This window comes from Falco rusticolus, chromosome 7 (genome assembly GCF_015220075.1).
Source record: "Falco rusticolus isolate bFalRus1 chromosome 7, bFalRus1.pri, whole genome shotgun sequence".
Taxonomy (NCBI): domain Eukaryota; kingdom Metazoa; phylum Chordata; class Aves; order Falconiformes; family Falconidae; genus Falco; species Falco rusticolus.
This window is the reverse complement of record NC_051193.1, coordinates 7,336,919-7,453,467: the sequence shown is the minus strand read 5'-3', so window position 1 is coordinate 7,453,467 and position 116,549 is coordinate 7,336,919. Positions and strand designations below refer to the sequence as shown.

Sequence of the window (116,549 nt, the reverse complement as noted above, 5' to 3'; positions counted from 1 at the left end):
TAATTCAGCAGGTACTTCACAACTGACATACAGTAACAGAATAGGATAATCTACAATGGTAGACTATACTCACCAAAACTTCAGGTAATTGTAAGGTAATGCACAGACACTGGTCTGTGTTAAACATCAGTGTTTCTTTGAAGGGGGAAAGAGATAGAGTTTAGAATTCCTATAACCTAAGAACTAGCAATGTTATAACAATGCTTTTCTGAAAGGTACATTGTACATTTGCAGAATTTATTTATTCCATAAGCTCCCATCTCATTGTGTGGTAAGTAATTTCATTGGTTGGATAGCTGGTAATCTTTCTTTGTGTGAAAGAGTAATTGTACATAACATACAGCATTAGGGGGTACTTTTTATGTGTTGTGAGTATAAAATCCATTTTCTGAAGCCTCAGTAGAAATCCTTCTAACTTAATATAGATTATTAGAAAATTTGTATTACTGAGAGGGGAAAAAGAAAACCTTGGGGGGTGTGGGTGGTGAAGAAGGCTTTGACATATTTTTTTCGTATCACTCTCCAAATCAAGCCCTGTGGAAACTATTCCAGTCTTTCAGAGCAGGGAGGTTCTTTGAGCTGAGCACTGATTAAAGCTGCTTACCGCTAAAGCACCATAGTCTCAACTTGCAATTTGTTTTTTTTTGCTGAAGAGCCAGGCCATTTGGCACACTTGAACCTTATATCTGGAAAAACTTCTATTGAAATGGTTTCCAAACAGCTATGCTGGAAACTACCCCTGCAGCTGCTGTTACAATGCAGAATGGACAGTTAAAATAGTCCACAAAAACAGCCTATGCTAAGGGACTACTGGCCTCGCTTTTTGAATCCTGAATCAGGCAACTTTCGCAGCTTGGATTCAGCTTTGTGAGTTTTGTCTTTTTGTTAGATGCTGCTACTCAGCATCAGATAGTTTTTACAAAGGAACAGTTTGCACAGTTCTTATTGAAAAATCTATTTCTAAAAATTGGTCAAGTTTAATAAATTTCTTCCCATTAGACCAGTAACAGCATATTATGGTGTAGAATAGTAGAATTTTCTTGCAGAAGGGAAAGATCAGCTTTTGAGCAATGTAATGTGAAAAAAACCCCCAACTTACTATAGTGTTCTGCATTCTTAAAAAAAAAAAATAAACCCGAAGTGAGCCATAGTATTTCTTAGACTGCTGTAGATGCTTTTGAAATAAAGTAAAAGACTGCACCTCTATAAAATCCAACAAGCTACTTTCATTTTTTTCCAGGAAATGTTTGTAACAAGTGATTGTTACTTTGAATACTGAATTTACCAAAGAGGGGAGGACTAGCGGGCTGATTTCTTGCTTTCTTTTAAAGAAAGAAAATAAACAAAATATAAAACATTATATTAAATCCTTAAAGGGAAATGTTACACAGCCCATTTTTTCTTTAATAACTAGCTGTACATCTTATTTTTCACTATGGTTCAATTAAGAGTAAATAACATAGCAATAGGTTAAACTGCTGTTAAAATATTAATTGGAGATCTGCTGTTTATTCTATGTGACACCAAATATGGTTTTTTTTATTTGTAGCTGAAAATAGATTAACCTCCTTTGAAGCATGGGAATTCACTTTAAGTGTAATTAACACTAGGAAAAATCAAAAAGATCAGTAAAACTTGTGCTAGCATTCCTAAGTGGATCTAATTATCTGTCAGAACAAAACCATAGGGTTCTGCAATAAATGTATTAGTTTTCCCTTTTCAGAAAACTTAAAAATGACATGCTCATTATTAAAATCACTCTGCTGAATTACTAAATGAAAGTAAAATTGTTTCATGTAAACCAGTTTCAGGCATGCCATTCAATCTATCGATGGCTTACTGGTCCCTCTTATCCTGGTATAAATGCCTTTCAGCTCGGGGAAGCTGTGGGGAGAAGAAAAAAAGCATGTTTCCTAGCAATTATTTGAATATTGTATGATTTGCAAAGAATGGCTGATAGCTGGGCCCTGATCCCACATATTTAAACAGGAAGTGGTACAAGTAAGAAAGAGATGTTAAGTAAGCAAGAAATGAGCAAACCCATAGCAATGTAACCTGGAGACTCCCTTTTAGGACTTGTATTCAGAGGAATAAAATTGAAAAAGATTATTTTTGTGAAGGAAGCAGTGACAACCCCTCTTCTTTTGTCTTGAAGTAGAGCAAATATTTTGTGATATCATAAATAAAACACTTCCTGCTAGCAATAGCAGAGGAGAGGAGCCTCCCATTATCAGTGCCTGTGAACCAGCAGCCAAATTCCCAAGAGTGTAGGAGGGCTCTGGCAGATGGGTTCTGTCACTTGAGGAGATTATTGCTCCCAGTTATCTGCCAACAATTAGCTAGCGCTGTATCAAGGACAACGGAAGGGGACACATGAAACTTCTTCAGCTTCTGCAGTTCACAGACATGCGTGTCAGTGTCAGCTTAGACTGAAATAGGTAATGGTTAAATGTCTGTTTAAACTGTATAGCTGGCTATGAGTTCCGGATCTGAGCAGATGAACAGCCTTCTATGCTGCTCCAGCAGGAGCCTGCTTTCTCAGTCTTGTACATCTATGTTCGAACTGATGTCTGCTTGTGGCTACAATGTCATGATTCACAGCAGGGGAAAGTAGGGAAGTTAGCAGAGTTCGTGATGAAGTCTAGTGTCCCCTACAGAAAAGAGTACCTGTCTCCTATGACAGCAAAGTTTTCAGAAGTGTTGACAGAATAAGAAATAAATTGGATACAGGTTAATGTTAGATGGCATAGCTGAAAAGCGTAACTTTTTCCATGAGTTAGACTGCAGATGCCAGCGTCAGATTCTCCAGCAGAATCAGTCAGCAGCAACTACAAATATGCGATTTATCTTCGCTGCTTGCTTTCGCACTTCCCTAGTTCTGTGGATGATTTGGATGAGCCAAGTTCCTGTTACTGAGATGAAGAACCCTGGTTTATTACAAAGAGTCAGCCAGAATAAGGTCTGCCAGGGTATAAATTGCCCATCTGAAAAGCATCTTTATAACATTGCCAACTCTTAGGCTAATGGTTGTACCTGGTTAGGTTTCACTGTGGTGTATTTGTGTGCCCTTTTACCCATTCTGTCACTTCTAGGTGCCCCTCTGTCTTGGTAACTTCTGGGCTAAGATCCCTGTATGTAGCCATTCTCATTCCTGGCCCTTCTTTCAGAAGCACAGCTGCTTTTTGTAAAAAACAGTGACCAAAACATTTAAGAACTTGTGGTCAGAGATGAGAGGGCAAAAATACCAACTCTTACACAAGCTAATTAATTTCAATTTTTGTTATGAAAGATGATGAAAATAAATCCTACTTATTATGAAACCCAAATCTTCTCTCAGTGGTCTAATATTAAAATGCTGTCAGTTAAGACAGGACATGAGTACCTAAACTGTATGTGCTATATAACATCAGGTGTTGCCACCTAAATTTCTTTATTTTAACACAGCGGAGCCGTTAAGAGAACATGCTTTGTGATTCTTTATTTCTGTTGTGCTGTCCCTGTGCCCTCAAAATTGTGGATATGTTATATTTTCTCTTGTATGTCAAATGCTTTGTTTACCTTTCAGCACACTTTAGATAAGCTTTTCACTTGCTTCCAGAGAAGGTTTAGGGCAGCAGATGGGTGATGACTGATCTTGTACACTTTCAAAGAGGTATGTGTAACATCTGTGCTTCATTTGCTCAATTACAAAGGAAACTAAATTATTTGTGCATGTACATCTGAAATCTTATTTTTCTAACTGAAATGAAGCTAAGAAACATTTAACATGGTCCTGTTCAAAGCAAATAATCAATTGTTACTTCTGTGTTCGTGTTACTGAGTAGCGTTAAGTTCTGTTCTTGACTCATCAGTTACCCAATTAGAGCATTAGCTCACTTTCTAAGCCCTTGGCATTTGGGCCAGTCTGTAACTGGTACCTCAGTGGTAGCTATTTTAATCTTTACTATGATTACTAGTCACTACCTGGCGAAGTTAGTTCTTTCTTAATTTTATTCAGGTGCTATGCAAGTGGAAGGAAGCATTACTTCTGCAACTCTTCATAGTTATCTTAATTCTGTAAATGATAACTGAGCTCTGTGAAGAACGGGTTAGTTGCTATTCTGATATACTCTGTTTTGTGACATTTGTTTGTACGTACAAATATATGCATCAGAAGTGCCTTTCTAGTTTGTTGTACTCAAGCACATGCTATTTTAGGCTGACATTTTCCAACCAGGCCTGAGGGAGTTAGATGTCTAAATTAAATTCAGTTTGACTGATTTGGACACTGAACATCTCTGAACTAAAATCCTAGTGATAGACAGTGGGTCTGTGTTAGAATTACATTATTAGTTCTTCAATAATGCAAAAATGTACATCTATATCTATTTTTTTTCAAAAAAATGTCCATGTAATTGAATTGTTAATACAAATATAGGACTTGAATACTGGGATATTTTAAGTGAACAAGCAAGATACATACACTGAAAGTGAAGCTGCCATAGTGTTAAAACCACTGAGCTGTTTTTATTTGGAGATGATATAAGCACTTCCTACGAAAACACCTATGTTTACATCGACATGTATGTATTTTATTGAGTGACGAGAAAGTAACTCTATAGCTGGGTCTCTCATGAAAAAGAATTTGTATTTTTGATGGTTGGCTATTGATGGTAGAGATTAAATGTTGAAAACCAATGGCATTATACACGATCCATGTTAAACCTCTGATCATTGCCGCAGACTAGTATTATACCATGATATTCTGGACAGAAGTGAGAACAATAGTTTGGTTCTATTCCCAGTTATGAGCATTTTTAGCAAATGATAGGAGTACTCTGAATCCCAGTTTAACCATCTCTCAAATGAGTTAAAAGAACCAAACAGGCTTAGTGAGGCATAATAGTATTTAGGAAATGTTTTTTAGATCATCGTATCAAAGGTGCCACAAAATTGTAATACTATATTTTACATCATAAATTTTAAGGAAAGTACTAATGTACGTGTTTTGCATAGCATAAGGGATGACATATATAATAAGCGTGAAATATAATTTGGGAAAGTTTACAGCAAATAGAACTGATTCAAAAATGAGTGTGAATATGGCCCAAATCTGCTATTGAAATCCAGTACAATTAGCTTTGTACTGAACTGTGACAAGTGCAACCTGGGGAAGAACAGCAGGGTTAAAGAAATGTGTCTCTGTCTGGTGCCTGCTGTGTTGTGCGGACTCTGTATTCAAAATGCTCTTTAAAGAACACAGTCTGGAAGGGCTCAAGCATTGAAAAACAAAGGAGACAATTCCAAACAAGGCTGCCTGTGTGCAGCTCTGTTTCTGGTATCCCCCTCTGAAGGTTTCAGCTGAAGTACTCTGCCTCACAAGCAACTTCAGATTAATATCTTTTATGGAAAGAGCTATAAACAACAGGCAAATGTCTTGAATGCTTTTCAGTGCTGGGGAGAAGTGTTATTACAAAAGTCTGACACCAGCTGACATTGGACACCCTGGTAAGGCTAGTCTACCTCAGGTTATCATCATTTTGCAGGCTAGCATAGTAGAAAACAACTACAAGACTGTAATCAGTTTACTTCCCCTCTCTAAACTGACTGTGCATTCAGAAGAATTGTACTGAAAAAAAAAAAAAAAGACGACCAAAATTTGTCTGATAGAGCTGTTTCTGCAGTCATCTAAACCAGTATGAGCAGTTACTCAATACAGCCTGTAAAACTTGAAACTGGGACTGAATGCATTTACATTCTAAAGGTTTAGGGAAGATGATTATTTGTGGTCTGTATGTCTTTGTGAGTATTAGGAAGTCTAATAGAAATAGTGGTGATAATGACCTCAGAATGGACATCTGTGCCCTTGCATGCAGACCAGCCAGCCACCACAAGCGTATATAAGCATTAAAACTTGTTTTGAAATGAACCAAAATTTAGGATGGGTGAAGTTGCCAACATATTCTACCTAAATGTACACTATCAGTTTGCTTTTGGTGCAATTCAATTACCATTTCATAAGCCCCGATTGTTCTGAAAGCTGGTTTATCTGTGTGATCCCCTCTCATCAGCCCTGTTAATTAAGAAAATCAGGACATTACTTTTAATGTCATCTACAACTGACTGTCTTTTGGAATTGACAAAAAAGTCTTTGCAGAAAGTTCTCACCTCAGGGAATGACTGTTCACAGGACTTCTGTGCTTCAGGATGTAGCCGAAAACATTTTTAATTTTTTTCACCCTCTTTCTTCCATCAGCCGAACAACAGAAGGACAGTGTGACCACAGAAACTTTTCTGGCTGCAGTAAGAGCAGTGGGTTTTCTTACCCTTTTAAGGAATTTCTCTTTGTGGTCTCTAAGACTTGTAAATAGCTCCAGGAAATTAAAGCACTTAAAAATCTCAAGTGGACAATTTACATGTGCAGTTGCAGTTTTCTGGGAAAAGAGCTGACTAGCAAGCTGTGCCTAGAATTTATATGGTACTGCAGTCATCAAATATTGCTAACCTTATCAGCTGCACAGGTGAATTTGACTTTGGATTGTATGCCATCTTAAAATGTTTGTCACTGTCACCACAATGGAGATTCAGTGCAGCTGTATAGTCCCAGCAGTGATACAAGTCTAACCCAGGGTTTATCTATATTGGTATGTTAGTCTGGAGCCCAAACTTTGATCACTGCACTGGCTATATATGGGTTCCTTCCTGTCTCTCCAGGGAGGGTTAGACATGGAGAAAGGCTTGTACCCAAGCCCTGTATCTAAGGGTTGTGTGGGTGCCAATAGTTGGAAATATACAGAGCCATCAGCAAGAGTGCTCTTCTGAATATAACACAGATAGAACCAATGGTAGATATGCCCAGAGCTGCAAATTTGCTGGAACAGAACAAAAGTGGAAGGGGTATGGTGCTACCTCATGAGGGGACAGCCCCCGTTAAAAAACAAACAAACAAACAAAAAACCCCAAACTACAGGAAAGCTCTAGCAGGCAATAGATGAGGTATGAAAAAGGAGGACAAAGATACTGTTGTTCCATTCACCATGAGTTTGGGATTGAATCAAGCCTGTAGTATCCTGATGTAACCAAAGCTCCTTTCTCTGCCGCAGTGCTCAACAAAAATAAAGAATTTTCTGCTTGGAAGACATTGCTGTGTTTCTTCCAAAGTTCGTGAAGCAAGAAAGCAAAACTCCTAATAATCTAATTACTAAGTTAAAATAAGAAGGCAAATACACAGAAAAGCACAAGGGAAATAAAATGGTTTGTTGGCTAAAACACTGGTAGGAATAATGTAAACTTAGATATGATAATTATCTTTTCTGATTAATGCGTATTTCTACTTCTGTAATTTCACCGGACTTAATATCTAAGCCTTTTGAAGATAACTTATCTCTTCTCTGAGCAAAAGAAGAAAAGTCTAAAGGATCTGAAAACAGCAGAGAGTGGCTAAGTGTCATGAACAGTGCTACAGGTTTGTTTATGTCTATCACATGGGTTGGAAAAGTCAAATATTGCTGCAAAGGGGTTTTATTTCCCTAGCATTTACTTTCCTTTTATAAACTTGCAATCCACAAATCTTTCATGGCCTTCCTGTCTCTGGTCACTTGAAATAGCCTTTTAAAATATGCATGAAACTACCTTGCTAGCAGCGCTCATATAAACCAATGCAATACTGAGCATAAATCATTCCGTGGAAATACAATCTTCCTCCTACATGTTGCATTTAACTGATCTGCTTGAACTGGATAGCTAGTGCATGCAGGAAGGTTAAAGGATATGGGCCTATCTTTATCTTTGAGTGACTCTGTCTGCAGCAAATGAATTAGAAATATTTTAAAATAATTTACTCGGTTCTGCAAAATCCCTGTTTTACCTTGGTTCCTTCTTGATACCAATTCCTATTAAATAAACGTAGTTTCTTCCTTGCAGTAATATTCACTGGAGTTTGCTTTCATTGTACTTCCAGAGATGAGAGACTCTGTGCAACCCCTTGGCCATTTCACAGTATCGCAGTTAGAGCTATAATGTGGAAAGCAATACTATGAAGGAAATTGTGGTGTTCTCTGCATTGACATGAATTTCAGTTTTACTGAGTAATGTCTTTTTTGCAAAAAGATCCTCCCCTATTCTAGCTTTATATAAATAAAAGCATAGAGAAATAGTACTAGCTTTTGAGTAGAGTTGCAATGTTGTTCTTAAAATATCTACATATTGCCAAGCTTTCTGACACAGACAGAATTTAAGGTAGGAAAAGAAAACTGAAAAATCCCAAGAAAATTTAAAAAAAACAAATAGGACAATATGCTAATTGTGGAGGAATCCTAAACAGACATTAGTTAAGATGGGAAAAATTGATGTTGCTGCCCTCAAGATCAATGTTCTTCAGCTGCAGCAAAATTGTCCAGCAATTTACTCAAACATGTGGTTAGTTTGATGTTAACATAAAGCTAAGCCTTATCATTATTTTACGACCTGTCCCAAAGTAGCTGGGCATGTTATTTTTAGTCCCTCTATAGCTCTATCCTTTAACTTAGATGATGCTTATAAAAGCCACGGATTAGATGAGTAATACATAGCACAGAAAACTGCCAAGATGCCCTGAGAAAAAACAATATTCCATCAAAAGTACCATGGAAAATGAAGTAAGAGATTTTAAAAGTTGAGATATTTGACTTAATGACACAAATATGATTGCATTCTGTGGGATAAGAAAAAAAATAAGCCAGCAGTAGGAATATCTTTTTTGAGGAAATCAAACTTAATAAATGCAATGTTGTATGCATTCCAACATGGTTTATCTCATTGCCTTCAGCTGACTTCATTAGTCATATGAACCAGCTTCATTCTGAAGTAAAGGGTAGTTTACAGAGCAGCTTCTTATCAACTTGCCAAATTAACTAAATAGCTATGTCATTTATGAGACATAAACTCACCTACTTTGTAACAGTCACTGAAATGTTTAACAGAGGGGAAAATAGCTAATTTGTTCTTACTTACATACCTGAGTTACTGTTGTTCACAGAAAAGTGTATATATTACAGCAACCAAAAAAACAAATTCAGCAGTATTTTGAAAAACTCAAATCAGCAACATGAATGGCAGTGATCATTTTTAACATATTACAGAACTTCTGTTGTGAGTTAACTCCAGCAGGCAGCTAAGCACCGCATAGAAAGAAAACTTGGGAGTTGAAATAAAAATTGTTTAATAAATGAAGGAGAAGCGGAAGAAGACAGAAATCCATTGCACAGGTTATTAATGAATGTGAAACACCGCATAAATAAACAAGCCAAGTGAGGAAAGCCTCTCCAGTATAAAGGACAGTGGCTGCGATAACCATACAGGCAGGCCTTGCAGATTGATTCCATCACACTGCCCTGAGCCTGCCAAGGAAAGTGTCATTGCAGGCCTCGATGCTATGCAAATGCTGTTCAGCAATAGCTAAGACATTAGTGTGCTATCAGGGTTGTTTTGGTCACAATTCTAAAACACAGCACACTGAGCTGCTATGAAGAAAAACAACTATCTCAGCCAGGCCCAGTACATTTTTAAAATCTGCCAGATGCAAAAATATTTTTAAACTAGTATACAAACTGTGCAAAAATACTTTTCTTACAATATTGAAATTAAACAGTTCAAGGACTCAAGAGTGCTGTGTTATAATTCACAACAAAGACTGAAAAATAAAACTCTCTCCTTGAAGAAGGAGAAGGAGCATACTTGAATATCTTAGCATGGAGCCACAGCACTAAATTTAATAGAGTGCTTTACAACAAATGCTCATTGCTAGTTCTTTGAAAGATGGTGCTTCTGTCTGAATAGGGCTTCCATGCTTACTTAACAAGAAAATTCCCCTTTACATGCTACATTTTCTGTGGGTTTTGGATTCTTCTTCTATTAGGTATTGCACAAACTCAAATGCTTTATGACAGCAGCAGAGGTCAGAACATTAAGACTCATCCATGCACTTATATTCTGATGCTTTTATCTACTTAACTTTGCTCCTTTCCCCTTTTGCTCTTACCTTTCGGTGTTGCTGATGTGCATTGATCCTTGACTTTCTCTTTCAGCAAGGAAAAGTACTGTCCTCCCCCCTAAGGAAGTGAAGGAAAACAATCAGATATTTTTCAGATGCAAAGGATTTAACATTCAGCCTGTATGGCTTTGAAAATCATGTACATGTGGTGAAAGAGGTCAGGGAGGGAACATCTGCAAACGGAAGTAGGAAAAAATTATGTGCTTCATTGACAGAGCTTTCTCTGCATCAGGGATGGCCAAGTCAGTGAGAGCTAAGCCCTGTCTTCAGCAAAATAAAATTTACCTTGTCATCAACCCATACAAACTTGACATATGCTATTAAATGCTGGCATGCTGTACCACATATATCATCTGTGGAAGTGTGCTTCTTCATTTCTTAATATCAAAACACATTATCAGTTTCCTCTCTTTCTCCACTTATATGTATTTTTTTATATATATACCACGTATACTCAGTGCAAACTGGTTTCCCCAGTCTATAACAAGGATTGATTAATGCTATACAGTGACCACATTTGTTATAGTAGCAGCAAAATCACTGTCCCCATAAGGGAACTCAGGAGGCCAACTGGCCCACCCCCATTCTGCTTTGAGCAGAACAAATACAGTGTTAAATCAGGTTTCTCACTACCCTATTTTCTCACTACCCTATTTCCCCTTATTTATAAATTATCTAAAATATAAGCAAGGGTGTGGAGATTGTCTATTATAATGAACAACTTCTCTGCAAAGTTCTGTGTCTACAGCTTAGAAATAGAATTCCTGTCAGATGGCTATTTAGCAGCCTGATCAAAGTGTTCAGAACAGTAACAGAACTGATAAATCTAGCGCAAGCCTGTGTTTCTTTAACTATATACTTTGTTTTTCCTGATTTTTGCTTTATTTCCCTAGATTATATTAGCCTGCAGAACTTGGTCAGCTGTTCTTTACATAGGCAAAGGAAAAAAAAAATTTCTATTGTTGTTTCCATAAAGTAATTGGGACGTGCCAAAAGAGTAAATGATTAAATGAATGGTCCCTTTGTTTGTTGACTAGAATGTTAAAGTCATATAGTAGTTACAGTACTTAAAGAGGAAAAGTAATGATATCATCTTGGAAGTTTTGTATCCCAAAAAACACCTGAGGGGGAAACATGAAATGAACAGATCTTCAACTGTGTCAAAATAAGGAATGAAGCTGTAGCAGTTTCATAGTTTACTTTACCTGATCAGTCCAAGGAACTATAACAAAGTGACCAATCCATAAACAAATTCCAAGATACACATCTTTTATTGCACTTTCTATGGAGAGATTAACCAAAGCATTTTTACATGTTGTGCCAAGTTTTGGGTTAAAATAGTCTCTGCTGTGGTGCCTATGTGTCACCTGAAGCTGTATTTCCTTTGTCTACCAATATCAAATTCCTCAAGTTAGAATGCAGTCTGAATTATGGCTCTATTTACAGCTTGATTCTTCAAAACATTTACTGCTATGATTAGACTTTAATGTAGGGCATACTCCTGCTCACATACAAGATTATTGAGTACTGGTGTGCTTGAGATACTGAGTACAAAAAAGGTTATTTGATTAAAGCAAGAAGTAAATTTTTTTTAGAGATTTTTACCCCACATTTGATAATGGTAACAGAAACATACACTGAACCAATATACACTCTAAAATATTTATATTCATGAATGTATTGATAAACTCAGATCCCAATTTAGTTCTTTTTTTTCCTGCAATGAAATAAAAGGAAAAATTGCTTTTGACTTTAAATTACAAATTCTAGCCCCGATTAAATTAGAAACATTATAATCTTGTGGCAAAATAACAAATAGGTGGGTCAAAGCATATTTTAAATTCATCTTTCCTATTGTTCTAAGAGATTCACAGTAATTTACTGAGGACACACTGGCTGACTGATCCACCAATTCAAGGCAGGGTAAAATTAAAGAGAAACAAAAGTCCCATCTATGAAAATTCCTTTTCAGTTGCACAAAAGAACTGCAGCATTGGTACACTGACAGATGTATTCTCCAGCAGCCAAATTTTGTAAGTGTTTTGTATGTGGTTGTCTGTCTCACTTCTATTTTATGAAAGCTACAAATATTAATCTAAGCATTATAATAAAGTAGCAGCTATGCTTCTTTGGTAGTCTGTATTGGTAGGGCTATCTCTAATTTGTCACTCTATGTATCGATGGATTACTGTCATAAAGGTGCAATCATTCACTAGAGGGCAGCTGTTCTAAGTATATCAATGTGTATTTAAGAAACTTGAACTCACAGAGCATGACTTTAATGCTAAAAGCACTAGGTCACTAAAAGGGTTTAATAGACCTAATTACTTCAGTGTTCCAGAATTATGGGGCATTAATCCCTGGAAGACAATGAAAAGCACATGACTGTTTTTCCTGTGCCATTGGTAAAAAAAATAGTTTCAGTGTGAGGGTCTAGTTATACTCATCTGAAGTTACCCTGAGTCTCTATTTCAGATTTTGAATGGAGGCCAAATTAGCTTCTTTTGTCAGACAGAACATGTTAACCTGCTACAGGCATATGGTCTGGAATAGTTCCTAGGAGCAGAGCTGGTGCCAGGCACAATGCCACGTTGTCCAAAACACTCCTTACATAAGGAAAATGGGAGCTGGTAGTTAATCTTATGCCACAATTTTATAATTTGGAAAGGTCTTTATCAATGCTGTACTGCAAATGTGACAAAACCAGCAAGGAGGTAAGGACTCAAAAAAAAAGTACATACGCTAGTCAAGATTGCAAGACTCTTAACTGACCACTGCCTAAGAGCCTCCTCAAACCCAATTGTATGATGTCTTTTGTTACCTGTTTTAGCTCAAATATTGACTGTTAGACTTCCCAGTAACAAAGTGCTCAGGAATTCACATGAAAATTTTCTGAAAGGATACACAGAGCATAACAAGACAACAAGTACCTTTGACTCTTCTAGTTTGCTCTTGAAAACTAAAAATTCTGCATTTAACAGAAAGCAGTCTATTGAGTGTCTCCCCAACATGTGGAACACCTAGGCATATATTTAAGCTATTCCTAGTTTGCTCAATAAAAAGAAAGGTCAGACCCCAGCTTTAACCAGATGGATGATTTATATGAAAAGGAGAAGCCCTGCAAGATCTCTAAACGCAAATGGCCCACTGGTCTCAGGAACAGAAGATTTCTATATCTGACAGCACTATAACAGGTTCCACAATATGCTTGCATAAATCAAAGAGCTGTGTATACACCATGCTTCCCCCTTTCACTATTTATATTCACTCGGAATGAAAAATAGCTCAGCACCTGCCCCATTTCTATCATAATGCAACAGGCCACAGAGTTAACACCTTTCTGATATGAATGGCAGAATAAAATTTCAAAAATGGTTGCTCTAACACAACCAAGATATCTGTTACCTTGCTTGGAACTTTTCCATAAGAAATACAAACATCTCATAAATATATGAAAATGTTATTTCAAGTATGTGTATTGTCACTAAAAAAAAAATTGCAACACAATTCCATTTCAAGATTACATGTAATAAAATTGTGGAACTGTGTGGACAACAGTATAAGGATTTAATATTTTATTAAAGGTTTTAAGTAAATTTATATGAACAATGAAGTTTTACTGACCATATGGAGTCTCTCTACAAGGTACGACTTTGTTCCAGCACACAGAAAAACATGAGACTTCTCCCTCAGAAATATAAATGGCTGAGAGAGGAGGAATAAAATGACATTAGGCAGCCATAGTCATATCAGATTAAGGAAATGGAGTAAGTTTGGTATCTGGAATAGGAACAGCTTCAGAATAAGCTTAAAATCACTGTTTTCAGGTGAATGAATAACAACTTTTGGTTGATTAGATCCAATGAATCCTTAGAAATACCCAAGAATCTTTTGACAATTATTGCAAGCTCAGCAAATGTGTGGGTTGAACTGAAGTGCAGTGAAGATGAAAGGAAAGCAGATCTTGGGCCAGGCAGGCAGAGAGATAACCACGATACAGCCTCAATAACAGCAGAGGGCAGTAGTAAAAAATGTTACTGAGGTCATATAAAAATAGACCAAAGAACATTTAATGTCATTTGCTGCCTGAAACTAATAAACATCCGTGGGCTGGCTAAATTTTCTTTCTAAGTTTTACTACTTTTCTAGTTTAAAGTGAAGCAAAACTGGAGAAAATACTCAAAGTGGCTTTAATTGAACCAAATCCACCAAGTTCAAGGAGTTTCACAAGGTGAATTCCAAAAGGCAAAATTTTATTCAATAATGCATTTGTGACATACAGCACTGTTGATAAGTTGAAAAATAATACTTGGTTAATCAAAATTAATTTTAAAAGTCTTGATTATCTTTTCAACAAGAGGTAGCACAAAATATCTCCGTATCAGCTAGACGCACTTTTAACAGTCATTTAAGAAGGACTAACAACTGAATAAGCCACGGAGAGCTGGCTGATTTGTGGTCATCCCATATTGAGATTTCTCGATGAAGCGGAGGCAGAAATGTTGATTCTACCTATTGTTATATTTGCTTAGCGCATTAACAGAGGAATTTGGTTTCTGGGGCAGTCAGTGAGGCATTGTTCTTTTCCCAATTGAGATTAATTAGATCAGTGGGAATTTAGAATGAGCAGAAACTGCATGATCAGGGCCCAAATCCACTGCTCGTTTATTCTGTGTTAGGGCTGTTCCATTCAAACTGCAGTTTGTCCAAACTACTAGTACTTTCCATTACTTCTTAGGAAATCTATTCCACAACATAATCAATGTGACTACCAGGAAATTTCCCACAAAAATTAATTCAGCCCAAACTAGCGATACTCTTAAAAGCTGCTATTTTGAGCAAGGCTGATTTGAACCATACCAGCAGTACAAGTAACTTTTTTTCAAATTAGCTTTTTCATTAGCATTATTGTGCCATTGAAAAAGGGGTCAGTTAAAGTTTAAAAATACAGAAACAAATAAACTTAAAACAAAAAGACTTCAGCCAAAGTCTAAATGTCTATGTTTAGACATCAATGGATCATGTCTAAACATTAAATACTGGCATGTTGGCACTTGGCATGCAGGAGCTCCATCTGCCTTCCAGTTTTCGGTACTGCTGCAAAAGCCAGTTTTAAATAAAAGGTTTATGGAATCAAAGTTAGCAGTACTGTGATGAGTCACTGTAACTTTATCCCACTCAAATAAGACAGCTTTGTCACTACACAAAAATTACTAACTGGAAGTTAGGAAAAACTTTATAAGAAGATTCAGGACTTTCTGGAAAACAGATTCTTTCTCCATCAGTAAAACTAGAACATTTTAGTGAGTTTATTTCTTCCTGGTATGAAAGGGGAATCAGTGCATGTATGTGTAATTAAAAAAAAACCCTCCTATGGAAGGAACAGATCCTAAATTCTCAAAATTTATACCAACTGAGATATTGTATCATTGTATATATGAAAGCTGTATATACTGGAAAAGCGTTATGTAAGACATGGTACAGTGAAAGCAAAGGTAAGTAGAATTAATAGAATTGAAATCCAGAAGAATACAAATGCAAAAAATCTTAGCAGCAACAATCACACTGGCATATATTGTCTCCAGTACAGTAGGAGTATACTTCTTAAGAAGTAGGAAAGTATACTTCTTAAAGTCTCAGTTTGCAGAATCTCGTGATGACACAAGGCCCTCAGCTCTTGTTTGAAGAAAAATGTAAGTCAGTAGTCCTCACAGATGAGGGGAAAAAAAACACCCTCAGTGTCTGCAAGAGCAGAAAAACGAAATTGTGTACTCAACTGCACGAGAACTGTCAAAATTTTAAGCAATGTATATTTTCTAGGGATAAGCAGAAGTCAAAAGGACAGCACAAACCATCGAGCCCCCATACTGGAATCCTGCCATGTAAGGGAGAGCTCTGCCATTTTCCTAGAGTATTTCAAATATCCCAAGCATGTGTTAAGCAGATTCTTCTCCTGTCTGACCACAGAAAAGAAGTTCACTAGCTGTGAGACCTGGCAGATGTTCCAGACAGTCCACTGAGTTACTACTGCTTTCCATGCTTGTGCATGTCATATGCTAACACTCTAGTACACACCAGCCCTTCAGTAAGCAGAACCTAAAGACAGCTGAAACTGCATCTGTTGATCACTCATCAGTTGTTTCCTTGTGCCTACAAGATTCCTCCAACCCTCTGGACCTCTCTGTACCAGGTATAACTGCATGGGTTTCATGTTTAGTGATGGATTTTTGCTTCACTGTAATTCTCAGAATACAGTGATGTCCCAGAAAACCCATCTTGTACTGCTAGTTAACGCACTAAAGAGTGATGGTTAACAACATTTGTTAATTATCCAGCCTTAAAGGAGAAGCACACTTCCTGTCATGCATCAGCCACACTAAAGTTTCCTGCTGCTAAAAAATTACTTTTAATTGCTCAGTGAATATTTTGATCATAATCCAAACTTACACCATCTAATTTAATGCACATGATTCAGTGTAAGTGGTATCCACAGTACTGGGTGGAAAAGACTTACCCAGGATTAGGGAGGCTGAACCTCAGAGTGTTCAGAACTCAAATTCAGAAGCTCAGTAAGACATTTTGGATCTCCTAGTTCTGTGAAATTGAGAGCTAGGAATCTTGTCACAAAAACCTCAATAAAAATAATTTCTTCATGTTTCACTTGGCAAAACAAAAGAAAATGGTTGCATAAAGCTTTACTATATAAAGATATTTCCAATTGCATCTTCTCAAAGTTGTTAGTCTCAAATAAAGACCTTGTGTAATAAATCTGGTAATGTATCATCACCTCTTTTTATTCACACCACATTCATCTGGCTTGTGTAAGTCTGCCACAAACAAGGGATCACCAGCGAAGCTGTGCCCGTTTGCTCCAGCTACTGGATTTGTTCCAGTAAACCAACTGATGAAGATGCTCTTCAAGACACTGGCAACTGCAAATTACTTAAATAGATCTACTTCTTAAAAGCTGCACTTCAAAACAAGTTTTATGAGTTTCTTTATGTAGGCTCAGTTAAGATCAGACATCCTTCTGAGCAAGATGTAAATTTCAAGCCCTTTTGTTCCTTGCTCTCGATTAAACTAGGGTAAAGAAACAGTTAACGTATACTTAGCAAAGGGTATCCCACTAGTCTCACTTGTTAAATGGGAATGACTTGGCAACCACGAGGCAACCTTAACACAAGATCAGATTCCAACGCCCCCTACTCTGCTCATCATTTTTAGCCCTATGACTACACAGGCAAGACTGTACACCTGTGCTGTGCAGGATCAGAGCTTCAGGGATTGGCTTTCAGATCTGAGAGAGCAGTGCTTTTTAGAAGCATTGCACAAAATTTGATGACACAAGCCTGGGAGAGCGTGATGACATTGGTTAAGGAGAAAAAAAATCAGACTGAGAATGAATGAGTGTGACAATTGCAAGCTATGCAAGACTAAATAAAGACAGAATCCCGAGTGACTGCTTAAGGAGAAAAGATACAAGATAAAATAATGTGTGAACACTCAAATCATACTAGAAATTCTAATGAATATCATAAAGCTACAAGGTAACTGGCACTTACCTCTACATAGCTCATATGAAGCTGATACAACTCTAGAACAAGCAAGAAAAATGTAATATATTTGATGTGGGTGAGGATGTTTATTTGTCTTGGCAAAGAATAGTTCATCTCATTCTACAGACTTCTGAAAAGCAGTCTGGAGGGAATCATATACATTACTATTATCAGTAGGAAGAAGATACTTTAAATGCTGCTAGTAGAAACCCTCTCACTCATAAAACATAAAGGAGATTTAAAAAAAAATCTTTCAAATCCTCAGTTTTAAATCTCCCCACTGAAATATTGACAGACCCAGTACTTTATAAGTATTATTAATATCATTAACAGTTTCAGTGATCCTAAACTGCTCCTGTAGTTGTAGTTTACGTTGAATCCATGTGTATATTATGCTTTATAATCACTGAAGGCACACTGAGAGATGAATTTGTTTCCTTGACAGAGCAGAACCAAAGACATTTTAGTATTGCTGTCATCTCTTTAGTCCCTTTGTTGGTGTGAGCAGAAAAGAAGAAATAGACAAAAGGTTGCTCTCAAAAATATCAGAGTTCATTAATCTTATCTGCTCCCTCTTACTGTCCCCAAAAAATCCCCAGTGAAAAAAGCCAAAAACTTTGGAACCTATGTGTAAAGAAACACATTAAGTATCCTGCCTCTGTTAAGAGCTGGTCTGCAAAGAAGAAAGCTTCATCTTTCCTGTCTGTACTTTAGTGGACAAAGGCAGAAACAGTTTCTGTCCTGATCAATGACAATCCTGGAGAGGAACATTTGGTTTGACACATCACTGAATTCCCTTTGAGGAATGTGTTGCTAACTGTGCTCATATTCAGCTTCTACTTTGGTCTGAAATATGCTTAACTTGGAATTTCTCAAACGTCTATAATGTGGGACCAAAGTGACATTAAGAAGTGTGATGTAATTGCTGTTTTTATAACAATGGTGGTATACAAGCAGGCCACTTCCTGGAGTTTAACATCCGGCTGAGAAAAACAATCACATCAATAGGCAAAAACATCAATCACAGTAAGAACAAATGTGTGCAATATGATATGATAATGTCCTGGTTTCAGCTAGGATAGAATTAATTTTCTTCTTAGTAGCTGATACAGTGCTGTGTTTTGGATTTAGTATGAGAATAATGTTGTTATCAATACCAGTGTTTCAGTTGTTGCTAAGTAGTGCTTGCTTACTCCAAGTCAAGGACTTTTCAGTTTCCCATGCTCTGCCAGTGAGCAGGTGCACCAGAAGCCGGGAGGGACCTGAGCCAGGACAGCTGACCTGAACAAGCCAAAGGGATATTCCATACCATAGAACATTAAGCTTAGTATATAAACCAGGGGAGTTGGCCAGGAGCCACTGATCACTTCCTGGGGACTGCTGGGCATCGATCAGTGGGTGATGAGTAATTGTATTGTGCATCACTTGAGTTTTTTTCCCCTTGGGTTTTGTTCCTCTCTCTCTCCCCCCTCTTTATTACAATTAGTAGTATTGTTATTGGGTTTGGGTTTTTTTGTTTCGGGTTTTTAACTTTACTTCAATTATTAAACTGTTCTTATCTCAACCCATGGGTTCTACCTTTTTCCAGTTCTCCTACACATGGGATGGGGTGGGTGGAGGTAGGGTGGTGAGCAAGTGGCTGCGTGGTACTTAGCTGCTGGCAGGGTTAAACTGACAGATGAATATGGAGAATGTTGAATGCTGAAGGGTAAATTATTTCATCTCAAATTATTTCAACAAAATCCAATCTATTTATTTGAAAAAACAATCCCCAAAAGACTGCAAGTGGCAAGGAAGACTGATCAAGTATGCTTGTCAAAACCAATTATTGCCTTTCAAGTGCAGGAAAATGACAAATGAGCAACTAAGGACTTCTATTCTTTATTTAGAACTGAAAAAAAAGAGATAAATGAGTTTGCAATAAAATATCTTAAGTTTTTTCTCCATGTTGCTTTGCTTCAAGTCAAAGTTCTGTGAATACATCGGAAAGAAGAAATGCCTTCTGCATGGTACTCATCTTCTACATTCAGATTCTTGGTTCCCCTGCAGACCTGCTATGTGAATCTTGTTAAGACAAGTTTACGTTAATTAGTCTGTGGGAACTAGAAAGAGGATTTCTGCAGCTAGGATTCCTTTTTTAGGTAGATGATAGGGCTAATATTCAGTAAAGAAGCACTTTTTGATACCCAGTAATATTAAATATTCTGAGTATAAGGGACTTTGCTGTCATTACAGTACTGACGTAACAGAAGAGCTTCCCTAGGATAGGGTTGATATATTGGGTCACCTCAGATGTGTAAATACACATAAAATTAAGATCAGGTGAACAGCATGTAGGTAAACTGAGCTTCCAGAATTCCCTTACCTGTTTCAACAAGTCAACTGTCGTGGGTAAAAAAGGTTGTGATAGGCAAGTTGTGGGTGTAGGCCGCATTGCCTAAGGATCTGCTGTTAAGAAAACTGCGGCACCAAAACTGGGCTGGGAAGATGGTCTCTGTCCACCACAACTTTTACCTGCAGATGACGTTCTCCCTCAAAAGCTATTAAGCAGGGATAACTCTTGTTGACTCTGCATTACAAACCTGGGAAGATGAACCGCGCCTACGCGCCGCCCCAAGCCCGCCCGAGAAAGAAAGACCCGCCCGCCCCCAGAGCCGGTCAGGCCCTCACAGCCGGCCCCGGGCCGCAGCGGGAGGCAGGCGAGGCGCTGAGGTGGGGCGCCCTCCCATTGGCTGATAGAGTGCGATAGGTGAGGGAGGAACTTGTGATTGGGTGGTGGGCGGTGGGGTGCCTTGTGATTGGCTGAGAGGCGGGGGGGCGGTGTTGTGGCTGGGCGCGAGGAGGGGTGGTGTCTCGCGAGAGTCGTGTGGCGGCCGCGGTCTCGCGCGGCTGCGGCCCGCTCCGCCCCCGGGTGCTTGTGCTGGCGGCGGTGCCCAGCAGAGCCGCTCCCCGCTCCGGCGGCACCGGTGAGTGGCTCGTTCTGCGCCTGGGAGAGGGACAGCGACAGCCCGGGTCGGGTTCTGGGGTGGGTGGGCGTGGGTGCCTCCGCCGCTCTGCCCTCTGCGGGCACGGAGCCTTCCCGCCGCCGGGCCGAGGCGCTTTCCTCCTTGCCCCTCTCCGGCGCCCCGCAGCCCTGGGGGCGGCCTCCCGCCGCCTCCTCAGCCCTCACAGGCCACTGCCTGTGGCGGCCGCCCTCACACATCGGCACAGCCGGGGCAGGCCGGTTCCCCTGCACCCACTCGTGACAAACTGGTCTCCCCCAGTTCCCGGGCCCAAGGAGCACGGCCACGGCGGCCCCGTGCACCCCCCCGCAGCTTGGTTCTCTTGTGCCCTGCGGCTCCTCCAAAGTTTTCGTCCGGCTGCCTTCGCGCTTTCCCCCCGCTCGGCTGGCAGAGGCCCGCAGGTTCGGCGGGGTCTGCTCAGCCTCCCGCTGTCACCCCTTGGCCAGTCTGCCCATCGCCCCCGCTCCCTGTGTTGTGCTCAGCGCCGGCTTCTGTCTCCGTCATCCTCTGCGAAACGCCGGGGTCCTCCGAGTGCCCTGGCTCTTCACAGGCCATCATCACTGGGTGTTACCTGTCCTCATCCTCCCTTTCTGCCTTCCTTCAAGACCACTATTGTGTGTCTTCCTTTTTGGGAGTGCTGTGTCTTATCGCTGGAAAAAAAGATGATTTAGAGAGAAAAAGTTTGGCTGCTGGTGGAAGGGAGTGGGAGGTTTTTCCTTTGAAGTAAGAGCCAAAATAGAGTACGTTACGGAATTTGCATGTGTGGGCTTGCATGTCTGTGTATTCATGAATGCCATGGCTAAATGTGGTCCACTTGGTAAATGGAGGCACAACACTGAAGAGAAGTCCGCAAGTGCAGAGCACCTAAAAAGCACCTCTGGGCAAATGGAAAGGCGATTGGATGTGTACGCATGTGTCTTGTGACTTTGTAGCTTTTCATTTGGAAAAAATACCTTAGGGAAAGATGAGCTTTCCTTTACTGTTTCTTACATTGCAGCAGTTAAAGCTCAAATACTCTCAGACTGTGCATGTTAAAAATTCTAATGCTTTTCCTTGAATTATTTTAATGTTATAGATGTGGAGTTTGTAATTGTAGGAGCTTAATTTCCTTTATCTGTTCAGCTAAAGTAGCTTTAATGTTGCTAGTGCCAAGGGTCAGTAGCATGTGCACCCTGTCTCCTTAAGATAGCTGATGAAGGCATCTGTTACAGCCACGGTTCTTCTCATACCAATACTGTTTGACCAAAGTTGGACTGATACTTAGTAATCTTATAAGGGATTCTCATAATCATTTGCTTACAGCACTGATCATACCATGGCTTGAATTGGGCATAACTCAAGACTAGAAAAGGTGTGCAGGGTATTATACCTAAGTGTGATTGGTAATGCTTATGGGACTCTCAAGAAAATAAATGCTGTATCCTTCAAGAAGGACATGGGTCACTGGTAAAAGCTGCTTATCTGCATATCAAGGGAATTACTGAAACTGATGAAGTCGCTTGATTTACATGTATAGTCCGATTGTCAGTCTTCAACTGGGTAAGGAGTTTTGTTTACGACTACCATATAGTCAGACAGGGTTCTTGACTGTAACTCAGTACCTTCACTTCCAATATCTGTTATGATTCAAATCTGTCCTTCAGTGAAGGAGTGAACTAAAATAGGAAATGTTATTGGTGGAAAGCAGTTAACACCTTGTCTTTCATTAATGGCAGTAGATTTATACAGATAAATCTGAAGCAAAAACTGTTAGCTTCACATTATAAATGGTCTGGATTTATTGTGTTCTCCTGACTTCTGAGACAGTTGAGAAGATACAGCATTGCTGCTGTTATCTAAATCTAGACAACATAATAATGACTAGAATTTTGGCTAGACATAAAAACAAGCTAAATAAAGTCTTGTTTCAGGTATGAGTTAATTTTTATGTCTTCATATGTATGTTCAAAAGTATGCCTTCATACTTTTGGTTTTTTTGAAATTATGACTTGAAGCTTGACATTTAGTTCTTTCTGGTATTTTTAGTAAAGAGTGCTGAAAATCTGCTGTCACATCTAGTGCTCTATAAATTACTGCAAGTTTCGGATTTCTCACATATTAATTTATTATTTTAAAATGGCCTTACTGACTGACCATCCCCAATAACTTTTCCAACTGATAAATTGTTCTGGTAGTCTTATATGGGAAAGCTTAACAGACTTTCGTTGCCTTTTGTCATTCAGGTTTAAAAGCTACATAAAGGCATTTTAGTCACCTGCGTTCTAAGTCCTCTAATAAATTGTGCATTTTTCTTATCTGTGGGTTCTTCTTTTTAGCGTACTTCACAGAATAGATGTAGGACGTAGGTAATGTTTTTTAGGGAGAGGTTTCTTCCTTCCGCCCTGCCACTTCTTGTGGTGGCAACTTTAACAAAATTATCTGAAAGGTCCTTTGAAGATGGATGAAGAAGAGCATTATACCTTAAAATCTTTGTATTGACAGTCCAATAACATGCTAAAACTTAATCCAGAAAATATTGTGTGGATGTTCTGGATACTTTATGTATTAACTGAAACAAGTGTCTTTAGGTAAATTATCAGATAATACGTAATAACTAATTCTGCAAAAGAATGCATGGCATACACCTTGATAATGGTGGGGTCTTCTTCTCTTTTTGTTTCTTAGAAATGGGTCTGCTTTCAGAAGACGCAATGCACTAGATGTGGTGCTTGGAACAGGATTAGTCATGGCGTCAGAACTATGTAAAACAATCTCTGAGGCAAAACTGGAAAAGCACAAGAACTTGTTCTTAAATTACCGAAATCTCCATCACTTCCCTTTGGAGTTACTGAAAGATGAGGGGCTGCAGTACTTGGAGAGACTTTATATGAAAAGAAATTCCCTGACCACATTGGTACGACAACCTCTTTATTGTAATGTTTACTGTCTGTATGTTTTAGGAATTCTGATATTTTGGAACAGAAAAACCAAGATAATTTTTAAAAAAGTAATGATAATCTTACAGCGAATCTGATCTTGAATGATGTCATCCTTTGTGAAATATGAGTATTTGCTTGTATTATGTTTGAACTTGCATAGGTAATGTAGAGAATAATAAATGAAACTTTGACATTTTATGGTTACCCTTTTGAAGCTCTGTGAAGATCTGCTGGGGGTTTTCTTGTGAAGTTTGTTGTCTTTTCGTTTGTGTTTTTGGTTTTTTTTAACTGCCATAAATTTTGCTCATGTAAATCATCAGGCCTTTCTACTCTTAGGTGATGCTATTCAGTCTAGTCTACATTCCTTCATTAGGCTAAACAGCCTTTACTTTGGTGCGTGCCTGATTTGAAAGGCATCATCAGTCCTACTGATTTAATTAATCTTATTGGCTGTAATTTGAAGCTTACTGTTAAGGTGCCAATGAAAATTTATGTCTGTGGGCTGCTGTTGATAGAACAAACAGTCATGGTTGTGGGATTTTCTGTGGTGGTGTCTTCTTGTTTTGTTGTTTTTCCTTGAACTGAAGAAATTCTCACCCTGAATGAATGTTGTGACCTCAGAATTCAGTGTGGCGTAGTTAAATAGCTGTGTAACACATCCTGAGCTGGTAAGACTATAGAGAGTCAAAACTTGCCACTGTCAACAGGCTCAAGTCTCCAAGTAATTCATGGGCTTTTTTGTTTGATTGTTCTTTGGGGGGTGTGTGTGTGGTTTTTTGTTTTTTTTTTTTTTTTTTTTCCTTGGGCTCTTCCATGGCATGATTGGTAAAATAATAGCCAGGGCAGAAGTGCTGGAGGGCCTGACTAGTTAAAATTCACCAAAATTAGATGGTTTTCAGTGCTTCCTAGAAAGAGTCCAGTGTTCTAGTTTAAGGAAGAGTATCACTGTCAAACCTTTACACACATTGGAAATCTTCAATAAAGGTTTCACTTCATGGGCCAGAGCTGAAAGGATTCTGAAGATTTTATGCCTTTTCGTCATCTTGAATGGGTCACTTCAGTTTGCATGTACTGTAGAGAATTATTTTGGCACTCGCCATTTTCTGGGCAAGTCCTTTGCTTAATAATTTATAGGATTCATGGTTACAAATTAAAGCTGCCTTAATAATTAAACAAAGACTGTAAACAGTTTTGTTCTGACACATTGTGAAATTCAGTTATTATTGGGACTTGTAAGGTTCATGAACTGCACTGCTCAAAAGATGAAACAACAATAATGAGGAGAGTTTTGCATATCACTTTCTTTATGTATGTGTTAAGACCCTGGTTTTGTTTTCCTCAATGCAAAACAGAAACCAAAACAAAGTCTTGCAAGTAACGGTTTAGTTCCCTTTTCCTCTTAATGTCTGTTAATAGTACCAGCCAACAGATGTGTATAATGGCATAAGAGTAATTACCCATGGTTACTGTCAACAGAAGATCTAGCAAATATGGAAGGCAGCTCTTGCCCAATACTGTTAAGTACGGTAATTGAGGCCTGGGATAAAGGAACTGAAACAATACTTAAAATGTAGATCATACCTAGGCAAAGTGACTTGCAAATAGTGTGAAGTAGAGCATTAGGATTCGGAATGATCAGGATAACTTGCTCATAATAGACTTGGTGGAATATCATTCAAATGCATAGCACTGTGGCTAGGAACTAGGCAAACAAAACAGGTTCTCATTCACTGAGCAGCAGAATAGATGTTGGAAGTTGCAGTGGACCAAAACAGATGAAACATGTTATTAAGAAAGGCAGATGTCTTTGTGAAATTTTCTGTGTTCCAAAATCTCCATTGAACGCAGAAGGAAATAATTATTGGATACTGTTAAAGCATAAGCTGGGGCAAGGAGTCTCGAGTTTCGTACCTGGGAACAACCTAGGTAAATTGGAAAGAACCTAGAAAGCAGCAACAAGGGATCTTTAGAGAACGTGCTGCAGGAGAGAAGGTTGAGAGATTTGGGTTAATTCCTTTTGCAAAAAGAGAAGATGGAGAGGGGAAAAAATAGGAGGAATGGGGGACAGCAGCGATTGTCAGTATTTCTACAAAGCAGTATTTTCATAATGAATTTTTTTTTACATTCATTGCTGGTAGGACAAGTAATACTCTCATTTTCAGTAAAGAAGTAATGTTACACTGTGGGAGGGGGAGAGCTTATCTTATCTGAACAGTTGAAAACAAATGGGTTATTGAAGGAAGAAGTTTCTTTTGGTCTTGTACTCTTGATTGATTGCAAGATGATGAGTATTAGCTCATCAGGAAATACTTTAAGCTGTGTATGCATTATGAGCAATCATTGCAACTAAATCTGCACCATATTTTTTAAAATTTAGATGGTGTTTTTGTAGCATCAGTTCATCCTTCAGCGTTCTGAAAAATGTTTACTAAATCAGCTTTTGTTCTTTGCTCTACCAAAATGACTAGTCCTTGACAGATGGCTCCTGTGAAAACATCTGGAATAGTTATGCTGACAGAATTTACATATACTTTCCCTAAGAATAATTTCATTTTTGTCTTCATCGGCAAGATGGAAATGATAGAGGGCTATGACATAATGGATTGAAAAGCTTATATAGCACACCTGTATCCCAGCATCAAGTCTTCTAGCTTCTCATTTAATGTTTGACTGATAACATTAGCCCTCCAGTAATCCTATTTCCCCTTTTATTAAATGGAAATATGAATTTGGCTTGATGGCTCTGTCAGAATCACGATCTACCCATATCAAAGAACAATTGTTCTTAATTTACTAACTCAGAATATGCAGTGCTGTCCTGTTCAAACTGATCAGGTTTACTTTTTGAATTATGTCCACTGGGTGTGAGGGCAAGACAGGCTTCACTAAACTGGTGGCAGAATGATGAATCCTTTATCATCCTTGTTTGTTGTCATGTTGGCAGTAGAGAACAGAGTTTGTTTAACCTCTCAATTGATGAATAATGCATAGCGTTTTTTAATCTTAATTTCATTGTGGGATGTTATATTGAACAATTTTTACTCAGACCCATTGTTTTTGTGGTACTCAAGAAGATAAGCAGGACTTCTAGTATAGAATTGCTAAACTGTAGTCTCATGAGTTTAGCTGGCTTACAGTAAGAAGCAGTTAAAACAAGAATAAAAGTATAACCTTCGTGTATAGTGTGAAAATAGTTTGCGATTCAGGTCAGCATCCTTATTCTAAAGGGTGTAGGATGAAAGTGCTTTTGTTTTTTCACATTCCCTCTTCATTTTTTTAAATTAAAACTTGAGCTTTTTTTCTGTGCTTGAGCGTGTTGCAGCCTTTGCGTATTTTCCCAGCCTAGGCGTTTCCCGTTGACCAAATAAAATTCTGTGCCGAGAAGATGACTGTCCTGTGACAAACCTGCCAGTAGGTGGCAACAACTGATTAGTTATAGCCTGTTTCTGGAGTCTTGACGTCAACGGTTTCATTTATTGAGCCATCGTTTGCTGCTCCATAGTTAAAAGCAGACTATTTTTTGTACTGAGATCTGGGATGTGGCATGTATGCTACAAAAGAATATTTTGATATTACTTTTTCAGGTTAGTGAATTCAGTCATAATAAATTTATACACACAAAGTATTTTAGATAATAATATACCTTAAGTTTACATGACAGTGAAAATTGCTAGGGTTTTTTTGGACAGGAAATTGACTATGTGATCAAGCTGCTCTTAAAATTTGTTTGGTTTTGCATATATGTGTGTTGTAAAAACTTTTTTCAATAAAACATATCTATGTTTAAAATAGATCTCTTAAGCAATAAAACTGTCTTAACTTTGAATAATTTTGAGTACATACAGTTCCCGACATGACATGTGAAACTTGTGAAGCTGATTTTGTGATACATGTTCATGGTTATTAATGCCATCAAGGAAAAGAATTGCAGGTAGGGATCACTCAGCAGTTAGAAAATTATATGCATGTTAATATGTAAATATGGAAATCTAGTTTGATGGATTCAGCACTTCTGGCTTGGTGATAATTGATTAAGCTACACAAAAGTTTGTAGGTCATTTACCATTTAGCAGCATTATGAAGTAAAACACATTGTGGTTAGACATCTTGCATAATTCTTTTTCTGCTTTAAGTCTGTAAAGGCTGCAGCTTCTTAGCAGTCTCTTGGCTTCACCGAACAGTTATTTGAATTATTTTCAAAAGTAAGGTTTTGGTAATCCATCTTTTTAGCCTCAGAATTCTGACTACTGTTTGATTGAGGACATGTTAATGTCACTTCTGGGCTGTAGTTCCATTTCAGTAGTAGAAATTGCTCACCCTTGATATATCCCAGATTGCACTGATAGAGAGTGTGCGGGGGTGTGGAAATAGGGTATTGTATGCAAACTCCTTGCTGCCCTTTTTTCTGTGATTGGCTGCTGACATGTTTTAGTATGGTTATTAAAATGAGTTGGGTACACAATATGTGTGTGTCTGTTTTTTGTTTTGAAACCTAAAAAAAATCTCTAACTCTTTTTCAGCCAGAAAACCTTGCACAGAAGCTTCCAAACCTCGTGGAATTGTGAGTTTCTGTAGGAGTTCTAATGTTTTTATTATGCTGATCCATCTTACCTAAAAAAAATTCTAGAATGTATTGCTTGCATATAACCTATCTCTTTAAGTGTGAAAGGTTTTCTTGGAGGGCAGGAAAGGGTTATTTTTTTGTTGTTTTTTTTTGTTTTGTTTTTTTAAGGCAGTATATCCAGATGTATTCCTTTGCATGTTAATATTTTGTATAATTTCTTGTTTATTTTATAACAAGAACTGTTACGCAAATGTCTGTGCTGCTGAGGGAAAAAACAATTAGCCCCCAACTCCTGTGTAGATTGTTGTCACCCTGATACAGCACTAGAACCTCCAGATTTAATGGTCAGATGGTTGTGACAGAGCCAGAGGAACAGGTTACTGCCTCCAGCCCAGCCCTAGTTGCTCATTTCCACCCCAGCTACCAGGGGTATTATGATTTCAGTTTTGGTGATTGCAGTAATAAGTTTTTTTGGAACCAAGTCACAGATTGTCAAATAGGAGCAGGAATGAGCAAGCAGGGGTAGTAACTATTGATGATTGCTGTAGGCAGAGTAGTTTATCCAATCTTGTCCAAAGAGTAGATGTCACATGAACTGTATAATTTTGGCAATTAATTTTAAGCTTTAAGCCCCTGAGTCAAGGTTTTCTTCCCTCCCCTTTTCTTGTAAGGTTATGATTTCCTTGTGTCGTAGCATGGGAGGGGGATGGGGAGGTGGGGTTGGTGGGTAAAAGGGACATCCTCTTTTTCCCTTTTAACTCATTTGACTCACTTTAAGTTGAGTAACTGATGAACCATTGATTCTGTTTATTTAATGAAAAGCTCCAAACAGGAGGAGGTGTGTATCTGAGTAGTTTTAATGTATTCAGCTGTCTGATCTTGTCATCTTAATTTGGCTCTTGAAACCACACCTTTCTGGTACACGCGACCGCAGTATAATTGAGCTGTTTTGTAGGTCACTGCAGTCTCCTACTTGCTTAAGAGACAGTCGTGTCTCATCATGCCTTGGTCTTGAGAGTAAGTTTATGCTCTGAAGCAGTAAAATAAACATTTCTGTATTTGATATACTCTAGTACGTAGTTATTTGCCATGGGGTATCAGGAAATCTCCTTGTTATCTGATGGTGCCTTTCGGAAAACCTGGATAAATTACAGCTTAAAAGAATCTCTTACAGACGCTGAATTGTAGGAGTCAAATCTAATTAATTGGTGTTCAGTAAGCTTAGTTGTACCACCATTATCCCACACATTCTGGTGGTCTAGGGAGGACTGTGGTAGGCCTGTAGTTTGTGTAGCTGTGATAATACGTCAGTTTTTAATCAGACGGTAAGAGATGTTTTGTTGACAGAGACCACAAAATACAAAGAATTATTTAAAGAATTATTTGTTACAGTAGCTTTACATTTTTAAAGACAAGCTTAACTAATTTTCATTTTCCTGAAAGTTAACATTCTTGGTGATTTCACTTTTCAAAACTTTCACTGTTGTCTTTGTTTCTTTATATATCATGTCCCTCATGCTGGGAATACTAGATGTAGATCCTCATATTTATTTTTTCGTGCTTGAGTGAAACAGGTCACAAGTATTTATGTCTTTTTCCTTGTTCTGCCTGTATCTCCCCCAAAAGACAGGCTTCTACTTTAGGAAGTGGTGTTTGAATATAGTGGAAAAAATAATGCTGTGCAAATAATTCCCATGTGTGTCTAAGCAATTGGACATTGAGTACGCAGTATTCCTTTACAATTAGAGATCAATATTTGAAAATTTTGCTACCGTTACTTTCTAAAAGACGCATTTGTTCATTTGAAGCAACATCGATTGAAAACTAAAATGTGTAAAATCTAAGAAGAGTTTTGATGTTACTGGTAGTACTAGAAGTGCTTCAGCAGAGGGTGCTGAATATTCTTAGTGAGAGATCTGGTCACCTTCAGTATCTACCTAAATGACCATGGGCAAGATCAGGTTTTTCTTTTGAAAAGTGTACTCTAGGTTTGAAAAACCCACTTGCAGTGAGTAGATCATGTGCTTGTTTCTTCAGTCAGTAGAGTTGTAACAGTTTATGTGTAGGGGAAAGTGTTTGTAATCTTATAACTTGTGTGGGTTTGGGTTTTTTTCATTTCTTGCCCAGCATTTAGTATGGAATAACCGGGTGATCAAATATGGTTCACTCTGGTTATTCCATCTGCTTTATTCTTTTTACTTTTTTTTTTTTTTTTCTCCCTCTTAGGACTCTCAAAACTAAAGCCCTTTATTACTATAACTGTGAATGCTTTGTTTTAAATAATTATATGTAATTCTCTTTTATTTTTGTATTAATCATTTAATAGTCTAAGTGAAGCTTAAGTACCTGTCCATTGCTGGTTTATACAGTTTCCACAGCTTTTGTGGTCATAGAGAGGAATGGCTTTTGAGGGTGCTCTTTCAGTCTGAAATTGGATATTTTGCAAACTGATTATGTAGCAGAAGTCCTTGAGGGTAACAGGTGGTGTCCTCTGCTTTTTTTCTCCTCCCCCCAGGTACCTTCATTCAAATAACATAGTTGTTGTACCTGAAGGTAAGTAATCTACCAGCTCACAATAAGTGGCAGGAATCATAAAATATTCATTTTTCTTCTTTGAAGAGGCCTATTTTTCCTTTATTTTCCCATAAAACAGAAAAGATTTTCATACAAAATATGCCAGTGTGGCCCTTTGTCAATAATATCCTTGTTTATACTATGTTAAATTATTTTAATGAATTCTCAAATGCACCTTAATGCTCTTTGCTTCAGTTATAATTGCAGAAAGTGAAAAAGCTAAATGGTACTCATTGACAGAAGCAAAAATGGGGAGTGTTTTCTGCTTTCAGCCAGTTACCACACAGAATACTCTGCTGGTTTAGCACATGACAGATTAAAAACCTAAAGTATCAAGAACTTGTACTAGTTTCCCTTTCTTGTCTTAATTATAGAGTTATGTGCTCGAGTTCGGGGAAGTACTTCCGGCGCGCTCTGAATATATAAATTGGATAGGCTCAGAGCAAAGGAGTGGGAGAAGTGACTTCAGAGCAGAATCGTTTGAGGATAATCTAGAAATGAGAGTATTCTGTACATCACTTTTTTTCTTCCCTGTCTCACTGCCAGCAGTACTGTTTGTTAGATAGATAAGCATTTTCACAAATGATGTCAATCAGTTGTGAGACTGGCTTTAATATGTCAAAATCTCCTCAGATACAGTTGTTAGGTACTGTGGCTTTTTATCCTCTCATAGTCCTATTAAGATTTTAATGTTAATGTTGGGTCACATTCATGTTTTAATCTGTTCTCTCACAAGCCATTGGCTCCCTCGTTAAACTGCAGTTTCTGGATCTAAGTGATAATGCCCTTGAAATTGTGTGTCCAGAGATTGGCCGCCTGAGATCTTTACGTCATCTTCGCTTAGCTAACAACCAGCTGAAATATTTACCTGCAGGTGAGTACAAATGGGTGCGGGATTACAGTAATGACAAATTCCATTTGAACTTAATATGCATGGTGATCTGCTCTGTGTTTATTCGTATCTTACAGTTGAAGCATGGTAAAACTTGTACTTAAAGACTAGGCATGGATTGCCATTGTGTATGTATTGTATTAAATATACTCTGTAGTTAGAAAAAAGTCATGCTGTATGTACTTGAGGTAAAGTCCTGAAAAATGCTTCTCAAGTGGGGAAAAAATGTAACTGTTGAACAGTCTTTGTCGTTGTATCAAGAAAATATTGAACTGCCTTGAGAAGAACCAAAATGCCAGTGACAACTGTCATTACGATAAAATGACGTGATATTTCTCCCAGTTTTCCGGACTATAAAGGATTCCAGGCCTTCCTTTCTTTCTATTTGCCCAACAGCACCGTTCTTGTATTTTCTACGAAGACACATGTCTAGTAGGTTTGCCTATGGCAGTTATATTTTACTATGACAGTAAATAACAAATGTTAGTCTTGCTAGTTTATTATAAAAAAGCAAAATTTCTTCAAATTAAATGTGATACAAGGCCAGAAAAAGTTGGCCATAGGCAGATTTTGAATAAATTTTTTTTGCTATTTAAATACTTTGATAAGCAGACATAACTTCTTCCATTGCCCTTATATCTTTCCAGATAAGGTGATGGTGATTTTAAAATATTTTAAAATTATATTATTTTTTAATCTTTCTCTGGCATATTTGCATTTTCTGATCTGCAGAGATGATAAAAATCCAAAGCCAGCTTTTAAAAAAACTTGTCTAACTTAACAGGATTATCTTTTGGCCCTAGTTTTAACTAACTTCTCAATGTGACCTTTGTATGTTTGTAAGTTCGTATTATTCTCAAGAAATGTATTGCAATTGCTCCTTGAAGTTTTGGGTACAGAAATCTAGCTGTCCTTTCCTTGTACTTTTCTAGGTATAATAAGCTTAAGAACATGTCAAAGGATGGTTATGATTAGAAAGAAGAAAATTTATATGACTATGTAAATGCTCTGGAATGAAATTAGATAAACCTGTTAAACATTATGACCCAAGGCCAATAAAATTTCCATCAATTCTCAGATGTCCTACATTCAAAAGGAAGGGGTGATTGGAGTGCTTTATGTTCCTGAAAGATAATTTACCTTATGGTGCTGTACCATGAAAGAAAGACTTGTTCAAAGAAAAAGTGACACATTTTCTGCAAAACTTCACACATAACTTAAAAAGGTTCCAAAAAAGACTTTCAAAAGGATAATTTACATTACTGAAGAGTTGATTTCGAGTCTACCACATTTGATTAGGAACTGGTATCAGCTGCATAGGCACGCTGCATTTAACTTCTCCTGAAGCTCACAAAATTTGGTATGGATCATTGTTGCTAAGTGCGTTTTAGTTTTGTGTGCATGGAAATTTTGCATGCTTAGTAATAATACTACTATTGCCTACTTTTGAATCGGAGAATCCAGTGGTGACTGGTTTTGCTTTTCTTGCTGGTAGTGTACCGTCAGTTTATATATATGCCATTACTGCTGTCTTTACTAATCCTGTCTTTCAAATGCTGTCGCTATCAACATGACTGGATGTCATACAGCTTGAGTGTTACCAGTCTGAGCAAGATTAGTCGTTCACTTATACTGGAGAGTTTGCCCACTGGAGAGTTTGCCCACTGGAGAGTTAATCTGCTGCACTGAGAGTTTTCCGAAACACAACACTTCCTGAATAGGGCTTCCAAGCATATTTTCATAGTTTATTCTTTGTAAAATTGCGAAGATTTCAAAGGTGATTTTATAACAAAATCTTCTGAAAAGAACACTTACATTCAACAGCTGAAAAAATAGAGCAAAATAGTAAGTTTTGATGAATTTTTTTGTCCTTAATTATATTGGTAACAGAATCTTCATAGTAGTGTTAAGTATCATTCTGTCAGAAAACCTAGGAAAGTTAATCAAATAAACTAGCATGGGACGTGATTTTACTGCAGTACATCATTTTACTGTGTGTTAACTGCTGTCTTTACAGCAGATACTGCATTGTAATGCATTGTTAAGGAAAGACAGCACTTAATTACTCTTTATAATGAGTAACCATTTAAGATATAATTTAGCTCCTACTAGTGCAGCTTGTGCAGAATTTAAACATCTGCATTAAAAAATAGCTTTCAGCTATAAGTGATGGTCATTTACAGAAGTAACTTTTCAAAACTTGTGGCCATCATTTTCTTCCAGACTTAGTTCTGCACTTATCGCACAAATGGCAGTGAACGGTTTATCACAGCAGAGGACCCAGTTAAGGAAGGCTGATCAGTATTCACCTTGTATAACTACATAGGCCAACTTGCAGCATAATGATGTCATCGCATAAAAAGCTTACTTCAGAGTTGTTGCTGTCATTCCTCTTGTGTCTCTTTTCCCAGTGTCTGGTGTTCTAAGTACCCTCAGTTTTTGTTGAAACTACAATGGATATCTAGGAGGATCATCTTAGTAGTATCCTTAATTGTTAAAAAAATTATCTCCCTTAAAACTGCTGAACAGTGAGGTGGTAAATGTTTGCCATTAAGAGCCTGAACACCCATGCTTTTCTATTGCATTTTATATTTTAAGAATTTTTCTCTGTTGTGTTTTCCTCGCGAATAAGAACTGAAAGGAACAGTTCAATTAATAGTATATGTTGATTCATTATCCATTTTTAATGGTTTTGTTCCACAAATGTGCTCTTAATATTCATTTTTAGTATTTAAGATATGCCTAGCGTAACTCTAATTTTAAAACAACTGAAATGATATGCATAATGAAGGACTATAAAGATTTATGTCTTCAGTCTGATCGTAGACATTTTTCAGGCTCTAATAGAGGTTGAGCCCGTGGTGTGGTTTACCTTCAATGTGATGAGCAAGATTTCAGTCTCCAGGTATAAATTTTCATAAAACTTGTGAGAGTTTAGTAATGAAGGCCTCACTTCTTTTTTCAGGTTTGGTCATGATTGTCCAACTAGTTTTATAAAGTTACTTCTAAGGGAGGAGGTTGGGGAGAGTGATGAAAATATATGCATACAGCATGATTATGTAAGCCTTAGTTTGCTGAAGAAATTGGGCAATACAGGACTGATGAGGGGGAAAAAGGGCATTGGGTGAAGCATGGAAATTGTGTTCCTTGGAGATCAGAAAGCACATTCTATGCTGTGGCACTCTTGTAGTGCAAATAATAATCCTACCTTTGTGCTAAGCAAACACTAACAAATCAGTGTCACTCATGGATAAGATCATGTACTTTGGCCTCAAGGCACTTGGTTTAATTGTGCACTGCCACTGAAACAATGGGACTTCGATCATGCATCATTAAATTTTTGTGAGGATTTTTTGAAAGGTCCCTAAGCTAAACCTGATGAGAAGTAAAGGGAAAAATTTGGTCAGAATAACCATGTTGAAATGGAAATATAATATAAAATGGCTGGAAGAAAATGCTTTGAAACTCTTGAAGTCATGTTTTGAATATACTTTGGGTAAGGTTAATAATTGGACCTGCTTCTGCTAATGCAGTCATCAGTATCTAGGTTCTATTGTAATCAGAATCACTAAGAGACTCTGAGAGGAGAGCTGATCAGAAGGATTGCAGATAGGTAAGAAGATGAGATTTAATATTAAAAAGTTCATGGAGTACTTTCCGTTGTTGAATTGCGCAGCATTTTTTTGTTCTGCAAAATGAAAATCTTGTAGCTTCTGTCTAACAATTTCTTGGTTCTTTTATTTGGCTCTGGTATATGTAGTTTTTGAACACAAAATTTTCTGTTATTTAACTGTAGCACCAGTAATCTAAATTGTGATTTGGCCATCTGGAAATATGTAATGATGGATCTTGTTTGAAAAAATCTTAAAGAGTTGCAGCATGAAAAAAGGTGGTTATTATTTCATGTTATTATATTTATGTATAAGCTTGACTTAGTTTTGAGATTGTTTTCATAGTAACTTACCTTTTTTGTAGAGATTTCTTTTTATTCAAAGAATTGAGCTAATTTTAATTTAGAACTGTAGAATTAGTTCTATACAAATGTGCTGTCAGAAGTAAATTTTCTAATCTTCTCGCTTATGATTGAATAATTTGAAAGTTCCCCTTTGTTTCTGATGTTTGTAATGCATATGATAATTCAACTCCTGTTTTTTCTTTCTGTAAGAATACTGCATTATTTGAGGGGAAAAAAAACCCCACAGTGAGCTGTACTGTAAAATTATATTTACAGCATCCCAAAGCCAAGGTCATCTCTCAGTTTTGCTTGCTGCCATTTATATTTGAGTTCACTTCAGCCTTGGAAACTTTTTTTGTGAAGTGATGGCTCTTCAGGTTTACATTTTGGTCTTGTAGTTGGTGAATGCATGTTTGGACAACAGATGACTTGAAAGAGGGTGGGTTGTACTCAAAGTTGGACTTCAGTTTCACATCTGACAAGGATTAGATTTTTTTATTGCACATTACTTAGGAGATACTTCTCCTTAGAAATGGCAAGTTGTATTATCTTGTTCTAAGATTTAATTAAAAATGAGGTTATGTTTACTCAGCACATGTTGGAGTTAATTATAGATTTACTAAAATGAAAAGGTTAATGTTTTGCCAAGTCAGGAGCAAAAGCTAAGTAACTGAACAAAGAATAGGGTATGGTTTATGATCCCAGCCCATCTTTTGGCAAAGTTCCCTTTAAGAAAGGGAGGAGGGAAAAAATAAAAATCGGCAGTTGTCTTTACATGGCCTAGACCAACTTTCCCTTTGTGTTTGTTTAACAGGAACTTTAAAAACCAAAAGTTGAGTATGTTGATCAGGCCAACCCCCCCAAAAAAAAAGCAAAATGCCATTAAGTAATACCAAACTTCATGTAAACTGTGCAGTGCTATTTCTTCAATCTGTAAAGTGAAAGTGCAGGGAGCACCAGCGGCTGCTGTTGCTGAAGGGGCATATAGATCTCTGCAAGAGTCAAAGGCAGGGTTAGCAAATGCCTGTTCTTCCCCACATGAGGAAATGTGTGGCTTCCATTTCAAATTGACATTTCTGTGTTGTCTCTTGAGACTTCTGCATATTGCATCCACTTGTTGCTGTTTTGCTTCATTTAGGTAGAATCCGAAGGAAAATTTATTCATCTGCCTTTGGTGTTTTTTAAAGTACAAACTGCAACAATATTCAGGGAGGTTAATAGCACATATACTCTTCCTTTCATTTCTGTTCAAATCTTTTGCCTTTCTAAGGCAAATTGTTTTAGAAATATAGTCAGTTTAAGCCTCATTAAAATACATTTGTAGGCTTATAAAACTTCATCTTCAAAGCACTTGAGAAAGATCCTGTGAAGCTGATAAGGGAGTGTTATCCTCCCTCATTTTACAGAATGGAAAAAAGTGTTTTTAACAGAAGTGATTTGCTCCAGGCCACAGCAGGAGTCAGTGTTAGCCAGAAATAGAACTTGGGTGTTCCCATTCCATTTGTTAAGACCACACCTTTTTGAGGTTGATCATATTTAATATTGGGGAGGATTGAGTCTTTCCACCCATTATTAGGAAATTAATAATTATCTCTCCTTAATAAATAACCCTCTAAGTTAATAGGAAATTAATAGTGGTAAGGTCAGTGAGATTTTGTAATTGAAACAACTTGTACTTCTGGAAGGCTCGAAGAGGTCATTCAGAGGAATTTTGAAAAATATAGCTTACAGATAAATATTAATTTTTTTTCCCCTTGTGTAGGTAACTTCAATGGTAGTGACAAGAAGGGTTCAGTCGTTATTAAAACTAGACATCAAACTATAATTGTTGATTACTGCTTTGTCTATTTATAAAGTAATCCTCCAAATGTTAACTGATTGTTGCCAAGCCTTTTGCTTAGGGATTTGCTTTGCAAATTGGGGGCAAGAGAAACCTTAAGACATGAAAACTGCATATTCATTTCTCTCACTTTTTTAAAGTTGCTATAAAGTACAATATCTGTATTTACTATTCATACTGGTATTTCACTGGTAAAGACTTCTTGAATACTCAACGTAGTGATTCTGAATAGAGCTTAATATAAGGTATTTCAGTAAGTCTTAATTAAAGGCATATAAACACAACTTCTTACTTAACCTCCTTTTCACAGTAGATTTCCACTGATTGTAGGTACAGCATGCCAGTTATTCTGTTCTGGCATTAAAATATGTAGTCCAAAGTAATTTTTTAAACTTGTTTACCGTATTTGCATTTAGAGCCTTCAAGGGGGGGTGGGGTGGGATATAAATTTGTCTCTTCCCCCCCCCCCCCCCCCCCAAGTATTTCCCTTTTGCTTTTATTACCGTCTCTGATTAGAGTAGATTGCTTTGATACTTAGGTTCAGTTTTTGTAGTAATGATTGTGACTTTAAAAGTAGAGGCACAAACTGACGCAGACCCTGTTCTTTTTTCAGAGTTGGCATAACCTTAGTCCACTCTGCTTTCCTAACTTAGTAACATGTATAAAAATATGCACGACAGGACAGGTTTGGTACACCAGGCACCCATCCAGGAGTGTGGTGTTTTTAAGTAAATCGACTTGTGGGGATTTGAGAAAAACATTGACTAGGTTACATGAGCTTTGTACTTTATGAGTATGTGACTATTTAAAGGAGCATGGACTCCTAAATAAAAATATCTTTTAATTATTATCATGATACATTGTTTTCCTTGAGGTAGGTTGGTGTCTGATTATTAAAAATAGGTTTCTTTGCACAGATCTGAAAAATACATGCTCTGTTTTATAATTCATTTCTAGATTCAGTCTACTGTGTAAAACTGAGTCAGTGTCCTCAGGATTATGTTAGCTCTTAGGTTCAACAACAATAATATTTTTGCCTTCCCCCCCTTCCCCTTAAATCGATGCCTGTTAACTGCATTGTGTTTTTCACATCAGGATTAGTAAGGCTTTGGTAATTATGCTGTAGTAATGTAGAAGCACAATGATAATACCTGATAGTATCTTGAAGACATTCTTTGCATTTCCAGGAGGAAAAGATATTTTACATGTTTTGATCTTACGTAAACTTCAATAAGGAGTAAGGACTTTGAAATTATAGCAGTCATTTATTCAGAGCTAGGAAGAAAATGGCAATGTGGATGGTTACTGATTGTCATTGGACTTTGTGACCTAATGGGAGGTGACCCAAGCACAGGTAGTATATTGTACCAGTGGTATCCTTACAGATTAGCTTTCACGCATGTCCGAGCACAGTGGTACCTATTTAATTAAAGGATGTTGGTTGTGTGAGATTTTGAGCAAGGCAGACTGTTATAAACATTTGGTTTGGGTTAAATTGTCAGGAGGTCTACTAGTGCTTCTGAGAGCTTTAAACTTAGGTGGAGGGAAGTGAAGACAAAGAATAAAAAAAAAATCCATTAAATTCCTGGAAATTTTCACTAGCAGAAGTTTTTCCTTTATACTCTCACCTGTATAGTGTGTCAGACTGAGTCACCTGTGTATAGAGAGCTGCACACTATTCTGTGTTTGTCTGCTTGCCTGTTCTTACAGTTGTGTTGTGGGTTGTTTCCCCCCCTCCCCCATCGAGGGGCTTTTAAAAGCCTCTTTGTTCATATCATACAACTTTCTAGTATACCACAGAAGATTTGTAATGTCACTGGATGCTGGTAGCAAAAACCATATAAACATATAGTCAGAAAAATCCTAGAGCTATTTTTTAAGCTTAAAATGTTTTTCTAATGTATGCTTTTGTCCCAACACTTCTTGCAGATATGCTTCTATTGGGTGTACTGGAACTGAAATATTTCCCGTAACTGTAGCAGAAATGACGTTAAGAAACAAAAAAACCCAACAAAACTATCTCTTTCAACAATGGTTTGTGGTATTCCTCATTATGGTGTTGCACAGCAGGTTTTCAAAAATGCATGTGCTAAGTATGTATGTGTTGTAATTCATTAATCTGAAAACTAATAGGAAACAGTTGGAAGAAGCCATCAATGTCTTTCATTGTAACATTTAAATTATGTATTCAAATATTGCTTTGTGTACTAGGCTTATTGGACTAGAAAATTCCATCTTCAAATTTGCTATTCTAATTTAGTGCAATCACTGGAAAAATATTTGGAAATTAAGCTGTTTTAATGAGCATGGTTTTAGTTAAGAAATCATGATACAGCTCAGTGCATCATATTTCCAAGTACCTGCAGATTTAGAAAACACGGATCTTAAAACAGCTTCTGTGGTGATTACGTATCTAGAAAAGTGATCAGGGGCAAACTGAAACTGGCATTGAGGTTTCATGTCAATAAATTGAAAGCTAAAATCCTGTTGTAGCAAAAGGCAAATGACCAAGCTTTTGAGTTTTCTAATGTTAGTTCTTACAATATTGAAAAGTCGCTCGCAGTTGTAACATAACTACTGATTCCAGGTTTTTTCTTCTTACGTATTTCAGAAAGATAATGATTTTGGATCAATGACACTTTTTCTTAAGTCCATACTTTAGGTTTCGTGATGCCTTAACTTGGAAGAAACTGCCTGCTTGAGTTTTGACTGTATTTAAAACACAGTGTGCTCATGTAATTACTGAGCTCAAGAACAGATCCAAAAGTGTCCGAAAGCTGAGTGCTGTGCATCAGTGTTTCAGACCATGTTAATTTAATTTGAGTTCTTCATGTGATCTGGGCAGAGACTGACCTGTAAAGGTTCCCTTTTTATGTGGCAATTCTTACTGGCCACAGAATCTTAGTGAAAGTTATGGTGGCATCACGTGTCTGGAAAGAGACACCTCTTGGAATGACCCCACGTGAGTTCTGATCACTAAAATACTTCTTTATTATATTAATGGATTTGATTTTAGAGGGTAAGACTATGTCAGTGCAAGGCTGCCGGTGATCTGCTGTTGCCCAGTTATTTATTTTCAGTCTTTTATTTCCTCTAAGCATCCAGATGCCTCTTTTCAGTGCTTTGATACTACTTTCTGAGAATGGGCCAATGTTGCTGTTTGTTCCTTACTAGTCCATGTGGTATCCTTGTGAAAGATACTATGCATCAAACTTGCAGCATCTGGCTCCACCAGCCCCATAATTACACCCCCAGCCTCTGCACTGTTCCTTTCCTTCTCTGAAAAGGAGTTAGTAAGAAACCTGGTGAAGTATAGGTAAAATAAGGATGGAGCAGAGAAGAGCCAACCTAATTATTTATTACCAGTGGTTCTCTCAAGCTTGTTGTGCTTCTGGCTTTGCAGTACTCGTGAAATGTAAAATCTTTGCAGGAACACATATTTTCTAAGCTCTGGGCCATGGGCTTTTCCCCTGGTAGCTGTCCCCCTCAAGGGCTTTTAGGTAGGAGATGAAGGAGTTGTGCCAATATAAAGGAGTTTGAGTGCTGCTTCTAATGGTGAGGTATTTGGATGATTTGTGCATTCCTGAGAGTATGGGAGCAGATTTAACTGGATTCTCTATACTGCCTCTTGAATACTGGCTCATGCTTCTCTTCAGCAGTCCTTGATTTCTCAAGTCACTGTAAGTGTTGTTTCTCCAGAGGTTTTCCTTTTGTGTGGGAGAGGGGGTGGACAGGAATTTTGAAGATTTTTTTAGAGTCCTTTAAGTAATTGTGACAAGCATTCTATGGAGTGGTTGGAGATAGTACATGTAACTGTGGAAGCATGGTAGTTACGTCGCTTGTTCTTATGCCTTTTTATTAAATAGGGGGTCTTAAGCAGAACTCATTTCAACACAGTTCATTAAACATAAAATTGCATAATGTTTTTCTAGTAAACTCAGTTTGATATTTCTCAGTAAATTGTTAAAATACAGATTTTTAAAAAGTTTTGCATGTCCAAGTATCTTCACAACTTTGCTTTGAAAAGTCAGCCAGTCACATGGGATATGCAAAATAATTAATTGAAAGGAATTTATAATGAAGTACTGATTTCAGTACTAGAGTGAGAAAAGGTCTTTAGATGACAATAAAATCAGTAATAGGGTAACATGGAAATGCTGCTACCACATACAAATAGTTCATACAGTAATGTACAAAGTAATCTTTCAAACATCTGACAGAAGAAATTACAACCTGAAGTTTCTAGGGTATATGACAACAGAGCCCTGATGGAATTATCTACCCTGCTCTACTCTCCATTCCTGCAGTCATTAGAACTGCCACTTGGGAACGGAGGGCTTCTGAAAGAAAGTCTCTTGACCTTTGAATATACTCCCAATGACATGCTGAGCCGGAGGCCACAAGACAAAAGTGGGAAGTTTATGCTTCAATATATAACTTTAAAGAACATTAAGTTGTCATTGCTGCTTTGATCAGTGATAGAGTATACTTTGATAAAACTCAGTTAAAGGGCTTCAGGCTGTAGCATCAAAACAATGCATTCTGTTCCTTTTAGTTTGAAAAATGTATTTCTACAGTCTGTTTTTAAAAAGTGGATTGTGCATGTGAGAACTGATTAAACCGGGCACAGAGACCCAAATAATGAAGGTCAAATAGAATTACTTGTTTTTTCATGTTGTGATTGTTTGAGATTTATGGAGAGGACTCATAGTGACACAGTTATATACCACAGAAAAAAATAACTCTGGAAGTGGCCACATTTGTGTTTGAATTCAGTAATTATTCCATTTGTGGTGTTTGTTTTATGTGAGTTTATTGACTGCATAGCAGAGGAGAGGAAGGAAAAGTGGACCATCTTTAGCTGCTTTTGTTCAGTCTTACTCCTGTGGAGTTGAATCTAGGATGTAGTAAAGCAGACTAGCAGGAATTTAATTTTGTAGGTATGTAGTTGTGCATTGTATTCTTGTTCTGAGTGCTTGAAGGTGTAAGTTACAGAAATGTATCTAAAAAATGAACATTCCTAGTTGCTTTAATTTTACGTATTACCTGTGTGGGCTCTAAAGCTCTACAGATTGATTCATAGCTATGGCAAATCTTTTCCTGCCCCTCAAATTCTTGGTTGCATCTCTATAATCTTCATAACTGAGAAAGTATGATACTTCATTGCTTGTCCAGCTGATTTGCTGTACAGCTGTTTTCAGTACTGCTGAAAATGAATGCAGTCACTGTTGTGTTAATTGTAAGAGAAGGCTCGGATCTATGTTAAGATATGGGGGAGGAGGTGTTTGCTTTTGTGCGTAAAAAAAACCACCCTGAAACGGAATCTTTAGCATTTTTCAACTTTATCCTACATAAGAAAAAGCTACATTAAAATAAAATTCACACAAGTTACTGTAACTTTTTTTTAAGGTGTCAGTCCCCTCCTTTTGGAAGTTCCCTCAACATGCTGAATCTTCTACTGAGAGCACAGCAAAGCCTCTTCTTTGGAATTTGATACAAGGGGTTTTCCATGTTATGGCTGGGAACAGTCATGTTCTGAGTAACATACCTTGGGGCTGTCATGAGGTGGATTCTCCTTCTTGCACAACGCGTGTATTAGCCTGTCTTTACATTGTGCGAGGAAGAATGTGGGACTTCTAGTAAGTCTTTTCCCTTTGACTGTTCTTAAAAAAAGCATCGCTTATTGACAGTTAACGTATTTCAAGAAATTAACCTGAACTTGAGTGGTCATACAGAGGCTAATATCAGACTAGCTTCATAAGTAAAGGAATTCCATTAAAAGTTGGTTTGTAACTCGTCTGCCAGCACTGAATTCTTCTGATGATGATTCTGATAGTAAAGATACGACTTTACTGATTGCCTGGTTCAGGACACGTGTGATATATATGAAGTTCACTTCTGAAGCTTCAGAACAGATGTTCTTTAAAATATTTCTAAGTGTCTTTGTTTTAGAACTGGTTCTGAACGTAAAACTGTACTTAGAGTTTTAAGATGCTCAGGGCCTCTCTCATAAACATTTTCCAATAGCTGTTCACATGGGTGAAGACAGATGTGTATTGACAGGGCTGAGACTAAACCACAGAGATGGAAAGTTGGATGTGTGCTGAGAAAGATGTGTTTCATATACAAATGGTGTTTGTGTTTTTGTATTATGAAAACTTCTTTAATACAGACAATCTGTTCAATAGTGTTTAGTCAGGCTTTCAAAGAACCTCAGCTTTGAACAGATATTAAACTCAAGGTCTTTTTTTCTCTGAAATTTTTCATCGGTTTGTAAATGTGTGAAAAAGGAAATGGCAGTAGTAACTGCTTTGCAAATGCCAGTTTACAGTAGAAATGCTTTACTGATTTCAGTCTGCTGTACTGCCAAAGGTCTCTAACTTTGTTTTGCTGCACTGACTTAATTCAGGAGGGTCCTAAGCAAAGGCAAAGTAAGCCATACAAGCAAAATCAGCTTTTCAAGAAGATTATGTCCATGCTTACTGCCTTTACCACCGTTGTTTTAAAGGCAAAAAAAAAAACCAAACCAGTGGTCAACAGCACAGTTCATTGTAGCTATCACCACTGTAACAAGGCTGGTAAAAGTTAAGAGTGTATATCCGCTATGGCAGCGCATGGTTGCAAACTTGATCATGAAATTCAGTAGATGTTAGTTGATAGAACATATTCAGCTATTTAGTTCTCAGAAGAAAATTATCTGTTAACTAAAATAATCGGCTACTAATTTTTTTCATGTAAAACCTCTTAATAATTTGAAGTTGTCAAGATTCTTTTCTGTTGCACCAAATTAACATTTGTGACAGAAAAAGTTAGCTCTTGAAGCTTAGTTTTTGTAGTTTTTAGGGTTGGGTGCTAAAAGTTAACTTGTTTTCCCCTTAAACTCTGAAGTCTTTATAAATAGTTATCTATGAATGTACTTTTGTCTCTTTGGTTCCCTTGTTTGATTGGGTTTTTTTTGTTCCCTAAGCTCTCTGTAACTTATGTGCAGTGATTAGGTATATTAACGGGTAGTTAATTTTACTTGTGCATTAAGCAAATGCAATTTACTAGTAGTACTTGAGTGTTCAGGGAAGATTGGAGAGCAAAGTCATTCAGTCTTAGAAAGTGAACAAACACAGATTGTTAGTGCTGTGCAATAGAGGAATTTTATAATGTATTGATTTCCATTTTGACCTTGCTGGCCAAATACAATTTTCTTTTATACTTACTGTTGTGAGAGTGTTAAAGTGCTACTTATCGACATCCTTGTTTTTACTCAGGTAGTCTATTAAATAAACAGGCAAAATAAAATGCGTCATTTACTGACACTAGATCTAAATGGAAAAAGCCTTTAAAGAGAATGTGTAGAACTGGAGGTGTTATGTGAGATTAACTTTCCTGTGGTTCATGTCACACACACAGAGTTTGATACCTGTATTTCAGTTATCTTAATTTTATTGCAGTAGTATTTAAAATAAAGACCTGTTTACACCTTAGTGTTGTCCAAATCAGCATTAAATTGTCATTCTTTATGGAAGGCTTTGATACCAAGCAACTGCAAGTAGACTCCAGTTGGTAATTATTTGATGTTTGAGAGCTTTATGAACTAAGACTACTTATTGGTGTAGCTAAAGGTATGTAGTTCGTAATGACAGAGTGAGGGGTTTGGGGTATAATTGCAAGCCTTACTTGTCTACTTGGTGCTGATTTGAAACACTGAACAGCAGTATCTTCCACTGATTAAGATAAGGCTTGTAGTTCTCTCAGCTTTTTGAAAATCAGGACATTGCTAGTAGAGTTTGAAGTCAAATGTCATCTTTTTTGGTGATAATGTTAGTTAGAAGCTGTTAGTAGTTGGTACATATCATTTTCTCAGTAACCACATCATTATAGTAGTAGCTCCTGCCTACCCTTTTCAGCTGGTGAATTAGCTAGTTTGCTAGGTGACTGCAAAGACACTGCTCAGCACAAACAGTCTGGGCAAGTGAGGAGGAGCAAGAGAAGCTACTGCTGCTAGAAAAGGTCATTTGGATCCATAGTCCATATTTGAGAAGGATGCGCCTCTATTATAGTGGGCCTGTTTGCTGTGAATGTTTAGTTAGTCCCTTCTCTGTAATTACTGTTGCAATTTGTAGTAACTTCCAGTGGCGTGGTAGAACGCTTTGTATTTTTTTAATAGGACTTTCAGTTAAGACAATCCCATCCATTAGTATTCCTTCGAAAAACAAATACAGTGGCTCCACTGCCATAGGTGTTGTTCCAAACTTAAGTTCTTGCTTTGAGTCTTTTCCTTTCCCTCACCCTACTCAAATTTGTAGCTGCTTTTTTTGTTGGGGTTTTTTGGGGTTTTTTTTGTTTTTTGTGTTTTTTTGTTATAGAGGCAGAGGTTACCTTCAGGGAAGAGGGTTCTTTGATATCTTCCAGTATTAAGATTGAGCATAACTTGGCTTGATATAGCATAATACTTCCACTGAAAGATGAAAGTCTAACCTGGGCCTATTGCTTTTGTTATGCATTGAAAGTCTAACCTGGGCCTATTGCTTTTGTTATGCATTTAGGTACTTCTTGGAGAGGAGGGGGGGGGGGGGGGCGGAGAAGAACCTCACTAACCTCAAGAAAAGGAAAGAAAGATGTGCCTGTTTTGACTTGGTTGGAAACAATTGATATTAACAGTCACAACAGCTAGGTCTTTGCTTGGGTTATTTAGATACCAGTGTAGTAATGGGTTAGGAGCTACTAATCTGCGTTTGTCAGAGACCAGTCCATTGTGTTCATCTGAAGTTTTTCCTTTGAAGAAGAAGAAAGGAAAAAGCTGTCCTATAATTTATAGCCAGGACTGGCCCTGTCTCTGTGGCTTCCTGAGCTATCCTTAATCTCTCTTTAGTATGCTTATTTTGTTTGCCTTAGTTTTAAGTGATTACTGGTTTGTTGTACTTAATCAAAACAGGCACTTAAGTAGCCATCTCTAGCTGGCCAGCATCTTGAGTTCAAATCATTTATCTCTTTATTTTTATGCACAGAGTTTTTCTGGAGGGCTTTTTTCCCCTTTCTATACACTGATATTAGTGCATAGTGAATTGTAGACAATGTGCAGCAGTGAAGATGGCAAGACATAAACAAGAGAAACATAACAGGTCTCATGCTTTATTCATGTCACATTTGTTTATGTTCGTACCACCCAGGAACACCTAGAAAAAGGAAAGCAGCTGCTCCTCAAAGGAAACACAAAAGCAAAAATACATCACTGCCTAAATAAGAGACTTTTCTGTAAGGTGCTAGCAGAACTTTTCATGCAATGTACTATTCTATCTCTTCACACTTCATTTTGACTCCTTTATAAAAAATTTGGGATATCAATTAGTAAAGCCATAGAATAATATTTATATATTAATTTCACATCTATTATTTATTTGCATAGCAATAGTACCTTGCGGTGGGGCAGTAAAGTGCTAGGCAGAGTACACTAGAACAAAACAAAAGGATAAGTTGTTGTCTTACAGGAAAAAAAAAAACAACAAAAAACCAACCAAACCCTTAAACAAACAAAATCTAAAACCAAACAAAAAACCCAGCAAACCTGATGGTTTCATGGCCTTGAGTTACCTTTGTGCATAAACAATTTGTTCCCTCCCCTACCCCTCTTGCCCTTCCACCCACCTTTTCCACTTTTCTCATGCATGTTAATTTCTGGTATTTTTATCATCTGTTTTGTTCTGAGTGTTCTCATTGAGACCATCAAATTATGGAAGAAAATGGAATTCCAAACCTGCACTGAGGGGAAATACAGAGCACAACCTAATAAGCACTCTGGATCTGTTCGGTGGTGCTTCAGTGCTGATGGGCTGATGTTGAGGAAAGCACAGACTGCTGGACCCGTAAAATACAGAAGGCTGCCAGTTTTGTTAATTGAAGTTTAATTGTGGTAAAAGATGGGGTACCACTGACCTTTGGAAGAGTTTGACTTAATGAGACCCTCATGCTTGTTGTCTGTTTTCAGCTGGTTTTAGCTGAACTAAAATTACTGATTTGATTTAGAGAGCCACTTCTCTCACCTTTGCCTGTGAATGATGGTACGAAATAAATAGGGCTTGGTACTGAATTTGCATGTGACATTTAGCAAGGCTGAGAAAAAAAAAAAGATTCTGTTTGGGTGTGTTCAGAAGTATGTATCTTTCACTTGGGTTTTGTTTGCTGCTTTGGTGTTTTGGAGAAGAGACAATACAGTTTATGGTTGAAGTAGGTGGAACTGAGAATTGGGTTACATGGCTATGTTTATTCACAAGACAATCCTGCCCCAGAAAAATCTTTTGCCCTATTCTTTCCAGCTAGGATATTTATGTGAAGAGCAGCCATGAGTATTGCCTTAAAAGTAATAGATTAAAGTTTGATCAGCTGGGATAGAGGTACTTTTTTAAAATAGATTTATTTTATGGGTTTGAACTCATACTCAGGACCTTACTTAAAAACAGATTATTTGTAAAATAGTTGCTGCAGTATCACAACATCTCTTCCAGTTCCTCTTCTTTGTTAAAATATTGAGCAAATATTAGGCTACATGGGAAAAATACAAAAGAAAAAAAACATCTTCAGGTCTCTTAGGCTTGAGAAACAGAACAGAACAGAAACTCTCTCACTAACAATACAGTAAAAGATCTGCATACAGTAGTGTCAAAATGTAAATGTGATTCAGTTTGCCTCCCCCTTTCTTTGTCCTTAAATCTAATGATACCGGTTTTCAGTTACTGTCAAACTTCCTTGTTTGAGGATGGCACAAGTCTATCATAAGTGCCAATTTGTGCTAGAAAATTTAATTTTTATAGGCTATGAAATGTGAGCTGTGTGGTAGGACAGTAAATGTAATGTAATATATAATAGGCTATTTAATTTGTTTTAACCATCTTAAAATCTATTTAAGTCCTCCTGAGACTTCCCAGAACAGATCTGAAGGAGATCTTTTCCATCAAGCTCTTAGTGATTTAAACATGTATTTCCTGTCCATTACAGTCTTAAACTGATAATAGTATCACAATTCAAATTCACAGGCATGTACAGACTTGCGTTTTTTGTTTCTAATGGGACAGGTAATAAGCTTTGTAAGTATTAAAGACTTCTAACACCTTTTACTCACCATTGCATGGTTTTACAGGTCTAATAGGGAAGTGCAACTTGTACTTGGGTTCGTGGAAGTTGATTAATACATTATTTCAAGGGTGAAGTACAGTAGTCACTTTTAGCACTTCTTTTCCCAAAGCCACCAACTTTCTTCTTGGGTCCCAGGACAGGAAAGGATCACTGGTGCGTGAAGTCCAGTGCTTCACAATTGCAGCAGTCATTACAGTGCCTGATTCTGTAAGGGTGCGTAAGAGTACGTCCCTTCAGGTACCACAAGTGGGGAAAACATTACTCGGTGGTATACAGCAGAGATTTTTAGTATAGAGTGCTGCAGCCTTGGAATGGCGACATGCTGCTGGCGTTGCAGAGTGGATGGCAGGCAAGAGAGAGGATCACCCCCGTGTTAGAACCCTTTGGTAGCGGAGTGTTACATGTGAATGTTCGTATGATAACAGCAAAACTATCATTGTTGCCTTCAATACAAAGGTATATTAACATACTTCATTGCTCCTAATAAGATGCTGTCTATAAATAGAAATTCCTTATTTTCACTGGTGGCTTATTTCCATTCAATAGTGAACAGGTAAGCCCAGTCTCTGCCTTGATTGTTTCAGAGGCCTGACTTGAGGCACCTTCTTACCATGCTTAGTTTGTTATTCTTCATTCCATTTCAGTCACTTAAGTCTAAAAGTTCTTGCTCTTTTTCCTGTATGATACTTCAGTTCTCTACCACGTTACCCGTAATTTAAATGCTTGTGTTGACAGCAAACCAAAACCTAGTGGGTTTTTTTTTTTTTTTTTTTTTACCAAGGTACAAAATGGAAATTATAAACAAAGTAGACCCTTGAGGAACAGCACCACGAGTAATTTTTTTCCATCTGAGTAATTTGCCATGAGATGTGATACTTAGGTGTTACCATTAACCAGGAAATTGTATCACAGAAAGATAAGCAAGTACAATATGATCTACACTCAGAAAGATCCAGGTTGCACTTACATTCTGCTTTCTATGTTCCAATCATTGGTTACTCTGGGTTGCTCTTTCCCCTTAGCACAGTTGTTATGCTGAAGAGTGCCAAGTTCAGGCTTCTTTGAACACAGGTTCTACATTTCTTCTCCAACCCTAGGCTGTCACCCCAGAAAATTCATTGAGAATCCTCATGCCTGAGTTTGCAATTTTGATATATAACCCATTTTTTTCAGTATTCTTGGATGAAAATTTTTAAGCAGCCTCATTTCATTTTCATAATGGATGTGGTAATTTCCAGTGCTTTGTCCTTGTTCCTGTGAGGTATTCTGTCTCTGTCCTCTTATGCAGCATTATTCTTACAGGAAAAATGATGCAAAAAGCTGATTTAATATTTGGTCTGTCCTCCAAATTTCTACCCCTTATTGACACCAGTTCTTCATTCCTTGGTCTTTATTTCTTGTTGAGAAACCTTTTGTTTGTGAGTTCCCATTTTCTTGGCCTCCTGGCAGTTTTCATTAAATGCCTGCAGCCTGACCGCTAAGTGCCAGCTCCCTTTGCTGATCAGTCCCTTTTTCCATTCCTTGTAGGTTGTCTGCTTACTCTTAATGTCCTGCTTTGAGGTGCATTCTCATGCAGGTAGGTCTGTAGCCCTTTCCTCTCCCCCTTTTTTCCTTTGCTTAGATGGAAAGACTTAGATACCATTTGATTTAAAGTAAATCTATGCCTTCCATGCACTCAAATCCAATTGTGTATGTGTTTCATATATCTTTGGATGAAATTTTGGGTTATGGCCCATCAGGGAAAGGTGGGATTGCTCTTGAAATGTGAAGAAAACTGTTAGTTATTTTTGAGTCATGCAGCTGGTGAGGCCTGTGCCCCCAGAAGGTTAAGGAAGTTTGAATTGCCTTTGGCAATTACTGTATGTTGCATAGGCTGCTTACTTCCAGATGTGTTTTTTTTCCTTCACATAAGCCCGTGAGAATTAATTTTAAAAAGTGGTGCCTAAACCCCCTGAATCAGAAATAGATTATTTTTTTTTTTCCCTGATGCGATGCTCGGTATGTTTATACAAATGCATTTAGTTTTGTTGGAAGGCCAATACTTTTGGAAATTTTCTGAAATTCGAGGTTTCACTTTATTTTGTTTTTTAAAGGCAATTTTTCTTTTTTCTTTGAGTTGAGAGACAGATCTATTTGGCAGTTATCTTTTGAAGACCCAAACACATAAGATGACAGTTCACTTGTCCCTTTCTCCAAGTGGTTGGGAAAGCTGTTACAATGAATGCAAAGGCTGCTTTTTGGAGCCACGGTAATTGGTTCTGAATGTTCATGTTACTGAGGATGAAAAAGATAGAATTAATTACGCAAGCACTGGCAGTTTTAGAATACAGCTTGAAGTATTTATATGTATGTCTGTGTCACTGAAACTACCTTCAGAAGGCTGTAGGAGGACTCTCACTATAAGCCTGTATTTAAGTTTCTATGAGGTAAGGTAGTGTGTGGATTTACAGTCTGTCAGCCACTTTGTGTGTACTACGCCATGAACACATTTGTACCATATGGCCAAGCCACAGAGTTGCCCAGCTATATGTGAAGGCAGTAATCCGTGCAGATGGACACAGCTGAAATAGTTGAGTCCAAGAACCAGCACAGGAATTTCACATTTGGACTCTGTGTGCCTCCACAAATCTGGATCACGCTGAGTTGGGGGTTTAGCAAAGCTACTGAGGACTTTTTTTTTTTTTTTTTTTTTTCTGGGCTTCTGGTACCAAAATGGGGCTGAGTGCTCTGCCATGTTGATTTTGATAGTGTTAATCCTAGAGCTAATAGAAGTTTAAAATTACACATATATGAATTTCATTGAAATGTAATTGGAACTCCTCAGTGTGTTTTAATGGTGATGTATAATGATTGTCTCTTTCTTATCCTTTTGGGGTGGTGGTGGTGTAGGAATCTGAATAAAAGCCCCTTTGTCAGTTCTTTTTGTCTGGGAATAGCTGTTCTCTTTTCTGGGTATGTCTGAAATTTCCAAAGTCCACCTCTCATGTGTCTTGGTGCTTGATGAGGTGATAGCAGGAGAGGGATTTGTTAGTCTGTGTTTGTTAGCTAAGGCATTCTTCAGTGTTTATGTTGCAAGATTTTTAAAGCATGGATAATAGTATTTATTAACTAAAAGCTTGGAAAACTTATTAATGGGCTATTTAGATTTTGTGTTATTCCTCTTTATGGTTTTCCTTTGCTTTAATGAGATTGATATCAATCTATTTTCATTAGTGAATGTCTGAGCATGTTCTTCAAAATGAGCTTTCAACACCATGGTGGGGAGTCTGGGGGTTATATCTTTAATCTGATGGCACTTGAAGTTGTTCAGTTTACTTTTTAACTTCATTATGGGTCGGTGGGTGTTTCTGTAACATATGGTGCTGTATGTTGAAAGTAGATGTTTACATCTGGTACACATTGGAAGATTAAGGTAGAGAGGATGAAGTTTTGGGCAAGTATGTGTTTTTTGGATGAAGGATAAAGCGAGAATACTTTTATTTCCGCTTAGATTTGAAACATATCATTCTAGCAATGCCTTTGAAACTCTGCCAGCTTTGCCAACCATAACATTTATGGGCTTTTGGACCTAAACTGAACTAGAAAACTGTTTTTAGTGGCAGAGAAAAAGATTAGTGCATGAAAATAGCTAGGTCTATTATTGACTGCATGTGGTCAGTGGTTTGGCTGAATGTAGGTGGCTCTCTTCCTGTCACTGTTTTCAAGCATATGGCTTTGTGATGAATATAAAACTCTTTAAAAATGAGCTCTACTGCAGTTCTTTTGCACAGTAGTCTTTCGCTATTTAGTAGTGATTATTTTGTTTTGCCATTCATTTTCAAACTTGTAGTTAAAAACCCACACACAACAAACTTTTAAAATCTTATGATACCTCTGACATCAAAACTAAGGTTTGAACAATATGATTGTCTGTGTATAGCAGCTGCTTCTGTCAGTAATGTTTTATAAAAGGATGCGTATACTATGTTGATTCTTTGTTGTAGTTAATGCTGGGATTGTGGTGGGTAGAAACTCCTTTTAAAATGTGCACACACATTTTGTTTAATTAGTAGTTCGAAAATCTCTAATACTGAATTAAAACTTTCATTTTTTTCCTTTTTGTGTTTTCAGTCTTGAAAGTAAAGTTTATAGCTGCCTTTCCCAAGGTCAACTTCAGATCGGCCATTTCTTTTTCCTGTTGTGTAGAAGACAGCTTGCAGTGAACCTAGTGTTTTGTTTTCTTCTTTGGGTGTAGTATACAAGGTGCTACCTCAGAGCTCAGGGAATAGCAAATTTTCTAGCTCCTGCTGCAGAGAAAGCTTAAGGGCACAACAGGTTCTATTTAGTTTTAACTTGAACAGTGTTACCCTATTTATATCTTTTTTAAAAAATTCTGGATGATAGGTTGTAAATTGTGCAGATTGTCTGGTGTTTTCAGTGTACAACATTCTAGTGAGTCTTGTTTTAGTAGCTATCAGATGCAAGATGCAAGAACTGGTTTCATTCAGACAAGAGCCAAGTACGTTTGGCTCTGCGAGATGCTGAAAACTGTAGTAGGACTTGGGGGCACCAAGCACTTAATGAGTTGCTTCCATTGCTGTAGAATATTTAAAAAGAAAGCAAAACTGTTTACAGTTTCCCCATGTTTGGGGAAAATAATTTATAGAATTACCCGATTTTTAGAGGAACTGTTAAAGAATAACTAAATCCACTGAGAGTTTCATGTTCTGATCACCCCATGCCTACTTCCAAGAAGGCTTTTGGGGTTTTTGGTGGTGTTTTTTTTGGTGTGAAGGAGATAGCCTGTAAAGCTGCTTAATATATTTGTCAGTCAGTCCTTGAAGAAGTGCATCCTGGTCCCAACAGGCCAGACACAGGGAAAATCACTCTGTTGTACAAGTGAGGCTACTTGTGTAATCACATCTTGCAGACTTAAAAACTTGTTACCTACATAAAAAAACCCTATACAATACTACTTAAAATACAAAATCTACTTTTAAAATTCTCAAAATGTTAAAAAAGAAAATCTTTGTAAGCTGTAATTATTGCAACTATAGGTTAGAACTTACTGTAGTATCTTCCTACAAATATAACAATATAACTTACAGGTTATTAAGAATTCTTTTTCCTAATTTAAACTAGCCTTTTGAATTGTATTATGAATAGAGAGCTGTTGTTTCGAAGTGTGCTTGGGTGAAAGACTGTCACTAAGCAAGAAATACTATGCATGTGTTTGTAAGTCTCATTGCAAGAGAATCTTAAGTAAGATGGATATGAGCAGTGCATCCTCAAATGTTTTTTAAAAAAAATTAGAATTTGCATGAGTTTGGGGTCGTGCAAAACACCATCAATAACAGCAAGCTATGTATTATGTTTTGTTTCGGATTGTTTTTTCCAGTTCTGATTTAGGACCAGGAAATTGCTTGATATTTTTGACAGTAGTAATTGTCACAATTCAGGAATGCTCTGTCTTGAGAGATGTCATATTTAAACCTACAGCCTAACTGTTCTTTGTCAAAAAGATTTTAAATATGAAGATGATGGAGATAATTAGTTTCGGTTCTCAACAGGGATTGATAGAACAGTATCTTAAGAAAAAACCACAACAGCTAGGTGATGAACTTCTGATTTTGATCTATGTGAGTGTTGGTTTTTTTTTGCAGTCATGTTTGTGAGAACAGTTACGTGAATAATTCTGAATGCCTTCTGTTTGGATTGTAGAGGTTGGAGACCTGAGGGAGCTGCAAACATTGGACATCTCGACCAACCGTTTGATAACATTACCTGAAAGGCTGCATATGTGCCTTTCGCTGCAGTACTTGACTGCAGACAGAAACCACCTGTGGTATGTTCCCCGCCACCTGTGCCAACTACCAAGCCTCAATGAGCTCTCCATGGCTGGAAACCGCCTTGCATTTTTGCCACTTGGTGAGTCACCACTGTTGCTGGGCTGGAGAGTGGGTTAGAGAAGAGACAGGAAAACAAACTTTCCATCACACCCCACACACTCCCCCCACCCCACCCCCCTCAAAAAAAAATAAAAAAAAAGGGGAGTACCAAGTGATTTTCTTCGGCAGTCTCTGCAAACTGTTTATGGAGTTGTCACAGTGATCATATTGTTGGAAAATATGTTAATTCAAAAAAAATTCAGGTTGAGGTTTCATGTCTGTTTTAAAGCAATAGGTCAGCAATCAAATTTGCTTTATTTTTAACTAACTGAGGGGAAAAAAGCTTAAACAATGTTGTGTTTAAATATAGTACTATGTAATCTGAATTGTACCACTTTGGGTAATGATCTGTTTCTGTTTGCTGGATCTGATGATTTAACTTAAGATTCTTCATCTCTAGTTTAAAACTTGTTGTGGAAGTCCAGTAATACCACATAAATTATTTTTCATCATTAGGAATGTCAGTAGTGAAAGTTTAGTTTGTGCTGTGTGTAGGCATCCATCAAAATTTCCATGGTAGTAGTGCAGGAGAGAATTTATCTGCCATTCCTCAATCCTTTCGAAGTTCGGAAGTGTTGAAGCAGGTCTTCATGAGTAGGAGGTGCAGTCAGTGTGTGGTGGTTTATTGTGGGAAATAGCTGTGTTGTCACTAAGTGTGGATTGTATATTCTGCTTGTGAAAAGCAAGTTCTCTTCAGTTTTTGTTACTTTTTAGCCCTGCCATGGGCTAATCTCTGCTGAAATATAGACATGCATACAGATCTGACATGTCGTTTGAATAGACATTAATAATTTTTCTGAGAATATAATCAGAGTTTGGTGTTAATTAGGTGCAGATGAAATTATGATAATGATGTTGAAAAGAAGCTGGAAATTGAGGTGGCTAAAACTGAGATAATTTCTAATTTAATTACATTGTGTGGGTTTAACTTAATTTTTTTAGTACTTGCAGTTTAGTCTTCAAAGAAGTCGATGAACTTCTTAATTTTTTTTTAAAAATGTTTTTTTAGCACCTTAGTTTATATTACTGGAGAGTAAGTGCAAATAATACCTCCAGACATTGTGTTTTAGTGATGTCCCAACATATATCATTCTATAAATGAGAAAACGAGTTCCAGGATGCATCATCCAGCTTCCACAGTACTAACTAAAACAACCGAAGTAACTTCTGCTATGTTGGCAAATATTTCTAGCTCCCTTTCATGAGACAGGAAGTTGAATCTTTTTAATTTTGCAAACATGAGATGCTGTTCAGTAAGACGAGATATGAAATATTAAAGGGTAAAAGTTTTTGCTACTTCTGCTCTAGTAGCTTATCTGTGAGTGAGCTATGACCTGGATGAGCCATAGATCTGCTGAAGTGTTTTAAGTTCAAAAGGAGGAAATAAATCTCTAATATAATGACACACCTTCTTTTTTCTTTATTTTTAGACTCAAATTCAAAACATTCAAAAGGAACTTTTAAAATAACGGGAAACATCAAAGACTGTCAATTGACCTTGTTCAGTAGTTCTTAATAGTGACTCACTGGTGAACATTTGGAGATAATTTGCTATCTGTGGATATGAAACTGAATCATAAATCCTAGAGTTCAGAGGAAAAGCAGCACAGTATAAATGTAAATGTTTAATCCTTCCTCTGAAGAATCAGGCAGCTTCAGAGTGGTCAAGATGTGATGAAATAAAGTAGAAGAGAAAGTTAGTGCATTGAAAAGCAAAAAGATTAAATCTGTCTTCTGTTGTATGGGAAAATATTTTTCTTGGAGTATTACTGAAGTTAAGGCATAATTGTAGCATTTTTTCTGCTAGCTGCACATGTTGTTGAAGTTTTTTGTGTGTGTGTGTATTCTTACATCCAACTTCACTTTACTAGTTAATGACTGAGTAAGGACATAAAATAATAGTGAAGGATACTGTAGAAATATCTATGATATCTATAAGTGATATTCAAGCCAGGGTTGTCAATTTTTTTGATGAGGGAGTTGATTTCAGAAGCAGACATCTTATTCATCTGACAGAATATGGGTTTTTTTCTCTTTCTCATCTCCACGTTAGAAGAAATAAGTTTGTAACATACTGCTTAATGTTTCTTAAAGTGTGTTTTATTTCATATAGTGGTTGACGTCTAGTATGCCAAGGAATCCATTCTTCCTCATCTAAGTATGTCCCTTGTAGCTGCTAGTAGAACTTGTTAAGTGTAATGGAAATCTGTGTTTTCCTGTTCCTAGATTGATAGGTGTAAGATTTATTTCAGCAGTACACACTCACGGCACTGCGGGATAAGGTGCTCTTGTAGCATTTTGTCCTGTATGTTCTTCTAAGGTTGCAGGCACATGTGTCACAGGAAAAAAAACAACTGTAACACCATTAGCCAATTTTACAAAATACAATAAAAATACCTGATCCCATACTCTGACTTTCAGAACTGGTATAGAGACAAGGAGATGGGTAAACAATAATGAATTAGTGATTTATTCTGCAGAAAACAATTCTTGGATATGCCAGTATTTTTTTAAAAAAAATATTATTTTTCTGCTGTTGACTATTCCACTCCAGTTTCAAAGAAACAAGACTGTGTGGATCTGAGCCTTTGGACCTTCCTAATAAATTTATTTTTTTTTAAAAAAGTAATTTCTATGTGTAAGTTGAACTGGAAACTGCATCCTGGACAATCCTGTTATTGTTAGGATAGCTTTCATGCTGCCCTAATATATGGTCTTAGGAATTCTGTTCTTGAATGGCAGATGGAACTCCTGGTTATTTTATATCGATCTACTTAAATTTCTGTCAAGGGATAATTTATATTTTAACTTTAAAATTTTACTGTTAGCAAATGCTTCAATGCCTGAAAACAAATTCCATTGCAAGCAGAAATGTGAATCTAATGACATTGCAGAAATAAAAATGATTTATGTAATAAAGTACAAATATAATTAAAATAGGCCATAAATTCTCAAGTGTACTGGCAGCACAGGGGATGTTATGACAGCAAATATTCAGTGTTATATCACTTTATTGAGGGTTTATGTGCACTTTTTGTTTAGAAAATGGGTCTAGTAATTATCAGTGCACAGTAAACAATGGTCTTATTCTACCTCAGTATATGCTGCTTTTGTGTCCTTGCCCTCACATTATGGTTAAAAGAGCATCAGTACAGACACACAAGAGCTTTTGTTCCATCTTCAGCCATGTGGAATGCATATGCCAGGCCCCCGAGGTTAAAAAAAAAAAAAAAAAAAAAAAAAAAAAAGGAGAAAAAGAAAAAAAAATAGAATTGGGGTTTGTTCAGGACTCATGGCATTTGGTCATTTCTGGGAGAAAGGTCTTTGATCTGGGAGCCTGGAAGGAGGAAAGTGGAAATGTTTTAGACACAGTACAGTGCTTGCAAAAGCCACATGAAAACCTTCTTTGTAGCTTTAGCCTTTTCATAGATGGACAGCTTCCTTATTTTACCAAGTTCTTCAGAAGCGTGTTTCTTAGAGAACTTCTAACAATATTTGTTGACTGATACAAGACATAAAAATCAATGTGGATGTGATACAAAGAACTTCTTAAAAAGTGATTTATTTAAATTTCAACTTCATGGATAGTGTTTGAAACTGGAAAAAAATCTTTTGGGGACTGGAAGATGCTTGGTTATTTAATGCAAAGAAACTATATCAAAGGAACATTTATAGTTACAGGCTATTTGGCTTTGGGAATTGAATTTTTCCTACAGAGATATTTTGTCTAACATCCAAAAATTTGCTTTAATTACCTAGGAAATGCAGTCAGCTCAGAACTTAGAATAAAACTTAGCATAAGATAAAGACAGAGGGAAGAGATGAGATGCAGCCTAACTCCCCCCCTCAATGTATATGAAAAGAACAGCTTTAGGGCTTTTTTTGACTTGCCTGATTTTCAGCCCATTTGCATACATCTGTGTAGACATTAGCAAGATGAGCCTCTTTTAAAAATTTTCTTCCATTCTCTAAATTATTAAGTTAAACAGTAGCATATGCAAGCTACCCCAGCAACCCATAGTTTTCTGCTCCTTTTGGTGTAATTGGCTTCTGCAACATGAGGAAATATTCTCTTAAGTGTTAGGTGTGCCATGCACATGCTATCTGCTTCAGATTTTATTGCCTGACCCTTTTCCAGCCTTACAATGTTTTATGGTGTTATAGCACTTCAGTATTGCAATATTTCTATTCATTGTAGGATAACAATGATTTTGTTTCATCTAAAAATATCCCAGAACTTTACTAAACTATTTTCAGCCTGCAGCACTGAGCCAAAATAAATCATCTTTTTGAGGTGTTAGCTCATAATGATGCACAGCAGCATCTCACAGCAGCGCCCATCAGTCAGCAGAGATATTTGTACTTGTTGGGGCAGGACCGTTGATGGATGCAGCATGTTTTTGGGACAGGGTCAAAGAAGGATGTGATGGTTAAATGTGTCCCATGATGTCCAGTGAATCTGGTTGGAACAAAGCCCAGATTATGGTCCCTGAAACCTCCATAGATGGTTGCAGGGTAAGGGCCTGTATTAAAAGAAAACCCCCAAAACTCAGTTTTTCTATGTTAACATTTTTATTTCAGAAAAGGAATCTATTCGTTTTCTGTTGGTATCATCATTTGTTCTTTGTATCAAAGATTTGATAATGTGACACCCTCTGAAGCTCCTCCTCGGCGTGAGCTTTTAAGGTTTCTGGTGCTTATGGCTGCCATTCAAGTGAGTGACAGCTGAAGACATTCTGTATATTCTAAGATGGTCAAACGTTTTTTTGGGGGGGATCACTCAAAATATCATTTGCTTTATCTGAGCTAAGTGATTTCCAGAGCTTTTGTGTACAATAAAACTGTTCAATTATAAAGAAGGGATTGTATTACCTATTGTCATAGTAGGGAATGATAAGAGCTCATTATTCAGAATAGAATTTCTGAATAGAAATATCATGGAAATTGTTTTAATTTTTATTCTCTTCTTGGCCAAGATTACAAAAGGGACAGAACCTATGCTAATTTCTTTGTTTATCCTTAACTTTATGTCAACCAAGGTAATTGACAGTTGATAAAGATAGGAAGTCAGCATTAGTTGATATTAGTATTGTCTTGCAATGTGACTGATGCAGCCAAATGCTTGATTATCTTGCCTAGTTTCTATAGCATACTCATAAAAGTTTTCAGAAGTTGAGAGGCATACAGATTAATTTATACTTTTTTCATAATGCAGTTGGTCTGGCTTGCAGCTATCCCCTCCCAGGCAGAAGGCTTTCAAACGTTGTTCGCTTGATTTGTGCTTTGTATTAAACACGTATGTCTTTCCCTAATCCGGCATCTTGAACAGTGTAGGAGCTGCAGATGAAATGGCCTGCCCAGATGATTCTACATATCAGCTTTCTTGCCAGTTCAAAACTCTTTTAGACTATTCTTTTTAGTTCACAATTTGCTTTGGTTTGTTTTTTTTTTTTAAATGTCTCGAGCATGTTTTTCACTACTTCTCGTAGCAGGCAGTTTTACCACTGACTAGATCTTGCTGATAAGCATCATTCTTATTTCTGAGAATTCTTCCTAAAAGCCTACATTTTCCCTTTTATTTTTTCTCCATTTCCCCACTTTAATTTTCTAAACAAAATAAAATTATTCCATACCTATATGCTCTATGTGGAGGTATTTTAATGTGTTTCTAGTCTATGAAGGTATTGCTTAAACATGCTGTACTTGCTGCTTTTGACTGCCAGCCATGAATATTTTAATAGAAATAATGTAAGAATCACACCTTCAGATGTATCGATTGTTTACTTGTACCAGAACTTGTAGTATAATATTCTGCACTTTATTGTATATATTCCTGTGTTTTGTAGTTTACTGCACACAGAGACTTGTTTCTGAGTGATATCTGGTTGGGTTTGGTTATGGCTAATTGAATTGAACAAGTATCTTTTCTTGGAGAGTGGTACAGGCTAGATTCTTGTTTGTGTCTTTACCACGTTAGCAAAGATAGTGAAGCTGCGATTTCATTGACATGAGGCCAGTTAATGAAAGCAGGTTTGACCTTATGAACTTGGAAGTATGCACTGTAGACTTGAAATCAGTTGTCCCTTTGCTTCTTCAGACTGACTTCAGAGTTTGTCACTGTTAAAATTTAATTATTTATAATGGGATTTTCAGGAATACTGAAAAGGGGTTTGGTTTTGTTTTAGTGGTATTTGCTAAACATCTTTTCAGCTCATCCATAATAAAACCACTGGCTGAAATTTTACAACTGAGAAGCACTAATTTGTTTGCTTACATTTAAGTCTGATTAGCTTATTTATAATTAAAGAGAATTGCTTTGCTTATAATTGTCACTGTCATCCCTTCTCGCCCTGACTTTTCTTGTTTTCTAAACCCAGATTTAGGTCGTTCTCGGGAGCTACAGTATGTTTATGTGGATAACAATATTCATCTGAAAGGCCTCCCATCTTATCTGTATAATAAAGTCATTGGTTGCAGTGGGTAGGTATGAATTAATTCAGATGTCTAGCATACCTGTTCCTTGTAAAATTTCTCATAAATATCTTCCTGTATGATACAACTGATTATTTTTGTGTGTGACTGATACAGAACTGATGTTACTTTGAGGGGATTACTGGAGCTCCTAGTTCTGTTTTATTTTTGTAATAAATCTTTTGTGTTAATTGCTGACATGGAATATTTTAGTATTAAGTTGTAACAGTCAGTGCAGTTATTCTGAGGGAATTTGTAATGATAATGTAAGGCCTAAAGCTGAATCCTAGCTGCATTTAAAGGTTCTCCAAAAACGTAGCCTTAATAGAATTTTCAGGACTAGAGAATTAAAAAAATGTGTTTTTTAATGTGTTGCAGCATCTGTCTAGTTCATAAGTTCTCAAGTTTCTGTAAGTGATGGGCCATATCTTGGAATGTCACATGCAGCTGCTTCACTCATTTTACATCCCAGTATCAGCTTCTTGTAGGTCTTGGTACCTACTAACTAAAATAAGTAACTTTTTTTAGGAGTTACGGATTGACAGGTATATTTTTACATGTGGATTTTAAAAATATCCTAGGCTGTCTCATGTTTGTGGTTAGGATGTGAGAAAAAAGTGGTCTGTCTAGGACACTGGCTTAATTCTTTTTCTACTGACACTAGCATAAATTAGGATCAGCACCACTGATGAATGGAGCCTTACTGATGTAAAACTGATCAGAAGAGGATTGTCCCCGTTACCATCTAATTATAAATTTCTGGTACGCTCACTCTCAGCAAATCTTGCATTAAATATAAATTCCCTCTCTACAGCCTGCACTCTACTGCAATATGCGAGATGCTGAGTCTTGGCATTTTAAGGTTTTGCTGATATTCCCATGTCAGCTGGTTGTGTGATATTTAAATACTTGCAGTTGGATTATAGTTCTGATGAACCGTGTGCAGTCAGTCTCAAGATTCTACTGATTTTATTTTTCAGAAAAGAAAATCTAGTCTTTGTTCCTTCAGAACTGATTGTAAATTGTAAGACAGATATTAAATTGACCCTAAAGGTAATAACTGTATTGATTGCGACCAAAAACATTAGTGACAAGGCAGGAAATGTTCCAACCACTTGGTCCAATTGTCCTGCCTATTTCAGGTGGTTTTAAACAACCATGTCTTATTTTTTTTTAATGTTTTAAGTCCTTATTTTATACTTGGTTGAAAAAAAAATTATCTTTGCACTGACCTTTTGAGAAGATGTTACCAGTTCTTTTTGCTGTGATTACACGTACGCTGCTGGTGAGGCTAGCTGCTAGTATCTCTGATGGAGAGTATTAAAAATCTAGTAGAGAAGAAACCAAAAAAGTTGGAAGTGTTGCAATGAAACTGATTCTTGTAATGCTTCTGTGGTATAAAAAAATTATCATTTCTTTTCCTTAATAAAGTATATAAAAAAATCTGTTATTAGTAAGCGAAATAGTACTTGTGTTTGTCTACCAAGCAGGTATTTGTCTTTATGATGTGAAACCATCCTGAAACATCATAGATTATAAAGAAAATTTTCAACATAGGAAGGGCACTATTTAAGTTATTATGTTATTAAGAAACCAAAGGTTTTATTTTATAATGTGCTGAGTGATGTTACAATCGTGGACTAATGGTTATGTGAAGAATTTCTGTGTTCTTTCCAAGAAAGCATTAATAACCAATGCAAGGTTTTCGTGGGTCAGGCAAGAGTTGACAATCCAGCCTTCAGTGCTCTGTCTGGTCATCCACTGGAGAATAAAATCTGACATGCTGCTGTTACTAACATAAAGCTAGATTTCTGAAAATAGAATATAAATTGCATTGTGTAAGTAATGAATCTCTGTCTGGGAATCCTGCAGTCAGACGGACTGAAAAAGTCTTTTATGTAAGAGGTGATGATCTCAGCACTCAAAATAAATTTTGATCTTATTTTTTGCAGATTGGATTTCATAGTCTCCAGCTAGGTATCTGTCAGTCTTGTTGAAGGCAGCAAATAGGTGTCATGGATTTCCCCCACCCCACCCCCCGGTTACTTATTCACCAGAGTTCTTCTGCGGCTCCATTTTTTTCCAGCTAGTTAGACCATCCTCTATTCCACCCATTAACTTCAATGGATTTTTGAGTGGGTTTCCTTTTTAATTCTTTGCTCTTTTGCACCAAGTGTTACTTGTACGTTGAGATGCCTTCCCTAATCCATCCTGATTTAAGACGGTATATGTCTTGCATTATTCCTCTTGGTGGTGTGTTTTGCTCGTTTACTCTATTTTTCAGCCTTGTGATCTGGTGTTAGTAGCCTCACCCTTTACGTAAAATAGACCAAATGGCCCAGCTCTGAACTGCAGAAACTGTAGTGAGTTTATGGATGTGTCTTCTAGTTCAGTTGGTAAGGGGTTAATCAGCTTGAAAATACAACATTATAGATCTATTTGTTGATAGCTGATTCATTGGGAAGGGATTGTTGGAATATTGGATCTCTGAATTTCCAATTATATATTAAACTTGTTAATGGTTTGTAGGAAAGTATTAAGTATTTAAGAAGAGGCTTATTGACTTGCTGTTTGATGCAGCCCTTTTTTTGTTTTTCCAGGGAAAAACTCTAGGCTGTTTTTTCCTTTAATCAGAAGAGAAGAGATTGTTTGTTATCAGAGGAGTGCTATGAGATTTCTTTAATATCTGATAAGGTTGAGTGTAGTTACCTCAGTTTTAGGTCCAATATCTGGGAAGGCTGACAAATTTGGGTTTCTGTTCCAGTTATTAAGACTGGCCCTAACAAGTTGCTCTTGGCTTCAAATTTAAGTTGTCATAAACAATTCCGATTCCCCTGTTGACTTCCCCAACCTCTTAGTAGAATTTTCCTATGCGTGTCTCTTTGGTATGATAGCTTGCAACAGGGATCATCTAAAGAGTTGTTATTTTTACTACAAGCTAAGTTTCTCTTCTTGGATCCAAATAACCTTCCTTTTCCTTGTATGATTTGGAAAGGACAAGGCTAGTAGACTTATTAGAGTATTTTCTCACTACAGCTTAGTTTGTTGTTCTTATTTTCCCTTCACCCGTCCCCCTGCGCCCACCAAGGGGACTCTGTGGATGGGGAAAGGTGTATTACAGAATCACCCAGTGGCACTTAAAATGATATTTTTTGGTGGTCGTATTTTGCCTCATGTATTACACTTGAGAAAACTTTTACCATTCTCAGCTGCTTGATCCAAGACACAAGAAGCTAACTGTTAGGTATGAAATGCTCCCCTATGTAAAAAATTTAGTAATAATGGTATTCAGAGGCTAAAAGAGATGAATATATTGGCAAAGCAAGGGACACATAGTGCACTTGGTTCACCTCCTTGGGATTGCGTCCTCATTTCTCCAGCTTTTGAATGTTGTTTGATAAGTAAAGATCTCCAGATGTCCCATGATTAACCTGTCACAGAAGATGGGAATCCATAGAAAATGTGTGTCAGCACAGAACTACAGAGCAGTTTGGGTTGGAAAGGACCTTTAAAGGTCATCTAGTCCAACCCCAGCACGTATTGCACTCTGCAAAGGCTCCCTGAATGGTGCTGCACTGAAAAACAGTATCAGGCTTAGTTTGGGTTGGTCATCTAGGTTCCCCTGTAAAGCTACTTTTACTATTTTTTTTCTAACCACTTTCTAAATGTCTTGTGTCCTTCTAGTTGTGGTTCTCCAATTCAAGTTTCAGAGGTGAAACTGCTCTCTTTTTCATCAGGCCAGTTAACTGTGTTCCTGCCAGCAGAGGTGAAATCTATAGGGACAGAAACAGATCATGTGCTGCCTTTGCAAGAACTGGCCATGAGGACCCTCTATAACACCTACTACAGGATTTTAAAAGGTATGAAATTTATGCATTCTTCAGATTACAGAAGGAGTGGAAGTGATTTTCTGGCAGTGATAATAGGAACATTACAAATAGCCCTTCAAAGAGCTTGGCAAGGATTAGTATTTTAAAAGACTTATTTAATCAAATTGTTAGAAATGCTGTATTAGAACAAAAATGTCCAATATCAAAATACAGAGATCCAAAGACTATTTCTAAGGTCGAGTGGTGCTTACAGATGGTTTCTTCTTCAGGACTGTATAAAGAAGGATGTTTTTTTCAGGAGAAGCTCTTTAATAGAAATATGAGATGAGAAATACAGTTCCTGAGGCGAGATTAGATGCATTGGCCAACAATGCAACTTCTTGCCAGGCAGCACGGCTCCCAAACTGGCAGACTTGTTACACATAAGGCAAAAAAAATGCTAGCAGCCCTTGGCCATTTCAGTACAGCGTGACAGCTGAGCTGTTTTAGTTCTGCCCCAGTTCAGACTCTTTGCTGTTAAGAGGCCCTTGGCTCATCTGGTTATGCATCATGCAGTCACGTGAGTTAGCAATACCTGATGATAACCTGCAGATTTGGATTTTGTCAGATTTAGTTGTGTTGTGACTCCCCCCTATTCACAGCACCTTGGGAATTCATCCGCTTTAGAGGTGGAAGTAGAAAGCAGAAGGGTGAAGAGTTACAATGGAAAGATTAGAGGGTTTGTGCTAAGGAGTGACTGGTGCCTTGGCTGCTAGAGTAAATCCTAACTGCTGAACCATTGCTTTGCCAGGAAAAGGTACAAGGAGCAAACATGCTGTAGGGAAGAAGCTTCATGTTGAGGGATGGGACAACCATACAAGGCTGTTTCCATAGGAAATGGCACTGCTTCATGGAGAATGTATTTGGTGACGTAGAGAACGTATTCATTGACCAGTTTGTGGTTGTGTAGTTTTTCTATTTCTGCACATGGTGAGGAGAGGGTTTTAGTTGTTTATTATCTGGGTATCAGCTGCACCAAAATTACACGGTGCCAAATGCTGTTTTGTTTTGATTTGCAAAATTGTAGTCTTTGAAAAGGACTTTGAGAGTATCAGGTATGTAATCTTTTAAATGATCAGTAACTACTTTTCTCACCAGTTATAACTTGCACATTAATTTCTGGAATATGACTCTATGAATGTGGTTCCTGAAGATACTGATGAAGTTTGGCTTGGGAACAGCAAGATAGTATTGCAAGATCAGTTTAAGAAATGGTTTGTAGATGGTTTATACAAGGCTGTGAGGGTTATACCCAGTTGCAGCCAAGGTGCAGAACCTGAAAAAGATGGTGATTTTTTTTTTTTTTAAATGTCTTGCCTATTTCTAGTTTGCTACGCTGGACTATGTAGTCTTTTTTTATATTTAGATATACATACACACACATACATATCTATATGTAGATCTTATTCTGAGTGACATTATTAAACACTATGTGCATGACCACTGGTGACGCCCACATTTCAGTGAGGCAGGAGTAATGCATAGTTCAGACAGGTGTAAGACAATGTTGTGCTGGGGAAGCAGGTGGCACATTTCATTACAGTAGCAGATTTGATCTATCACTGCCTAAATTTGCAGTTTGAAGGGTGCTGTTAAATACCTGGTGGCTACTAGGTATGACAGAAGTGACTGGACTACTTTTCCTCAGTCTTCGCTTGGTTATAGAATGTGACCTTTTCTTTCTGACGCAAATGTACTATTCATCATGCTTGTCATCTCAATTGAGGCTGTTGTGGTACATTGTGTATGGGGTTAAACCTTACAGTGTTTGAAAGCTGAAACTAGTGTGACATTGGAAAGCTGATTTATCAGGTACTGCATCTTGTCTTGATTACTCAGCACCTAAACTCATTCACCTGTCTTGGCTGTCTCAGTTTCTAGATGGAGATTAGCATGTTGGTTTTAATGTATAAAACACTATGTGGCTTGGGCCAAGCCTGAGAAAATGATTGCTCTTCCCCATGAAGTGACCCTGGAGTCTCTTTTGGTGAAAATGATGGCATCTTGTAAACTGTGGGGGCACACTTAAGAGATTATGAATGTATTGATCTTTTTAGAGTGGTCTCTTTGGACCTATGAGACTTATGCTGGGCTGGATTGTATTTCAAGTAATTTTAAGTATTTCCGATCCCTTTTTGCTGATGGTAGAGTTTGGGCTTTTTAGTGAGCTTAGCCAGCCTGCTGGATTGGGTGCTGAAAGATTTTAGTAAAATACTACTGATGGCCTTTTCAGATTATTGTATTGGTTTTAATTACTAAACACCTTTCTAGATCATCTTTGTGTCTAAAAATGCTTTATGATATATTGCTGGATTTTATTATTTGCTTGAGCTGCAATATTTTCACCTGGGTATTGGGGCTCAGTTCATCTTATGCCCACAGATGGTAAACTTACGCATTTAATTTTAACTTTTTTGAACTTAAGCATGGAAAGCACCATGTGGTTCACCCTAATTGTGGTAATTTGTATTACCTTGCTGTTTTTTTGACAAAGTCTTAAGAATGTAAGACAGCTGATTTTCTGAGTTGTTCATGGATCATACTTGTGCTTGACTTTATCATGCTATTGCAATTGTTCTGTTACAAGCCTTTTTTGTTTCTTTTCTTCTTTAGATTTGAACTTTTTGACTCCAGTCTCGCTACCCAAAAGCCTCTTGGAGTTGCTGCACTGTCCTTTGGGACACTGCCACCGTTGCAGCCAGCCTATGTTTACCATCGTCTACCCAAAGCTCTTTCCCTTGAGGGAAACTCCAATGGCAGGATTGCATCAAGGGTAATTATACAGGAAATTACACTGGGGTTTCATTTAGGAAGAAAAACACCTTATGATACAGAGCATATTCTTAAGTTGTTTTTTTTTTTTTAACTTAGCAGCCTTTCAGTTGTAAAGCCCCTGTCTTATGATTGCATGTAAAAGTCGACAAATCTTTTATTTTACGATACAACCAGAATACTGCTGTTAGATAACAAGGGCTACCACGCTTGCCTGTACTAGGCAGCTGTAAGATAGTGAAGGGTTTTGATATGATGGGACTGACTTGTTTGTGGTAGTGTAGCACCCTGACTTCAGGAGAATGTCACCACCAAACAAAAGTGCTGTAGGACTAAAGATAGAGGAAAGCTCTAAAGCCACAGCTTAGTTAAAATATTCTGCGGTAAAATTCTCTTGTTTTTCTTTCCACAGTAATTAACTTGAGATACACTGTGGAAGCCTTCTGCATTGTTACACACATTTTGTAGCAATACATCTTTCTAAAAGTGTCTTGGTTTGTGGTTGTAACAGTCGTGGATGTGTCTGCAGGATTCACAAGTCAAGTAGACAAGCCTACACAGGCTTCCTGACCTGCTGGACAGTAGTGTCATACAAGGGACTCAAAACTGGGATAGGGTTCAGGGACTATTGCCCTCATGTAGATAAAGATTTAAAATATCTTTAAGGTGAGCACTGATTGCTTTGCAGCTCTAACCCTTATTAGTCTGAGTTGATACTGTAGTGTGCCATGAGCCATAATAGCAATAAATCCATTTTCTGCAATGGAAAAGCATCAGCAGAGAAATTTCATCTGGCTCTACCTGGACAAAAGTACACTACTGTTAGAAACATAATAAGGTTTAAAGAAGAGTCAGTTGGAGTTAAGCAAGCACATGTGATATGTAGGTTCTTTTTGGAGGATTCAAGTCAAGCCATTAGTTACGAAGCATAAGCCTAAAGGTGGGGAGCGTAAAAGAAAGGTGCTTAAAAAAGGAATGTTACTGAAATTACTTGTCAGTATATATAATGCACAGGAATTCTACTTAGTTCTTGTCCTGCTGAAATCTATTTATTTGATAGTTATCTTCCATAAAAATAAGAAACTGCTTTTCAAGAGGAAGATCTTTAAGAAAAAAGACGAGACTAATTGGTGTTTCAGGTTGATGGTGCCTATTTTTCACTGCTGTATCGCAGGTTATTTTGCTCTGAATTCATGGCATAAAGGGTATCTGATTTGTAAGCAATTCAGCTTTATGAAATGAGAACAACTTAGGTATGCCAGATCTGGACAGCAGCCAGAAGGCTGCATAAATGCTATTTTGGAAAAGTCATCTTTCTTAGAAAGATGTGATTGTAGAGATAGCATACTTCAACTTGCCATTCCGTTACACTTTAGTCTTACGTTGAAATGCAATGGATTATATGTTGAGTAAAATAAATTGCTTCCACATTACAGTCTTAATATTCAGAATGGCATAAGATGTTATAATCGTGCTGTAAAGAATTTCAAGCATTGGACAGTATAATTTTCTAAGAGAGTGATGGAAAACTACTTGCTGGTCATAAATCCTTATATATCTCAAATAATCCAACAACAGGAGAGTCTGGACTAGAGAGTTCAACTTAATAATTGCTAAGCATTACTCATTGTAGAACCTAGTTACGAGATGATAGACATGTCTGTAGACAACTTTAAGAACTATTAAAGTTACGGCTCAGCAGAAACACACTTCAGGGCTATTTTGGAAGAACACTATATTAATATTCTAAAATATATTAATTGAAAATACATATTTCTGCATGGTTTTCACTTGTTTAAGTAATGGTTATCATTTCTTCCTTTAGGCAATAATGTACTGTTCTGCAAAATGCTTTAATGAATACAGTGTTAAGTAGCTGACATTTGATGCAAATCCACAAAAAATGAGATGTAAACAGGGTAGCCTGTCATCCTTATCTCTGTAGCTTGTGCACTTGACATGGTAAGATTATATGCAATTGTGGAGGTGTGATAGCTGGTTTAGAAAGACATGAAGGACGGGGTTTCTGTTCTAAAGAGCTTACAGTGACCATGAAAACACACACAGTAGGGATCCAGAACGTTTGAACAGCACTGATTAGCACATGCCACATCCATGCCAGTAACTTCTGTCTGGATTTCCATATCACACTCTGTATCCTCTTATAGGAAAGGATAGTTAAGTGTTGAAATGGATTTCTGTATCTGAAAAAGCACAGATGACATGAGCACTGGGTAAACTGTGCTTTCTGGGTTAGTAAAAAACAGATGTTAACTTTTTTAAAGCGGGTATCTAGGTCCCTGCCAGGATGGGGGCAGGAGGAGGGTCACAGGGAGCTAGTATCATGCTTTCATGTTGCCACCCCTGCTGCAGTACCTGGCACAATGCAACAGCGCTGCCCGTCGATCGTCCTTTCTGAAGATCTGGGCCCTGTTTGTTCACTTGGCTGAATCAAAGGAGGACACCGGACTTCAGTTATTTCATGCCTACAAGCAGTCATTTAAGAAACACATGAGGAAAGCTGAAGCAAAGAATTACCCAGCTATTTTCCTTTTAGCTGTTAAACCTACTGGCTGTAACACTCAGCCACACCCTCCACAGAAAGAAAAACCACATGCTGCTTCGTTAAACTGAATACAAGAAACCAGGAAGGTTTTTGAGAACCCCTGCAGCGTTTCCCTGCCTTTTTATCAGGCACTCATATAGAGCAAATGAACCTTCTTTTTCTGAAGTGGTGAGATCTGCTAATCCTGTACTTTACAAACCAGCATATTGTCTGCTGTGGAACGGGGCCAGGAGCTTTAATCTTTACTGACAACTGTTCCCCCCCCCCCCCCTTTCTTTTTTTCTAGGAGGACAACTGTTAGTTTTGTGGCATACTGCTGCTCCACCCAGTGTCTGCAGACTTTTGACCTACTGAGTTGATAAACATTTAAAACTGCTCAGGAGTGCTGCCAGTGTAAAGCTGCATTAGATGTCGTATCCCATTGGTACTGGAATACTGTGTGTGTGCGCGTGTGTGCCAAAGCAGCAGAAGTGCCCAGTCGGGAACACTAAGAGGCACTTAAATCATGTCCTATCAAATTTGGATGAACTGCAGAAACTTTTTGGAAGTGTAAATACCAAGCTTTTAAAAGTATTAACTTCTCCTCTACGACAGCATACAAACCAAACAAATTCACAAGCTCTGACTTCAGGATTTCCAGTATTTTTCAAATGTGGCTGTCTTCAGGTTGACTTACGGCATCATTTGAGGCAGTTTTCGTTCCTCTAACAGGAAAACAACAAAAAAGGGGGGATTCAGATATGACAAAGGAGTTTTTGCTTACCTCCCCACCATCCTCTTCATCCTTTCAGCTGGATTCAGGTGTATAGATCTAAGCCTACAGAAATCTTTGGTGGATCCCAGTGACTTTTCCATAGAATTTAGCCTTATTTTCTCTCTCTCATCTTCATACTTTCTCCAGCAGAGTTAATCCTAGTTGTATACCACGTCTTTGACAGTTAAATGTAGTATTTAAATCCACATATTAAAAGCAGATCTATCTTTATGGTATCATTGGAAGCCGCACTGATTTATTTGGAGTAACAAGGATATGTCTGGAGACTAAAGATCCTGTTTCAGTGAGGAAGGCTGGAACTGATGCCTGCACCGAGTGGTCTTGCTCCAGCATGTTTGAGGGTGTGTTTTCTTTATTTTCATTGCCTGAGTTTTTTGTTTTTTAAAAACACTTCCCGTCTTGCTTCTTTGAGTTTTTCAGGAAGAAGATGACTTTGTGTCAATTTCACTTGAAAAGAATAGTAATATGGTAGTAAATATTTATCTATATTTATTATATTTTTACAGTTGCAGGCTGTAGATCTGCAAAGAGTTGGTCATCTTTTTCTAAGTTCAGCATTTGGCTGACTTGAGGAGATCTTATCAGTGGAGCGTCTGCCTCAGAGAAGGCTGGCAATACCAGGGGAGGTATATATAGTTCCATGCATAGGTATAGATGCATACATAGATCTTCACAGAAGAGCTGTAACATACATTTTTGTATACGATTGGCAGATTTAGCGCAAATTTCCACTCACTGTCATATTTGTGGAAATACTTTTTTCTTAGATCTTGTTCATTTCAAATGAAGGACTAAGGATGGAAAAAAGGCCCAAAATGCCTGCATGACTTAAAATTTTAATTTTACAGTGAAACAGTTAATAGAAAATTAGCCTCTCTTGACTTGTTTTGGAATATATAACTATTTTCCTGTAATATAATGTGTTCTTTTTTTTACTTTCTATTTCTTAGCTATAAGCTACTTGTTTAGCACAGTGTGCTACTCTGCGCAGTAGGTAGTTACAAGCTGAAATAGATATGAATGAAACAGTTTGTTATAAAAATGGCAAGATAAAGAGACTTATTTGGTAGTATATTAGCATATGTTGTGGTGAGGTGTGCATAGTTTGAAGGGAGGAGGCATTAAAATGTTTTCCTTTTGCCAAAGAAGCATTTGTTCCCGCTGCAGGCTTCCTGGCATCTCTTCAATAAATAGAGTATCTTAAGAGCTTAGAAGAGTACCAAAAAGGCAGTTTTGAGGGTGGAATTTTTAGGTTGTGCATGTTACTTGTAAAAGCTCTGCTGGTTTTATTGGGTTGGTTTTAGAGAGTTGAATTAGCATTAAGAAATGTAGAACTTAATCCTTCAGGAATGCAAGTATCATCTGCTGTTTAAGAATTGTGAAACTTCCTAAAATCCCATTTATTAGAACTGCTTTGCAGTAGGGGAAAGAGCCATGTCCAAGCAGGCTTTGTACTATTGGATTTCTGACTCTGTCATTTCACTAACTTGTTTCAATGTTGTATCCCCAACAGGCCTTCCCACCCAGCGGGGTTTACTGCTGAAGCAGCAAAATGAATCTTCAGCTTTTTTCTTTTCCTTCAGTAGCTTGCCCCTGTACAATTATGCCTATATCAGAAATGTACAAGTATAGTACAGAATCCATTTTTTTAAAATGGTTGATGAAAGAGCTGTGGTAGTGTTACAAACATTAGGTTTTGATAGAATACTCTGATCAGGAATTTTCAGTATTGTTTTTACTTCTTTGAAGGAGATGTTTTGGTGGCAGTTTATTTGTCCTCTTTTTATAGCAGTTTACAGACTTTAGAACAGTTTCTTGAATTCAGTCTGTAAATATTATTTTGGAGTTAAATCTTTCTATTACCTAAAAGGCATTAGCATTTGTTTTATTAGGAGTCAGATAGTAAGAGTTGAGCTTGATTATTTTTTATTTTTTATTTTCTTTATTCTTCCCATAATCATTATTTTTTATTGATTTCATATCAGTCTATTATTGTCTCAAGTGCAGTTCAGAAGAAATTCAGTCTGTTCTATAAGCAGGATGAATCTTAACGAACACTTTAATAGATGATATTTCAAGAATGGAATGTTCAATGAATAAATGACTTAAACATGCAGTTAAAGCTGAAATGTCATACCCTATTTTTATAAAACAAGGAAGAGGAAAGCAAATATATAGACTGGAAATGCAGCTTAAATTCATGTTTCTCTGATTTATTTTTTTTAATACAAACAGTGTTTGTATTCATCTGTATCTTTGGGTGATAACTGTTCTAGATTAAAATAACTCCATTCTCACTTGTCCACATTTTTGTAAAGTTGTTCTACTATAAGAGTATTTCATAAACAGCTGACATGAAAGCGGGCTATGCAAGTTGCAGAGGGGAGATGGAGCTTGTTGCTGATGGAACTGCATCATTTTTTTTTCAATACAAGATGTCACAGTACTTGGACTTTTTTTAATGCATTTACTGCTAGGTAATTTTTGATTGCTTGCTCTTGTCAGGTTAGTTCACACTGAAATAAATCTTCCCTTATACTGCAAACAGGTTCAAGCCGTTGAAAAAAAATGACCATTTTTGAACGTTTTTTGCCATAAAAGTATGTCTTAACTGTTCGCTTGGGGTGATAGCAGGAGAAGTTTCTGGAGTTTTTTTCTAGGTGTTATAAAGAGGTGCAGATAGAAATGAGAGGGGAAAAAAGGTCTTTAACCCATTTATATTGGTATAAATTTTTCTGAGTAAAGATGAATGATGTGATTAGGGAGCATAGGCATAATTTTAATGTGATAACAAGTAACGTGTTCATAACATTGGGACCCTACTGCTTATAGAGATAACTTTTTGTTCTGCCACAAAGGAATCTGGAATCTCTGGCTTTGTTTAAAAAAACCTACTTGAGCAGTTTTACCATGAACACTGCTACATTTGGGAACCTTCCTGTTACTCCCCCAGAGGATCAGAAATACAAATGTCCTTTCCTGTGTGAAGAACAAGGTCTAATATCAAGATGTATTTTTCTGTTTTGGCGTGATGTTTCTCTTGGGCTTTTACTGAAGTTCATTACAAACCACCTATTTTCTTCGTTGCGGTGAGGTTAAGATCTTACACTGAGCAGAGTGGAGCTGTTGATTGCCAAGTTGGCTTCAATTGTTATATATCGAATTCTGCTGAATCCCGTTTTCTGGCATGAAGGGAGGATGAGACTGTTCCAACACCCGTGTGGTAACAGCGTGTCAGGTTTTACTGACATCAAAGCCAAACTGAAGCTTGGAGAGTGACAAACCTTGCACTAGGGGATGACTTTTTTTTTTTTTTTTTTTTTTTAAGGCCATTGTGGCCTCATCAGAGTACCACTGATAACAGAAGAAGTTTTGCCGGGATGTCAGTGGAGGATGGGTCAAGTTTTAATCGATGAGAGAGAAGAATATGGTTTACCATGTTTCTATTTCTTCAAAAAACTGGGACAATGACACTGAAGCCCATGCTGCTTGCTGCTAGGCAGCCTCTCGATCTGCAGCTGAACTTAAAGACGTAGCTATCTTTGCCTCTTGCCTCCCTGTTAATACAGCTCATGTTGCTGCAAAATGTTACAGTTAACTTGTGATGGAAGAGGCTGAGTAAATTGAATCCAGAGTTTTTATTACTTTTTGTATTACAGACCTATTTTGTAAGAGACCAAAGGTCTGGTGGAAAGAAATGGCAAGGTTCCTGTGAAGTCGTCTTTGCTTTTGCTTTTGTGTGCCCTTCTTTGGATTACAGCTTGAACTTGGATTGCAACTGAATTCATTCTGTGTCTGTTGAAAGCACGTATATATATTGCTTTTTTGCTCTGTATTAACCAAATGTCACTTAGTGTGAAGGTGAGCTTGCTAGATGTTTTCTTTAAAGTTAGTGGTGCAATTTATTGTATGTGTATGCTTGTTAATAAACTATATTTTTGGATAGAATTGCAGTCCATTAAGGTTAACTAAATTCTTGCTCCTGGAGCTATTAAGCTATGTTAGGATATAGTATTTAATTTACATTTTAGTTCATTTGCATAGTAATTAGCTTATAATAATCTCTTGTCCCAGGGCTGAAGAGGTGGGGTGGAGACACCTCTTAAAAGACTACCAAACCCAAGGCACTACTTTAATTCACTTAATCCCTTTGTCTCAGACAATGTAGTTCACCAGACCTTGCATAATAGGAACAAAACTCATATAGAAACATTACTTTAGACCCTTCTGTGGATTGCTGAAAAGAAAAATAACTTTCAATAGGCCTGTATGAAGTGCCACCCTGATAATCCATAGATGTGGCTGTGGTTCATCTATTATTGACTAAGCAGCATTCAGCAGCTTTTTTTCCCTCATCTAGCAGATATCATAGGAACAAGGCTGCCAAAAATAAGTAGAAATCAAGCATCTGGTTTTCCAGTTATTTCACTGCTTGTGGTGCAGCATTTTGCTTCAGTCGGAGCTGCTACTCTGTATGTGTTCTGATGAGTTCTTTTGAGTTGGATGCAGTCTGAATTGTTGTATGTGTATTGGGTGAACGCTAGCATAGTCATTCTTAAAGGATGCGTATGTTGGTCACGGTGACTCTGAACATCAGTTATAATGCATTATCTCGAAGGGTTTAGGTATCATTCAGACTCCTCTGATGCTTGTTTGCTACTGAATTTACAATGATTTGCCTTTTTAGTATTTTACGGATGGCAACGTAAATTCTCCTACCCCTGCAGTATCGGTAACCTCTGTTTGTGAGGCAGCAGGAGGAGGATGCAAGTCTGTTATTAAGCGAGATGGGGGGGAGAACAGCCCTTAACCTATAACTTTTACCAGCCACTGCTGTGTCCCTTATGAATTAGAAAGAAAAAAATGGGAGAGCTTAACATCCTTTTCCTTTGCAATTAAAAGTACTTGGCATAAATGCAAGCTAAGTGGAAACTTCAGTGGCTGAATAATGCCATTGTATGCAGGAAATGAGAGGAGCCGAGATCTCACTTGGAAAGGCACTGGATGTTTTGTGACTTCTAAGCCAAGATTCAGGGCTGTTCAGTGTGGTGACATTTTGGGAACTTGAGAGCTGAATTGAACGACTGCATCTGCATCCCCCAGCTTCAGTGATCACTGGCTACTACAGTAGAGCCCTCTCTCTTCTGCAGTGAAGAGCCCTACCGCTGTTCCCTGTAGCTGGCTCAGGAGCCTAGTAGTGGCCGTTTAGAACTATCAGATTTCTGTCTGCTTTTTCAGTAAGAAAGAGAGCAAGAGCTGACCAAATTCTTTCTTCATCTTTTGACGTTTTAAATAATAAAACCCTTATAGCATGCTTTTTCAGCACCCGTTATGCCCTTCAGACATCTCCCACTTCCAGGCAAAAGACCTTGACACATCTGTGAGAGTTCTTGAGTCTCAAGAATGAAAGCAGTTCTGTTGTTGGAGGTGCTGAAGTGATTTGACTTTCTGATGATGCCTTCCGAGTGGCAATCAAGGGCTAATTTCTCAAGTACCCTGATGCTCTTTTGTATGTTCATGAGGAATGTAAATATTGACTGGCGCTTTCTGTCAAATAAAGCTGTCAGTCATGGATGCCTGTTCTGTTGCTAAATATGACTACAACCGCAGTATGAGAACCAGTGCCTTGAAGGTGTTCTGCTGTCATTATCTGTGAACCTCATGAAGTTATGAGGTTTATGGTTGGGTTGTTTTGTTGGGTTGGTTTTTTTTCAGATCAGTTGAGAAAGCTTTCTTGTAATGAAAAATGCAATACTAAGTTGGTTTATTGATTGGTACTATGGATGGTCTCTAAGTGCACTATTGTAACAGCAAATCAAGCTATTCTAGTAAGAAAGCAAAAACCGCGTTGTTAAATTCCATTTTGGTGCAGGTAATGTCCACTGGCAAGCTAACATTTTAAGAATGATGAACAGCTGGGGCACATAATTCATGATAAAATAGAGATACAGTCTGGAGATGCTGATGACATTGCCTAGATCTTATGAAAACAAATGTTTCAAAAGATAACCAGTGTTCCTTTTAGGGGTAAGTATTAATTAATGGTGGTATCAGATATGCCCTATTCTGGTTTTGTTGATCCACCTTCTAGCTCCTATAATTCTGCACTTGTAGTTACTATATCAATCTCAGTAGGTTTCTTGTATACTTTAGAGTTCTAACCATTGATTTTTATTGTTAAAGCAATTAGAAAAATCAAGCTGAATATTGTTAAAGCAATTAGAAAAATCAAGCTGAATATTTTTGGGTCAGTTTGTGATAACTGTGATTGCTTGGCTGGCACTGAAGTTTTAGAACAGTCTGAGCAGGGACTTGAATTTGGCTGCCTTTGCTTTTGCCTTGTCTCTCTGTCGGTGCTCTGATTTCATTTTGCAAAAAGCCAGATCAATGTAGGTAATACATGAAGATTAGAATTACTAAGAAAAACAGCTTTAACTTTATTCAGAAGGCCTAGCTTGGAGGGCTGGCAGAGTCCCTGACATGAATTTGAGGTAAGTGCTCCTTTTAAAGTAGGATGAAAAACAGTGAGCTGTCTAGGCAGTAGAGAGCCCCATGTCTAAAAGTACAAGGATTAAATGTTTTGTGTATTCACACCTCACCGTTCTGTATCTTTTTGTCCTAAAAAAACCCTAACTGCCACAATAGGGAGTTAGTTTGTATCTTGTATCTTTGTAGAATTAAGGTTGACTTTATACTTCTGCTGATGCACTCATTACTCTTCCAGTGTAATACCTGTCTCTGTTTCTTTTCCTCTGTAGTTGCAAATAACAGCCCTTCTTTCTCAGTCTCCACTCCTGACTAGAAAATGATGCTCTGTTCTCTAGTCAGTACAAACTTTTGCTGTGGTCCCGTTTTCACTAACATTAAAACAGTGTGTTAACCTGCACAGTGACATGGGTTTGTTCTTCTTCAGGCAAAAGCACTTAATCACATTTCTGTAAAATTGCCTAGATCACAAATATGCATTCTATTCTGGCTGCAGATGAATAGAGGGTATCTAACTTAAATTAATGGATTCATTTATATTAAATCACTATTTCCTATCGTTTTTTTAGATCTAGCATTATCTAATCCTGGCTCTAAAGCCTGCATTATGAAACATGGGGGCCTGAATTTCTCTAGTAGCTCTGTCTAAACTGCAGCCAAACTCATTTCTGATTCCTGTAAGAATAGCTGGGAGAAGGTTTGAACTGAAACCCTCTATTTAATTACCTCCTTTCTCCCTCCTCCGTCAAGGAAGACAAGTGGTGCAGGAACCGATACCTACTAGCTAGAAGTTTCTTTCCAGGTCAGTGCTGAGCCAGTTCCCTTCCCTGCTGTGTCAGGTGGCACGCTGTCTGACATCGCTGCCCAACTTGCTGTTCTCTGGCCCCAAGCTGCAAAGATGAAAAACTCTGATTCCAGTCCATCTCATTGAAGTATTATCATGAGGTGTTCATAGATGTGCTGGGACTAGTTTTTTACTTACAGGAACATTTATCCAGGGGATCTAGTGTATTCCGTAGCAAGAAGCTGCAAGAGGGAGAATGAATTTAATGTTTTCATTTACAGTCAGTAGCCTGAGACTTTACTGTGGCTTTAGCTATTGTTGATTAATTTCATATGTGGATGCTCCTATTCCAGAATAGAAGTGCCTTGTTGCGAAAGAATTTAATTCCTTTAATTTCATTTGGGAATAAGCATATCCACACACCTGGTATTTAAGTCTGAGATAACTATTTCTTTATGAATTTACATGCTGCTCTGTTCTGGATCAGATCTCGTGTGTAGCTAAATCCTTGTATTCATTTTAACAGGACCTGATTTCTTGTTTAAAATACATTCTTCTGGGAAGTACCTGGTTACCTGGTTGGAAAATAAAAATTCTGCTTGCAAGGATAAGACTGGGAGCAGGGGAAAATATGAAAATTCTAAGAACAATTGGTTTGGAAGCACTGCACTGGAAAACATTGTTACATGTTAGATCTTATGTTACTGCTTCATTCTGAAACATCTGTCTTTTGACATTTCAAAAATATTTACTTCGATATATTTCAAATTGAGAAATACAGCTTTAAAACAGGGCTTGGAATATTTAAGTGTTCTGCCATGAAAATGTCTTTTATGTCTCCACCACCACATTTTCTGATGAAAACACAACTGGCAGGAAGGGTTTGGAGTGACTTTGCTCTGCCCAGATGGCAAGGTAAGAAGCTGCATTCAGAACGTGTTCTCTTATGCAGCCCGCCTTGCTGGATGTGGTTTGAGTTCCCTTGACACAACCCAAGGCTGCTGCGGGGTCTCAGCAACTGCTGTTAGCTCTGTGTCCCTTGTGAGGTTGGTAAGGGAGGAACTGATCGGGGATGTTTTCCTCCCTGACCTGCCTTCCTCCTCTGGCTCTGAGTAGCAGTGTCCTCAGGCCTGTTTGAGGAGCGTGGTGGTGCTGGTGATGTGTTTCCCTCTTGCCCAATGTGGCTTGCTGCGCTGGTGCAATGCTTTAGTTTAAAGCTTACTGCTTTTGAGCTGCATGGATCCGGTTCAGCTGCCGGAGGGGTCTTGCTGTCAGAGGAAGGATGTGCATTTCCATAGTGCAGCATGTGCACCGTGAATGCGTAAGCACAGGGGAGAGCTTTCCTGAAGATGTATTGCTAAGCTCTTTAAGATTTAATACTGTCTTGAAGTTCAAACCAGTGTAAGGGAAGGCTTAAGCAGCTTAATGGGTTAAAATGATCCATGACTGTGTCTTTCAGATAGTTTAAAGACCCTGCAGCAACCCAAGCGGGCCACCTGTTCCTCTCCCAGACAAACAGGTTACCCTCCTGACCTTTATTCTGCCACCCTTCAGTTTTGCCTGGCCTGGCTCCATGTGTGGAGTGATTGTTCTGAGGTTTGTCATTGTTTAAAATGCCACTTGCCAGAGTTTAATGTGCACAGCTGCAACCTGAGCCGTTGCCGTGTGTTAATAAGACTAAAACCATTGGGCTGACACCAAAAGATCTGCTTGCACTTGGCATGTCATAAATTAACATCATTCTTACCTGCCAGGGATGATTCAGTGCTGGCTCAAAGCGTATTTAAACTTTAGAGGATGCCAACAAACTGGGCGGTGGTTTGACCTGCCACGTGGCCCTAGACTGCTGCTTTTCTCTCTGCCTCCGCCTTCCCTCCCTTGCAGTGTGTTGGGAAACAGAAGCTCTTTATAGCATTATGAGAGCTTGTGTTTGTGTGCTGCCCTGGCCCTCCTGCCCCCATCTGCCAAAGGGCCGGCTGGTTTGTGGGAAGATCCTCACTGGCTTTCAAATCCTAACTGGATTGTTACCACTGGTTTTGGGAGTGGTCCTGGGGGTTAATGCTCGACTAGACTGTAGCCTGCTGTTGCAGCAGCTTCTGAAGGCTGTCTACCCACACATCCCGTCTACCCTAGGCAGGCAGGGTTGTGATGGCCGCTTAGCATCCCAGAAACTGCGTATAAATTTCATGTTAGAGGAGCACAGTTGACCAGCTAACAGCTCACAGCAGGTGGGTGAAGCTGGTGCCCAGGCTGGGTAGCTTAGGAGGCGGAAAGGGATGCCCCACGTGGAAACGGTGGAGATCGTATTGCAGGGTTATATGCCAGAGGTTGAACGTGCTCCTTGGAGCCCAGACTCCTGGGCTCCAGTGTCACGGTGACTGCCCAGCAGTGGGGTGCTGGTCTGTCCCGAGGGACTTGCTGAGAGCGGAGCGTTGCTGCTCACACGTTGATTCACTTGCTTCCCTCCGGCACCCAGGCAGCTGCAGTGCCGCCCTGGGAGCGGGAACAGGTCCCCTGGGATGTTGCAGGGCAGAGAGAAATAGGAGATACCAAAGGGACGGGAGACACATAAACAGGGTTTTGCCCTTCCTCACTGAAGTCCATGGCTTAGGGGAGGAGGTGGGTGTCTCTGGTGGACGCAGGAGGTATTTGTCTCCTAATAGAGACCAGGTCTTTTTACAATGAGATTTATCTCTTCACACTTCTCCCTCAGGGCTAATGTGTTCCTCATAAAATAATGTGAAGGCATAATGTGCTCCTTCAGTTAAAAGTGCTCCTTAGTTTTCCGATGGTGTCTGCATTGCCTATTTACCTTGTCTCATCCAAATCATTTGTTAAATACCAAGTTTGCATAAGCAGCCCTGTGTGGACTTTGGACCCTTGAAGTCTCGCAATAGACATCAGGAGGGATAGAAACAGGCCTCGTATCTGTCTGAGATGTGTTTGAATCTGGAAATCTTAAGTGTTGTATGGAACAGGGTGTAACCGTGAGTTGGTTAGGGGTAATTATGGTAGGCAATGCCAACAGCAGCCTGCAGTCCTTCTCATGTTCCCCACCACAACTGCACACAGGCTGGCAATTTAACCCTGATGTAACTATTTCAATTATAGTCATCACTTCATCCACTACCTTTCGGGTTTTTTTCCAGCAGGAGAGAAAAAAAAAAAATCACAAATGGTCCACTATGTATAGGTAAGAAATGAAGAATCCTGGAAATGGGTCATCCTATTCAGCAGGATGGACTGGAGACCTGAGCCTGCAGCCCCAGCTGACCTAATGACACGATTCGGACTGCAGCGCGTTCACCTCCTGCATCAGCACAGCTGAAGCACACTCAGAGCAGGAGCAGAGGTTAGACAGTGTCTAGGACAAGGACTGCATCTCTCCTCTGCTCAGCTTGCAGACACATGGTGTTTGCTGCCTTAGCTGCATAAAGGCTTATGCTGTCTATATTTTATTTTGTGTGTAGTGCGGGTTGTTGGGTTTTATTATTTTCTCTTTATGCAAGGCTAACATGGAGCGCAGAGCTGGTTGCTGGGCAGTGGGGATTGCAGTTGGTAATAAAGGTCTGTTTTCTCACTTCCTCTATTTTTGTCTCTGGGCAGGATGAGGCACATCAGGGGAAAATCTGACTTGAAACAGAAGCTCAATTTTAAGTTGGAGTTAGACAGTCCTGCTGGGAGAGGTTTTCTTACACCACAGCTGTCTGTCATCTCAGGACACACTGCTGTGACTACTCACGAAATGGTCACCCCTGGGGCTGGGTGCCACTTCTGTCCTGGACAAAAGGTCTAAAGTAGGATACAGTATTACAGCAAACCCTCATCCCCTCATTAGTGTGCGAAGGGGTGTTTTGACTTCTGGGTAAGGATGCCTGCCTGGTTGTCCCCCAGCTCCCGCAGGTCTTGTGAGCATGCTGGAAAGGTAACATATATCCTCCTGTAATGAGGGGGTGGTCTTTATCAGGCATTGGAGTCAGGGCTCCTGGGTCGTACACCTTTTCATCCTGTTTCAGGCATCTACAGAAATTCTGTGTATCCTGTCGGCACTGAGATGCCTCTCTGTCTGTGAGACCCTGCTGGTGGTCTGTTATTTGCAGAAGCATTTTTTGCTTGCAAGGAGAATTTTGCAACCACCAAGTGAAAACTGCTCGTGGGAAGAACTCTGGTTTTGGTACAAGCCTCTGAATCTCTTCAGGTGAGTCTGTTTTCAAAAAGGTCACTGGATATCCTCTCATCTGCTCAGATGAGGAGATGAGTAAATCCAGCTGAGCTGCGTTTTCACTGTGCCCTCTCTAAAATGAACTGCAGAGCTGATAAATTCTTTACCCCTCACCCCTGCCAGCTCTGCGAATTGCAGCTTCTTTCAAAGCTCAAGTGAAAAGTGCCAGACTGCCGCAGCACCATTGCAAGTGTCAGCTGAGAGACAGGCTGCAACAAGCCTAGACACATACTGGAGTCACAGCTGGGTCTGGGGGGGAGATGCCAGCCATGCTGCTCCATGGACAGCGCTGGGATGTTTTCTTGGAGCTTCAGTTTGAGGCAAGGGAGGGTCGGTGCCCAGCACTGGTGGAGGTGGAGAAAGGGCTTGACCCCTCTGAATTGCTAGTCAGTAGGTGTTGCAGCAAGAGTCTGGGGCTGATATTACTGGATTTTGGTTTTTTGCTGGTATAAAGAAGATCAGAATCTGGCCTAGGGTGAGGGTGTTTGTGCTTTGGCAGAGGGTGTGAAAGGAGAAACTCCAGAGGGTTGGGCGGCAACATGCTAGTTCTGTTCTCTTCCGTAGATGGCCTTCCGGAGACATGCTGGGTGAGTGGAAAATGTAATGAAATTCCCAGAGCCTCCTGGTGCAGTACCAAGGTATTCCTGCCAGCTTTCCAGCCCGAGATGTTGGTGCAGCTGTAGGGGCCCGCTCTGCAGATAGAGCTGATTGCAGATTAACCCCCCACCATAGCAGGAGGATTACTGGGAGAGAGGTTTTCCTCACCTGAGAAACAGCACACGCTATAGCCATGGTTGCCTTTGGGGTAAAATGAGCTGTTTAAAGGGCTCACAGTAGATCGAGCTCTTTTCAAGCTGCCTTTCTTTTTTGAACGCTCGTTTGTTTGTTCTGGTTCACAAACTGAGCAGTACAAACAGCAGTAAAAATGTGATGCATCCCAAATTCTAGCTGTGAGGATGGGTTTCATGACCACTGCAGTCTGCACAAGGTCTTTTAGATCTAAACCATCTGTGGGGCTCAGACTGTGCAAACTATTCATGTTGTCTTAAAGATTTAGCAGCGAACAGGGCCTTAATGTGCCAGAATCTGTAAGAAAACAGAGACCTGCACCACTGACAGTGCTGAGGGTCTTGTTTTAAGCTTCTATTGAATAGATTGATCATTGTCCTGCAGCATTTAGTGGTGGAGAAAAAAGCAGAAAGGGGGTTTAACAAGTGTCTCATATGGTTTGTGTTGCCTCCGCTATGCTGAACCTTTCTTTCTGCTCACACAGCAGGGTTTTTCTTTGCCTCTATTTCCTTTGTGCAGATGGTTGCAATAGGTTTCGTTCCCCCCCGGCCCCCCAGCTGTCAAATTAATGGCCTTGGCGAGCTTTCATTTGCTGGCTGGTTTTGGGTGGTGCTGGAGGATTGCTCCACTCAGTACATTTCCAAGACTGGCTTTTTAACCCAAGCTCTATGAAAACAAACTTGTTTGTTTGTTTGTTTGAGAGAAGGGACCTTGGGAAAGCAGATATGAAGTTTTCTCCGACTGTATTTTGTCTGCTGAAGGAGTTGGCTTTGAGCTGCATTAGAATAGCAGATTGGTTTGTTGCACAAATCTGCCACAAGCGATGGGCTGAATTGGGAAAAGCTGGTGGGCAGAGAGGTACTGGAAACAATCTTCTGCAGTGTTAAAGCACCCGCAGGAGAGGCTAATGAAAACTCCAGCCTGGTATCTCCAAACTCCACAGTAAAGCTTTCCAGTCCACAGTTGCACTGATCTGCTGTAAAATATTCAGATATTCATAAAATATCTTGAGCTTGTAAATTTGCAATGGGATTTTCTTTTCTTTCCCCCAGTCAGAATCATCCAGTACGATATCAAAGAGCAATTGCAGAATGGCAGCCCCTCAGCGTTCTCCAGTGGTGCTAGCAGCAATGTTAAGCTTGCAGAGAAATTAGTGGTCAGAACTGCTCCATTGATACACATGCTGATGCAAGTGGATCCTAACTAGGAACAGGTGAAGAATTTTTTGTTGTTTATAAATGTAACAACCTAACCCAAAGGAAGTCAGGGGAAGTAGGTTTCCTAAACCTTTATGGAAGGCCTATGGGAGCGACATAAACTAAGCTAAGTGCTCCCAAGTCCCTTGTGTCTTTACTATATATAAATAAATTGTGTGTCTGTGTATACTTATAGTATGCATGGTTTATATGCTAAGGAAATCTAGCACAAATCTAAAGTTCTTTTCATTGCCTGCCTGCGTGCCTTTCTGTCTTAAAAAGCTCTGCTCTTGGCATCTGTCTGTAGTACAGCAGCATGTGTGGGCACATCTATATTGGCAGCTTTGTGCATATTTGGTGCGTCTTCACCTTTTGGGGTTTACTTTGTGGCAGAGGCCTGTAACATGCCAGAGACTGCAGGACCCAGGCTTTTGGCTATCTCCTCTATCTTGAGGATGTACTTGGAAATATTCACTCATCAGGTGTTTCATTTAAACTTGGTTCTACTTGAAAAAGAACCTATATATCCAGCATACTGCCATGCCAGGAACAACAAAAGGTACAGAGCCACTGCTCAGCCTTGCATTTGTTCCTCACATGTGTTCCAGGACTGCTCTCCTCAAACCTCCTCACTGGTTGTTTTCATCTGTTGGTAGCGCCGTATGTCTCCAAAGGAAGGACCAGCTCTGCCATTTGAACAATCCTCCTCCATCTGCTGCTACTGCTCCTATTACTGTAGCTCTGTGTGAAGTGGCAACTCAGTGACACCAGGCTTGCAGACACTTCATCAGTCTATCTGTCATTGCTTGTGTGTTTCCAATAAACCGTGCTAGGTGAGGTCATCACAGACTTGTATCTTAGTGCTAAGCTTCAATGGTTTAAGTTTGTTCGGAATAAGACCCCTGCCATCGGCGATTAGGCTAGCTAGGATAAAAATTCACTGGGTGTTCAGACCTGCTGTTGTTGGGGAAACAGCAAAGTGCTGTTGCTGTGAGTTAGCTCCCAAGTGTGATCTTTATAAGCCTGTCCTCAGTGTGAGGCATAAGACCGTGGTCAAAAATTAGTCAGATCTATTCCATAGTTTGAGTTCTTTGTAGGCTAAACCTCTGCTCTAGGTTTAATTCCCACCTTCAGCTAGACTTCTACGTCGGTGGAAATGGTCTGCACAGCTGGCCTCAGATTTCACGGGAGGGTATGTAAAAAGGAGTCAAAGATGCTTCTGAACATTTCTGTCCTTATCAATGTGCAATACTAAGAGTAAACCAAGGGATCTCTTAGAGCGTCAGAGAGGCCAGAAGGTCTCCTTTGCTCTGTGTGGGGTTTTATTGAGATGGATGTGGGCAACGCAGCCTGGAATGCAAGTTGTTTTTAATTTACAAATTAAAAATAAAACTGTGTTTATTTGCATCAGTTGAGGGGTCTTTTTCTCACAGCTGCTTGAAAAGTGAGCTCTAGCTGCCAAGTAAAATAAGGTTTAATGTTACAGTGTGCGTTGGGAAGGGCAGAGCTGGTAATTACTCTGCAAGCAGCAGGCTATTAGTAGGTACAATATATAGGAATCCATGTGAAATGCAGAACTCTGCTGTTGCTTGTGGCATACACGGGACTGAGGTGCAGGAAGGTGTTGTAAAATGGCAGCTTACCTACAGCGAGTAACCCCTGTGGCTGTGTAGGTGGGGAAGCTGCGTCCTTGGGGAGGCTCTTGGGAGCAGTTGTCTCTTGCCACACACTAGCTGCCAACCTGTGTCTGGCATTCCCGTTAGGAAAGCCAGTCGGGAGGGGACTGGAATCCCTGGTTTCCTTTTAGTCCTCTCTTGTCACGCTTTGTTCTCTGGCGAACGCTGGAAAACATGCCTGTTATGTTGGGCAGTGGCTTGCTCCTAAACATTGATGAGGAGAAAGCTCGTCTTCCCAGGTCTGCTTTCTCCTTTTGCTGTGTGGACGTGTGCAGTCTCTGTGAGGTCTGCGTGGGCTTGGCGTTGGGGACATCGCTTTGCCTGCGAGATGCCCACAAGCCTGCAGGGAGGGCAGTTGTCAGACAGGGATCTGGGTTTTTTTCCATCTCTGTTCGATGCCGATGAAGCGGTTTGTGGGGCAGTGATGGCTGGTGTGGTCTCAGCTGTATTTCATCTGACTCATCTGGTACAGTGGAATAAATGACCAGGATCTAAATGTTGTTCTACTGTGGCTGAATCTGAAAGCCCGAATATCAGTACGCAGTGTGGTGCTAGGTACTGTATTTATTTACAGACAGAGACTTCCCCTGCCTTTAGGGGATAAATGCAGGAAAAAGGGAGTAGGCAAGTCAGACGTGGCCCAGAGAGGCTGGACTGCTTGACAGCTACATGTAGGAGGCAGAAGTTCAAGCCAGATCTTTTGACACCTACCAGGAACACTGTCGTTTCTCTTGTCAATGACAAGGAAACATGGAAGAGTCTGATGGATAGCCCAGAGTACATGGAGATGCTGTTCTCTCAAACTGGCCAGAGGGTCTCAGACTGGTTGTATTGACTGGACTGAATGAGGAGAGTTGTCTGCAGAGCAGCATACAGTTTTATTACCTGCATCTTGTAGCACAAGGCTTATGCCTGTTCTGTCTTGGTGCAGCCAAAACTCTTCTGTTGCTGGCTCTCCTCGGCTCTGGATTGCTTTGTGACCAGAATTTAGCAAGGCAGTTTACAGTGGCTTTGACACCATTTGGCTAGATGAAGCTGGCTCAAAATGCATCCACCCACTTGCTAAACAATGCCTCAGGCTCTGAATGCATTAACCTGTTGCTCTGCTGCCTACATGCAGCCTTCCAGGTGGAGTTTGGTTTTGATGTTATCCATCCCCCCGTGATGGCTTGTGAGCCGGCTAACTCTGACTCCACCTCCCATCTCTCCTGTCTGTAATTTGTATTATAATTTTTGGGAGCTTCCTTGTTGTGAATTCTTGTGCAGACAAAGAACAGTCTTTGTTTCAGAAAATGTCTCCGTCCTTTCAACTGGTCAGTGAGTGAAAAACCAGGAGCCAAGACTAATAAAAAAACTAAAGGACGCTGTACGTATTTGTTAGAAAACCCTGTGCGTCTGGTTAAGCGCTCATCTCATAGGGATGCTAAGATGGCCAGCATTACTGCAAATTCTATCCCTATTTTGTTTAAGAATTGGTGACTTGGTGCTGGATTTGAGTTACTGGAATTGCAGAGACATGACATTTTGCAGAAACCTTGATTTAAGTTCGGTTTGATGTGACAGAGATTCCAATTCTGAGTAAAGCTTTTTTTTTTTTTTTTTAAAAAAAAAACAAAACACAAACAAACAACCCAACAATCATCCTACCAACAACTACTTTCTTTTTTTAACCAGAAGCATATAATCTTCCTTGGAACTTCTCTTAAGCACCAGAAGGATGAAGAGGTAGATATTGTGCGCTAGCAAAACTGGTGACAAGGATCATGCTTTTTTTAGACTTTACTAATGTAGATCAACGTGTATATATGTTGAAACTTACAGTGAATAAAGAACAAACAGCTGTCTGCCATATTGCCAGAGTTGGCTGGGAAATGGCCCAAACACAGAAAAGTGTTGGGTTTTTTTTTTTAAATAAAGAGAGAGAAAAGTAGCAGTCTTCAAGTATGTTTGAAATAAGGAAAAGAACTGATGTGCAAAGCGATTAAGAGATCTTTGAGGATCAAAAGCCTTGATTCAGTTTTGCCAATGGAACGAAACTTTTCATCTGTTCTTATGTGGACCTTAAAGTAGGGCAGAAGGGTTTAGTTTTTAAATTATTTCATTTCAAAATTTACTTTGGGCAGGGGGAAAGGGTTCTTTCTGTTTGTTCTTGCTCTTGTTATTCAGTGTCCTTAACACAAAAGGCCAGCCTGGCTCTGAAATGAAGAGCAGGGTCGTTCTATGAACTGGTGGTTCATTAGTCTCCTTTTGATATGTCAGAACAGTAAGGGACCCTTTTATTTTTTTCCCCTTTCTAGTAATGCCTGTGTTCTTAAATCAAGACATCTTCCCTCATCATGCTGCAGTGGCTGAATCTTTTTCAGAGCTTTCCTAAGTGGGTTGTAGCAATAACGCTAATCGTGTGCAGACAGACCATAGAGTCAAAAGTGGGATGCATAAGGAAGTCAAAACCAAAGGTTTTCAGTGCTCCGGGCAGTGAATCCTACTTCACAGCTTCATGTTTATTTGGAGCTGGATGCCCCCCACCAGGTTAGCTCTTGTGTTTGTTTTCCCTAGTAGCTTCTTGCCAGCAGGACCATAGAGCAAGCATAGCCTTGGGAAGGCGCGATAAGGGAGGCTCAGAAGTGCAAATTGCTGGATTCTAGCACTTCGAGCTGATGAGCAATGTGTCCTTTCTTTGGGAAGGGGTGATGGAAGTAGCAACAAAAGAAGGTGAAGGGATGCGGGGCTGTGAGAGCAAAGACAAGAGATTGGGAAGGAGAGGACAAAACTCAGGAATGTCCTTGTCTTTGTGTTTCTGCAGGGGACAGTGGAAGAGCTCCCTCTTCCTGCTTCAGCCTGCTCTAACCGTTGCAGAAAAAGCCTTCCTTGCAGGCTGGAGTGTCTCAGTGGTCCCCGCATCCATGAGGCACTGTATTTCTTGCAGCATGGATTTGCATACTGAAGGATCCACAGGACAGTGTGGATTTGCTCTGTAGGTTCACCAGACCAGCTCTGCTGCATCACACACTGCCACCAAAGGGTTAGTTCTCAGCGCATTCGTGGCTGAACCCAACAAACCTGCAACTTGGTGACAGAAATCATCTTGATGGTGGAAGCTGTGCGTTGATCTTCTCTCCTTGCAAAAGAACTGGTGACAGCAGAGGGGTTATGTGGTTTTGTTTCCATTGCAGATACTTTATTAAGTGGGCATCTGGCGCCACAGCAGCACACGTGCTTCCTGAGACCTGGAGGTAATGTACTTCTGCTGCGTGGTTTCCTGATCTGTCCTAACTCGGGTCAGGCAGTAGGTGTGCTCTAACCTGTTCAGTGGGGCTTCTGTGATAAACTGGTTTAAAGCCTGTTCTCTCCTCTAAAACTTTCATTAATACAAGTCATATTTTGTTGCCACATGTGCAACAGAGATGGCAGCTCCCATTTAGGCTGCTACGGGAACCACATCCATATGCTACACAGACTCTGTCGTGCTCTAGCGACATACCAATAGCAATAGGCGGAAACCTGAAGACAGCATCAGCAAAAGCTGAGAACTCTGTATTCCCATGGCAGAGCAACGTTGTCAGTTGCGGGCTGGAAATGTTTTGCTCATGAAAATTTCTAGCAAGGTGTGGAGCGCAGAATGAATTAACCTGCTTTCTTCTTTGACCTGTTTTTTAGACTGGCTCTTTCTGGCTGTTCCTAGTACTCCTATGCCCGTATCAGTGGCAGGAATGCAATGTCACCACTGATACAAGCCTGGTGTAAAAGTTTGTAATTACAAGCCATTTTGTGAGCAATATGATGGGTGAAAAAACGACCTCCAGTGGTCTGGTGATCCCCACCCTCTTGCACTTCAAAGCAGGCATATGTTAAATCGCTGCATACATAAATTTGCTGCATAATTTTTGTACTGCTGTAACATCATTGGAAGCATGCGTCATTTCAGCATATTATCAATACTAGTACAGCTGTGAGCATCAAAAGAGAGTAAAGAGAGTCTTCGTGCCTGCCTTTGGGGTTGAGGGGTGGAGATTAGATTGTCCGTGTATTATGTTTTGACAGTAGCTTCTCTCCTGGTATTCACGTAAATAGTTATTTTTAGGAACATCATATATTTCCCTGTAATTGTTTTAAATGCATCAAAGAGCTCACTGATACAAAGCCTGTGATTTATGGGTTCCCGCTACTTTTTAATAGCTGAATTTAAATCCTGGATTCACTGAAGCCATTTGGAAAATTGGGATTATTCCAAGCTGGAGCAAAGGGAGGGAGACTGGTGTTTTGCCAAGATCAGCAGTGATTCATTCCTACATTCATGCTCAGCATCCAGTGAAGGGCAGAAGCTGGGAATGCTGTAAGGAGAGCTAGCAAGAGATTATCGTGTTGAAGGTGAATCTGCCCTACTCACTCCCTCTGCTGCTAGATAAGGTCTTTTGAATGAGAAGGACCAAATTCTGTCATGGTTTTTCTTTCATCCTCTCCAAAAGCTGATTTATTCATAGAAGCCCCAAGCCAACTAACTTGCCTCCTGTCTGTAAGGCAGAGACAGAACGGAGTGTTTGCTGTCCTGAAGAATGTCCCCATAGGGGTGAAGGACTGGAGGAGCACCTTAGGATAAAATATACTTTGGAAATCCCTCACAAAGAGATGTTTTAGTGACTGCTTGGAATGAAGCAATGCCCCTATCAGGTTAGCCCAGCAGTCTCTGGCAGTGTGAGCAGGAGCCCTGAGGGGACCTGTAAAGGGACAGGGTGGACCCAGGACTCACTGCTGGCACATTCTGTCACGCTCCAGTGATATTTGGCCCCTGGACACCCTGAGTGAGAGGCGATCAGAGAAGAAACTAGGTTGGTGATAGTATAATTAAAATTAGGGGGTAAATCTTGAAGTAATACAAAAAGTGGAAACTTGCTGTGGTGTAAGATTTACTAGGTTTTGTTTAGCCTGAGGATGTTTATGCTCTCAGTGCCTGCACCAGGGTTCAGATTCCATCTCCTAGGGCATACAGCTAGACAAATAGTCATTAATACATGGGTGTGAGGAATGAAAGGGGCTGTTGGTCCATCCAGGAGCCTGTCCTTGCTCTTTCCCTCCCTTGTCTGCGCAGCTTTCAGGGGCTGTGCTCCTGCTGCGTGTCCAGTAGCCATAGCTGTGCTTATGGGGAGAGCGAGGCTTTTACAGCAGCGCAGCTGAAATACTTCTCAGTTGTGAGCCCCTTGGGAACTGTCTTTCCTCAGAGAGATCTGTCCTCCTTGTCCTCAGGCCAGCTGACAGTGGAGTAAAATTTCTCATCGTGTTTTAGTTCTCCTAGCCCTGGGAGAGAAGCTCGGGGAGATGGTAGTGTTAATGGAGCCAAGTATCCCAGCATGGTTCAGTCCCAGCAAAAAGGAAAGGACTTCTTTTTTTTTTCCTCTCTTGCAGAGCAGGGGCACAGCCAAAAGAAGTGTTTTCTTCTTTTCCTGATGTGATCATCCCTGTTGTGTATGTTTGAAATACAGTAATTCTGAGAGCACTGCTGTCGTGATCAGGAGGCAAAAATAAGCACATTTATATTTGTGGATAAGAGGCAGTAATAAACCCCTGAATTTCCAAAGACATAAAGGAGCATTGACATCTAAATACCAGAAATTCTAAGCCCTTACCTTGCTAATTCATGTGGCATTTGGAGGGGCTGTGGATTTTTATTTCATCCTGGTATTTGAGGTATTTCCTGCTATTAGTATAGGAAAACCCTTGTGTGGTAAATGCTGGCTTTTTCCTCCGTTGGTAGCCACTGAGACTTGGGTTCATGAAAGGCAAACCATCCTTGTCAATACTGAAGGATCTCAGAGGTACCTGGGAAGGAGAAATCTCACTGGGGTTGAATAAGGGTGTTGGTACTGTGAGTGGCTGCTAGCTGAATGGCTGTGAGCAACATGAAATCTTGTCTCGAGGTCCAGGAGTCAGGGGCTTAAAGTTCGTTGAGTGGTTTCAAAAGCTATAGTTTGTAAAAACTGTTGATAGTCATTTTATCGCAGCCTCTTAAAAGTGATCTGCTTATAAAGGTTTCAGGTACAAGCGTTGGCCCGGGTCAGTAACCCAGGCCTTCAGAAATTGCTGGTTTTATTGCAGATTAAGCTGTAGATTGGGCCATTTAGATCTGTAATGGAAAAATATTAGCCAACGTACTTTCCTCCCCTCCACCCTCTATCATCAGGGCATATATCAAATTGCACTATCTGGCAGGGAGTTCCAAATGTTATTTGAGAAGAGAGAGGAATGCAAGCGATGTCAGCAGAAAACAGCTGAGTAGCGGTTAAATTTCTTTGGCCTGAACCTGCTCCACAGGGAAAAAGAAACGCAACAACTGGACCGGTTTCATTTCACCCCAGCACAAACCATCCTTTGGAAACAGATGATGTTTGTGAGCAACTTCTCTACAGAAGCTGGAGTTTTGGGGTGCTGCTAGGTGGACAAATCCTGCTCTGCTGTGGACGTGGCAGGTTGAGCTCCACAGGGCCAGCACTGGCTACGGTCCCTCAGGGAAAGCACCGGCCCTTGCGGGGCACCAGCTATTACTGTTCCTTTGTCCAGCTGGAGCCTGTTACTTTAGAGGGGCAGCTTTAGGTTGCATCTCCATGGCCTGTTAAAACTTTTTATCTATGCTGGCTTCAAAGATAAAAGCTTTTAAGAGCTGGCTCAAGTGAACTTGCCCGATGCTGCGAAAGAGCAGTGGAGGTGCGTGCAAGGAGACTGTTAGCTGAGAAGTTGGACTGAGTTAAATGGTACCCTTAATCCCCTCGATACTGGCAGAGTCAAGTTAAAAGGTCTTCCCCACTTGGGGTGAAGGCTTTGCACGTGTAGGTGCTGGTTCACTTCAGGGCAACGCTGTCTCCACGGTGGAAGAGCCCTCTACCCTGCTGGCATTTGCTTTACTGCTGAGGGGAGAAGTCCCTTCCGCAGTGTCTCGTGTCAAAGGCTGGGGATGTGTGTTGAATTTTTGGTCCGTGGAAGCTTTTTAAATAAACAACAATGGAGCCAGCAAATGGCTAGAAGCAGAATAGCTGAACAGGAGGAGAAAACAAAAGTAAATACAGCCCTTGGTTCTTTTCTACCAGTCAGTCTACAGTGTTATCTGACTTCTTTGTCTTGCACTCCCTGTTTTAGCTGGATTCTGCCTGGTTAGTCACATAGCAAAGATCCACATTTTTCTTCTGATGCTCACAGCTGTTGCAAGCAACAGGAGGTTGCAGTCCCCTGACATGGTCCTTCTGGGGATCTTTCTTGTCTGACTGGCGTTTAGGGTCCCTTCCCTTGCTGTCTTCTTCAGTTTGCCCCATTTCCTGCCTCTGGATGCTCTGATGGAACAGCGTGGTGGTCTCTAGGATGAAAACCCAGGTGAGCAAGGGAACAGGAGACGGCTTTTCTCCGATTCCTTCCCAGCTCTGTTACAGCTCCCAGAGAGAGATTTTCAGCAACAGCTACCCAGCAGTCCTACTTAGATACCAGAGTCTGTTGTTTTGGTTTTTTTAAACTTGTTCCTGATCTTTAGGGTTGTCTCTAGTGTAAACCTGTGTCTGTGCTTCACAAATGTTTCCTACTGAAATATTTTCCAGGTGTGGTGCCCAAAATGCATCAGGTACCTTGGCCTAATTCCCATTGACTTCAGTAGGAGTTAGGCAGCTGTCATTGCAGAAAGTGTGGACAGGTGTTAAGGGCAGGTTTGGGAGATTTTGTAACTCGATGCAAGAGGAGCAAAACAGACCGAAGGAAGCCATGGTTTCTGTGATTCTAATTCTATTGCAGTCAGAGGAAGTTCCTCCATTAATTTTAATAAAAAGAGAAATAAAGTACAAATTGGGAAATCAGAGGGAAGTCAGAGAATTTGCCAACGAGTTTACTTTTCTTAAGGGTATGGAATCATTTTCATAAACCAAGGGAATATTCCTGATTGTTGAGATCTTCATTCTACATTAGAAATAGTGTGGCTAAGTATTTTTGTATGTGAAATTAAATTCTTCAAAAAAACCTGTTTGAATAATTTTTCACAAGCAACTGCAGGAATAATACTGACATACTGGAATGATATAGTCAAGATCCTAAACTAAATCCTACTTAGTACTCTGAATCTTTTGTGTTTGAATGTATTTCCTCTCTTCCTCAACCCCGTTGCTGGTGCACCGGTTATATTGCCTAGTACGGCCTTCTGAAAACAGACACATTTTTATTTGCATGCAAATTGGTAGGAGGCAGCTTGCCTCTAAATACTGTGCTAATCATTACAGGTTCCTTGGTTCATCAGGACTCTGATGCCTAATTGGCTGCAGGATTGCCTGTAACTCTCGACAGCCTGATTCGGAGCAATAGGAATTGTTGAATCTACATAATAAAGCAAGTGTGATGAAAGGTGAGTGCACACCTACTTTTTATGTGCGTTATCATTCTCGTCAAGGTCAAATAATTTTTTTCATTCCAGATATACATATTCATAGAGCCTGTGCACAACTAATGAGTTGGAAGATTAAATGGTTGTGGATTAAGAACAAACCCTACTGTTCTCCTAATTAGACTAAAAGTTACTTAGTTCATCTGATTAGAATTCGGAATTCAAACCAGCTAACGCACCAGCACAGTGCACCAGCACAGTGCTCCTCGGCTCCTTGCAAAACCTGAGTGTAGGAGTCACTGGAGCAGATGAACAGTCGATTTCATCCAGTGCCCCCACATGTCAGAGAGCCCAGTGCCACCTCTGAAGGATCACTGGAATCCCCCCCAAATTTCTACAGGAGAAAATTGACCCGGGGCAGAGGGGCCGTGCTGACAGCGTTAGCTGACACACAAGATCTCCAGCCAGGATCAATTTCATGTCAGGCTTTAATATTGTAGCAGGGACATTACTTCTTCTAGTTCCTGGTAATGGACATATTACCCAAGATACCAAGATAAGTCCTTGCTCTTGCTACTGCCATACATTAAAATGTGTCTTTTCGATACGTACTAAGTTATATAATTACCAACCGTCATTCCAAGGAGTCCTTGCCCTAAGCTTCAAGTGTCACACTTTTCCCCTAAGCTTGGAAGCAGTTGTACTGGTCCCAGGGCTGGGAAGGGGCATCCTCGGGCTTAGAAAACCTTGGGAGACAAATAGCCAGGTCTAACAATAGGCGTGAGTCAGTCATTTTGCAGCTAGGTGATTTGATTTCCTGTTGCTCTGCATGTTTTGGGGAACAAAGCTTTATTAATGCTTTATCTGCAACATCCTCACTTCCACCAAAAGGATCCCTCTGTGCATTATTTTCCTGACGTGTGCCGTGTATCACTTCCTCCCGCTCCCCAGCCGCGCAGCTGCTCCTGCTCCAGCTGCCTGCGCAAGGAGTTTTGGCAGAGCTCCTTAATGAATGCGGCTCCAAGATGCTTGGCTCAACTTCATGGCACCCATGGACATTTGTCCTTTGCCTCTAATCTTCTGAACTGCAGGAGTGTTCAGTTTTGGGGCTTCAGATGCTTCCTGGTTTTATTCAGGTGTAGGAAAGGGGAGAAGGGAGGGTAATAGAGGGTCTGTTTAAATGTAAAGGAAAAAGATAATGGTTTGGGGCTAGGTTGTCCTAGTTCTTTCTTTTTTTTTTTTTTTCTTTTTTTTATCGTGTGTGTGTGTGTGCGCGTGTGTGCGCATGCATTTATTTCAACTTCTCTGTTTGAAGGGGGGAGCAGACCACAGGGTCTGACCTGTGTATTTAACGAAAGGAGAGCACTGAATGAGAGAATTTCAAGAAGTTTTCACAGGTGTATTAAAATAGCATAAGCTTCGTGTTTCCTTAATGAAAATGGGAGCAATGTGTGTCTTTCCACAACAGATATGAAACAAAGAGAACTAAGAAATGTGTTGGCATTCACAAGAGCAGGAAAGTAACGCTGTTCCTGTCGCTGTTAGAAGGTTAAAATCCTGCCTGGCAGCCTATAAACTATTTAAACGATCCTACAGAAATTTCACTTACTGAATCATCTTTGGGATTTATAGCTAAATCCTTCACCCCAATTGAAGACCCAATGTACTCACAGTCCTGCCGGAAAATGCACCTTAATGAGGGGAAATTGTAACACTGGACTGAAAAAAAAAAAAAAAAAAAAAAAAAAAAGCCCTCTTCAGCAGAGGTCCTTGCTGCAGTCCTCACTTCACATGGCCATTGAGATGATGGCAGCTGTGCTGCTGTGATCATATGTGACCTAGATTTTCCTCACAGTAGTCCTGTGCTCTCCCTGATCTTGTGTAGACCTGAATGAATTGAATAGAAACATTTCTGGATGCTTTCAGAGAGCAATGATCTCTTTTTCTTCTTCTCTCTCTCTTTGTCTTCAAACCACAGCATCTGTTCCCCTTGTGGTTTTGTCTCTTTGCTCTCACGCGGTGGTGGTGAAAGAGGACAGGGCTGGCGGAGCTTTAATTTGGGTAATGGTGGATGGGGAAATCGGGGCAGGTGCAATTCCTCCTCAGTGTATGGCGGTAAGACTCGAGCCGGTGGATTTTAGCACAGAATGTGTACAGAGGAGGATAGGAGGGCTGTTGGGAAGGTATCTTGGAGGGGTGAGACTTACAGCGTGAGGAAGCCCTGAGTTTCTGCACTGACCGTGGGGCTGAGCCTGGTCAGGAGTGCTTTTGGATGCTATTCATAAACTCTCCTGCCCAGACTCAGAGATTGCCCTGATTCTCTGTGGGAGAAAGCCTGGAGAGGCTCAGCTCCTCGCTCATGCCCAGGCTCTTGTTTGTGCTGTTTGGCTGGATGAGGCGTGGGCAGGAATAAGCTGTTGCGTTACAGCTCCCAGCAGAGAGTCCGAGGCCATCCCCGGCTGGTGGTACGGGGGCTGCTGGTCCTCAGACCCGTGGTTCTCCTGAACATAGCTTTTTGACTCCTCACTCCCCAGCTCAGACACCAGTACCATCTGTGTACGTGAACAGAAATCACTCCATTTGGCGGGGCAAGGGGGGTCTTGGTTAAGGTACTTGGAGGAAACGAGACAGATCTGGTTTGATTTCCCTAGGGGGGACAACAAGGCCTTGCAGCAAAAAAGGCTGCAGCAATCTGTAGGGCAGACTGCTAGTATTTCCTTCCTTCCTTCCTTCCATGCAGATCCTGCTGAGTCTGTTGAAATTTCAAGTTTCTAGGATTGGATGCAAGTTTTTTTTAAACTTAAATCAAGCAACTAGCACTTAACAGTCAGAGTCCGGTGGAGACTTTTAGACAGCATTCTGATAGGAACAAAAATAAACACTTCTTCTCTGCTTGGGCTCATATGTAAAATAAATTGTAATGATCCCATCATTTGCTTTGCAGAGAGCTGTGAGGACGACTTCTCTTTAGTGCTGTCTTCAGTTACAGAGCTGTTCTGACAGTGGCGAGTCAGTGTTACAGGTGGTGGGTGGGGGTTCCTTCCGAAATTTTATATAACTCCAATATTATCTGTTTCTGTGATTGACTTGACACATGAATTCAAAACAGTTGGAGCTTCTCTCCCACTCTGGTGTAGCAAACTGGATGTGAAAATGACACTTCCCCCTGGGAGCTGATAGTTTGCCATGCGGTGCATGGTGTTGGGTTCCTTTGTTCGCTGAATGTGGCACTTGGCAAGTGTTTTTTGCCACTTCAGGATTGTCAGTTCTGTCTGCTGAAGGCCAAGATAAAGCTTCGCAAAAAGCCTTTCTCTCCAAACAAATCTTCTCCGTAATGTACTGACTCAATGACAAAGGAACCAGGGGCTTAGAGGTGGTTTGGATATTTTTCCACCTCAAAGTGTGCACTCTTCCCTTGTCATGCTTTTATTTTAATGTGGTATTTCCTACCCTGCTGTAAACACCAGGGTGGTGTTTTTTGTCTTGTGACTCGGCAGCGTTTTGCCATGACATTCCTTTCATAACGTGTTGCTGATAGCACTAGATGTGCTGCTGGCTGCTTCCAAGGCTTATCAGAGGGTTTGTACCGAGAGCACTTAGATAATCCCATGAGGGGATGCATTAGCAATAAGAAACCTGTATGAAGCACTGTTGTGATACATTTGCGACAGAGGGGTATAAAATAGATGGGAACAAATCTGTGGTCCTCTAGAAAGTTGTGATTTCAATACAGCATGGTGAAGCAACCTGCATAAAGTGTCTTGGTCCGTAATGGTGCTGGTTCATCTCTAAAGTGACCTCGGTTACTTACTGACAGCGTAGTGCCAGGGGTGTAAGGCTGGGCAGCAGCATCTGTTCTTCGGAAGCCCAGTGTGAAAGGCACGTTGGTCATTATAAATGTAAGTAACAGAAATGTGAGAAGTATTCTTACCAATGAAACTTGCTCGGCTCTTGGTTTTGGTCGAAGAAAACAGATCAGATTTGTCGTAGGGTTCACAAAGGTGTCTGAATACTTCAGTGATCCTCAGCAGCTGTGACTTGATCCACCTTAGTGGAATTTTTCACCTCAGCAGCTTTGCCTGTTGAGGTGAAGCCTCACCATTTTTTCATTGGGTTTTATTCTGCTGTATTATTCCTTACGCACCAACAGCTTGAGGCATCAGACATGCATTCAGAATTACTGTGCTTTCAAATCATATGCAAATGTTCCAACCGAAGTCATAAATTGGTGTTTTGGCTTGGTTTTACTGGCTCCTATAACACAGAATACAAATCACAAGCCACCCGAAGATACTGAATCCTATTTTGTGCACCATGTTTTTCCCTGCAATTTGGAATTTGTATGCTCAGCTCCTAATGGGGGAGCGAGGGTGATATGTGTATAGGGACAAGGCAAAAGCCATAATTCATGGTCAAACAGGAGTGAAAGGAAACACTTGTACTGAAGGGGACCTCTCCTGTGTGTCGTCAGGACTGCCACAACCTCCAGCTGCCAGAACAACCTCTAGGGCAGTGGGATAAATGTCTAAATGTAGGAAGACTGCAGCAGTGGGCAACAAATCTGCAAAAGTGGAGGTAAAATACATGCAGTCCAACTGCAGATCCAATTATAATCAATGTAGGTTGTTTTAGGGACTTTGCAGAAACCAGGATTTGACTTCACAAGATAAAATGAGAAATTTAACAGGGATGAAGAAAGGCGTTACCACGCTATTCATAACACTCCTTGTTAGAAGCTGCCAGCTTCTTCCTGCATAAAATGAAGGAAGCTACAGGTGATGGAAAAATAAATTGGTCCCTGTGGGCACAGTGCTTTTGACTATACATGTGTATTAGGGATGAGGCTGGTGTGCTCCGAACTGCAGGTGAAATGGCAGTAGTGGTGCATGGAAACCTGGTGTGCCTCAGTGATGCTGGAGAGCTGCTCAGAAATGGTCAGGGTAATGCCACATTTTATTCAGGCTGAGGCTAAAATAAACCTTTCCAAGAACACAGAAGTTGCTTGTTGCCAGAGTAAGTGGCAGATTGTGTGAATGCTGCTGAATTTTCTGCTCCCTTCTCACAGTTGTGCCTTGCAGTGTGGGGCTTGCCGAAGCTGTAGGAGAACATTGTGGTACAATGAGGAATTGGATGTAGCTTCCCGTGGGTCAACCCAGCTCCTCATTGCTGGCTCATCTCCTTGGGTGCACTTTTGAAGCACTGAGTTGTACATGCTGCTGAAAAATGTCTGCAGCTTTTAATACACGCACACACACACCCCATACAGCTTTGGCTTCAGTGTGAGGCACAGTTACGTGGGCAGGGAGAAAATGTTCTCTGAATTAATCCATCATAAACATAGCGCCTGTCCTGTAATAGTTGGGATTGGAGAATAACAAACTAATAAACCAAAGTCTTCCATTTCATCCCTTCTTGTAGATCGCATGCTGAAGGCTTCTGAAAAGTGCCTCTGTCTCAGCCACAAGCTAGTAGCAGAGACGACCTTACAGCTTGCATTAGTCAGATGTGCTGAAGAAGAAATATTTGCTGGCTTTGCCTGGAAGCTCGCAGCTGGGGTAGGTTTTAAATTTAATTGTGCTGGGCCAAAGTTTTACAGTAGCTTTCTCTTGTCTAGAACAGCAATATTTAGAGCAGGACACTTCTGATCACCCCACTGAGGCTCTCTAGTCTCATGAAGGCTTTCTGGCCTGTAGTTATCCCTGGATATTTCACGCTGTGTAATACCACGGAGCTACTGCCATGCTCCTGTGGCCATACAGAGCAGCTGTAACTGGGCTATGGGTACTGGACTGGCGTGGTTTTGTCTGGACTGGTATGAGGTGAGCGAATGGTGACAGAAAGGGAGCAGGCTTGTCTGGAGGACCTGGATTTGCTTTCCAAGATGTTGAAGTCCCAGCAAAATGTGAGATATTTGAAAGCTGCTTTCATGTCTGTCTGTGCTGCCCAGAAAGAGCTGAGTGTGGCCAGATCTCGTCCGCACTGCAGGTTTCCCAGTGAGCTGAAGGTGAAAAATAGCTTTCCTTAATCCTGTTCCACCAGGAGTGTGTGTGATAAGCCCAGTCCTGGAAAACACAAATGCTTGGCTGGTTATATGTGTGAAATATATATATATACACATGCATGCATGCACACACATGTGTGTGTGTGTATATATCAATATATAATGGTCCTGCTATCTAAGAGAACTTAGCACCTCTGTTCTCTACCCTTTCAGATGGTGTCTTTTTATCTTTCCTGTGGCCAGTTTTGAGTTGACAGCTTTTTTTTTTTTTTTTTTTTTTTGGTCCATGGAGTCTTGTGAAGCTTCTCTCAGCTGTGTTACAAACATGAAGGTTCTCTCATACGATTCAGGTGCACAAAGCTAATAACTAAATGGCAGAGGAGAACTGGCCTTAGGGGTTAATTTAGTGCCTTCTTTCAAGCTACAGCTGTGATACTCTTCTTTAGTAACAGGGCTCTAAGCTCACCTAGGGTAGTCTGTGGGCCTTCTGATGATAGTCTGTAGGCTTAAACCAGTTTAAGGAGTACAATGTCCCCTTCCGAGGGAGCTCAACATATATAGGCGGTGCTCGAAATCATCTGGATGCCAAAGCAGTGCTTGTATTATAACAAGAAAGACTGGAAATTTTAATCTGGGTATCCAGGTTCATATCAAATTCAAACAGGTTCTACTTCAGCTATGGAAAATAAGACTTTCCATGGCAGCTTGAAGGCCAATGAAATCACAAGAATTACTGTCCTTTTCTCCAGGATGATTTCATATTGTGGTTTATTGCATTAATCATGTGCTCTGCACCCCAAATCAATGGGAAATTGACTTTGCAGTGAATTGCTGTTCATTCACAAGATAAGATCCGTGGTTGTGTTGGCTTTTGGCAGTACCAGTCTCCTCTTCTGTGGCCTCTGAACTCCTGCCTGGCTTGTCCCAGTTTTTTATAAAATCATCCACTTGTCCTGTTGGCCACATCCATCAGCTTATTCAATCCCTAAGGAGCTGATACATTCCCTTCAAGTTCCACAGCTCTCCCATCTGTTCTATTGTCCTTCTGTTTTCTTCCTCACTATCTTTCCTCTGCAAAAATTGTACCCAGAATGGGGCAGTAGATTTTGCATAGAGGAGAAATCACACAGGGTGTATCTACCAAGTTGTTGCTTCTCCCTCAAGTTATTTCTTTCACTGTCACTTTTCACCCCAAGCTCTTGCTGGCCTCCATAGACTAAGGACAGAGATATCAGGAAAATGCAGCCTCAGATGAGTTTTTTCTCTCCAGTCCTCCTCCTGTATCTCCACGTTTTCTCTGTCTGGTTTCTTGCATGTGGGGACAAAAATTTTTTGATTCTGTGTGGATAATATGATGGTGAAATACAACATTTGCTAAGTGGACCACCTGTAATCTTGTCTTCACAGCTCCTCTTCTTATGCTTACATCTTGAATGTGAGATGCAGATTTGTACTTTTTCCTTCCCCTGCAGCAGAGCCACCCTGGAACAAAGCACTGGCTTTATTGTATGTAACAGGTCCTAGAAAGTTGCTTAGATCTTTATTTCTGAGCTTGGCACAAATAATGTGGCGTGAGCATTTTCAATGGTGTTCTCATTATGAAGGTAGAACTTTTCCCTGGAACTGTACAATCATTTTTAGAAAAGAATTGGGAGCAATAAAATGAGGATGGAAGCTCTTCCCTCAAACCTTTTCTGTTAACTGACAAGAAAGGATGCCATTTGCTTCCTTTGCAAATAAAATGGATAAAATGGTACTAGTGATACCTGAAAATATCACATAAAATGTGGTAATAAAAGGCAGCCTTGGTATCTGTTGAGAATGGGCATTGTTCTTATTCAGTCTCAGTTGTGATGAGAAACTTGTCTTCCAGACCTGACTGCATAACAGGCTATTTTGAGGAGATTGTCTCTTTACATTGCTTGACTGTGATTTTACAGGCTTTTAAAAATATATATTTAAAGCAGGCAAAAGGATTATGTTACAAAAAATTGCACATGGAAATGAAAGCTCCTTCAATCTTTGAAAAATCTTTCTTAATATTATATAATAAGAAATACATAACTGTGCCTATTTTTGCCATAATTTGCTTTCATTTGATGATATTCAGTAGTAAGATTTATTGTTACCCGCATGGAAAATATCTTGCCTGGGGGTGGTTGAAATAGATCCTGCAGACAAGTCATCAATCAGCTCGTGTTTATCTCTTCAGAGATCAGTGATATCAGTGACAGGAACAATTTCAGCCAATCCAAGAGTATTTACTGATAATAAAAGGAAATGTTCATGTGGATTTATACTGCATCTCTCACCAGAGGTCACACAACATTTTTGCAGGAGGGCCAATTTATTGAGCTTCATTTAACGATAAGGCATGGGGGGCTTGGAGGTGCCCGAGCCCCCTGCTCAGGCAGGGGCAGCAGCCCTTACCCCGACACGTGCTCTGGCCGTTGCTCTCTTCCTGGGAGAGGGTCTAACTTTGCCTGTGGAGGGTGGCATGCAGAGAGCTTTAGTGGTAGCACTGGTCTCCCTGTCCCTATCGCTAACGAGTTCAAAGGATTTAAGACTAAGGCAGACAAAAAGATCTTTTACGTCAGATGAATAGCATGCAAAATGGTTGCCTTACATTTTGATGAAGTGAATTGTAGCTTCGAACTTAACTCTGCTATAATTTTAAAGCACAAGGTCTTATATTTGTGTCCCTGATAGAGAGGGTTTTCAAAATTTTATGACAACATGCAGAATATTTATAGGTATTGACTGCAGGGTTCAGGACAAAGATCTGTTGTCCTTGAGGCAAAATAACAACCCTGACTTTACCTACTATTTGCCTCGCAGTGTAATCAGCCTGGAACTAAGACTGCAGTTGTTATTTAACCTGTGTATGACAGAAGTTTTCTTTCTCTCACTTCTGCTTTATTTCTTTGTAAAAATCAGTATTTATACTTACTGAAACAAAGAGCACTTTGAATCACAACATGAAGTGTGTGTTCTTTAAAAAGTTATAAAGGAGTCTTTTTTGTTTGATTTTTGTGTTACTGGAACATTCATTTCTGTTTGAGAGGAAACTTGCTCGATGTGGACAATAGAGATGTTAAGATCAGGATGAATGTCTGAGAGATAATAATAGTGAATAAAAAAAATGCAGCAGTTCGGGACTCATATTTTCCAGGGACTGCAAGAACTCAGTTCTGGGCTGTGTTTTAAATCTAAGCCCCATTGTTCCTGACTGGGTTCTGAGTCTGTCCGAAAGACGACTTCTTTGTTGCTTTGAGCAGCTTCAATCTGAAGCACTTGAACTGGTTTCATATTGTAAGCAAAAAATTTTAAGATGTACGTGTATTTTCATTCTTCCAGCTACAGGATGTAAAGCAAAGCATCTTTTCACTGTTTCCTGTTGAACATGAGCGGAGTACGCTGACACCGGCAAAAGTAATTTGACCTACGGTGAGCCTGTGTGTGGGGTGGCCAGCAGTTATCAATGGTACGTGATATGTGCCATTAATATATTGCTCCTCTTATGCCAGGGAACATGCCTTGTGAGGCAACACAGCGCTAGCGAAAACTTCACCTCAGGCATCCCGACAGCCTGGCTTATGTGTTGTGGCGATGCTGGCTGTACAAGCTGACAGGATTTGTTCTCCCGAGAGATACGAGGTAGGCGAGAACATTTTTTTTTTTTCCTCTTGACTGTGTTGCACTTGGTAGCAATAATCATACACTTGCAGTGTCAGGACCAGAATTTAGTTGTGCCCTTTTACAGGTGAATACCCTAGGCTGGCAGTACAGGGTTGTTTTTCTTCTTTTCTTTCTCAGTCAGTATGATTGTGTTTGGGGTTTTTTTACAAAGCAAATGGTACTTCAGCTGTGAAACACTGAGCGTGACCCACCCTTGGATGCTTTGCCATTCACCCTGGCTGTGTGCAGGACCCTGGGAAGCTGCTTCCCGTTCACGGACGGGATTTGTTAGTGGGTAAAGTTATTCTCCTTGTAAGAAGTTATTTGGAAATGCTGTCACCCACCCTTTTAACACTCACCAGTTAAACTTCTTCCCTTTCAAAATGCCCCCACAACATTTCCTGGCCCAGCCCAGCACCTCCCTTTTGCTTCTGTGTCTGTGCCTGTCTCCAGTGTCACATCATGTGTGAAACAGCCTTTCATACCAAGAACTACGAGAGTCCCAGATTCCTGTGTCACACTGCATTTGTAAGCCTAACTCTGCTATTGACAGATTGCTGGTCTGTGAGACGGCTGTGACAATACAACCTGGCAAATATTAGCCTGGAAGATACTCGGGGGGGCTTGTTGCCATCAGCAAACCTGGGGTCCCTAAGAGGTCATTGTCACCATCAGCAGGGGTGAAGCCATCCGGTAGGATCGTGTTAGTGCTAGCACAGAGCATGAACTTCTGAGAGGGGACTTGGCACTGGCTGATGCTCAAGGGCAACTGTTGGAGCAGCTTGTGAACAGGCAGCTTGCCAGCTAGACGGGCATAGCTGTGGACAGCTAATAGACCGTGTGTGTGTGGGGAAGGCAAGATGCACAGCTGGGAAATGGGGAAGAGATTTCTGTAAACTTCTGCTCTGAGGGGTAAGAGTACGTTCAGGCGATGCCAATCCATGGAGGAGTAAAGAAATGATTTCTGGCAGCTAAGACAGGTTCTTGGTCCGGCTGAGTCTGACAGAATGCTGTGGGGGAGAACTGGAGATGTCATGGTTAATGAGTATGGAAATTATATCAGTAGCTTGGCCATCTAGGTTTTAAATGTTGTCAATCTATAACATACAGTACTTCAGTCTAACATTTTCTGGCTGCCTAGTTTAAGGCATAAAAGCAGGCAGCCTCTCTGTAATGAGTCAGTATCTATAGACAGCAAGCTGTTGCTAGCAAAGCAGAAATCTTGGCTTGTCATCTCAACATGTTTAAATTAATCAGAAAAGATGGGGGGGGGGGCAGGAGAGGAAGAGGGGTGGGTTTCTTTTGTTTTCAAGTCTTTGACTCACCTGACAAACTGAATTCCCCATGATTTTTATGTCTCCCTGCTAGGCCCGCAGGAGTGTTATCTTAATTCCTCTCTTCTCAGCTGTGTGCACTCCAGCTCATGAGCTATTCGGTGACCCTCTTGCCCAGGTCATCTTTACATCCTGGAGTGGTTTTAGAATCTGTGCCACCAATGCTGGGATAAGGCAAAACCCATTTACTGTAAACACATTGCCACCCAGCATTTCGGTCCTGCAAAGGATAATTACCGAAACTCCAAGGCAAAGGTGTTGTGTATTTTTTCAACTGGTGTATGGAAAGGATCCTCTTCGAGTCTAATGAGTCTGTGGCTCTTGCAGACATCCAAGTGAGCCTTGCTGTCTCCAGAAGAGACAGAAAGTGACTCTGGGAAGGCAGAGTGTGGAATCTGACACTACTGTGTAATTGAGGAAAAAGAGGCCGTATGCATTATTTATGAGCCTAAGGCTGGGCTTAATGTTAACAAGTGAGAAGAAAGCGGCTTCAAAACACTGGCTTTCTGCTCTTCCCTGTAAGAAAGGCTTCTGTTTTAAATGGCTTGCGTTTTAGAGCAGGAGGGAGACAGAGCTGTTATTTATACCGTGCCTTATTTCATGTGCGTGGTGGTGTACAGGATTGAGGGAGAGGCAAGGATTGCCCCAAGGAGCGCACTCTGTTCGCTCATGCTGTGGCAAAGATGTGTCACACATGCTGCCCTATAACTAGCTAATCCCAATCAGCTCCAGGCAAAAGATTTCACTGCAAGAGAGAAGCAGGCAGAGTTGCTACCCATTTGGCATTTCCATTGGGCCGGGACAGTTTTAAAAAGCTGAGGCATTTTCTCTGAATCACTCTATCCACCAGATGCCCTCTCCTTGCAATCACTGTCCAACTTTGGAGTTAGATGAGCTGGTCTTGTGGCTTTTGTTCTCTTATGGATCCCCTGTCAGCAGGGTCTGTCCTGTCTGGTGTTAGGGTACAGGCTGGAAATGGCATGAGCAGTCCAGCTCAGGCTTTTGCGAAGTCTCACTGCAAAATTCCGCAGATGTGCTGGGGGTTTGGGTATTTTAGCTGTTGTTTTCTAGAGAAACCAGGCCTGGCTGGCTAATGTGAAGTTTTGCTATCAGTGATGGTAATGTGTGATTATGGGCAGCAAAAGGTATTAGGTACTAAAGAGCATGGGATGCTGAGCTGCCTCTTTTCCTGGGAAAACACGGTGCGGGCAGAGGTGTAGGGCAAGTGTCTCCCTGTGGAGAGTTCACCTTCCTTACTGAGCAAGTGTTGCAGTCGCTGTCTGCATGGCAGTTGCACCTGGAGGCCCCAAGCAGAGCTTGAACTCTTGCTGGACTTCTTTCCAGGTAAGCATATCCATTAAAGACCTCACCACAGCAGGGTGAAGCTCTTCTCTCAGTCCCACCCGGCAGATGTAAGTGACACTGCCTGTTGGTACCCACTGGATGTAGCCCTGCTTGGGTTGGAGCCTGTGGTTGGCATGTTTCTGTTGCAGATCTGACACCCAGCACTAATCCATGGGCTTGTATTTCCAAAAGTTGTATCCTGGTATTTTCTGCAGGCCCTAAAAGGTAAAAATACCCACCAAAACAACCCACTTTCTGCTCTTTGTAAAGGCCACGGGCTTATCTTGTCGCCATTGCTGCATTACAGCCAGCTGTCCTTTCTATGGTACAAAATTTAGGTGCTTTTTTGCTTCCTGGTGTGATCCTGAGCAGCTGGTGCTTTGTTTCTAGGAGGAAAATTAGCCCGGTGGGGTAAGTTGAGAATAACTAGGTTTCTGTAAAAGTCAGGAAGCAAAAAGTGAACACCATTGCGCTGGAACTGATGGGGGGAAAGTACTCTGTGCCTTGATTTCTAATACTGGCTCATTGATTCTTCTCTTGGTTCAATCAGCAGTTACTGCTTCTCCTTAATCCAGGTTTATAACTACTTGGTGGAGTGGGTTCTTAACAGAGATACCCCTGAGAAATCCGAACAGCGGGGTGGCGGGGAAGCTGAAGAACACTGGGATCTCACCTGCGGCCCAGAACCAATGTATTAGGGCAGGGAATTGGTGTTTCTAATGGGCTCCACTTGAAAGCCACTTTGCAGGCAGCTTTGTGGCTGCACAGCTTGCATGATGTCCAGAGGGACCAGAAGGCACACACCTGAGTGGGGAAAACCAATAGCACTTTTTTTCTAATATGAAAACAGGAGTAGTGTGAAGTTTTCCCTGCCCCCGAGCTTATTACAGCAAAGAAGGTAATGGCAGGAAGGACTAAAGAATAAGGATGATTTTTGTAAAGGTGGGGTTGGAATAGGAGAGGCTGGAGGTGAGGCACGGTGGGGGAGGAGGCAGCCTGTGTGGGGACTAGTGAGTCACGCATCCTCCAGCAAGCAGCACTGACTCACTGGGAAGATGATCGTGCTGCTGTTCCCTTTCTGCTGAGGCTGAGGAACAGTCAATTGATTCTCAACTTTACTTTGCAGGCTCCCCAGTTAGAGAGCGAGATGTAAAAGGGAAGAAGCTGGAGATAATGGAAAACTAAAGCGAGAAGCAAAGGTGAAGCCAAGGCAAGTGCAGCCTGAGCGGCTGGCGTTTCTGCAGGGGTTCCCTGCCGCAGGGGGAGGGGAGAATCCCCTGGTGCATGGGCTGGATGCCGAACAGTGGTTCAGCTCCTGCAGCCAGGCTATACACCAGGTCTCCAATGCCCGTTTGTGTTCTCTGTGCTGCAGGGTCCAGGCTCGGGTGCTTTCAGCACTGCTGCTCCCAGCGAGGTACTCCTCGGAGCCAGACTTCGTAGCATGCCACCTGGGAGAGGTGCCACCCACCTCCGCTGCAGATTACAGTTAAGTGCGATCAGTGAGGGTGTAATTCTGGTGTTTGTTTTTTCCTGTCCAGCTTGTAATGCTTAATAGCTAAGGAGAGCCATCACTTAATCTGCAGTATCTGCAGATTTCTAGAAGAAAATGTATCTTTTTATTACTTGGGTACACAGGAGACTAATTCTGTGTGGCTGAGGAAGGGGACCAGAAGACCATGTGGTTTCTTCCTCCTCTGCGAAAGGAGGAAAGAAAATGTCTAAAAAGAATCCAAAACGATCCTAAAAGCTGGCTCACACTCAGCTTGTTACAGCTTGAGAGAGATTTCTTATGACCACAGTGTGAAGAGCCCTAATACACAATGTGGTGGTGTAATTATTTTCAAAGCAGCGAATGACTCTGGGTGTGTTTGTGCAGCGAGTGTTGAGGGCAGGGGCTGTAACTGCCCAGTACAGCCAGTCCCCAGCTCTGGGATCAGAAAAAGTGATAGCAATTGCAAGTCGGTGCTGCAATTTTCTTTCGCTTTACAAGTTTTATGTGGGTAATGTGAAGTAATTAATGAAGCAGAGCAGTGCTGCAGAGGGGGAATAATTTTAACGCTCTTTTTAAAGACACTACTAAATCAATGGGGCAGTTTAAAAAGGAATGATAGCCTGGAGATTAGGGAACGTAATACAAGAAATTAGGCAGGGTTTCGAGAGCGATCAGATCTCAAGTAGGCCAGTGCGTTGTGATCTGCCACGTGGACATTTGTATGTTTGGCACACACCAGCAAAGGCAGAACTTGCTGACTTTTAGGCCTAACTAGTCAGACTTAGTCAGAAGTAAAGATCCCCAGGACTTCGAAAAGGCACTGAGAGATTGCAGAGCACAAGCTACACTCCGGCTTTCTACTGTGCAGGAGCAGTATTTTTCCACTCCTGTCGTAGGTCTTCTGACTACCAGCTACAGAAGCGATGTCTACATGGTCTTTTGAAGGCAGATACGAGCTTACTCTGGCTGCTGTCCAAGAGAACCAGAAGCCATGTAGCTGCAGCTAATGTGCTACATGCCCAAATTATTGTGGCCTGCTGAGAGGCAGGATATTAGCTTGAGCTCAGGTCTCTGGCCGACGCAGACCATGAGTAAAGCAAGTTTTCACGTGCATGCGGAAAAGCATGTAGACAAGGATAGGCAACTTGCATAGGGTTTGGAAAGCCATTTTTATTATCAGTGAGGGCGGGTTAGCTGACCCTGTGAAGATCAGGCAAGCACAGCTCGCTGTGCATCCTGCCCTGAGCACAAAGAGCAACACCATGAGGCTGGCCTCGGAGCCAGCCAGCTTCTCAGGGGCCAAAGAAAACTCCTGCGTGAGCCTGGTCCAAATTCTGTGGGCCTCCAGTTGGCTATCCCTGTTGTAGGCATACCCAGAGTTTCTCTTCTGTTTTGGATAGCAGTGACTCGTTACGGACAGGGAGGGTTTGAATTCAGTCCTCACTGGCTCTGTGAGTTTCTGCAGGAGCTGTATAATGTGGCACCTGATTGTCCGCGTTGAATTCTGAACGGTGAAGGTGTACGTGCGCATATAATGTGTTTGTGCAGTCCAGCTCTTAGGAAAGACTATCTCCGTTTTGGATGGATGTCTTTGCTGGTTTTTTTTCTTCCTAAAATTTTTGATTTTGTTAATTTTGAAGACTGCTTTGCTTAGGAAAGTTCACCATGTATTATTATTTAATGTTAATGAAGGAAGCACTGTGTGCGTACGTATATGTGCATATGTACACATGTATAATACAAGAAAGCAGGTATGTCTGTGTGTAAGTATGTACGTAAAATTGAGGTTTGCCTATCTTAGAGCGATACATAAAGATATTAAGGATCCACATCAAAAACTAGGAAAGCATTGTACTGTGTACTAGGCAGTGCCATGGTACGGTGAATCAGGGACCTTTTTTACCTTTCACTCAAAACGTGTAGCCCTCATCTCTTGCTCTTACATTTCCCCATCTGCAGCATTTCTGGAAAGCCAGAGCATTTGAAAAGCAGGAATTTGTCTCGGTTAGTGAGGACAGAACCACAATTTGAACAGGAATAATGTTTAATAAAAACAGAGCCATCAGGTGAAATCCTGGACCTGTTGGGGTCAAGGGCACAACTCTCATTGTTCCTCCACAGACTCAGGATTTTGCTCATGTCTTGTTAACATTTGCCTTTTCTGAATTTGAGGCATTAGTCCTATAATGGAATAGATAAGCTAAAAATAGAAAACAGTCTGACCTAAAATAGTTTGACATCCATATCATAGTACTTATTGTCTGAGAATACATCTAAATGACATGTTGATTAATCCTGAACCGAGGAAAATGTGATTCATTGGAAAGAACTAGGATTGTACCAATAATTCACTACCAGAAGCTACACAGCCATCGACTCAGTGTGCGCTGTTTCCAGTAAAACTTTTTATTTGCAAGCTGTCAGATTCATCTGCCATTTTCCCAGCTACTTTGGTTCACTTCTGAGTGGCCTGGACAAAATACTCCAATCCAGTTCATGTGGGCTATCAGCTACTTTAGTAAAGCAACTTTTCCCCCTGCCTTTTATTGAAAACAAAACAGTCACATCAAGTCAGGTTGCTGTGAGCAGCTTTTAAGAGAGACGTCGGTTGCACTTAGTGCACAGCTGGGGCCAAAGTGAAGCTGTGTAAGTGCCTGAGCTATTCAGCTGGAAATTACATCTTGTGCAGGAACCGAAATGTCAAGTTCCCCAGTCCCCCTCACAGCCAGAACTCTGACAACTCCCCTTTTCCCATGACTCTTCCTCACTTTCTTACAGATGTAACTGTGCTTTCCTTCAGATACAATAAATCATATATGGGAATGCCACAATCTAAAGCAAAGCGAGCTGTCACCCAGGACTTCGGATGACAGCCACATTAACGAGTAAACAGAGCCCACAGGAAAGATGCCTTTTGAAATGCACTGTTTGTGTCAGCAGTGCTAGAACTAAGAAACCAAGAAAACAATGAGGGGGCAAAAAGGGAATCATCAGATGCACCTAAAGCTATGAGCTATAAAGTCAGATCGGTCAAGAAAAGCTCAAACATGAGCAAATCATTGGGACAACACATAAATTATATTTTCCATAAGCAGTAAGACAGCGTTGTGATGAGAGGAAAGCACTAAAAGAAAGACTAAATGTAACCATGTGAAGAGAAGGGAGCAGGAATGAATGTGTTTCTTATTTTGGAACCTTCTCATGGCAAACAAGCAAGACTTGAGCCAAAAATCTTCAGGACACAGAAGGAAGTTGGAACCGTTACACTGCCGCATGGCTCACGAGCAAGCTGGCATGAAGAAAGGGATCAGCTATACATTGTTTAGAAGGAGCCACGCAGAGCATGCAGTATTACATGCATCCCCAGGGCATTTGGAGGCAATGACTATCAACAGTTAGTGGAACTGGTCCAAATTTATAGCAGTGTAACTGAATGATAATTTCATTCTTGATGGAGAAGCAAAAATGTGCACCAGAACAAAAGAAACAACTGGTGGTAGGGTATAGAAATGGTGCTGGGGAAATGGCTTGGCTTTACTTGCTATTGCAAGTTCCCTCAATTCTGACTCCTGTAGCATATGCTCTGAAACTAGTTACTCTTCCATTGAACCAGTCCTTGAATAATAATTCTCTGAAGGAGCCTTTCAGATCAACATGATGAGAGGCAAACAGTATTAGCTGCAGTTCTCGTATTTGTGGTTACTTCATGTTGATACAAACAAAAGTGCTTGGTCTTGGATTAACAATAGCTGTGGTTTAGGTTTTATTCTTTCAGTGATCCCCAAATTATGCTTGCGTGCATAATTTGGTACTAGAGGCTGAATAAACATCAACTGTAATAGCTGAATTTTTAAGGTTAATATTAAGGCTAAGTACATAACATTCATCTTCTGCTGAAGAAAGCACGTATACTCTGGTTGAGGGGGAACATGAAAACCATGTCTGAGAGAGCAATGGCTGATGGCTTAGTTCTGCATGATAAAATAAATAACTTCGATTAACTTCAAGCTCCAGTACCTCAGATGTTTGTTGTCACAGAGCAGCAGCTTGGCTGATTTGCAGCTCTGGTTTAGTCGACATGTGTTAACAGAAATTGCTCAATTTACATGGAGTACTTCAATCTGCTGTTTTAGAAGTTTGTCTCACATAGGCTAGCATTTCAGCTTTTGAATAAATGGAGGACTTGTAAGGGTCATTACAGAAATTGCTAAAGCTTCTGCAAATGTTATAGGCCAGATTGCTGGCTGAGATGCATAGCATGCACATGTCCCTGCAGATACTTCCCAGGTAATGGTACTGATTGAGATTTTAATCTGGACAAAGTGCTGGAGGCAACTTTCTTTCCGACACTCTATTATCCTGATAATAATATGCTTAATTTTTTCCTGTTCAGAATGTGTGGTCTGCTGCAACTGTGCAGTGTGCACACAGTGCTGTTTGGAGCAGGGGGAGGAACAGCAAACAAAATTCACGCTGCAGCAAAGGGCACTTACAGCACAAGTCCCATCGCATGGAGGAGAATGTATTTTTACCTTGGATGGATAAGCCAAGTAACCACCACGGGAAAGGGCTGCGTTTCTTCCCACAGGCTGCAGGGCGACTCCTTGCTGGTTCTCAACAGCCACATAGGAATACATTTGAAGCACAGCCTGCTGCTGGGACTATGTAGTGTGTTGTAAGGGCATATCATTTTATTGTGCATATGCATCTTGCATCCTCCCTAGTGAGATGCTGATCCATAACAGAGTCTTCTAAAATCTCACACTACACAAAGAATTCAGACTAGTTTCCCACGACATTCTCCATAAAAAAATTTCTTAGAAAAGATAACTCAGTCAGGAAGTGGGAACTAGGGGGCTAAATTCCTTCATTCAAGTCAGTCTCCCATTGGTAAAGGATTTAAAAAACTGTCCCTATATGACTACTCCCAACTATGCTTCCCTAACTTCAGTAACAGTTTCTAGAGATGGAGGGTGAAGCTATTTGAGAAAATCAAGCTTTATTTGCTTTTTATTCATTAGAGATTTTTCTGCTAGATTGAATTACTAATAACACTTCATTATTAAAATTTATGAAACCTAGATTTACTTTTCTGTATCTGTATCATCTTCTGATCCTTAGTACTTTTCATCAAGCTCAAGGAATGAAAACAAACTCAGCTGTCCCATGTTTGTTCGCAATTACTTTGACCAGGATCATGTTAGCATTGTTACATACTTGTTATTAAATGATGGCAGAGTGCACGTTTCTGGGACAATGCAGAAAACCCGTTCTTACCTTCAGCAGTTTACAGCTGAAAATGGTGGAGTGTACCAAATCTGCTGGAAGAGCCAGAGAAGGTATTGCTGCTTTTACAGCTACTTCTGTACCTCTCTCTACATTGTCTGCAGAGATAGCTGTGAATTTGGCATTCTTTCTTTCTTTATGTGTCCAGTTGTATCTGTTGCTTGAAGTGAATGCACATACCCTAGGCAATGCACATAAGATTTCTGGGTTTTTTATGGCTAGTTGAAAGTCTTTCAATTTAAGTTAGATTAAGCTGTATTGGATTTAGTTAAGCTAGCGCTGGGTAGCCAGTTCTATTCTGGACTAAGAGTGATTTGTGTCAATTTACCTTAAATCCGTTCCTAATTGACTTGCGCTGAACTGAACTAACACCTGATTTATGCCCTCAATTATCCCATTTTAACCAACAGCTCAGGCACGCTGTCCGGTTCCAGCAGCCTAACGAGTTACCGCACATCGGTTGAGGCATGGTAGCTGCAGCATGCCTTTCTTTAGCCTGCAGCAAACGTGAGGTTCAGTGTGTCAGCTTAACCTCAGGGCCAAGAAAAAGAGAAGTCTAAACTGGTTTCTTCCATCTGAGATCGCCACAGGCTAAGAGCAAACACACATGGTCAATTACTGTGGCTCGGTTGGTGCATGGTAAGTTGTCAAGCATGTCAGTACGTGAATGAGATCACTCATTCATGTATTCAGACTCTGAAAGTATCTTTTTAAACTGGTGTTACATAAACAAGTGTAACTATGGACATGGACACATGGACAAATTAGTGTGGGGATAACAAGTCTTTATGTGTCAGCTTTTTCCATATGCATACCTGCATGAGATGCAGGGTCACTTGAGGTAGCCTCATCCTCTTTTACCCAGGGGGAAGGTATAGCTAAGGCATGGTAAATTCAGAGCCTGGCGTCCATTGCAGTAATGGTTTTAATCTAGTCTAGAACAGTTCAGCTTGGTTAAAGTGTAATAAGACAGATTTAAACCACTTCTACACCAATTAAACTATACCTATTGTGTATTTTACTCTCTGCTTAGGTGGCACAGTTCTGCAGGTCTAATCTCTGAATTAATAGGAGACTTTCCATTGATTTTACAGAGGAGTTTGAAGACCCTTCATTTTAGAGTCTAATTTAAAGATGAACTTGCATCTTTTTTTAAAAACCATTGAAAAAACAAGCTCCAAGGCGAACAAAAGAAACCCAACAATCCCAAACTTTCAGCTTTCCTCCCAGATAACACTAGTTTTCTTACTCCACCCTGTGGGAGAGCTAAGAAGAAATTCGCTTTTTTTCCAGAGGAACACAACAGGATGTGTTAAACTGAAATTAAAGATGCAAAAGTACCAAACCCAGGATGAGTCTGGACCCTTTCAAACTAGGACCAGGGCCAGTGAAACACAGGATCAAACAGCAAAATTTTGGATACTTTTCCTTTTTATTCAATAACTTGAACACAATCTCAGTTATCTCTCTCTGCTTTGGTATAATGAAAGATGATTGATTAGGTTGTATGAGATCAGGGGACTGATCCAACACATGGCTGCAGGAGCAGGCATTAATATCTTGGCTAACTTGGACACATTTTAAATGCTGCTTCTCACTCTGCTATCAGCCACCACCACCTCTGCAGTAATGTGACAGCAAGAGAAAAAGGATGGGAAGGCGATAAAGTTTGCCCACGCAAGTAGAAAAGAACTTTCTGTCTAAAGCCAGCTGGCTTGGCTTGGAAATGAAATGGCATTTTAGCACGAGGTGACCTGTTTACATGTGTATTGGAGCTTTGTCTCAAAACACTTGTCCTAGATGCAACAACAGGGTCTGTGAAGTAGTTTATCATCAAGTAACCACAGAAAACAGGTGAGCTGCCTCAGTGCCAGTTTGTCTTCTAAACTGTTTGACAGATAAGAAACCCTCCCCAGAGACTGCAACAAATGTGCTGCCGCATTTCATGGTTAGAACTGAGCATATTTTTAGTAAAGGGTTGAGAAAGTATGCAATATTCCTAAATCACAGCCAAGAAAACCATAAACCCCTTAACAAATGCCTGTTCAGATACAGCACTCAGAAATGCACACCAGTTGATCCATGTTAATGCTTTGGTTACATCTTTAAGGCTTGTTTTCCAGACCTCCAGCAGAGGATGAATGGCATTTTTGCCTTTTACCTGAAAGGGCCAGAGGGAGCAGGGCAGCTGATGTCTGTTATTTATCCTGTGGGACACAGACCAAACAGCCTATGTGTACCCCCAGAGAAATCAGTGGGAAATACGCAAATGACATTTTGTACTGAGGAGTCTGGACACCATTATAAAAGACCCAAAATCCAAAACTGCCCCAATTTCGTAAGTTAGCTGCTTTAAAAGTTTATTTGTTATGCCTTGTATGTTGTAACAGATCATGGAGAGCCATTGTAGGCTCTGTATATGAAGCTTACGAGATCAGGGCAATAAAATATGCCTTTTCATATGTGCAGTTTGGTCAGTGGAGTTTACAGTGAAGCAGATAAAAAAAACCCGAACACTTAAACTTGCATTTTAAGAGCAGCACTAGCTGGTTGCTGTGGGAGAGCTGAGGGCGCTCTGCACAAGTCAGGAGCAACCTATCTGGCTTTTAAGAGTTCCACAAGTCTTTTGTCACTTGAAGAGGCCCCATCATCTTCAAATCTACTTTAAAAAGTAGTTCAAAGGCTTTTCAGGTATTATGGTCTCCTGCATCTATTTCTGTCCCTTTTGTTTCCTAACAGCATGGGATACTGACCACACATACTGCTGTCAAATATAGAAATTAAACTTAGAGGACAAAAGGAGACATTTTCTCTTTAATCTCTGGGAAAATTTTCCAGAATAAAGCAAAGTTCTTAAATTGATAATATCCCTTTAAGAATTTATTTGCCAGGTAATGTTAGAAGAAAAAAGACTTTAAGGTCAGTTTGAACATTAAAAAGACCCCCTTTTAAATCAATTTCTAATCTATATTAGAGATAATGGCAAGCAGTGTTTGAACAGGTCTCCAAATGAAAAAATATATTCTACGCCTTAAAAATGCAAATAACTTTAAAATCCTTTAAAGTGATTTCTAGCTCTTTGGCAAAAAGGCAAGATCTATCCTAA

The 116,549-nt window shown here is 39.8% G+C and overlaps 1 protein-coding gene and 1 long non-coding RNA gene across 4 annotated transcripts; both read left to right on the top strand.

Moving 5' to 3' along the window:
- The first annotated feature begins 20,425 nt into the window (after nt 1-20,425).
- Nucleotides 20,426-76,383, top strand: LRRC28 (leucine rich repeat containing 28). Of its 3 annotated transcripts, none has more exons than XM_037394057.1 (10): nt 20,426-20,531; nt 23,232-23,460; nt 28,006-28,046; nt 30,565-30,602; nt 31,360-31,497; nt 54,132-54,338; nt 60,736-60,838; nt 64,514-64,689; nt 67,312-67,471; nt 70,323-76,383. In XM_037394057.1, exons 2-10 carry the CDS (start codon nt 23,293-23,295, stop codon nt 70,393-70,395), a joined length of 1,104 nt encoding a protein of 367 aa, XP_037249954.1. In that variant the 5' UTR covers nt 20,426-20,531; nt 23,232-23,292; the 3' UTR covers nt 70,396-76,383. The 3 variants fall into 3 exon arrangements, with proteins under 3 accessions (XP_037249954.1, XP_037249953.1, XP_037249952.1); XM_037394055.1 differs by lacking the exon at nt 70,323-76,383 and adding an exon at nt 69,844-70,002 and having other exon boundaries at nt 20,427-20,531; XM_037394056.1 differs by lacking the exons at nt 64,514-64,689; nt 70,323-76,383 and adding an exon at nt 69,844-70,316.
- Nucleotides 76,384-94,210: 17,827 nt separating this feature from the next.
- LOC119151384 lies at nt 94,211-107,875 on the top strand. The gene is made up of 4 exons (XR_005105400.1): nt 94,211-94,329; nt 103,667-103,756; nt 103,837-103,966; nt 107,792-107,875. It is a non-coding gene; the product is annotated as an uncharacterized LOC119151384 (long non-coding RNA).
- Nucleotides 107,876-116,549: the final 8,674 nt, after the last annotated feature.

Coding starts and splice junctions, on each gene's coding strand:
- LRRC28 (XM_037394056.1), top strand. CDS start 23,293: ATGGCGTCAGAACTATGTAAAACAATCTCTGAGGCAAAACTGGAAAAG. Junction 60,839..67,311: donor AAAGTCATTGGTTGCAGTGG/GTAGGTATGAAT, acceptor TTTCTTCTTTAG/ATTTGAACTTTTTGACTCCA. Junction 67,472..69,843: donor ATGGCAGGATTGCATCAAGG/GTAATTATACAG, acceptor CCCCTGCTGCAG/TACCTGGCACAATGCAACAG.